The sequence below is a fragment of the Aotus nancymaae genome, unplaced genomic scaffold (genome assembly GCF_030222135.1).
Source record: "Aotus nancymaae isolate 86718 unplaced genomic scaffold, 86718_ANA_hifiasm-v0.15.2.pri h1tg000064l_1, whole genome shotgun sequence".
NCBI classification, from domain to species: domain Eukaryota; kingdom Metazoa; phylum Chordata; class Mammalia; order Primates; family Aotidae; genus Aotus; species Aotus nancymaae.
Window position 1 is genome coordinate 16120683 of NW_026988479.1, and position 143162 is coordinate 16263844.

The 143162-nt window shown below is 41.0% G+C and overlaps 16 protein-coding genes and 1 pseudogene across 16 annotated transcripts; all 17 read left to right on the forward strand.

Moving 5' to 3' along the window:
- Positions 1-623: 623 nt before the first annotated feature.
- PCDHB5 (protocadherin beta 5) lies at positions 624-5649 on the forward strand. Its single transcript, XM_012449931.2, has one exon. It carries the CDS (start codon positions 1879-1881, stop codon positions 4264-4266), a length of 2388 nt encoding a protein of 795 aa, XP_012305354.2. The 5' UTR covers positions 624-1878; the 3' UTR covers positions 4267-5649.
- A 10802-nt stretch (positions 5650-16451) lies between these two features.
- On the forward strand, positions 16452-20990 carry PCDHB6 (protocadherin beta 6). Its single transcript, XM_012466317.3, has one exon. It carries the CDS (start codon positions 16676-16678, stop codon positions 19058-19060), a length of 2385 nt encoding a protein of 794 aa, XP_012321740.3. The 5' UTR covers positions 16452-16675; the 3' UTR covers positions 19061-20990.
- An 82-nt stretch (positions 20991-21072) lies between these two features.
- On the forward strand, positions 21073-25271 carry LOC105715488 (protocadherin beta-17). The gene has a single exon (XM_021664947.2). It carries the CDS (start codon positions 22114-22116, stop codon positions 24502-24504), a length of 2391 nt encoding a protein of 796 aa, XP_021520622.2. The 5' UTR covers positions 21073-22113; the 3' UTR covers positions 24505-25271.
- A 5322-nt stretch (positions 25272-30593) lies between these two features.
- LOC135270638 (heterogeneous nuclear ribonucleoprotein A1-like) lies at positions 30594-31857 on the forward strand (annotated as a pseudogene).
- Positions 31858-36266: 4409 nt separating this feature from the next.
- LOC105715484 (protocadherin beta-7) lies at positions 36267-47788 on the forward strand. The gene has a single exon (XM_064366415.1). It carries the CDS (start codon positions 43469-43471, stop codon positions 45854-45856), a length of 2388 nt encoding a protein of 795 aa, XP_064222485.1. The 5' UTR covers positions 36267-43468; the 3' UTR covers positions 45857-47788.
- A 122-nt stretch (positions 47789-47910) lies between these two features.
- On the forward strand, positions 47911-51089 carry LOC135270639 (protocadherin beta-8). Its single transcript, XM_064366416.1, has one exon. It carries the CDS (start codon positions 48684-48686, stop codon positions 51045-51047), a length of 2364 nt encoding a protein of 787 aa, XP_064222486.1. The 5' UTR covers positions 47911-48683; the 3' UTR covers positions 51048-51089.
- Positions 51090-53319: 2230 nt separating this feature from the next.
- Positions 53320-55722, forward strand: LOC110567038 (protocadherin beta-16). The gene has a single exon (XM_064366414.1). The coding sequence runs from the start codon at positions 53320-53322 to the stop codon at positions 55720-55722; it is 2403 nt and encodes an 800-aa protein (XP_064222484.1).
- A 6876-nt stretch (positions 55723-62598) lies between these two features.
- LOC135270642 (protocadherin beta-16-like) lies at positions 62599-66097 on the forward strand. The gene is given in 1 exon segment (XM_064366419.1): positions 62599-66097. A coding segment is annotated over 1 exon segment (2331 nt). The 5' UTR covers positions 62599-62858; the 3' UTR covers positions 65190-66097.
- Positions 66098-66766: 669 nt separating this feature from the next.
- Positions 66767-70072, forward strand: PCDHB9 (protocadherin beta 9). Its single transcript, XM_064366418.1, has one exon. It carries the CDS (start codon positions 67679-67681, stop codon positions 70070-70072), a length of 2394 nt encoding a protein of 797 aa, XP_064222488.1. The 5' UTR covers positions 66767-67678.
- Positions 70073-71937: 1865 nt separating this feature from the next.
- Positions 71938-75027, forward strand: PCDHB10 (protocadherin beta 10). The gene has a single exon (XM_064366417.1). It carries the CDS (start codon positions 71940-71942, stop codon positions 74334-74336), a length of 2397 nt encoding a protein of 798 aa, XP_064222487.1. The 5' UTR covers positions 71938-71939; the 3' UTR covers positions 74337-75027.
- Positions 75028-78990: 3963 nt separating this feature from the next.
- On the forward strand, positions 78991-81536 carry PCDHB11 (protocadherin beta 11). The gene has a single exon (XM_064366247.1). The coding sequence runs from the start codon at positions 79143-79145 to the stop codon at positions 81534-81536; it is 2394 nt and encodes a 797-aa protein (XP_064222317.1). The 5' UTR covers positions 78991-79142.
- A 5854-nt stretch (positions 81537-87390) lies between these two features.
- On the forward strand, positions 87391-90147 carry LOC110567036 (protocadherin beta-12). The gene has a single exon (XM_064366421.1). It carries the CDS (start codon positions 87755-87757, stop codon positions 90140-90142), a length of 2388 nt encoding a protein of 795 aa, XP_064222491.1. The 5' UTR covers positions 87391-87754; the 3' UTR covers positions 90143-90147.
- A 2691-nt stretch (positions 90148-92838) lies between these two features.
- On the forward strand, positions 92839-95835 carry LOC105715478 (protocadherin beta-13). The gene is made up of 2 exons (XM_064366420.1): positions 92839-95302; positions 95400-95835. Exons 1-2 carry the CDS (start codon positions 92868-92870, stop codon positions 95551-95553), a joined length of 2589 nt encoding a protein of 862 aa, XP_064222490.1. The 5' UTR covers positions 92839-92867; the 3' UTR covers positions 95554-95835.
- A 4786-nt stretch (positions 95836-100621) lies between these two features.
- PCDHB14 (protocadherin beta 14) lies at positions 100622-104656 on the forward strand. The gene has a single exon (XM_021664945.2). The coding sequence runs from the start codon at positions 101868-101870 to the stop codon at positions 104262-104264; it is 2397 nt and encodes a 798-aa protein (XP_021520620.2). The 5' UTR covers positions 100622-101867; the 3' UTR covers positions 104265-104656.
- A 5777-nt stretch (positions 104657-110433) lies between these two features.
- LOC110567035 (protocadherin beta-18) lies at positions 110434-113934 on the forward strand. Its single transcript, XM_021664944.2, has one exon. It carries the CDS (start codon positions 110904-110906, stop codon positions 113271-113273), a length of 2370 nt encoding a protein of 789 aa, XP_021520619.2. The 5' UTR covers positions 110434-110903; the 3' UTR covers positions 113274-113934.
- A 1714-nt stretch (positions 113935-115648) lies between these two features.
- LOC105726824 (protocadherin beta-15-like) lies at positions 115649-119351 on the forward strand. The gene is given in 2 exon segments (XM_012466422.3): positions 115649-118999; positions 119002-119351. Coding segments are annotated over 2 exon segments (2376 nt in total). The 5' UTR covers positions 115649-116665; the 3' UTR covers positions 119044-119351.
- Positions 119352-119422: 71 nt separating this feature from the next.
- On the forward strand, positions 119423-134837 carry LOC105726901 (protocadherin beta-15). Its single transcript, XM_064366422.1, has one exon. The coding sequence runs from the start codon at positions 122270-122272 to the stop codon at positions 124625-124627; it is 2358 nt and encodes a 785-aa protein (XP_064222492.1). The 5' UTR covers positions 119423-122269; the 3' UTR covers positions 124628-134837.
- The last annotated feature ends 8325 nt before the right edge of the window (positions 134838-143162 follow it).

Sequence of the window (143162 nt, forward strand, 5' to 3'; positions counted from 1 at the left end):
TATGGTCACCTGATTTATAACAAAAATGACACTTGAAAAACAATGGAAAATGGATTGTCTTTTAAATAGATGGTACAAAGGTGTAAGGCATTTGGATACTTACATTTTAAAATGTTTGACTCCAATCTCATTCACTTGAAAACATTAATTTCAGGTTGATTATAGCTGTAAATATGAAAAGTGGAATAATTAATCTTTCAAAAATATATCATACAAAAATATTTTCATGACCTTGGAGTTTGTGAACATTTAAATAAAACACAAAAAAATGCTGAACATAAATGAAAATTATTGACAAATCTGACTGAAGTTAAGAAATGTTATTCATCAAAGATGCCATAATAGACTTGAAACATAAACATAGAGTCGGAAAAGACGTTTACATACATGTATCTGAAAAAGGACTTCCAGAACATATAAGAAACTTCTGCAGAACAAACAGGCAAATGCCTCCCCACCAGAAAAGTATGAAAGATTTGCATAAGCCCTTCACAAGAGTGTATCCTAATGGCCGATAAACATGAAAATGCTCAAATTGTTTAATCACCAGTGAAAATGCTAACTAAAATTACAATGTGATATCACCACACACTCACCAGAGAGGGTTAAAAATGGAAAAGATAGCATCAAATGTTGACAAGAATGTGGAGCAACTGGAACTCTCATACTTTGCTGGTATTAGTACAACTTCTTATGAAAATTTTCCCATTATCTGCTAAAGCAAAATATATGTGCACACCTTAATACATAGCAATCCAACTCCTTTGAATATATTCAACATAAACACATATATGTGGTCACCAAAAGACTAGTACAGGATGTTTACAGCAGTACCACCCAAAATAGCTTAAAACTGAAAAAAACCCAATGTTCACCAACTGGAGAATGGATAAATAAATCATAGTATATTCATACAACAGAATAATATAAAGCAATGAGAATGAAAAAATTAGAACAAGATGCCATAGATCAATCTGACAAACATAATATTGAGAAGAAGAAGCCAAACACATGAGAGTAACAATCTGTATACAGTAACTTTATACAATTCCATTTGTATAAAGTTAAAAAAAAAAAAGCAAAAAAAAATCTATGACAACAGAAGTCAGGACAATGCTTATCTTTTAGGGAGAGGGTGGTAACTAGACAGTAGCAGGTGGGAACTTGAGTTTGGGTAGTATTTTATTTTTAATCTATGTTCTGCTTATAGGAGTGTGCTCACTTTGTGAAAATTGATTGAGTTGTACACCTATGATTTGTACCATTTTCTCGGTGTTATTGGTGTTTACTTCAAAAGTAATTTTTCTTAAAACTTTAAATTTCTGTAGATATTCATAATCACTTACTGAATGTAATCAAATAAGAAACCCACCAAAAAAAGTATGTTTGTGTACTCAAAGGTACTTTTATGGAGAAGATTAATATATAACTTTAGTTTTTTTCTCCAAAGTAATCTCTCACTGAAAGTTAACTCCGCAACGTTTATTTAGAACTTTCAGTAACTAAGAACTGGAGATATCATCGAGAGAGCTTATATGACAGAAGAGTATGGATACACATCAGGGTTACAATTTAGGATGAAATGGCAAATACTGTATGCAATAGTAAATTAGGACGCCTGGTGGCGCTGCAGGCTAGGAGTGTGAATAGTGGGCTCTGCGGATAACCCAGGCGCCATTAAGCTGGGGAATCCAAACTGAATGCTTTCTAAAAGAAGGACGCATTTTAGGTAAGATCTAGTGGCTAGATCTTCAGAGTGGGCGTCGTTCTTGTGCAAGTCAGTCAAGAAAGATTGAATTCGCTGTTATTTAAGCAAATTATCTGGATGGATTATATACCGAGTTGAAGAAACTGCGCCTTCTGGACCGGGTCTGAACAATGGAGACTGCGCTAGCAAAAACGCCACAGAAAAGGCAAGTTATGTTTCTTGCTATACTGTTGCTTTTGTGGGAGGCTGGCTCTGAGGCAGTTAGGTATTCCATACCAGAAGAAACAGAAAGTGGCTATTCTGTGGGCAACCTGGCAAAAGACCTGGGTCTCGGGGTGGGGGAACTGGCCACTCGCGGCGCGCGAATCCATTACAAAGGAAACAAAGAGCTCTTGCAGCTTGATATAAAGACCGGCAATTTGCTTCTATATGAAAAACTAGACCGGGAGGTGTTGTGCGGGGCGACAGAACCTTGTATATTGCATTTCCAACTCTTACTAGAAAACCCAGTGCAGTTTTTTCAAGCTGATCTGCAGCTCGCAGATATAAATGACCATTCTCCAGAGTTCCCAGAGAGGGAAATGCTCCTAAAAATCTCAGAGGGCACCCAGCCTGGGACTGTGTTTCCTTTGAAAATAGCACAGGACTTCGACATAGGTAGCAACACTGTTCAGAACTACACAATCAGCCCCAATTCCCACTTTCATGTGGCTACTCATAATCGCGGAGACGGCAGAAAATACCCAGAGCTGGTGCTGGACAAAGCACTGGACCGGGAGGAGAGACCTGAGCTCAGCTTAACACTCACGGCACTCGATGGTGGGGCTCCGCCCAGGTCCGGGACCACCACAGTTCGCATTGTCGTCTTGGACAATAATGACAACGCCCCCGAATTTTTACAGTCACTCTATGAGGTACAGGTTCCTGAGAACAGCCCCCATAACTCCTTAATTGTTGCTGTCTCTGCCCGAGATTTAGACGCAGGAGCGTATGGGAGTGTAGCCTATGCTCTATTTCAAGGTGATGAAGTTACTCAATCATTTGTAGTAGACCAAATAACAGGAGAAATTCGCCTGAAAAGGGCATTGGATTTCGAGGCAACTCCATATTACAACGTGGAAATTGTAGCCACAGATGGTGGGGGCCTTTCGGGAAAATGCACTGTGGCTATAGAAGTGGTGGATGTGAATGACAACGCCCCCGAACTCACCCTGTCGACACTCTCCAGCCCTATCCCAGAAAACGCCCCGGAAACTGTAGTTGCTGTTTTCAGTGTTGCTGATCCAGACTCCGGGGACAACGGTAGGATGATTTGCTCCATCCAGAACGACCTCCCCTTTGTTTTGAAGCCCACATTCAAGAACTTTTACACCCTCGTGACACAGAGAAAACTGGACAGAGAGAGCCAAGCCGAGTACAACATCACCATCACCGTCACTGACTTGGGGACACCCAGGCTGAAAACCGAGTATAACATAACCGTGCCGGTCTCCGACGTCAACGACAACGCACCCGCCTTCACACAAACCTCCTACACCCTCTTCGTCCGCGAGAACAACAGCCCCGCCCTGCACATCGGCAGCGTCAGCGCCACAGACAGAGACTCAGGCACCAACGCCCAGGTCACCTACTCGCTGCTGCCGCCCCAGGACCCGCACCTGCCCCTCGCCTCCCTGGTCTCCATCAACGCGGACAACGGACACCTGTTCGCCCTCCGGTCGCTGGACTACGAGGCCCTGCAGGCGTTCGAGTTCCGCGTGGGCGTCACAGACCGCGGCTCCCCGGCGCTGAGCAGCGAGGCGCTGGTGCGCGTGCTGGTGCTGGACGCCAACGACAACTCGCCCTTCGTGCTGTACCCGCTGCACAACGGCTCCGCGCCCTGCACCGAGCTGGTGCCCCGGGCGGCCGAGCCGGGCTACCTGGTGACCAAGGTGGTGGCGGTGGACGGCGACTCGGGCCAGAACGCCTGGCTGTCGTTCCAGCTGCTCAAGGCCACGGAGCCCGGGCTGTTCGGCGTGTGGGCGCACAATGGCGAGGTGCGCACCGCCAGGCTGCTGAGCGAGCGCGACGCGGCCAAGCACAGGCTGGTGGTGCTGGTCAAGGACAATGGCGAGCCTCCGCGCTCGGCCACCGCCACGCTGCACGTGCTCCTGGTGGACGGCTTCTCCCAGCCCTACCTGCCGCTCCCGGAGGCGGCCCCGGCCCAGGCCCAGGCCGACTCGCTCACCGTCTACCTGGTGGTGGCGTTGGCCTCGGTGTCGTCGCTCTTCCTGTTCTCGGTGCTCCTGTTCGTGGCGGTGCGGCTGTGCAGGAGGAGCAGGGCGGCCTCGGTGGGTCGCTGCTCGGTGCCCGAGGGCCCGTTTCCAGGGCATCTGGTGGACGTGAGCGGCACCGGGACCCTGTCCCAGAGCTACCAGTACGAGGTGTGTCTGTCGGGAGGTTCTGGGACAAATGAGTTCAAGTTCCTGAAGCCGATTTTCCCCAACTTTTTGCCCCAGGGTGCTGGTGATGAAGTAGGGAAAACTGCAGCCTTCCGGAATAGCTTTGAATTCAACTAGCGATCTCATTATGACGCATTGTTTTGTGCCATTTATCCCAAACTTTTTCAGATCTAGAATTTGAAAGTGTCATGGACAAAAATTTCACCTTGAGATTTAGGTTTTATTTCCCCTTTTAATGGATTTGTCTGTTAAGCTTTATGTTGTCCAATTGTTGAAAATTAAATTTTATTTTCATTGCATTTATTTACAGAGACATTCCAAATTCATGCATGCTGTTAATTTTCCTGAGATTTGTTTTTCTCTTCTTGTTGGTTTTTGTTGTGATAAACAATCTTAATAAAATCAAATATTCATTTTATTTTCTATATATTCTGCCCATTCTATTTTATCACACTCTGAGTATTATATATTTGATGCTAAAATGCAAAACCTAAAAATGTTTCACATCATTGTCTGTATTTTAATTGTTTAAAACAAAGACAAATACATATGCTAACAAATCAAATACGTTAGAAAATATGCAAAATGCAACAATCTTCTATTTACTCTTTTTTTGCAGTCCCGATTTCTATTAGCAAACTTTTTGAAAACAGTTTAATTGAATTATTACTTACATGAAGGAAAGTGAACAAATACTTTATATTCAACTCAATATATATTCACAAGGTAACATATTTAGTACCAGCAGCTTGATGAGAAAATGGAACATCACTGGCACCCCAGGTGCCACAAAAATTACTCCTTACAATCACTACTGGCCCAAGTATAGCAAATATGCTGACTTCCAATACCATAGTTTAATCTTGCCTCTTCTGAATTTATATAAACAGAGTAATAGAGTATAAGCTACCTGTGTCTGGCATTTTTCACTTAGCATTATGTTTATGAAATTTAACTGTAATACAGCTTTTAAGTTTAGTCCTTTCATTCTCATTGCTGTATAATATTTCACTGTATGAATATACTATCCCTGCAATCCCAGCACTTCAGGAGGCAGAGGAGGGCAGATCACCTGGGGTCTGGAGTTCAAGACCAGACTGACCAACATGATAAAACCTGGTCTCTACTAAAAATACATAAATTAGCCTGGTGTGGTGGCACATGCCTGAAATTCCAGCTACTCAGGAGACTGAGGCAGAAGAGTCTCTTGAACCTGGGAAGCAGAGGTTGCTGTGAGCCGAGATCGAGGCATTGCAATCCAGCCTGGGCAACAAGAGCGAAACTCCATCTCAAAAAAAAAAAATTATCCTTTAGATCAGTATTTGGGATGGGAAACTATACTGCTGTGAACATTCTTTTACATGACTTTTGGCAACCTGCATGCAGTTTTGTTGGGTATATGCCTAGGAGTGAAATTGTTAACCATCTTGTAAGTACATGTTTACTTTTAGTAGACATTTCTCAATAGTCTTCCAGTGGTTGTACTAATTTACACTGCCATCCCCACTGTCTGGATGTACAAATTTTTCCACATTTCTGCCAACAAACTGGTCTGTTTTTTTATTTTATCCCATTGGCAAGCATTTTATACCTTTTTTAAAGCTCTTATTATATTTGTTTTTATTTTTTTACCATTAAGGAATATGTTTGTAACTGTTATGAGCTGAACTGTGTTCCCATACTCCCTTAAATTCATATGTTGAAACCCTAACTCCCACTACCTTCAGAATGTGACTGTTTTTAGAGATAGGTCTTTAAAAAGAGGTAATCATATCAGAACGGCTCACTAGGGTAGATCTTAATCCAATACAACTGCTGTACTTATCAGATGAGGAGATGAGAACATAGAGAAAGAGATGGCAGGCATGTGAACACACAGAGGGATGATTATGTGAAGATACTAGAAGAAGATAGCCATCTTCAAGCCAAAGAGAGAGGCCTCCTAGTGAAACTAACCCTGCCAACACATTGATCTTGGACTTCCAGTCTCTAGAACTGTAAGGAAAGAAATGTCTGGTTGTTTAAGCCACCCAGTCTGTGGTATTTGCTACAGCAGCTGAGCAAGCTAATATAGTAACTTTTTCATAAACTTTAGACAATTAATTTCCTATTGTGATTGCTGAGTAACTAGCACACCTAAAACAACTTTCATGTTTTGTTTTTCAGATATAGCCATATTACTATTTTTGGGTACTTCTCTGGTCAAACTGAAACCTCTTTATTGTTCCACTAATAAGTTTTATTTGATTTTTGTATGAAAAAAGAATAGCATTCTTATTCTTCCTTTTATATTTGTTTCTCTCTTACACTTTCCAACCTCTCAGTTGAACTTCTACTTTTACATTTTACATTTTTACTCCCATAGCTAAGAATTCCTTGTCTTGTCTATAGATACATTTTAGAACATGAAGATAATATTTAAAATTTACTTTTAATGACTATATAAATTACGAATGCCCTGAAGTCCCAAATCATCAAGAACACACTGTATCAGAACAAAGTTGGGTTTATTGATTTGTTGCAATGAAAGAGACTGCACACAATAGGAAACATGGGTCACTTTAGTAACAGGGTCTCACAAAGAAGCTATAGGATTTGGGCTTCTGTTAACTGTTTTTAACGGAGGTTCAAGAAGTACAGGTTAGCTCTGGATTGAACGCTTTCAGAAAATTGGGGTAATTCTATATTATTTTAATGAATTTCACTTAGGAAGTGGGAAGAACACTGAAATTAAATCTGTAACTGCTAAATAAGCAGCATTCACTCATACTAGCAAGGAAAGGGGGCTCTTTTGTCTTTTTCTTTTTTGGTTTTAGACATAGTTCTTGTTTTTGTTTCTCCTTAAGCATGAAGTCTTGGTCCATCAGGGTCACAAGGATCTCTTCTGGTCTTGGTTTTCTATGAAATGGTTATCATTCAATAGGAGAAGATCATGGCCAACATCTGAGTGTCAGAACAATTTCAGGTTATTGGGCTGATTCTCTTTCTCATTGTTCATTGCAGAGCCCTATTACTTACTGAAAACTTTAAGTAGTCTGGGATTACTTAGGGATCTAAGTAATCTAAGATTTGAGATTACTTCATTTCTACTGTTATTTTCTTAATGGTGTATCTCTAAGTTTAATCTGGTTATTTCCATCTGAGATTTGTGCTTGTCTGATACTGAATACTCTTAATAAACAAACTAAGAAAACTAACAAACAAAAAAGATATTGAATATTCTTAGTTGTTTCTCTGTTCCTTATATTTCTCTTTTATTTTACATTTTTAGTTTTTCTTCTATGTTCTAAGTCTCTCACTATATTTTTTGGTGATAGAGACTATCTTTCCTGCTCTTTGGATCCAATGTTGTACCAATGAGAACAGTATGTTACTAAATCAAGACCAAATAGATTCATTATTTTAGACTCTATTAGCTAGCTTTACCATATTTTCAAAATCTCAGTCAATAATTTGCCTTTCCTAACCTGAAGCCCTCTAGCTTTTTACTTCCATCTGGAATAAATGATCTCTAAGTCTGTACAAAACTATCAGCTTATCTTCATACCTCTCCTGGTTGAATACATTACTTAGCAGATCTCTTGTCTCCCTTTTGATTCCCTCTCTTTGCTGCAATATATCCTGAAGTGTCTTCCTAAAGGAGGGTTCACAAAAAAGACTTCTGGATCTGCCAGGCTGAAAATTTAAAATAATTAATACATTGATTATAGATTTATAATTTTGACAAAAAATTTTATGCCAGTGTGATTCTTGATCCTTTTTATACCCTCACCTCTCTCTCTTTTTCTCTCTCTCCCTTTCTCTCTTTCTCCTTCTCTCTCTCTCTCTCTCCCTCTATATTTCTGTGAAGAAAGGAATTTTCCGTGTCTCTTTCCCTCAGGATTTTCTCTTTTCTTTTTTAGATGCCTTGAATTTAATAATAGTATTATAATTTTTTCATTCATTTTGCTGAACACTAAATGTATTTATGTATTCTAACAATTTATACCTTTTTCTCTCTGGGATTACTTCATTTCTACTATTATTATTATTTTGAGACAGATCTTACTCTGTCAACCAGGCTGGAGTGCAGTGGTGCAATCTGCAATCTCAGCTCACTGTAACTTCTGCCTCCTGATTCTCCTGCCTCAGCCTCCTGAGTAGCTGGGACTATAGGTGCCTACCACCACACCCAGCTAGTTTTTCTTTTTGGATTTTTTTTTTTCCAGTAAAGTCAGGGTTTCACTATATTGGCTAGGCTGGTCTTGATCTCCTGGCCTCAAGTGATCCATGAGCATCAGCCTCCCAAAGTGCTGGGATTACAGGTGTGAGCCACTGTGCCCAGCCCACTTCTACTATTATTTTTTCTTTTCTTTTCTTTTTTTTTTGAGACGGAGTCTCACTCTGTCACCAGGCTGGAGTGCAGTGTTTTGATCTGGGCTCACTGCAACCTCTGCTTCCTGGGTTCAAGCGATTCTCCTGCCTCAGCCTCTCAAGTGGTTGAGACTACAGGCATGCGCCATAACACCTAGCTAATTTTTGTATTTGCAGTCGAGACGGGGTTTCACTATGTTGGCCAGAATAGTCTACTGTTATTTTCTTAATAGTTATATCCCTAAGTTTAATCTTGTTATTTTCTTCTGAAACCTGTGCTTGTCAGATATTGAATATTCTCAATTATATGTTTCTTATATTCTCTTTTATTTTACATCTTTAGCTTTCTTCTATGTTCTGAAGTCTCTCACTTTATTTTTTAGTATTTCTAATGAATTTTTAACACTAGTGGCATATTTAAATTTCTACGAACTTTCTTGTTACTAAACATTATGGATTATGTACTAGTGTTATTATTACTACATAATTATTACTACATTACTACATACTTGGCTATTTTCTAAATGTCTGATACATACCTCATTTAATCCTCAAAATAATGGAATAATTAGTGTCTATATTTTCAAGTTGAACAAACTAGAACATACAGAAGTAAAGCAACTTGCCCAAGGCCACTGTCCTAATCAGTTAAGGCTGCTGTAACAAATACTATAGATTGAGTGGCTTATAAACAACATAAAATTATTTCTTACAGTGTTAGAGACTGGAAGTATAAATTCAGGGTGCCAGCATGGTTGAGTTCTGGTGAGGGCCCTCTACCAGGTTTCAGAGAGCTGACTTCTCCTTATTTCCTCACGTGGAAGAAAAAAGGCAAGAGAACCTCTGGAATCACTTTCATAAATGCACTAATCTCATTCAGGGCCATTCCTTCATGACCTAATTACCACTCGAAGCCCTGTTTCCTACCATCACATTGGGAGTTAGGATTTCAACAGTCACCTAGCTAATAAGCAGTGGAAGTAGAATTTGAATCCAGTCAGGCTGACCCCAGAGACATTGCTTCATTTTTTATTAAAGAATTTTTTTTTTTTTTAGCAACAAGGTCTTGCTGTGTTACCCAAGCTGGTTTTGAACCTCTCAGCTCAGGTGATCCTCTTGCCTTGGCCTCTTGAGTAGCAGAAATATACTACCATGCCCAGCTCAGAATTTGCTGTTTGTTTTTTACTTTTTTCTATTTTAAAATCTATCAAAATTCAAAACAGTGTATACAGCATGTATGTACAAAGTGTATACAACATATATGTACAATTTAAAACAACAATAACATGGTAACTCGTATACCCATTACCCAGTTTAAGAATTAGAACGATGCCAAGACCTTGGAAGTCTGTGTGCCTCCCTGTTGAAAGACGTTATGTGTCTTTCAACCCTGTGTAAAACAATCAGTATTCTGAATTTTGTACTTGTTTGTTCTTATTTATAGTTGTAATTGATAAGCATGTATTCCTAAATGATATATCATTTAGTTTTATCTGCCTTTGCAGTTTATATAAATGAATTTATGTAGTATGGATCCTCTGTGAGCTTGTTCTTTTTAATCATTATGGTATTGAATTTATTTATATTAATTCAGTTCATTAATTTACACTGTTCTATAGTATTCCATTGTATAAATACATTTTTACCCTTAAATTCATTTTACTAATGATTGACTTTTTGGCTGTTCTAAGAGTTTTGTTACTATAAACAATGCTGTTATAAGCATTATTGGATATATTGCCTCATACACTTGGGCAAGAGTTCCTTTTCGGTACGGACACATCCTGGAAGGGACTATCTGGGTCATACCAAGAACCAGGAAAATATTAAATTGAATGAAAAAGACAACAAAGGGATGCTGACACCAAGATGACAGATGTCAGTATTATCTGACAAATATTTATAAACAGACCTCATCAAAATGCTTCAATGAGCAATTATGAACATATTTGAAACAAATGAAAAACAGAGTCTTGGCCAAAAAAAAAGAGAAAGATATAAAGAAGTGCTTATGGAAATTTTAGAAATTAAGGATATAATAATTGGGCCAGTTGCAGTGGTTCACATCTGTAATCCCGGTACTTTGAGAGACTGAGATGGGTGGATCACCTGAGGTCATGAATTTGAGACCAGCCTGGCCAACATGGTGAAACCCCATCTCTACCAAAACCATCAAAATTAACCAGATGTGGTGGGACATGCCTGTTATCTCAGCTACTTGGGAGGCTGAGGCAGGAGAATCACTTGAACCCGGGAGGCAGGGAGGTTGCAGTGAGCCAAGACTGACCCACTGCACTCTAGCCTGGGTGACAGAGCAAGACTGTCAAAAACAAACAAACAAACAAACAAAACAAAACCAAAAAAAAAAAAACACCCAGGTATAATAATCGAAATAAAAACACAAGATATGGGCTCCACAGCAGAATGGAGGGAACAAAAAAATCAATGAACCAGAAGATGGAACAATAGAAATTATCCTTCTGAAGAGGAAAGAGAAAATAGATCATAAAAAATGAACAGAAGCTCAAGAACCTGTGGGGCCATACCAAAAGATCTAACGTTTGTGTCATTGGAGTCCCAGAAGGAGATCAGAAAGAAGGTGCAGCTAAAAATGTATTCAAAGGGTTGGGCGAGGTGGCTCATGCCTGTAATCCCAGTACTTTGGGATGCCAAGATGGCAGACTATGAGGTCAGGAGTTCGAGAACAGCCTGACCAATATGGTGAAATCCTCATCTCTACTAAAAATACAAAAATTAGCCGGGAGTGCTTGTGTAAATTTGTATTTTTGTATTTTGGGAGGCTGAGGCAGGAGAATCGGTTGAAACTGGGAGGCAGAGGTTGCAGTGAACCAAGATCATGCCACTGAACTCCAGCCTGGGCAACAGAGCAAGACTTTGTCTCAAAAAAAAAAAATGTACTCAAAGAAATCATGGCTGGAAACAAAGAAAATTGGCAAAAGGCATAAACCAGAGATTCAAGAAGCCAAACAAATCCCAAACAGGATAAACCCAAAGGAATCCATACCAACAGAAATCATAGTCAAATTTCTGCAAACTAAAGACAAAATATCTTTAAAGTAATGAAGGAGAAATGACAGTTTACCTACAGGGTAATGACAATTTGAATCAGAGTAGATTCCTCTCAGAAACCATAAAGGTTAGAAGAAAGTTGCACAATATTTTTCAAGTGCTGAAAGAAAAGAACTGTCATCCCCAAATCCTATATCCAGTGAAACCAGCCCTCAGGAAAAGAATTTGTTGCCAGTATACCTACCTTAAAATAGTTGCTAATTCAAGTTCTCCAAACAGAAAGAAACAATTTAAAAAGTAATCTTGGAACATCAAGAAAGAAGAAAAAACAGAGGAAACAAAAATATGAGTAAATACAATAGACTTCTTCTTCTCTTGAGGTTCCTAAATTATGTTTGGTGGTTAAATCCAAAATTATAACACTTTCTAAATGTGGTCCTAAGTGTATGTACAGAAATTATTTAAAACGTATTATAAATGAAGGAGGGCAAAAGGACACAAAGAGAGGTGCATTTTCTACGCTTCAACTGAAACGGTAAAATGACATCTGTAAACTGGTAAGTTACGAATATATAGTATAATACCTAGAGTAACTACTAAAAAGCTGTAAAAAGTGATACACTAAAAAAATCCACTACAACTAAATCAAAACAGAATTCTAAAAAATGTTCCAATAACCCACAGGAAGTTAGAAAATGAAAACAAAGAAAAAAACAGGAAACAAAAAATGACAACGTTAATCTCTACTAATCAACAATTACATTAAATGTAAATGGTCTGAGCACATCAATTAAAACAAAAACATTGGGAGAATGGGTTAAAAGATCATAACCCAACTGTATGTCTCAAAGAAACTTAATTTCAAATATAATGATACAGGCAGATTGGAAGGAAAAGACAAAAATGTATACAATTATTAATGAAAAAAATAAAGCAGGAGATGGGTGCAGTGGCTCACGCCTGTAATCCCAGCAATTTGGGAGGCCAAGGTGGGTGGATCACCTAAGGTCAGGAGTTCAAGACCAGCCTGGCCAACATGGTAAAACCCTGTCTCTACTAAAAATTAGCTGGGTGTGGTGGCACACACCTGTAATGCCAGTTGCTCAGGAGGCTGAGGCAGGAGAATTGCTTGAACCTGGGAGGTGGGGGTTGCAGTGAGTTGAGACTGTGCCATTGCACTTCAGCCTGGGCAACAAGAGCAAAACTCTGTCTCAAAAATTAAATAAATAAATAAATAAATAAATAAATAAATAAAGCAGGAGTGCCATAATGTCATATAAAGTAGACATGAGAGCATAAGAAAATAATCAGAGACTGCAAGAGACATATCAGAGACAGAGTGGGATATTATATAGTGATAGAAGAAAACATTGCAATCCTAGATGTATATATACAAAACTGCAAAATGTATGAAGCAAAAACCGATAGAAAGAGAAATAGAGAAATCAACAATTACAGTTGGACATTTCAATGACCTTCAACAACTGATAGAATAACTAGACAGAAAATCAGCAGAGATACAGAAGAACTCAACAACATCATCTACCAACAGCATCTAATTAATATTTATAAAGCACTCCTATACCAGAATACACCAGAACACTCCAATATCAGAATACACCAGAATAAACAATACCAGAATAGACATTATTTTCAAATGCTCACAGAACATATATAACCACATCCTCAGCCATAAAACCAACCTCAATCAAATTAATAGTGAAATCATACAGAGTGGGTTCTCCAAGCACTAAATTAAACTTAAAATAAATAATGGAAAGATAAGAGGAAAACCTTCAAACACTTGGGGGATATGAAGAAACATATTTCTAAATAATCTTTTAATCAAAAAGAAGATCTCAAGGGAAATTTAAAAATACATTGACCTGAATTGAAAATGAAAATACAACACATCCAAATGTATGAGACATAGCTAACACAGTGCAGAGAGGAAAACTTTATAGTACTAAATGCATACATTAGAAAAGAGGAAAATTCTCAAATCCATCACCCACCAGTTTATCAATTTCAAGCTTCTACCTCAAGAATCTAGAAAAAGATGAGGATAATAAACCCAAAACATTCAGAAGGAAGGAAATAACGAAGATAGTAGAAGAAATCAAGAAAATTTAAACAAAAGTAATAAAGAAAGCAACAAAGAAACAAAGAACTAGTTATTTGGAAAACACCGAAAATAAAATAAAATAATGAACTTCTGGCAATACTGACAAAAAGTCTTGCCCAAACATTTCAGATTTCAAATGTGATTTAGTATGAAATCATTTATATTATCGACTTTCTGGCAGCATATCTCCTATTAACTGGGTTTCTTTAAGTGATTGCTTATATATCATCTCTATCTTTTCCCTGTATTATTGTGTTTTTCTTTCCATATAGATAAAGAAGAGCTTTAAAATAATCAGTTTGTCCTTGAAGGTCTTTATCTTTCTCTTTTGATAAAGCTAAATAATGTTTTAAAATTTTAATGGGATTAACTGAAACATAAAATGGAAATCAGCTATATCAGCTGTACAGGTTGCGTATCCCTAATCCAAAAATCCAAAAATAGGAAATGCTCCAAAACCCTAAACTTTTTGAGCCAATAAATAAATGAATAAAGCAGGAGTAGCCATAAGGTTATATAATGATGCCACAAGTGGAATATCCCACACATAAGTACACAATGCAAACTTTGTTTCATGCACAAAATTGTTCAAAAACATTACATAAAATTACCTTCAGGCTATTTGCATAAGATGTGTATGAAACCTAAATGAATTTCATGTTTAGACATGGGTCCCATTCCCAACATATCCCAGTATGCACATGCGAATGTTCTAAAATAAAAATCTGAAATCTGAAACACTTTTGGTCTCAAGCATTTCAGACCAGGGCTGCTGAACCTATAATTACAGGCTAACTACATAAAATTAAGTTTAACATAAGTTACAACACTTCATCAGTTAAAATGTTATTTCAGCTTACTGGTAACGATTAAGCTAATGAATCTATCCCTTCACGTTGGCATTCATGAGCATAAAGAATATGGGGTATGGTGCTTTTTCACATCGTCTACTTTTCCATCATGTGTCTAGATGAGACCAAGGTTTTGCTTCCCAGTTAATAAAACTGAGCTGTCAAAGTAGATTAAGATGATTCCCAGTGAATGATGAAAATGTTCTATATCTTGAAAAAAATGTGAATTACACACATGGATCCATTTGTTACAATGGTACAGTTAAGATTGGTACATTTCAATTTCTGTAAACATTGCCTTAAGGAAAGAACTATGCAAAAGTAATCATTGAGTGGGAAGCAGAGAATGGAGAGAAAGGTATAGACAGGACAAGAAGACAGAACGTGAAGCTGGTTATGTACAGAGGCTTAATCTGTTTACTTTGTATATGTTGGAATTTTTCCATAATAAAATTTTTAAGTTAATGATTCCTTATGAGAACATGTTTATGAATGCAAACTTAATTCAACTCTACTCTAGCAAATCAAATCAAAGCAAAGGAGGGCAAAGCAGAGACACATTCTCCTGAAACAATCTAATGTAATCCATTTTCTATAAAAAGGCAGTTTCTTGATACACCCAACTGATATTTTTGGGGGTACTTTGAGATGTTATCTTCTTTCTATAAACTATCAATGTTATCAAAGACATTTCAAGGATCTAAATGGAATTGGACAAATACTGTACTGTTGATAAACTTTCTTTGAAGAGAGTGGATAAAAAACTTTGCGGATGCTGTTAAGCTGGAATCAGAACTCAGAATGCTCACTCCAAAAAGGAAGCATTTAAGACTGAGTGGGAAATAATGGCCTTGTTTCAACAAAGAAACCACACCCATCCAAGATGTTTATGATTGTTGGTTTTACTTTATAAGTTCATTTTGTTATTCACATCCTCAAAGAACAGTGTGTTCTAACATCTATCAAGTGAACCTTGGCAGCTGGTCACACTGATAATCTTTTGTTTTTTTGGTTACATGGAGGTAATTTTGAATACAAGACTATCTCAGCTATTCAGAGTTTAGATTTTATTTAGCCTTACTTATTTTACCCAGAGTTTATGTGTTTGAAAATATCCTGATTTTTAATCTTCTATCACCTTGGCTCTTACCTGAAGTGAACTTTGCTTGAGCTCAACTGATTTCATCTCTCAATAAATACGAAATCAATCTGAAATGAATGGAATTGTTTGGCATATTTTGACTCTTCTATGAGCATTAATCTATTTCATACATTTCCAGTTTGTTTAGAGATACATTTTTTAACATATCTGAGCAGAAACTAGTGAGATGAGAATGGATATAGCCATAATATTCCTTCATTGAATTCCACAGCATTCACTCAAATGTAATTCACCTTTTTTACAGTACCTTAATTTGGCCTATATTTATAGGACATGCTGTTTTTTGTACTGTGAGAAGATGGTGAAGGTGATTCTTGAATGCTGATTTTCTGCATTGCATCGTGTTTGTACAACATGGTAATATATTTGGACCTTGATTAAATAATGTAAGAGAGGAATTTGATTTTTAAAAATTTAGAAAAAAATGCACAAACCTCTTAAAACAATGTCTAATTCTATCCATCCAAAAATAGAGTAGAATCCTAAAATGCTTATCAAATACTTGATTGCTTCTAGTCCCTCTTTTAAATAGTGTTTGGCTTAGATACATCTATCATATGTACTTCTTGGCTTAAAACAAAAACATACACAAAAAAAACCAACGCTCCCAAGCAATTATTTATGCACATGGTCCACAGACTCAGCTTGAGAAACACTGACTCAACTTAAAAGTCTTTGTAATGCTCAGATTTCGGAAATGCTATTGACCTGAAAACAACTCCTGAAATTGTTAGTTTGGACGCGTGGTGGCGGTACAGGCTAAGAGAGTGGATGAAAGCTCTGCAGATTCGGTGGACTCCGTTTCACCCAGAAGCCAAGTAAAAATACAGACCACATTTACCGCTAAAGCTGAAATAGACGTGTCCAGGAAGGCAGTCGTCGCCAGACAAGTTATAAGAGCGAATTTAAAAATTTCTAGCAAAGACATCTCCGAGAGTCGACTGTGGATGTGGTGATTGGGAGCTGAAAAGGATTTTTCTTCTGGAATCAGACATAACAACAGACATGAAGCAAACTAAAGCACATAACAAGAAAAGGCAAGTGGCGTTCTTCATTTTATTGGTGCTTTGGGGAGAGGTGGGTTCTGAATCGATTCAGTATTCCATATTGGAGGAGACAGAAAGTGGCACGTTTGTGGCCAACTTGACAAAGGACCTGGGACTGAGGGTGGGGGAGCTGGCTGCACGAGGCGCCCGGGTTGTTTTCAAAGGGAACAGACAATATTTGCAGCTGGATCCACAGACCCATGATTTACTGCTAAATGAAAAATTGGACCGGGAGGAGCTGTGTGGCCCCACTGAGCCGTGTGTGCTACCTTTCCAAGTGTTACTGGAAAACCCCTTGCAGTTTTTTAAGGCTTCCTTGCGAGTCAGAGATATAAATGACCACGCCCCGGAATTCTCTGCCGGAAAAATGCTCCTGAAAATATCAGAAATTACTACACCAGGAAAGATATTTCCTTTAAAAATGGCACATGATTTAGACACTGGCAGCAACGGCCTTCAGAGCTACACAATCAGCTCCAACCCTCACTTCCATGTTCTCACCCGGAATCGCAGCGAAGGCAGGAAGTTCCCGGAGCTGGTGCTGAACAAACCGCTGGACCGCGAGGAGGAGCCCCGACTCAGGCTAACGCTCACCGCGCTGGATGGCGGGTCTCCGCCCCGGTCAGGGACCGCTGAGATTCAGATCCAGGTTTTGGACATCAATGACAACGTCCCCGAGTTTGCTCAGGAGCTCTATGAGGCGCAAGTCCCTGAGAACAACCCCCTCGGCTCTCTGGTTATTACCGTCTCAGCCAGAGATTTAGATGCAGGATCGTTTGGGGAGGTATCTTATGCCCTGTTTCCAGACGATGACGTCAACCAACCCTTCGAAATAAATGCAATCACAGGAGAAATTCGTCTGAGAAAGGCTTTGGATTTTGAGGAAGTTCAGTCATATGAAGTGGATGTTGAGGCGACAGATGGCGGAGGCCTAACAGGAAAATGCTCTTTAGTCGTCAGGGTCCTGGACGTGAATGACAACGCCCCGGAATTGACCATGTCGTTCCTCATCAGCCCCATCCCAGAAAACTTGCCAGAGATCATAGTGGCAGTTTTCAGTGTTTCGGATGCAGACTCTGGACATAACCAACAGGTTATTTGTTCAATAGAAAACAATCTTCCCTTTCTACTAAGACCTTCTGTAGACAATTTCTACACCATAGTAACAGAAGGCGCGCTGGACAGAGAGACCAGAGCCGAGTACAACATCACCATCACCGTCACAGACTTGGGGACACCCAGGCTGAAAACCGAGCACAGCATAACCGTGCAGGTCTCCGACGTCAATGACAACGCCCCCGCCTTCACACAAACCTCCTACACCCTCTTCGTCCGCGAGAACAACAGCCCCGCCCTGCACATCGGCAGCGTCAGCGCCACAGACAGAGACTCAGGCACCAACGCCCAGGTCACCTACTCGCTGCTGCCGCCCCAGGACCCGCACCTGCCCCTCGCCTCCCTGGTCTCCATCAACGCGGACAACGGATACCTGTTCGCCCTCCGGTCGCTGGACTACGAGGCCCTGCAGGCGTTCGAGTTCCGCGTGGGCGCCACAGACCGCGGCTCCCCGAAGCTGAGCAGCGAGGCGCTGGTGCGCGTGCTGGTGCTGGACGCCAACGACAACTCGCCCTTCGTGCTGTACCCGCTGCACAACGGCTCCGCGCCCTGCACCGAGCTGGTGCCCCGGGCGGCCGAGCCGGGCTACCTGGTGACCAAGGTGGTGGCGGTGGACGGCGACTCGGGCCAGAACGCCTGGCTGTCGTTCCAGCTGCTCAAGGCCACGGAGCCCGGGCTGTTCGGCGTGTGGGCGCACAATGGCGAGGTGCGCACCGCCAGGCTGCTGAGCGAGCGCGACGCGGCCAAGCACAGGCTGGTGGTGCTGGTCAAGGACAATGGCGAGCCTCCGCGCTCGGCCACCGCCACGCTGCACGTGCTCCTGGTGGACGGCTTCTCCCAGCCCTACCTGCCGCTCCCGGAGGCGGCCCCGGCCCAGGCCCAGGCCGACTCGCTCACCGTCTACCTGGTGGTGGCGTTGGCCTCGGTGTCGTCGCTCTTCCTGTTCTCGGTGCTCCTGTTCGTGGCGGTGCGGCTGTGCAGGAGGAGCAGGGCGGCTTCGGTGGGTCGCTGCTCGGTGCCCGAGGGCCCGTTTCCAGGGCATCTGGTGGACGTGAGCGGCACCGGGACCCTGTCCCAGAGCTACCAGTACGAGGTGTGTCTGAGGGGAGGCACCGCGACAAGTGAGTTCAAGTTCCTGAGGCCGATTATCCCCAACTTCCCTCCTCAGGGCACTGAGAGAGAAATAGAAGAAACCCCCACCTTTCGGAATAGCTTCCCATTCAGTTAAGTGTGGGATTATTTTACGAAATTTTACTGTTTTAACTTAAAGTTACATGTTATTGATGGTCTGTTTCTTGCTTATTTTACCTCTATTCTTTAGGTTGAAATTTTTATTAAAGATAGTGGGTATCTTAGTATTTCCTGTTCATGCTTAGTAGTTTATTACTTCACTGGAGGGTATTTGACAAAATGAACAGAAAGTAAATTTTTATTTGCATAATTAAAAATTTTTGAAATTATCTATTCTTCCCCCCCACCCCCCGGCAAAGTGATGTATTCTAAATCCTTAAGTAAAATTGTATTTCTAGCTATTGGTAAGAGTTGTTTCACTATTGCTATGTAGGACTGTTTTTAAAATGTGAGCATTTCATATTATTTAATCTTCCAATGTCTCATTTTGTGGTAACTCCTACAGTGTGTAACACTAAAAATAAGAACTAATAATAGCTAAACCACTAAGGTAGCCATTCATACTTATGAGTATTTCAGTATCCCATGATGATCAATTCATATTTTCTGTGAATATAAACTTTACTGAAGGGTCAACAAGTCAGTTTGTGAGCCTCTTGTAAGAACCTAATGGTCTTTAAAAAAAAAAATCATGCCGATTATAAGTGCTTAATAAATATTTGTTGAATGTTACTAACATTCTAATATTGATTTTAAAAAACTATAGTATCTACAAATGGAGAAATGTTAATATCCTTTCTACAATAAAATATCCTTGCCAATGAGTGAAAGTATGAAACATCACTCCCTACTCAAATCACTCTTTTCTCCAAAACAGAAAACACTCCTCACTCTTTTATACCATTATAGAAAATAAAATACTTAACAGCACATTTTTTCTTCATCTTTGTCTAACAATTTGAAAATTTAAAAGCTTTGAAATTATATTTGCCAAACTTCTCCTCTCACTTTCTCAAGATATTTGATATCTGCCAAGATCTAAGTAGGGTATTAGCAGCAGGTTATTCGGTAACATCAGATTTTCCCTTATAGTGTTGTGTAGCATCATTTGCCTGTATTAACCATAATACCATTTACCTTCACAGTTTAGCCCATAGTCTTATTTGTGTCAGTTGTATTTGTGATACTGCATGTAAAAATCCCTCTTTCAACTTTCTATCAAAGGCAAGCAATGTATATTAAAATGGCAATTCAATGATTATTTTATTTTTATTCTTAATTGAAGTGGAACTGGGCTGACCTAAATTATATTTGACTGTGTTTTGTGTCCAGATAAGTGAACTCACTGTCATGGATGAATACCAACTTTATTGGCGGTGAGTGTGGAGAACATTTACTTTTTTGTGTTCTCAGATATATACCCTCTTCTCCTTAGAATAGCATTCTTCTTTGGTGAGACTTCTTTCTCCATTGTTCTCACTCCAGTCACTCGGCTTTAGTTGGAGCTGTAGTGTTTTCCAATATCCCCATCTCCTTAATCCTAGAGGATGTACTGGGGTGCTGTCCTGTCCAATGCAGACAAGTCAATACCCTTCCCCAGAAAGTGTATTTTTGACTTTGTCAACTTTGTTGTCTTATGACTGTCAAAAAGAAAAAAAAAAACATTGCCTAGATTCTGAGCTTATATTGATTTTTTTTTTTTTGAGATGGAGTCTTGCTCTGTCACCCAAGCTGAAGTGCAATGGCACGATCCTGACTCACTGCAACCTCCACCTCCAGGGTTCAAGTGACTCTTCTGCCTCAGCCTCTCAAGTAGCTGGGACTACAGGTGCATGCGCTGTGGTAGAGACGGGGTTTCACCGTATCGGCCAGGCTGGTCTTGAACTCCTGGCCTCAAGTGATCTGCCTGCCTCGGCCTCCCAAAGTGCTGGGATTATAGGTGTGAGCCACTGTACCTGGCCTATATTGATTTTTAATAAAACAAATTGCCATTTTCTCTAAACTCAAAACTTCACTGGGCACTGCACATAATGAATTTATGAAGGAAAAAAATCCCAAAGGGTGGCCAGGTATGGGAGTTCACACCTGTAATCCCAGCACTTTGGGAGGCCGAAGTGGGTGGATCACTTGAGGTCAGGAGTTCGAAACCAGCCTGGCCAATATGGTGAGCGTCGTATCTACTATAACTACAAAAATTAGCCAGGCATGGTGGCACGTGCCTGTAGTTTCAGCTTCTCATGAGGCGTGGTGGCATCAGCCTGTAGTCCTAGCTTCTCAGGGGGCTAGTCAGGAGAATGGCTTGAACCTGGGAGGTAGAGGTTGCAGTGTGCCAGGATTGTAGCCACTGCACTACAGCCTGAGTGACAGAGTGAGACCATATCTAAAAAAAAAAAAAAAAAAAAAAAAAAAAAAAAATCCCCAATGGTTATGTAGACCAGAGACTAACAAGAAATAATATTTTTATTTTCTTTCTGGAGTTACAGGCACATTACAATTTGAGAGTGGAACTAGATTTTGATGAAAGTTCATAATTTCTTCCAGTACAATAGAACAAATTAGTATTTTTGTTATAGATGTAAATTTTCCAAGAACAAGAATTTTTATGTTTCATTTACTGTATTATCTCAAGAAGCTACATGACTGTCCCTCCAGGTAAATACTTGTTAATAAATGAATTTGCCTGGAGCAGTTTTGTGTACTGAACTTGTACCTTTATAAGGAAGATGAATATAGATACAGACATTACTTTTGCTGTCACAACTATTGTTAGCTACCTGAACAAGATCTCATAATAGGTGGGGGGAAAGGGAGTATATAACAGGCTATGACCTAAAAGGCCTGCTGTATGTTTTAGCTATTACACTATTACAGTGTGCTTTGAAATGAAAATTACCTGAAGTTGTAAAGCAGAACGCTTGGTGGCGCTGCAGGCTAAGAGAGTGAAAAACGGCAGAATCAGTGTCTCCTGAAAAGCTGTGCGGGTTTTCTGGCAGCTCGAAAAGGAAACATTTTTTCACTACTGGGGATAGAAGGTTTCCGAGAGGCAGCCGTCCCATGTCGGTCAATGTTAAAAAGAACTAACTCAAGATATTTAAATCAAGATAGCTGAGTTGGCTGTAAAGCAATTATTTTGTGATTGGATCCTGAGAAATGATGGAGACGCGGCTCCCCAAAGCGCCAGAGAAAAGGCAAGTGACCGCCATTATTTTCTTATTACTACTGTGGGAGGCGGGCAGCGCTACCATTAAGTATTCGGTCCTAGAAGAGAGGGACAGCGGCTCTTTTGTGGCCAACCTAGCAAAAGATCTGGGGCTGGGTGTAGGGGAGCTGGTCACGAGGGGCGCCCGGATTCTTTCCAAAGGAAACAAACAGTATTTGCAGCTCGAATGGAAGAGTGGGAATTTGCTCCTAAAAGAAAAATTGGACAGGGAGGAATTGTGCGGTGACACAGATCCATGTATACTGCATTTCCAGGTGTTACTGAAAAATCCGGTGCAGTTTATTCAAGGTGAACTACAGCTCCAAGATGTAAATGACCATGCCCCAGAATTCTTGGAAAATGAAATCCTCCTGAAAATCTCTGAAGGCAGCCATCCAGGGACTTTATTTCCTTTGAAAATAGCTCAAGATTTGGACGTAGGTAGCAACACAGTTCAGAACTACACAATTAGCACCAACTCCCATTTCCACCTTTTCACTCGCAATCACAGCGACGGCAAGAAATACCCAGAGCTGGTGCTGGACCAAGCGCTGGACCGCGAGGAGCAGTCCCAGCTCAGGTTAACCCTCACAGCGCTGGATGGTGGGTCACCGCCCAGAACCGGGACTTGCCAGGTTCTCATAGTGATTGTAGATATCAATGACAACGCCCCTGAATTTGCTCAGCGGCTCTACGAGGTGCAGGTCCCAGAGAACGCCCCTATAGGTTCCCTTGTCGTTACTGTCTCTGCTACAGATTTAGATGCTGGGACCCACGGGGAGCTCTCCTACTCATTTTTCCAATACTCAAATCAAATCATTCAGGCTTTTGAAATAAATTCAATCACAGGAGAAATAAGATTAAAAAAGGTGTTGGATTTTGAGGAAATTCAATCTTACCATGTAGAAGTTGAGGCCTCAGACGGCGGGGGTCTTTCAGAAAAATGCACCGTAGCCATAGAAGTGATGGATATAAACGACAACGCTCCGGAACTGACCATGTCCTTACTCATCAGTGATATTCCAGAAAACTCCCCAGAAACTGTGGTCGCTGTTTTCGGAATTTCGGATCCGGACTCCGGGAACAATGGAAAAATAATGTGTTCCATCCAAGACAATCTCCCTTTCCTTCTAAAACCTACCGTAGAAAATTTCTACACCTTGTTAACAGAAGGAGCACTAGACAGAGAGCGCAGGGCCGACTACAACATCACCATCACTGTCACAGACTTGGGGACACCCAGGCTGAAAACCGAGCACAGCATAACCGTGCGGGTCTCCGACGTCAATGACAACGCCCCCGCCTTCACACAAACCTCCTACACCCTGTTCGTCCGCGAGAACAACAGCCCCGCCCTGCACATCGGCAGCGTCAGCGCCACAGACAGAGACTCAGGCACCAACGCCCAGGTCACCTACTCGCTGCTGCCGCCCCAGGACCCGCACCCGCCCCTCGCCTCCCTGGTCTCCATCAACGCGGACAACGGACACCTGTTCGCCCTCCGGTCGCTGGACTACGAGGCCCTGCAGGCGTTCGAGTTCCGCGTGGGCGCCACAGACCGCGGCTCCCCGAAGCTGAGCAGCGAGGCGCTGGTGCGCGTGCTGGTGCTGGACGCCAACGACAACTCGCCCTTCGTGCTGTACCCGCTGCACAACGGCTCCGCGCCCTGCACCGAGCTGGTGCCCCGGGCGGCCGAGCCGGGCTACCTGGTGACCAAGGTGGTGGCGGTGGACGGCGACTCGGGCCAGAACGCCTGGCTGTCGTTCCAGCTGCTCAAGGCCACGGAGCCCGGGCTGTTCGGCGTGTGGGCGCACAATGGCGAGGTGCGCACCGCCAGGCTGCTGAGCGAGCGCGACGCGGCCAAGCACAGGCTGGTGGTGCTGGTCAAGGACAATGGCGAGCCTCCGCGCTCGGCCACCGCCACGCTGCACGTGCTCCTGGTGGACGGCTTCTCCCAGCCCTACCTGCCGCTCCCGGAGGCGGCCCCGGCCCAGGCCCAGGCCGACTCGCTCACCGTCTACCTGGTGGTGGCGTTGGCCTCGGTGTCGTCGCTCTTCCTGTTCTCGGTGCTCCTGTTCGTGGCGGTGCGGCTGTGCAGGAGGAGCAGGGCGGCCTCGGTGGGTCGCTGCTCGGTGCCCGAGGGCCCCTTTCCAGGGCATCTGGTGGACGTGAGCGGCACCGGGACCCTGTCCCAGAATTATCAGTATGAAGTTTACGTGGCAGAAAGCTCTGAGAGCCAGTTCAAGTTTCTTAAGCCGATACTTCCCAACTTCCTGGGTGAAGGGACTGGTAGGGACAGCGAGACAAACTCCAACTCCAGGAATCATTTTGGGCTCACTTAGGAATCTAACAGACATCACGTCATGATAAATCATAGAATTCACTGAATGATCTATAAGTTCCCAATTCTCTCATTCACATAGAGCCACATATTCACACATTAGTAACGGCTGTCATATTTGTAGCTATTTCTATCTGCTGGACTATTTTCCATTCCCTCTAATTTTTCTTGTGGTTGTTGTCAGCTCTCTTAGTTATAGCATGTTCACACAATAACAGAGCAGAGAAATGGTGTTTCCTAGGGTGGTTGTTGTTTAGTCAGATTTTGGAACTCACAGGTGTTTTCTGGTTGCCAATATTTGAACTTGATCACTGATATGATTAAGAAAATGGTATTTGAAACTTTGATTGTCATCAGCATGACTCTAACTCTATTGTAAATGACAACTTTTAGTTTAGAAAATAATTTTCATTTATGCAAAAAGTTTAGCAATCTTGTAAATTGTTGCATTTCTATTATGTTGTTTCAAAAATACTACTCTTTCCTCAAATGAATCAATATTTTACCTAGATGATGTTTACTTTCTTGAATTTTTTCTTTCAAAATTGATATTTACAGACATCAGCTGTTATTCTAAAGGACTTAACTTCTGTTACATGAAAGAGTAATAGAAAAAAGGTTGGTTGACTTGTGATTACTTTTTTAAAAATAATAAATAGCTTTGGTATGTAAATAATGATTCTCCTTCTTTTAAAATAATAGATAGCGGTTGGGCGCAGTGGCTCACATCTGTAATCCTAGCACTTTAGGAGGCCGATGTGGGCAGATCATCTGAGGATGGGAGTTCAAGACCAGCCTGGCCAACATGGTGAAACCCCATCTGTACTAAAAATACAAAAATTAGCCAGGCATGGTGGCAAGTGCCTGTAATCCCAGGTACTTGGGAGGTTGAGGCAAGAGAATCGCTAGATGAAAATAATTTTATAAAACAGATCTATAATTGATAGCTTGTGATTAAGATGATCAGACTGAATATAATAAAACAAAGTGTGAGACTATAGAACTTGCTTTAGCTTTGATAAGTAGTCCCTATGAAGGTTAAAAAGCAATATTAGATGCATATTAAGACATTAGCATTACTTAACTGTCTGCTTAAAAATGAGCAAATAAACATTTTATACCCTTTCTCTTCTTTCTTAACCTTACTTATACTTTTTGTATTGTATATATATTACCTTATCAATATTTCTAACATTTACAATGTATTTTGAAAGAATACTTCCCATAACTGTTAAGGCATTTCATATGTTTTTTTAGACAGAGTTTTGCTCTTGTTGCCCAGGCTGCAGTACAGTGGCACGATTTTGGCTCACTGCAGCCTCCACCTCCCAAGTTCAAGCCATTCTCCTGCCTCAGCCTCCTAAGTACCTGGGATGGCAGGCATGTGCCACCACAACTGGCTAATTCTGTATTTTTAGTAGAGATGGGGTTTCACCATGTTGGTCAGGCTGGTCCTGAACTCCTGATCTCATGTGATCCACCTGCCTCAACCTCCCAAAGTGCTGGGATTACAGGCACGAGCCACCACACCTAGCTGGCATTTCATAGTTTTTAAATTTTAATTTAAAAGTCATATAATGCTACTTTTTAAAAATTTTTATTCAAGTCTGACTGCCCAGGGCAACCACTTTTGATGCTCTTATGTGTGTTTTTCCATATTTACTTCCCAATTTTAAAAATCACATATGTTTATAAAGTGCTTTTTCTCAAATTCCAGTTTTAGATATCCATTTATTAAGAGGTACACACACACAACTTGCACATTTCATCTACCTAGCAATATCAAAATTCTGTTTAGATAATGTTTATATAATTGTCACCATAAAAATGTTAGTTACACCTAAGCCTTACGAGTGAGGAAGCAGGCTGGGCATGGTGGCTCACACCTGTAATCTCAGCACTTTGGGAGGCCGAGGTGGGTGGATCACCTCAGGTCAGGAGTTTGAGACTAGCCTGGCCAACATGGTGAAACCCATCTCTATTAAAAATACAAAAATTAGCTGGGCATGTTGGTGAGTGCTTGTAATCCTAGCTACTCAGGAGGCTGAGGCACGAGAATTGTTTGAACCCCGGAGGAGGAGGTTGCAGTGAGCTGAGGCTGTGCCACTGCACTACAGCCTGGGCGACAGAGTGAGACTTTGTCTCGAAAAAAAAAAATTGAAAAGGAAAAGACTTTTTTTTTTCTTTTTACCTTTAAGGTCATAATTGCCTTCTTTTTCAACTTACTTTTCTATGTACATCTTTAAAAATTATGTAAAGTTGGGCCGGGTGCGGTGGCTCACGCCTATAATCCCAGCACTTTGGGAGGCCGAGGTGGGTGGATCACAAGGTCAAGAGATCGAGACCATCCTGGTCAACATGGTGAAACCCCGTCTCTACTAAAAATACAAAAAATTAGCGGGGCATGGTGGCGCGTGCCTATAATCCCAGCTACTCAGGAGGCTGAGGCAGGAGAATTGCCAGAACCCAGGAGGCGGAGGTTGCGGTGAGCCAAGATCGTGCCATTGCACTCCAGCCTGGGTAATAAGAATGAAACTCTGTCAAAAAAAAAAAAAAATTATGTAAAGTCTAAAGCTTCTAACTTAGGTTAAACTCATAAATCTATCGAGCCAAGATCGTGCCATTGCACTCAAGCCTGGGTAATGAGAACGAAACTCTGTCAAAAAAAAAAAAAAATTATGTAAAGTCTAAAGCTTCTAACTTAGGTTAAACTCATAAATCTATCGGTTCCATTCTTTTCTCCTGGAGCCATCCTGGAGCTATTCAGAGTCTTGCTCCATTCATTGTACATTGTTTGCTCTCTAAACCTACTGCACAGCTGACAGTTTGCTTTTCCCACTAACTTGGAAATTTATCTTCCTCTTCCATTTGATTTCCTCTTCTGGATTTTACATCTTCCTCTTGTTTGGTTTTCTCCCTTAAGTTTCAGAAGAATATTTGATAATAAATCTTTTGATTGCTTGAATATAAAAATTTCAGATGTCACAAACTCAGATGTCTATTTGAAGATTTCATTGGGTGTGGAATTATAGGTTAGGAATTATTTGCTGCCAGTATTTTGAAGGCATTCCTCTGTTGTCTTCTAATTACCAAAGTTGAGATGGTCATCAACAATCTGATTACCCATTCTTTTCTGAGAACCTTTGTTTTCCTTTTGGATTCTTGATTCTCAACCAATGACAATTTTGCCACCTTTGGTAAATGTCTGGCAATTGCCATACATTTGGCAAGTCTGGAAATACTTCTGGTGATCACAGCTGCCAATAGTGCTGAGGCTGAGAAACCTTGCTCTAGGTAAGTTAGGGTTCTTATATGTATCTCCAATCTTCTAGAATTTCATCGCTATGTCAGAGTGTAAGAATTTTGGTAATTTATTTCACGAGTTACTCAGTGAGACTTGCCAATCTTGAGACATGTTCTTCAGACTAGAACAGGGTTATTGAGGTTTTTTAATTAAAAAATTCTTTCCTCTACTACATGTTTTCTTTTTTTATTCTGCAACTCCTGTTAGTTGTATAGTGACCTAGTTTGATATTTAATTTTTCTTATCCTTGTTCTATCTTCTGTCTTTATTTTCCTGGATTCCAGTAAATTTCCTTTATGACTGAATTTTAAACTTTTGCTATGATAGTTTTACTTTTAAAAAGCTTTTTCTTAGTCTCTGCATATTTCTTTCTATAGTAGCCTTGCAGTTTTAAAATTGTTTGGTGAGATATAATTCACAAACCATAATATTCACCTTTTTAAAAATTGAGTTCAGTGGTATATTTAAAGGGCTATATAATTATTACCACTACCTAATTCCAGAACATTTTCACATTTTCATCATCCCAAAAAAGAAACCTGGTACCCATCTGCATTTACTCCCCATTCCCTCCTCTTTCCAGCCTCTGGAAACTACTAATCAACTTTATGTTTCTTTGGATTTGCCTGTTCTGGATATTTCATGTAAATTGAATCATACAATATGTAGCCTTTTCTGTCTGCCTTCTTTCACCACAATGTTTTCACGGTTCATTCATGTTATAGCATGCATCAGCACTTCACTCTTTTCTATGGCTGAATAATATCCCATTGCATGAATGTACCACATTTTGTTTGTTCATCACTTGGACATTTTGGTTTGTTCCCACTATTTGGCCATTATGACTAATACTGCTAGGAACATTCATGCATGAGTTTTTGCATGGACATGTTTTCAGTTCTCTTGGGTGTATACCTAGGATTGGAATTACTGGGTCATATACTGACTCCATGTAACTTTTTGAGGAATTGTCAAATGGTTTTCCAAAGTGACTATACCATTTTGCATTCCTCTCAACCATGTGTGAGGATTCCAATTTCTCTATATCCTCACCAACACTTTATTATTATTATTATAGCCAGCTTAGAAGGTGTGAAGTAGTATCCTATTGTGGTTTGAATTGCATTTCCCAAATGACTAATGATGTATTTCTTTTCATAGCTTACTGGTCATTTGAATATCTTCTTTAAAGAAATGTGTACTCAAATTTTTTGCCCATTATGTAATCTAATTTTTAAATATTTTAATTGTTGAATTTTTTTAGCTCTTTATATATTCTGGATACTAGACTCAGATACATGGTTTACAAATATTTTCTGCCATTCTGTGAATTGTCTTTTCACTTTATTGATAGTATCCTTTGAAGTAAAAAAGAGTTTTTAAAGTTTTGACGAAGCCCAATTATTATTATTATTATTATTTTGAGATGGAGTCTCACTCTGTCTCCCATGCTGGAGTACAGTGGTACAATCTTGGCTCACTGAAAATTCCACCTCCCGGGTTCAAGCGATTCTCCTGCTTCAGCCTCCCAAGTAGCTGGGATTACAGGCACTCGTCACCATACTCAATTACATTTTTTGTATTTATAGTAAAGATGGGGCTTCACCATGTTGGTCAGGCTGGTCTCAAACTCCTGAATCTCAGGTGATCTGCCAGTCTCGGCTGCCCAAAGTGCTCCAATTGCAGGTGTGAGCCACTGTGCCCAGCCTATTTTTTTTCTTTTTTAAAATCAGGCACTCAAAAGCCTATTAAACATTGTATGTTTGAGTGGGACTAGTTGAGTGGTAGACCTCACCTTAGGGTAATGAAACAGGAAACATTTTATTTGGAGACAAAATGTCAATATCTGTAAGTTTTCTCTCTTGGGCTCACATTGTTCTTCAGAGAGGAATTCAGTAAGGATGGGTGGGATTGAAGTTATTATAAACTTGACACCTAGTACTTTGTAAGCGCCTTGGTTTGAGAGAAAAATGTCTTAATTTGTTGTAGTTTTTTTTTAACCCTCTTCTCACTAAGATCTCAGTCCTGCCCTAAATTGTGCTGGTGTCCTTTAGTCCAGAGCCCTTTCTATTAAACCGCTATGGATATTACACCTCCCATTTTCTGCTATGATGAGAAAAGGGAAAGTGCCTTCCTTTACTGACTACAAAAGGAATTCTCAGATATATAAATATTCTTTACATAGATTTTCAGCCAATGTTGTTTTAGCCTCTCCCTAGATCCTCAATCTGGATTATTACTTTGGCTAGATTTGATTTTCCTTTTCATTTGAGAGAGAGAAGAAAAAAAGAAGGAAAGAAGGCAGGAAGGAAGGAAGAAGGAAAGAAGGAAGGAAGGCAGGAAGGAAGGAAGGAAATTCAGTTGCCAATTGTCTGTGTGCTTTGCATCTTCCAAAATTTTTGTGACTTGTCTCCTCTATGGTTTATTCTTCTTCCATTATTTTTTTCTTTGTAGCTTTGTTTATTTTAAACTCTTGCTCTCTATCATTTACATAAAGTTTCAGGAAAAAATTGAGAGAAACTAGTGTGCTCAAACTGGAGTAAAATGCAGTTCTTACTGTCAGTCATATTGTGCTAGTTCTCCTGTACCTGAATCATTTATGTTGTTTTATCTCTAGATTTGCTGAATTTCATCAGATATAGGTCTTTAGATAAGAATTCATAGGTACGGTATTTTTGAATTCTCACATGCTTAAGAAATACAGTTTAGCTGGGTATAAAATTTTTCTATTGACTTTCTTTTCCTCAAAGATTTGTTGACATTAAATATTACATTAGTTCGCCTTTCTGCCCGTGGACGCCGCCGAAGCAGCATCGTTAAAGTCTCTCTTCTCCCTGCGATCATGTCTAAGTCAGAGTCTCCTAAAGAGCCGGAACAGCTGAGGAAGCTCTTCATTGGAGGGTTGAGCTTTGAAACAACCGATGAGAGCCTGAGGAGCCATTTTGAGCAATGGGGAACGCTCACAGACTGTGTGGTAATGAGAGATCCAAACACCAAGTGATCCAGGGGCTTTGGGTTCGTCACGTATGCAACTGTGGAGGAGGTGGATGCAGCCATGAATGCAAGGCCACACAAAGTGGATGGAAGAGTTGTGGAACCAAAGAGAGCGGTCTCAAGAGAAGATTCTCAAAGACCAGGTGCCCACCTAACTGTGAAAAAAATATTCGTTGGTGGCATTAAAGAAGACACTGAAGAACATCACCTAAGAGATTATTTTGAACAGTATGGAAAAATTGAAGTGATTGAAATCATGACTGACAGAGGCAGTGGCAAGAAAAGGGGCTTTGCCTTTGTAACCTTTGACGACCATGACTCTGTGGATAAGATTGTCATTCAGAAATACCATACTGTGAATGGCCACAACTGTGAAGTTAGGAAAGCCCTGTCAAAGCAAGAGATGGCTAGTGCTTCATCCAGCCAAAGAGGTCGAAGTGGTTCTGGAAACTTTGGTGGTGGTCGTGGAGGTGGTTTCGGTGGGAACGACAACTTTGGTCGTGGAGGAAACTTCAGTGGTCGTGGTGGCTTTGGTGGCAGCCGTGGTGGTGGTGGATATGGTGGCAGTGGGGATGGCTATAATGGATTTGGTAATGATGGAGGCAATTTTGGAGGTGGTGGAAGCTACAATGATTTTGGCAGTTACAACAATCAGTCTTCAAATTTTGGACCCATGAAGGGAGGAAACTTTGGAGGCAGAAGCTCTGGCCCCTATGGTGGTGGCGGCCAATACTTTGCCAAACCACGAAACCAAAGTGGCTATGGCGGTTCCAGTAGCAGCAGTAGCTATGGCAGTGGCAGAAGATTTTAATTAGGAAACAAAGCTTAGCAGGAGAGGAGAGCCAGAGAAGTGACAGGGAAGCTACAGGTTACAACAGATTTGTGAACTCAGCCAAGCACAGTGGTGGCAGGGCCTAGCTGCTACAAAGAAGACATGATTTAGACAAATACTCATGTGTATGGGCAAAAAACTCGAGGACTGTATTTGTGACTAATTGTATAACAGGTTATTTTAGTTTCTGTTCTGTGGAAAGTGTAAAGCATTCCAACAAAGGGTTTTAATGTAGATTTTTTCTTTTTCTTTTTCTTTTTTTTTTTTTGCACCCATGCTGTTGATTGCTAAATGTAATAGTCTGATTGTGACGCTGAATAAATGTCTTTTTAAAAAAAAAAAAAAAAAAATATTACATTAGTTCTTCTGTCCTAGTTTCTACAGTCATCTATAAGTCACTTGACCTTTATTCTTAAGTAGTATCTTTTTCAGTAAGCATTCATCAGTACTAGTGCAAGGTTTTATCAATTCTTTCCTGTTTGCTGCATTGTTGTCTTTGTACTTAACCAACAGCTTGGCTATGTGTAAAATAATTGAACTATAATTTATTTCCCTCAGAATCTTGTAGACATTTCCATTCTGTTTTGGTATTAAATGTTGCTCAGGGGAATTCTGAAGCACGTTTGCTTCACCTGTAGGTAACTTGTTTTCAGATTATTATCTTGACTATGGTAATTATACATTACTTTTCCCTGGAACTCAGCAAGCCTTTTCAATCTGTTCATACATATATTTTCAAGTATATCATTTATATATGGTAAGTATATTTTGTTTTAAAATTGGCCTGATACTTCTAATATCTGAAGCTTGCACGGGCCTATGTCTGCCATATTTGGTTTCTGCTCCTTCCCATTCATGATGTCTTTGTTTTTTTGCAGGATGTACATGGTTGATTGCCCTTGAAAATTTATTTGTGGGGTATCTACAAGGCCTAGGTTGCGTATGTTACATCTTTCAAAATGAATTTTCATTTGTTTCAGCCAGGATATTGGAAACATTATCAATAGTGGACCATCACAATTAATTAAATGGCTTGAGGTTTCTTGCATCTCAACCTATGTATGTTCAAAATACAAATACACAAGAGGGCCACATGGAATGGTGTGCACCTGTAGTCCCAGCTACTCATGAGGCTGAGGTGGGAAGATAACTTCAGCTCAGGAGTTTGATACCAGCCTAGGCAGTATAGTAAGACCCCATCTCAATATACATACACACACACATAACAATCTGTAGTTACAGCTTCCCAGGCATGTTTTTTTTTCCTTTTGTTCTTCCCTGCTTAGCATCAGGGAGACTTCTATATAATTCCCTGGAGTTGGAGGCTGAGAGCAAGTTTAGATTTGCTGGTGTTTACACTGTAGTTACATTATGGTTGTATCCCTGAGGGTTCCCTCAATATGAAGAAAATCTTTCTATAATATGCTGCAACTGTGGTTATCTCTGAGCTTTGATTTATATTTCTTTAATCCCACAGAGCTTCAGATCAAAGCCTGAGTACAAATATTTTTAATGCCCTGAGAGTATAAGAAGTTTTGTTGGCCGGGCGCGGTGGCTCATGCCTGTAATCCCAGCACTTTGGGAGGCCGAGGCGGGTGGATCACGAGGTCAAGAAATCGAGACCATCCTGGTCAACATGGTGAAACCCCGTCTCTACTAAAAATACAAAAAAAATTAGCTGGGCACGGTGGCACATGCCTGTAATCCCAGCTACTCAGGAGGTTGAGGCAGGAGAATTGCCTGAACCCAGGAGGCGGAGGTTGCGGTGAGCCGAGATTGCGCCATTGCACTCCAGCCTGGGTAACAAGAGCGAAACTCCGTTTCAAAAAAAAAAAAAAAAAAGAAGTTTTGTTGTTCTGATACACTGTTTATCCCTTTCTTCCAGGCTTCCATCAAAAATTGGGCTTTTTCTGCCCAATTCTACAATATTTTTTGCTCTTCACTAGTTTTGAAGTTTTTTTTAAGTTTTATTCATTATATTTTGCTTTCCTTAAGAGGGTCATATGAATTATCAATACTATCATTTTCAGAAATGACAAGCTCTGTCTAATGTTTTTTCAACCTGAAGATTTAGTTTTTCCACCATTTCTGTTATATAATTATTAGGTTACTTTTCCTTTGAATCCATTGAATGCAATGTTTCATCCATTGAGTACTCTGCTCAGACAAATCAATAATTTCCCTTCTCTGCTAGACAATACTGTCTTCACAGAGAGGGCTCTTTATCTTAGGGGCTTAGAAAAATATATACAGCCATTCATTGCTTAATAGCAAGAATATATTCTGAAAGCTGTGTCATTAGGCGATTTCATTATTGTTCAAATATCATAGAGTGTACTTACACAAATCTAGATTATGTAGTCTACTACACACCTAGGATACTTTGTATAACCTATTGCTCCTAGGCTGCAAACCTGTACATCATCTTACTGTACTGACTACTGTAGACAATTATAACAAAATGGTGTTTGTGTATCTAAACATAGAACAGATAATGCATTGCACTATGACATTACTACAGCTATGGCATCACTAGGCAACAAAAATTTTTCAGCTCCATTACTATCTTACAGGACCACCATTGTATATGCCATCCATGGTTGACCAAAATGTCATTATGCCACACATGACTGTATTGAATAAATATAGGTGAATAAGCATTGAATAAAGTAACAAAGGAATTTCAGTCTGTTATTGTTTCTGGCTTAGTAAGCCTAAACACGATAACAAAATATTTTATTGCTTTATTTTTATAAAATGCCCATTTATTATTTACAGTATTTGCCACTTGCTTTGTTCACCTAACAATATATCATTTAAAATATGTGATCTAACTTCCATTTTTTAAAATGTATAATGTGATATTGAGCCCTTTCTTATTTGTTTACAAATAATACATTTTTAAAACTAATTTTGACTTATTGTGTTACACATTAGGGGAGGAAGAAAGATTTTTTTATTCATCTTCAGATCATGTTCTGCTTTTTAAAAAAGATATTCATCATATTTATCAAACACTTTTATCCTTTGTCTCTCAGGATTACATCTGAAATTTTTTATTTTCCTTTATTCTTAAACTAAATTGTGTTAGATCAAGGTACTAGTGCCTTAAAGACTTGATGATTTGGTGTTTTATACTTTTTTCCTGTATGAACTCTAATTAAGAGGCTCCTATTACTTATAATTTGAGTGAAGGAATAAAATTTTGGGTTTGGATGAATTATTCAGAGTTCAGGACAAAAACCAAAAACCACTCTGTGTGTCTCTAACCAAAACCTAAAAAGATATCAGCTGCAAGGATTTATATACTTATATAAAATCATTGGAAGAACTGGACAAGCAGAAGTAAGAGAGTCAGCACTGAACTGGTTTTGAAGGCATATGACCAGAGCTGCAGCACAGAAATTAGGAAGCTGATGCTACTACTACTACCAAAACTGTTGCTCCCACAGCACCCTCTCCCACCTCCAAGCTGATGGCTGCACACTGGCACAGAGAGTGTCTGAATCCCACAATGGTCTCCAGTTCCTTATGAAGCTGATGGCTAGACAGAGGAATGCTGACTTGGCTGCAAGCATTCATATCTTTTCCCTGACGTTGTTGGGGAACAGTGGAAGACAACATTTGGCTGTATTCTAAAGTTCACATGAAGGAATCTCATTGGTAAAACCTAATTTACATCCAGAATAATAATTCCAAGAAGTCTGGAAAGTGGAGTTTTAACCTTTCTAAACCCTGAATTCTTTATTAAGTTTATAAAATGAAATAGGAATGGATGGCATATGCCAATGGCACACTAGGGGAAACATTGTTTGTTTAAAAGGTCTTGTCCTAGCACCTGAATTACTTATCTATTGCTTCCTGGGCTTAGTTTTCAGTAGAACAAGAATTCTCTTGGCTACAAGCCACACCACCAATATGGAGAGAGACAGTCATATGTTCCTTTAATAACTGCTCTGATTTGGACAACTTTTTTGACCCTATCTGCTTCCAGTTGGCACCTGGGGCTATAGATCATGTCTAAGTGGGTATAATATAGATGGCTACTTTAACCCAAATATACATTCTCCCCTTATTTATTACTAATATACTTCTTATTTTTAGCTGCTTATGTAGGTATGTAGGCTATAGATTATATTCTTTAACCTCTCTTGAGGCCAGGTGTCATCTTGTAACTAAATTATAGACTGTGAGATAAAAGCACAAGTGCCATGGAATACCTTATGGAAGTAATCTTTTAAGAAATGAAAATACACAAAAAAATGAAATCACACCCTTTCCTTCCTCTTATTTGTTGGCATGAATGGAGATGTAATGACTGGATATCAGGAAGCTATATTGGATAATGAAGTAAAGGTCATGTCCCAAAGACAGCAAATCAATGATGGAATGATGGAATGAGATTGGGTCCCAGATACCATAGAGTGCATTTCAGCCACTAGCCTTATTTGATGTTTTGTTTAAGCCATTGTTATTATGGCTTTGTCTCTAACGTGAAGGTAAACTGATGAAGTGATATTTAAGGTAAGAGTAAAAGGGTAGAGAAAAACGTAAGATTTACATACTTACTTTAGAAATCACAGTTTGTTGAGAACAAAGGGACAAAGTAAATGACTCAAGAATCAAAAAAGAATTTTAAAAATAAGGAAAATGAATGAATTAAAAATATAAAAGCATAAATTAATTAAATAGAATAAAACTAGATAAGATTTGACCAATTAAACAAAAATTGATTTCTTTGAAAAAGCCAAGGATATTTTAGGTTCTACATATAATTGGTGTATTACATATGCACCTTTCATTTGGCTTCCTCTAAAAATGCACTAACAAAAAGTAAACATATTTTCAAAAACATAATGAGGATGAAGAGAATAATGTAGAAGACAACAGGGAAAACTCTTTTAAGTTGGAAAACAGATGAATGACTTAGTAGACCTCACAAATCAACTCCCAATCATGAAGTGGGAAGAGCTGAGAATCAATCCTGTTTAGACTATGAGACTAGAATCAATTCTGTTTAGATGATGGGACTTCTAGAGGCATCTGAAATGTCAACCCTAGATCCTCTGGAAATGATGGTAACATGCCCAGTAAGAAGGACTGTGTTAAAGCTTCCTGTAAAGCAGTCAAATCTCTAGCAGTCAGATCACATTTCCCCACTTCAGTCACTGAGTAACCTACCTACCCCCTTGACCCTAATGTAAGACTGGAGTTTTATTTTCTGATGAGTGCAAAAAGGAGGGTTATTATATGAGGGGTTCCACCAAGAAAATTGAGGACAAGGGTAATATGGGTAGCAAAAGTAAGTAACCAACTAAATATTGAATTCTGGTTGATTGTTCAAATGTTATGATAGTCATTAGAACCAATTACAAATATTTTGGTTCCCCTCTTCTTAGACATATGACAGAATTTCAATTCTATTTCTTTTTAAAATTATGTGTAGCCATGTAATTTCCTTCGGCTAATAAAATGTGAGAAGTGATATATATCCATCCTGGGCTGAAGTTTTTGGAGCCATGGTTAAACACATCTTTTCCCACTATAGTGATCATGAAAGTATATGTGAAGATGATCTCCACAAGTTTAGATCCTTGACTGACTGCTGTGAGGAAGGCCCCAGGCTGAACTATATAGGTTATATGAGAAAGAAATCAACTTCCATTGTGTTCAGCTGTTGAGATTTGGGGAAGTTATTTGATATTAAGCATAACATCCTATCCTGGTGCAAAACTGTACTCTTCTTCACCCACTTAATCCTTCACCTTTTTCAATCTATATCTTTTCCTTCTGGATAGGGGATTTTAAAGAGTGAGGTAATCTGGCCAGTCTAACTGGAAAGACCTAATCATACTGACACTGAGTTTTCCCCATTCATCAGTGCTCTCAGTTCACTTCAGAATGAAAAATCAAAGTGGACAAGCATACCCACCTACTCAGAGCCATCACTCAGTTCCGTAGTCTCCCAAACTAAATAAGAACATACACATGAAGAAAGTTTCTGAAAGAGAATACAGAAATTAAAACAAAGCAAAGAATAAAAAGGTAACTTGGAGAAAATGGAAAGTTTGCAGCAAGAGGAAAACTTGGGGGAAAAGCTATCATTAATATCATCAGATGAAAAAAGAAGTTATTACATTTAAAAAACACATCCAAAAAGAGAGCTCTTTAAAAAAAAAAACAAAAACAAAAACAGCTCTTAGAAAATACTAGCCTAATAAAGAAATTAAAATCTCAATATAAGGGCTTAAAGATAAGTTAAGAAAATGTTCTAGAAAATACTGCGAAAGTATTTTTAAATGGCAAGAAGGAGGGGAAAAAAAAGAAATTAGAGAACTGTACCAGAGGCCTAACATCTGAATTATAAGAATTCTAAAAAAGGAATGGGGGTTGGATTATTAATGAAATAATTTAAGGAGATTTCAGAAGGAAATTAGTTTCCTAGATGAAATATCTCATCAATTATACTTCACAATGGATGGAAAATAAGCCCAAGCCAAAACATATGATTGTTTAATTTTAAAATGCTTGGGACAATGACAAAACACTATAACAACAAAAAAATAAAATATAGGTCACATATAGAAGATAAGAAATAAGATAAGCTTCAGACTTCTCAGCAAACAGATTGGTTTAGAAAACTCATTGGCAAAACAAAATTTCTGAAGAAAAATTATTTTCAACCTAAAACTCTATACCTAGTGAAACTACTAATTACATTTGAAGGTAGAATAAAGATCCTTTAGTATGTTTACGATTATGAAAACATTGAACTCTTAAACACCCTTCCCTGAAAACTACTGGAAGATATCTATCAAAATGAGAACCTAATTCAAGAGCGGGAAAGATAGAAGAAGCAGAAATGAGAAGATCCAAAACAGGACAGAAGTGAAATGAATCTCTGGGTGATGCTGAAGGATGATCCCAGGATGACAACTGAGTCTCAGGCATAATGAACAACTAGTCCAGGAAGGAGCTGTTTGACTCAAGAGACAGGGATTTTGAAGGCTATCACTAGCAATCCTCCTAACATTGTAGCAGCTTTTCAATCATATAAACCTATTGGAGGATGTGATTTAGTAATGCCATAGAGCAAACTGAAAAAGGGCAAGATATAAAATCCCAGAAATAGGAGATCCAAGATGGCTGATCACTAGCAGCTCGGGACTGTAGCTCCCAGAGAAAGCGCACAGAACGAGAGGATGCCACAATTTCAGACGAATTTTTGTTACCCACAGACCGGAAGATTCCCAGCGGAGGAGCCCCATGGGTCGCCAGGGAGACTCTTGTGGCTGGCGTCGTGGTTTTGCCGGTGCCCCGGCACGGTGGTTCTTTGTGCAGAGTAAACGGGACTGGGTCCCCTTTTGATAGACGTTTGGAGCTCCAGGAAGGCAGAGTCACCCATTTACCTGATTGAAGAAGGGACTCAAGAGGGAAGCCAGACCGGAGATTCCTGGGCAGAAAAGCACCACGAATCTTAACGCCAGTGTTTTGGCTGGGCAGTGGGTTGCTCAGATTTTGGAGCTGAGAATCAACAAGTTGGAGGTCCACTCAGAGACCTAATTTGAAAGTAGGCAATCACAAAGATGACAGATGGATGAACTTACAATGATAGGAAGAAACCAGCGTAAAAAGGCTGAGAATACCCAAGATCAGAATGCCTCTCCTTCTACAGGTGATCACAGTTCCTCATCAACAAGAGAACAAGGTCTGATGGAGAACGAGTGTGTTCCATTAACAGATTTAGGCTTCAGAAAGTGGATAATAAGGAACTTTAGTGACCTAAAAGAACATGTTCTAGCCCAATGTAAAGCAACTAAGAACTTTGAAAAAAGGTTTGACGAAATGCTTATGAGAATTGACAACTTAGAGAGGAATATAAGTGAATTAATGGAACTGAAGAACACGATATGAGAACTTCGTGAAGTATGCACAGGTTTTAACGGTTGAATTGATCAAGCAGAAGAAAGGATATAGAGGTCGAAGACCAACTTAATGAAATGAAACAAGAAGACAAGATTAGAGAAGAAAGAGTAAAAAGGAATTAGCAAAGTCTCCAAGAAATATGGGACTATGTGAAAAGACCTAATTTACGATTGATAGGTATACCTGAATGTCATGAAGAGAATGAATCCAAGTTGGAAAATATTCTTCAGGATATTATTCAGGAAAACTTTCCTAATCTAGTAAGGCAGGACAATACTCAACTCCAGCTAATCCAGAGAACACCACAAAGATATTCTTCAGTAGAGCAACTCCAAGACACATAATTGCTAGATTCACTAGGGTTGAAATAAAGGAGAATATTCTAAGGGCAGCTAGAGAGAAAGGTCATGTTACGCATAAAGGGAAGCCTATCAGACTCACAGCAGACCTCTCACCAGAAACCCTACAAACTAGAGGAGAGTGGGGGTCAATATTCAATATCCTCAAAGAAAAGAATTTTCAACCCAGAATCTCATATCCCGCCAAACCAAGCTTCATAAGCGAAGGAAAAAGAAAATTTTTCACGAACAAGCAAGCACTCAGAGATTTCACCACCACCAGGCCTGCTTTACAAGAGCTTCTGAAAGAAGCACTACAAACAGAAAGGAACAACCAGTATCAGTCATCCCAAAAACTTACCAAAACGTAAAAAGTATCTCTATAATGAAGAATCTACATCAACGAATGGGCAAAATAGCCAGATAGCATTAAATGACAATATTGAACTCACAAATATTCATATTAATTCTAAATTTAAATGGATTAAATGCCCCAATCAAAGACACTGACAGGTAAATTGAATAAAAAGCCAAAACCCATCGGTACGCTGTATCCTGATCTATTTCACAAGCAACGACATAGAAAGACTCAAAACAAAGGGATGGAGGAAGATTCACCAATTAAATGGACAGCAAAAAAAAAAAAAAAAAACAAAAAAAACAGTAGTTGTAGCTTTCATCTCTCACAAAATAGACTTTAATAGTAACAAAGACTAAAAGAAACAAAGAAAGACATTACATATTACATAATGGTAAAAGGATCAATGCAACAACAGGAATTAATCATTATAAATATATATGCAACCCAATATAGGAGCACCCAGATACATAAGACAAGTTCTTAATGACTTATAAAGAGACCTGGACTCCCGCACAATAATAGCGGGAGATTTTGACACCACATTGTTAATATTCGGTGGATCAATGACATAGAAAATTAATAGGGACATCTATGATTTGAACTTAGACCTGGAATAAGAAAACTTAGTGAATATTTATAGAATTCTCCACCCCAGGTCCACAGAATATACATTTTTCTCAGTATCATATTACACCTATTTTGAAAGTGACTATATAATTGGAAGTAAATCACTCCTCAGCATTTGCATAGCATTTCACAGACTTACATGAAATATTGGTTGGCTGTTTATTTGTTATTTTCTTCCCTTATTCCTTCCTGTCTCCACTGTTAAGCACAATTATTGGCATAAAAGAGGTTTTTAATACCTATTTTTAGACTGCATTCTAGCCTGGGCAATAGAGCAAGACTCCTGTTCTCTCTCCCCCTTTTTCTTTCTCTTTCTTTCTTTCTCTCATAAAAAAAAAAAGAAATCAGAATGGGGATTTCTATTTAATAAACACTTTTAATAAAGAAAAAAAGAATAAAAATAAATAAATAAATAAAATCCCAGAAATAGCAAACACATCCAGAATAAAAGGCAAAGAATTCCAAGAATGACAGCAAAGAAAAAATCCAGAATGATAGCTGTGCAGTAGTCACAGAGAGCAACTACCCAGCTTAAAGGAAAATCGAAATCTCAGGAGGAATGAAAATGACTATAGGGAAAATTGTACTGAGAGGCAATTGTATCTGTGGGATGAATAAGTGATAGGGGTAAAAAATCAAGTAAATGAAAAGGCAAGGCAATTATTAACTTCAAGAAAAAAGTGAAAAAGAAAATATAATTAATATATGATAATGTTCCCAATATATTGTAAGTAAAAGAAAACTAAAATACCTAAAATGTAATCCAACATAATAGTCAATTGATAATTTCTAAAATTAATCAAAATACATCAGAAAACAGATTAGTGGCAGAAGAGATAACTAAAAGAGCTTTAAAATGACTACATTTTAGGAGAGGAACTAAGAAAAATGAGGAGGAAAAGGGTAGAAAAGTCTTGTATTTTATTATAAGCCTCCAAGTGCTATTTAACTTTGGAGCAAGGTCATATATTATTTAGAAACAATGCATTTTAAAATATCAGTAAAGTAGGGCTCTTGCAAGCCTTACCGAGAATAAAAAGGAGATAAAATGCTAAATATAACTAATAAGAATAGGGATACAATTAAAGGTAAATAGCACAATGAAAACAATGCCAAGCAATTTGCAAACTAGATAAAATGATTTTCAAAATAAAATGCGAGTTACTTAAAAGTACAAAACCTGAACAGATTGTACTTAAACCAGAGGTAAAATGTAAATGGTCATCACAGATCTACTACAGGTGAAGCCACCAAACCCAACCAGTTCAAAAGGCAAGTTGGAATTAAGCGTGTAGAAATATAATTATTAAAACTATTGTATAAAAATAGATAAAAAGCTCTTTAACACATTCTATGATGCCAGTATAATTGTTTAATATTAAAGCTGTAAAAGGCAAACACACACAAGGAAAACAACATGAACTAGAAAAATCCTAAAACCATGCTGACACATCAAATCTATCTGTGCACTAAAGCAATAATACATTATAGTTAAATGTCATTTATATCAATTACTCAATAATTTAGAAACTAAAGAATAAATGTATTATTTCAACAACTATCAAAATTACTTCAAAATATGAAAGAATAAAGAAAAAGAAAAGCTTCTTGATTCAAAAAAGGAGTATTCACCTCAAATTGAGATCAACCATCATAGTTGAAGATGAAATGCTAGAAGTACTTTCATAAATGCAAGATTGACATACTTGTTATTACTAATTTTAAGAGTATTCATTGGATATTGGAAATTCTAGTCACTGAAATTATAGATGAACAATAATTTCTATATAATACTTCAAGCAGGTGAAGGATGAAGGTTGGATTGGGGGAGACAGAAAGTGTTCCAAGAAATATCACAGGTAAAGAGTTGAGACCTGGAAAGTGGAAGAATTATTTAATTCACAAGAAATTGGAAAAGGTCAATTATTCTGCCATATTCACATCATTACTGTTAAAATACTTTACAAGTAAATAAAATGTCCTCAACGAATATTTGTTAACTTCAGGGAAGAGGCTTCATTTTCTCATTTTTTTTTTTTTTTACTATCCATTTTAAAATAGGAGATTTTCTTAGATTTCGGTGGGGAACCAGGGTTTAGTGCCCCTGGATTTAAGAAGACAACAGATTAATTTTTCTACGAATCCAGATTATCACAGGGGAAAACAACATCAGCTATTACTTACTAGCATTTCTGTGACCATTTGAGGATAACGATGGAATGAAACAGCAAAGATACCGGGGACAAGTCACTCTGGTTGCAGAATTCCTTCAATCCGCCATCTTTTTGTTCTAGTCTTGAGAACGGGAATAACATTCACAAAACGCAAGGTGGCGCTGCTGCCTAAAAAGAGAGAGAAATATCTTCGCAAAGAAAGGATGTTACAGATTTCAGAGTAAAGAGGAAATCTGACCAGAAAAGTATAGGAAAGGAAACCGTGGTAATAGGAATTGGGGGAAAGTGAGGATCCTTTTCCACAAACATTGCTGTTATTCAGCTCGTTTCAAAGGATTCGGCTGCTGCCATTTGTGAGAGCTGCAGGAGACTGAGTGGAAGTCATTTTGAAAGACTGATCCAAGGAAGAATGGAGGCCGGAGTGGAGCGTGCTGTGCAGAAAAGGCAAGTCCTATTTCTTTGTGTATTTCTGGGAATGTCTTTGGCTGGCGCCGAACCGCTTCGGTATTTTGTGGCGGAGGAAACCGAGAGAGGTGCCTTTCTTACCAACCTGGCAAAAGACCTAGGGTTAGGGGTAGGGGAACTGACAGCCCGGGGAACTAGAATTATTTCAGACCAGAACATGCAATTTTTACTGCTCAATTCGCTTACTGGTGATTTACTTCTAAATGAGAAATTGGACCGAGAGGAACTGTGTGGACCCAGAGAGCCCTGTGTGCTGCCTTTCCAGTTGTTATTGGAAAAGCCTTTTCAGATTTTCCGTGCTGAACTATGGGTCAAAGACATCAATGATCACTCTCCAGTATTTCTAGATAGAGAGATTTCCTTGAAAATATTAGAAAGCGCCATTCCAGGGGCAGCATTTCTCCTAGAAAGTGCACAGGATTCAGATGTTGGAACCAATAGCCTGAGTAACTACACCATCAGCCCCAATGCCTATTTCCATATTAAAGTCCGCGATAGTGGGGAGGGGAATATCTATCCCGAATTGGTGCTGAACCAAGTGCTGGATCGGGAAGACATTCCAGAACTCAGTTTAGCCCTCACGGCCTTGGATGGCGGCTCTCCGCCCAGATCCGGGACCGCCCTTGTGCGCATAATGGTTGTAGACATAAATGACAACGCCCCTGAATTTGTGCAGTCGCTCTACAAGGTGCAGGCGCCCGAAAATAGCCCGGTTGGTTCCATGGTTGTCTCGGTGTCCGCTAGAGATTTAGATACCGGAAGTAATGGGGAAATAGCCTATGAGTTTTTTTATGCCACTGAAAGAATCCTCAAAACGTTTCAACTCAATCCAACATCTGGCAGTCTTTATCTTAAGGCGGAATTGGACTATGAGGCAATTCAGACTTACACATTAACTATTCAGGCCAAAGACGGCGGCGGGCTTTCCGGAAAATGCACTGTGGTGGTTGAGGTAACAGATGTAAACGATAATCAACCCGAGCTGCTCCTGTCTTCACTTACTAGCCCAATTGCAGAAAACTCACCGGAGACAGTCGTGGCTGTTTTCAGAATTAGAGACAGAGATTCCGGGAACAATGGAAGAACGGTGTGCTACATCCAGGACGATCTACCTTTCATCCTGAAGCCATCTGTAGAGAGCTTTTATACTCTGGTAACAGAGAAACCTTTGGATCGAGAGCGGAACACTGACTACAATATCACCATCACCGTCACCGACCTGGGGACACCCAGGCTGAAAACCGAGTACAACGTAACCGTGCTCGTCTCCGACGTCAATGACAATGCCCCCGCCTTCACACAAACCTCCTACACCCTCTTCGTCCGCGAGAACAACAGCCCCGCCCTGCACATCGGCAGCGTCAGCGCCACAGACAGAGACTCAGGCACCAACGCCCAGGTCACCTACTCGCTGCTGCCGCCCCAGGACCCGCACCTGCCCCTCGCCTCCCTGGTCTCCATCAACGCGGACAACGGACACCTGTTCGCCCTCCGGTCGCTGGACTACGAGGCCCTGCAGGCGTTCGAGTTCCGCGTGGGCGTCACAGACCGCGGCTCCCCGGCGCTGAGCAGCGAGGCGCTGGTGCGCGTGCTGGTGCTGGACGCCAACGACAACTCGCCCTTCGTGCTGTACCCGCTGCACAACGGCTCCGCGCCCTGCACCGAGCTGGTGCCCCGGGCGGCCGAGCCGGGCTACCTGGTGACCAAGGTGGTGGCGGTGGACGGCGACTCGGGCCAGAACGCCTGGCTGTCGTTCCAGCTGCTCAAGGCCACGGAGCCCGGGCTGTTCGGCGTGTGGGCGCACAATGGCGAGGTGCGCACCGCCAGGCTGCTGAGCGAGCGCGACGCGGCCAAGCACAGGCTGGTGGTGCTGGTCAAGGACAATGGCGAGCCTCCGCGCTCGGCCACCGCCACGCTGCACGTGCTCCTGGTGGACGGCTTCTCCCAGCCCTACCTGCCGCTCCCGGAGGCGGCCCCGGCCCAGGCCCAGGCCGACTCGCTCACCGTCTACCTGGTGGTGGCGTTGGCCTCGGTGTCGTCGCTCTTCCTGTTCTCGGTGCTCCTGTTCGTGGCGGTGCGGCTGTGCAGGAGGAGCAGGGCGGCCTCGGTGGGTCGCTGCTCGGTGCCCGAGGGCCCCTTTCCAGGTCATCTGGTGGACGTGAGCGGCACCGGGACCCTGTCCCAGAGCTACCAGTACGAGGTGTGTCTGTCGGGAGGCTCTGGGACAAATGAGTTCAAATTCCTGAAACCAATTATCCCCAACTTCCTACCCCAGAACACAGGTAGGGAAGTCGAAGAAAATCCCCCATTTCAGAATAATTTGGGTTTCTGATAAAGAATGAAAACTTAAAATGTGTGTCTGTGAATACATTTCTAATTAGGAACTTATCTTGAGCTGCCTGTAGAAGAGTGTCTTTAGATCATTTCAAATATGTACTCTTGAAGTAAAGAAATAAATTTCTGTACATAGAAAAGAATCTGCATTCAGTACCAGGAACCCTTCTCAAAGCATGACATGTGTATGTGTAATGTTTTATGTCAAATAATTATGCTTAATATAGTTTATTAAATGGTAAGTCTTGTTTGAGATATTTTAAATTGCTTTCCATTGTTTTCTATTTCTACTGCAACTTTCACTTTCTGAGTTGATTAGAATACTGTATGAGTGTACCTACTGTAGTCTCAGAAGCATAGATTGTAAAGTATCTTTTTAAGCATTTTTAATAAATGCTTTTTGTGCATCATACACTATTTTAACACTTTTAATCTCAGAAGAAGTATATGAGGTGTCATATTTTAGGAATGACAAAATGGATGGTCTTAGAGATTCAGTAAGTTCGCTAAGATCCTAAAAAGTGACAAAACTGACCATCTGTCCTAGATCTGTCTGACTCTGGGTCAGTGACCCTGCTCCAATTTCATACTGTTTTGTCTCATTAGATATCACCTGGCAAGTTTCTGCCTAATTAAGGAGAGGAAGTCTTTTCATCATATTCATACTGCTGTTCAATCTTTTCTATATCTAGAAATAATAATGTACATATTTATCTATGGTTTTATTTTCTTATAAACCAATAATCCTGCTTTTCTGGGTCAGTTTTCAACTATTATTACTAATAATCTGATCTGTCCAAATCTTAAGTAAAAAACAAAATTGAAAGGGCAATTTGTGCCTTCTCCTTGTCTTCAGAACATAGGACTTTTGTTTCACAGAAAATGATTAATGGTCCTGAGTAGGAATATTACATAATTTTGATCGCATCATTAATTATTTTCTTCACATTGTAGTATTTTTCTACAGTCGCCCATACTTACCATTTGTAGTACATTTTCCTGATTTGAAAGTTTGTTTTTAAAAATTTTCTATTAATTATCATGTACTGCTGAATCAGGAATATTTAAGAAAAAATCGTTTTAAATGTATAATATCAAAGAGAAACATAGATGATCATTAAAATTTTTAGAAATGCTGAAGAGTTAAGGAGAAGTACTGTTTTTTATAAATATTTATAGCCTATTTTAGTTTTTAAAATATCTAGACAATTTTTGCATGGTTATTTTCTGAAAATGTTATAAACTAGTGCTTGCAACTCTAATAAAGGTAGTATTAGTTTATATCACTGGTTGGATAGAATCTAAGGGCAAAAAAAAAAAAAAAAAAAACCTCACACCAGTAAAATCTTAAATTGCTTTCATGGTCTCAGGGTAACATTATCCAATTTCTCCAACAAATAAATGGCATGAAAAATGGGAGGAGGTAAGTCTGCACTAGGAAAGATCTTAAGAGATCTACCAATCAAATGCAATGGGTGGATCTTGCCTGGATCTTGATTCAAACACTAGTGATAACTTTGAAACACTTGGAAGAGTTTGAATATAGATGGGTACTAAGTAATATTAACTTAATTTTTTAGGCATAATAATGGCATTATAGTTAAGGGCATTTTTAAAGTCACTTAAAGTCATTATGCATTTAAAGAAATGTATAGTGAAGTATTTGTGGGTGAAAATACGGTTTACCTGGAATGTGAAATGTTGGAGGGATAGAGTCAAGAATTATGGCAAAACGTTTATAATAGTTGAAGCTAGTACTGAGTACTTGGTTGTTCATTATACTCTTCTTTTATATGAAAAAATTCAGAATAAAAGGTTTTTTAAATTGATCCTGTTAGAAGTAGAGGTAACAAAAAAGGACATCCTTCCCCAGAAACAAAATCACCAGTTGTTACAGATTATGTCTCTATTTAGACAAACTCTTCAACCTTTCCTTGTCTGTTTACCTTCGTTATTTGACATAACTTCTCTATCTGACATAGTCATGCTTATGTAGTCTTCTACCATTTCAATTTTGAGGTGTTTTTCTAGTTATATTAATTGATTCATGTATAGTCAGCTACCTGGTGGTATCAAATTGCTGTATACCGGGTATATAGTTTATTTGTAAGGCTAATCTCTCTTTGTATCAGTTTCCTTATCTGTAAGGTGGAAAATTCACAACAGCCCTATGTAGTAGGTGCCATTATAATCCTCACTTTACAGATGAGGAAATTAAAGAATGATTAAATAATTTGTTCAAGGTTCACAGCTACTAAGTATTCTGTGGCTCATGGAAATAACAGTATAAATATCTAAATATTGCCTGTTATATTTAACTCCAATTATATTTGAAATTTTCTGCATGTAATTATTTTTGCCAAGCTAGACTGTTACCTAAATATTTCATTTTGCCCCAAACTCAGTTAGCATTGTTGAAAGATTAATGTAATTTCTCCTTCGGGCAGTTGTCTGCTTAATAACCTCCGGCGATATTAACGGTGGTGGTGTAACCTTACTTATTGGGTACACACAGGCAGAGTTGGGAATATTGCATCTATTATCGTCCCACTAAATGTAAGATCCTGTGAGGACGCGTGGTGGCGCTGCAGGATAAGAAGGTACAAACCAGAACCGCAGCTACTGCTCCATTAAACGGCAAAAAGCCTCAGAACCTGGAAGCCCACGGGAAGCTCGGATGCTAAGAGAGGAAGGTTGGGTCCTCTGGAAAGGACTACTCCCTGGAAAAATTCTGAGGCATCTGTGTGATAACCATAGCCTCAGCTACTGGTGACTTTACAGTCCCACGGAACCGTCCTCCCCGGAAGCTGAACAAAGCAAGAACAATGGAAACCGGCAGGAAGTTCATTTGCAGACAAAGGCAAGTCCTTTTTACCTTTCTCCTTCTGGGCTTATCTCTGGCGGGCGCGGCGGAACCTAGGCGCTATTCTGTGGTGGAGGAAACTGAGGGTAGCTCCTTTGTAACCAATTTAGCAAAGGACTTGGGCCTGGAGCAGAGGGAATTCTCCAGGCGGGGGGTTAGGGTTGTTTCTAGAGGGAACAAACTACATTTGCACCTCAACCAGGAGACCGGGGATTTGTTGCTAAATGAGAAACTGGACCGTGAGGATCTGTGCGGTCACACAGAGCCCTGTGTGCTACGTTTCCAGGTGTTGCTAGAGAGTCCCTTAGAGTTTTTTCAAGCTGAGCTACAAGTAACAGACATAAACGACCACTCTCCAGTATTTCTAGACAAAGAAATGCTGGTAAAAGTGTCAGAGAGCAGTCCTCCTGGGACTACGTTTCCTTTGAAGAATGCTGAGGACTTAGATGTAGGCCAAAATAATATTGAGAGCTACGTAATCAGCCCCAACTCCTATTTTCGGGTCCTCACCCGCAAACGCAGTGATGGTAGGAAATATCCAGAGCTGGTGTTGGACAAAGCGCTGGACCGAGAGGAGGAAGCTGAGCTCCGGTTAACACTTACAGCCCTGGATGGTGGCTCTCCACCCAGATCTGGCACTTCTCTGGTCTACGTTGAAGTTGTGGACTTCAACGATAATGCCCCTGAATTTGAGCAGCCTTTCTATAGGGTGCAGATCTCTGAGGACAGTCCAGCAGGCTTCCTGGTTGTCAAGGTCTCTGCCACGGATGTAGATACTGGAGTCAACGGAGAGATTTCCTATTCACTTTTCCAAGCTTCAGACGAGATTAGCAAAACTTTTAAGGTCGATTCCTTGACAGGAGAAATTCGACTAAAAAAAATACTTGATTTCGAAAAATTTCACTCCTATGAAATCAATATCGAGGCAAGAGATGCTGGAGGCTTTTCTGGAAAATGCACCGTTCTGATTCAAGTGATGGATGTGAACGATCACGCTCCAGAAGTTACCATGTCTGCATTTACCAGCCCAATACCTGAGAATGCGCCTGAAACTGTGGTTGCACTTTTCAGTGTCATAGATCTTGATTCAGAAGAAAATGGGAAAATAAGTTGCTCCATTCCGGAGGATCTACCCTTCCTCTTGAAATCTTCTGTGGGAAACTTTTACACCCTACTAACAGAGAGACCATTAGACAGAGAAAGCAGAGCCGAGTACAACATCACTATTACGGTCTCTGACTTAGGGACACCCAAACGAACAACACAGCTCAATATGACCGTGCTGGTCTCCGACATCAATGACAACGCCCCCGCCTTCACACAGACCTCTTACACCCTGTTTGTTCCTGAGAACAACAGCCCCGCCCTGCACATCGGCAGCGTCAGCGCCACAGACAGAGACTCAGGCACCAACGCCCAGGTCACCTACTCGCTGCTGCCGCCCCAGGACCCGCACCTGCCCCTCGCCTCCCTGGTCTCCATCAACGCGGACAATGGACACCTGTTCGCCCTCCGGTCGCTGGACTACGAGGCCCTGCAGGCGTTCGAGTTCCGCGTGGTCGCCACAGACCGCGGCTCCCCGGCGCTGAGCAGCGAGGCGCTGGTGCGCGTGCTGGTGCTGGACGCCAACGACAACTCGCCCTTCGTGCTGTACCCGCTGCACAACGGCTCCGCGCCCTGCACCGAGCTGGTGCCCCGGGCGGCCGAGCCGGGCTACCTGGTGACCAAGGTGGTGGCGGTGGACGGCGACTCGGGCCAGAACGCCTGGCTGTCGTTCCAGCTGCTCAAGGCCACGGAGCCCGGGCTGTTCGGCGTGTGGGCGCACAATGGCGAGGTGCGCACCGCCAGGCTGCTGAGCGAGCGCGACGCGGCCAAGCACAGGCTGGTGGTGCTGGTCAAGGACAATGGCGAGCCTCCGCGCTCGGCCACCGCCACGCTGCACGTGCTCCTGGTGGACGGCTTCTCCCAGCCCTACCTGCCGCTCCCGGAGGCGGCCCCGGCCCAGGCCCAGGCCGACTCGCTCACCGTCTACCTGGTGGTGGCGTTGGCCTCGGTGTCGTCGCTCTTCCTGTTCTCGGTGCTCCTGTTCGTGGCGGTGCGGCTGTGCAGGAGGAGCAGGGCGGCCTCGGTGGGTCGCTGCTCGGTGCCCGAGGGCCCCTTTCCAGGGCATCTGGTGGACGTGAGCGGCACCGGGACCCTGTCCCAGAGCTACCAGTACGAGGTGTGTCTGTCGGGAGGTTCCGGGACAAATGAGTTCAAGTTCCTGAAGCCAGTATTATGCAATATTCAGGGCCATTCTTTTGGGCTAGAAATGGAAGAAAACTAACTATAGGAATGACTTTTGTTTCAGCCTTCAGTTAAAGTAATTGTTTTTCATATTCTGTATTTTCATTTTTATAATCAATTCAAAGTAACGGTTTTCTGTCAACATAGTATATAATTTAAATTACACTAAATTTGCCCATAGTATTTTTCTTGTTTGCACTGTTTTTAAAATAGTATCTCATTTTGTCTTCATTAGTATATCCAGTGGACTCTAATCATAATTCTTTAACAGTGCAATTTTAATTAAAATGTATTTAGTAAAATGCACAGCTCTGAAGTGTAGAAATTAATCTGATCCTTTTAAGGCTTTATTTTTTTTTTTCTAATCTAGTTAAAATTTAGTTAAAAGTTGTGTACAGAGTGTTTTACATTTATTGTCTTTTAAATGTTTTCCCATATACTAAGCTAGTTAACATATTATCCCCTTTTTTACATATGAGAAAACTGAGGCTTAGGAAGGTAACTTGGCTGGGAGCAGTGGCTCACACCTGTAATCACGATATTTTGGGAGGCTGAGGCAACCTGATCTCTTGGAGTTCAGGAGTTTGAGACCAGCCTGGGCAACAGGGCAAAATCCCAACTCTAACAAAAATACAAAAAATAGCCAGGTGTGGTCCGTGAACATGTAATCCCAGCTACTCAGGAGTCTGTGGGGAGAGAATCTCTTGAGCCCAGGAGGCAGAAGCCAAAGTGAGCCAAGATTTCACCACTGCACTCCAGGCTGGGTGACTGAGTGAGACCTCATCCCCCCACAAAAAAATGGTTAAGCAACTTGCTAATAATTCTGAAGTAAAGAGGTAAAAATTTGAAATATAATCTAAGTCTAACCAGTATGCTGTATTGTCAGGCATTAACTGATAGCATTGTTTTTCTAACAAAGGAAGTGAAATTTATGTTATTCCTACTCTTCAGGAACTAAACTCTCATGTGGAAATATAAGTTTTAGTTTATAGTTTGTTTCTACACCAATGACCACACTACTCTACACGAATAAATCCAAAGTTCTTATGGAAGCTCTAAATATGCTGGGACAGATCCACAAATAGTTTTTAGTATAAGTGAATTAACCTGATTTATATTCCTGTACCTTCTCTACATGCCATATTTATTATTAAAGAAATGAGTCTAAATAGGAAATAGAGTTAACCTGTAGTTGCATTTCTTGAATTTCTTATTCTCTTTCTTCAGTCTTTTTCTGTTAACCTATTCACACACACACACACACACACACACGCACACACATATACCCACACACACATATATTAGAGGGATGAGAGAAGGGGAAGGGTGATAGTTAAAAGATACAGGGTTTCTCTTGAGATGAAAATATTCTAAAATTGTGACAGTGGATACACATCCATGAATATATTAAAACTCATTGAAATATATATTTTAAATGGGTGAATTGTATTGTGTCAATTATATCTTATTAAAACTGTTTTAAGAAAATAATAACAAAACAAAGATTATTCTCTTCATAATATTTTTAAAAAGTGGGGGGAATTCAAAAGTGTAGCAGACAGAACCTTGAGATTTGCCTATTTGGGAATGAATTTTCCAATAACTTTAAAGTTGTAAAAACACACAGTTCTCGGGCTTAGGTGTTATAAAGAAAAGGAAGTAATATACTCTTTAATAAAGCAATTGTTAAATATTATTCAGAACTACCACTGACTGCAACTTTTCAGTGTCTACTCATGGTGTCTATAATAGGTACCATAAAAAAGAGGTACTTGTGAAACGGTTCACATGTTACTTCAGAAACATTTTGCTGCTAAGTGTATATTCCATCTCTGCTTAAATGTTCTTTGAATTTTACTTAATCATTAATCTCAATAGCATTAAACAGTCAATAACACAAATGACAGTCTGTTTTGTACTCTTCCCCGTGCAACATCACAGAGCTTCATCTGTTTACACAAAACCCACATGAAAATAGGACTCAGTGTTTCATATTGCATAGCTTATTCAGTACATTTAGAAGAATTTTGCCTCCAAAATTAAAGCAGAAAATATGACTCACTGAGAACGCATGGTGGCGCTGCAGGCTAAGATGATGGAAAATACAATCGCCTACCCAGCTCCACGATCCAGCAAACGGTATCCCATAGACTGGAAGCAAAAGAATAGCTGAGCCAGAGCAAACGCGAGTGTGGAACCTCTTTAAGACACCATTCAGCTGCTTGGTTCTGACATTCTGGACTGCAAAACCGTGCTACTAGGATCCTGGGGATACATGAAGCTTCTGTGAACTAACTTTTCAAGAAAGAGCAATGGAGATTGGATGGATGCACAATCGGAGACAAAGGCAAGTCCTTGTTTTCTTTGTTTTGCTGAGCTTGTCTGGGGCGGGCGCCGAGTTGGGGCCCTATTCCATAGTGGAAGAAACCGAGAGAGGCTCTTTTGTGGCAAATCTAGGAAAAGACCTGGGGTTGGGGTTGGCAGAGATGTCCAGCCGCGGGGCCAGGATCATTTCCCAGGGGAACAAACAGCATTTGCAGCTCAAGGTTCAAACTGGGGATTTGCTCATAAATGAGAAGCTAGATCGAGAGGAGCTATGCGGTCCCACTGAGCCTTGCATACTACATTTCCAAGTGCTAATGGAAAAACCCTTAGAAATATTTCAGGCTGAACTGAGGGTGATAGATATAAATGACCATTCTCCCGTGTTCACTGAAAAGGAAATGATTCTAAAAATACCGGAAAACAGTCCTCTAGGAATTACGTTCCCCCTGAATTATGCTGTGGATTTAGACTTGGGAAGCAATAATGTTCACAACTATAAAATCAGCCCAAGCTCCCATTTCCGGGTTCTAACCCGTGAACTCAGAGATGGCAGGAAATATCCTGAGCTAGTGTTGGATAAAGAGCTGGATAGGGAGGAGGAGCCTCAACTAAGATTAACCCTGACAGCGCTGGATGGGGGCTCTCCACCGCGATCTGGAACCGCCCTGGTCCGCATTGAAGTGGTGGACAGCAACGATAACGCCCCTGAGTTTGAGGAGCCCATCTACAAAGTGCAGATTCCAGAGAACAGCCCCCTTGGCTCCCTGGTTACCACCGTCTCCGCCAGGGATTTAGACAGCGGAGCCAATGGGAAAATATCATACGCACTCTTTCAGCCTTCGGAGGATACTAGTAAGACTTTGGAGGTAAATCCTATAACGGGAGAAATTCGACTGAGAAAACAATTAGATTTTGAAACAACTGTGTCTTATGAAGTGGACATCAAGGCCACAGATGGGGGAGGTCTTTCAGGAAAGTGCACTCTTCTCCTGCAGGTGGTGGACGTGAATGACAATCCTCCACAAGTGACCATGTCTGCACTCACCAGCCCCATCCCAGAGAACTCGCCTGAGATTGTAGTTGCTGTTTTCAGCGTTTCAGATCCTGACTCCGGGAACAATGGGAAGACGATTTCCTCCATCCAGGAAGACCTTCCCTTTCTTCTAAAACCCTCAGTCAAGAACTTTTACACCTTGGTAACGGAGAGAGCACTGGACAGAGAAGCAAAAGCTGAATATAATATCAGCCTCACCGTCACCGATATGGGGACTCCAAGGCTGCAAACGGAGTACAACGTAACAGTGCAGATATCGGATGTCAACGACAACGCCCCCGCCTTCACCCAAACTTCCTACACCCTGTTTGTTCGCGAGAACAACAGCCCCGCCCTGCACATCGGCAGCGTCAGCGCCACAGACAGAGACTCAGGCACCAACGCCCAGGTCACCTACTCGCTGCTGCCGCCCCAGGACCCGCACCCGCCCCTCGCCTCCCTGGTCTCCATCAACGCGGACAACGGACACCTGTTCGCCCTCCGGTCGCTGGACTACGAGGCCCTGCAGGCGTTCGAGTTCCGCGTGGGCGCCACAGACCGCGGCTCCCCGGCGCTGAGCAGCGAGGCGCTGGTGCGCGTGCTGGTGCTGGACGCCAACGACAACTCGCCCTTCGTGCTGTACCCGCTGCACAACGGCTCCGCGCCCTGCACCGAGCTGGTGCCCCGGGCGGCCGAGCCGGGCTACCTGGTGACCAAGGTGGTGGCGGTGGACGGCGACTCGGGCCAGAACGCCTGGCTGTCGTTCCAGCTGCTCAAGGCCACGGAGCCCGGGCTGTTCGGCGTGTGGGCGCACAATGGCGAGGTGCGCACCGCCAGGCTGCTGAGCGAGCGCGACGCGGCCAAGCACAGGCTGGTGGTGCTGGTCAAGGACAATGGCGAGCCTCCGCGCTCGGCCACCGCCACGTTGCACGTGCTCCTGTTGGACGGCTTCTCCCAGCCCTACCTGCCGCTCCCGGAGGCGGCCCCGGCCCAGGCCCGGGCCGACTCGCTCACCGTCTACCTGGTGGTGGCGTTGGCCTCGGTGTCGTCGCTCTTCCTGTTCTCGGTGCTCCTGTTCGTGGCGGTGCGACTGTGCAGGAGGAGCAGGGCGGCCTCGGTGGGTCGCTGCTCGGTGCCCGAGGGCCCCTTTCCAGGGCATCTGGTGGACGTGAGCGGCACCGGGACCCTATCCCAGAGCTACCAGTATGAGGTGTGTCTGGCGGGAGCTTCTGGGACCAATGAGTTCAAGTTTCTGAAGCCAATATTACCCAATATTCAGGGCCCCTCCCCTGTGCCGGAAATGGAAGAAAACTCCAAATTTAGGAACGACTTTGGTTTCAGCATTCAACTAAAATAATTAGTTTCATTGCGTATATTTTAATGTTTATGATAAATTTAGAGTATGGTGTTTATGTGAACCTCGTGTAAATTCCAAATTATTATAATCTTCCAGTGGGACTTCTCAAGTTGTCGCTGTTTTAAATATGGTATCTCATCTTTTCTTCATCAGTATACCAATTTGAATAGTCCTAAAGTTTGCCAATCAAAACACTGATGAGTTCAATAGTTGTACAAATACTAGTTCTGGAATAGCTTGGGAGTATAGAAGCGGGAAAAACATGAGAAATTGGTTCTACATAATCGGTTGTAGTTCCTTGTCGATTTGTTTTTTAGTACTTTACAGGTAGTTCTGTATACCATTAAGTGTATACAGAGCAGTAACACACTAAGGTTGCAGTGAAGTGTAATTAGGAAGGAAAGAAAGCTGGTACAGCGAGAATGTCTGGCTCCTGCTTTATTACGCCCTGGTACTACTTGTCTTCTTTGATGCTGTTTTCTCTTAAAGTATTATGTAATTTTGCTTCCTTTCATTAATATATCAGTATTTGTTTTAATATAATTATTTTTAATTGCTTTATATATTTGTGTTGTTCAAATAGGAGGAAACCTTCACCATATTTATTTAATGGTAATGAAGTTAGCTTTTCCCCTTGGAGAAATACTGACCATCTGTGATGGAATTTGCAGTGGCCACTCATATCCATTTATCTTTTTTTTTTTTTTTTTTTTTTTTTTTGAGATGGAGTTTCACTCTTGTTACCCAGGCTGGAGTGCAATGGCGCGATCTTGGCTCACCGCAACCTCCGCCTCTTGGGTTCAGGCAATTCTCCTGCCTCAGCCTCCTGAGTAGCTGGGATTACAGGCATGCACCACCATGCCCAGCTAATTTTTTGTATTTTTAGTAGAGACGAGGTTTCGCCATGTTGACCAGGATGGTCTCGATCTCTTGACCTCGTGATCCACCCGCCTCGGCCTCCCAAAGTGCTGGGATTACAGGCATGAGCCACCGCGCCCGGCCCATATCCATTTATCTTTTCTTCTTTAATGATAGATCTCAGATTTCATTTAGGGCGTTAGTTTGCTTAGTGAAAACATTACATTTTCCCAGCCTTTTTGGCTTGGAAATTGAACATATGACTGGGTTCTAGTGGATGAGCTGTATGTACAAGTGCTATACTCACCTCCAAGAACACTGTTTAAAGGGAGATAATTCATCTAGGAAGAGGGCCCCCTTTTTCCTTCTCTAAGTGCTCCTTGTTGCCTGGAATCTGTATTTCATGACTAGTACCACAGCCTTTTTGAACCCTAATGATTGAAACATTAAGGATTAAGATAGTAAAAAATAAAGTTAAAAGATATAAGAGTCCCTGGTGATCATGGAGTCATCATGTCATCTCTATATTGCCTATGTCTCATTTTTTTAAACTTATGAACTATAATTTTAATTAAAATATTATATACACGTAAAACGCACAGATCTTAAATATGTAGTTTAATCCAATTTTTAAGCTTTTATTTGTTGATTTCTGATTTAGTCAAAACGTAGTTTACAGTGGTATACAGGGTGCTTTACATTTATTATCTTTTGAAGTTACTCCCAAACTCTAAAAGGTTCATATATTATCTCCTTTTTTAGATATGAAAACACTGAGGCTTAGAAAGGTTAAGTAACTTGCTCACAATTCTCAAGCAATTAAATGAAAAATCTGAAATATAATCTAAGTCTACCTAAACTTAATGCCCCAGTTTTTAACCAATATAGTGTATTGGCAGTAACTGGTAGCGTTGTTTTTCTAACTAAGAAAGTGAAATTTATCTATGATTTCTACTTCGATTCCATGAACTAAACTCCCATGTAAAAATGTAAATTTTAGTTTATAGTTTGTATTTGTCTCTACACCAATGACCACACTAATGTAGACCACTAAACCCAAAGCTCTTATAGAAGCACTGACCTAAGTAAGCTGGATCAGACACCACAGTGATAATCATTTTGAGTCAATCAGTCTAATTATATTCCCATACCTTGTCATCTTGTCAATATGTCACATTCATTGTTGCAGAAATGAGTCTGAATAGTCTGAAAGCCTCCATAGGGAATAGAGTTACTCTATGGTTGCATTGAATTGACTGTGCTCTTTCCTCATTCTTTTTTCCTAACCCAAATACATATTTGTGATGTATGTACATGTATACACACGTTTCTTTTGAAACATTTGAAAGTAGTTGCTATCCTAGTTTTAATTATAAATTAAAAACCTAATTTCTGAAAAATATAGACAATGTTGTGAAGGAATTCCTATCACTTAATAACTAAGAGATTTGGGAAATTTAGTAGAAAAAATCTGGTGGGCTCCGGTTGTTTTCTGTTAAAATTAAGCATATGTCTTTGACAACTCTTCCTAAAAATTATGCTGAAAATATATTTGTATGGGTCATAAATGACTTTATTCTGAAAAAAATGACTCATTGTAGTTGAATCAGACATTCTCCAGCATTGCTATGATAATTCTATTCTTATGGAAATTATAAATTTCTGTTGACTCAACTGCTGGGTGCATGAGAATCCATACTCGTGTTATGTACTTGTTTCCTATTGCTGCTATAAAAAATTGCCATAAACTTTATTGATTAAAACAGTAATAATGCATTGTCTAGCTGGGCGTGGTCACGGGCACCTGTAATCTCAGCTACTTGGGAGGCTGAGGCAGGAGAATTGCTTGAATCCGGGAGGCAGAGGCTGCAGTGAGCCAAGACCACTCCGTTGCACTCCAGCCTGGGTGACAGAGTGAGACTCCATCTCAAAAAAAAAAAATTAATTAATTAATTAAAAAGAAATAAACACAACATTACACATACAGAAATAGGTAAGAATGGAATTATACATTCAGCATAGGAATCCATAACAAATTGCAAATTTTTAAAAAGCTAATGAAGACTACAACACCACAAAATCCAGAAAAAGAATATGTTTTGTGCAATAACTGCCTGATACAGCTGTCACATACCTGTTTTCCACATTCATTGATCACATATTATCTGATTGCCTCTTCTTATGAATGATTTTATAACATTTTCTATAGAGAAAAGAGAAAGATAAGTCAGTCTTTCTTCTAGTATAGTTGATCAAAATGTTTTTTTGACAGCTGGGATGAATAAAACATGACTTCACACATGGACATCATTACTGTTTTGCGGTATTGCCATAGGTTTTTGGCAATACAGAATACTGAAAGTCTAATAAATTCTATTTTGTGTAATTCCCATGAAAAAAGGAAAAAACTGAAAACAAAAACAAAAAAATGCATTGTCTTACAATTCTGTAGATCAGAAGTCCAATATGGGTTTTATTAATGGAAAATCAAGGTATCGGCTGGGGTGCATACCATTCATGGCTCTAGAAAAGAATGCGTTTCTTTGTCTTCTCTCTTCTAGACACTGCCCACCTTACTTGGTTCATGGTCCCCTTTGTCCGTCATCAAAGCCAGCAACATTGCATCTTCTCTGACCCTTCTTCAATAGTCATAGCTCTTTCTGACCACAGCCAGGAAGTGTTCTGTCCCATTCAGATAATACAGGAGAATCTTCCCTTTGAAAAGTTATTTTTTCTTCTTGTTTTAGAGATGGGATCTCACTCTGTCACCCAGGCTGGAGTGCAGTGGTTCAATGAAAGCTCACTGCAGCCTCAACATGTTAATCACATCCGCAAAGTATCTTTTGCCATATAAGGTAACCTATTTGCAGATTTAGAGAATTAGGGGATAGACATCTTTGGTTGGCCATTATTCTGTCTACCACACACTGGCTGCTTGGAAGAAAATTATCCAGTCTAGCGGCAATACCTGTGGCCAAAGACACAGAAAGGTCTTCATACCAGCAGTTTGGGCCTCATTGATTAGATGATTTAACCGAAGGCAAGGAAATTAACAAACTTCTAGAAGTTATTAACCAAAAACACTAAATTGAGAAAGATATACTGAATCTTCACTGCAATTTAAACTATGAAAACAGAAAACCCAAGCAAAAGAATCCACATATAATAAGAGACTTTATCTCAAATATATAAAGAACTTTTTTTTTTTGAGACAGAGTCTCACTCCGTCACCAGGCGCCAGGCTGGAATGCAGTGGCATGACCTCAGCTCACTGCAACCGCCGACTCCCGGGTTCAAGCAATTCTCCTGCCTCAGCCTCCTAGTAGCTGGGACTACAGGCATGCACCACCACACCCAGCTAACTTTTTTGTATTTTTAGTAGAGATGAGTTTTCACCATGTTGGCCAGGATGGTCTCTATCTCTTGACCTCGTGATCTGCCGCCTCAGCCTCCCAAAGTGCTGGGATTACAGGTGTGAGCCACTGTGTCCAGTCCATAAAGAACTCTTATAATTACATTATAAAAAGATAAATAACCCAATTAAAATGGGCAAAAATCTAACAGGAGATTTCTTCTAGGTAGATATGCAAGTGGCCAATAGACACATGGAAAGATACTCAACATCGTTAGTCATATGGGAAATACAAATCAAAATTACAAGACACCACTTCACACCCATTAGAATGGCTATAATCAAAAAGTTAGATAACAAGTATTGGGAGAATACAGAAAAATTGGAATCCTAATACACCGTGGGTGGGAATATAAGGTGGTGTAGCCAGTTTGTAAAACAGTCTTGGTAGTTCCTCAAATAAACATAGGACTATCACATGATCCAGAAATTCCATTCTTAAGAAATGAAAACGCCGAGTGTGGTGGCTCACTCTTGTAATCCCAGCACTTTGGGAGGCTGAGGCTGGCAGATCACCTGAGGTCAGGAGTTCCAGAACAGCCTGACAAACATGGAGAAGCCCCATCGCTACTAAAAATACAACATTAGCCAGGCATGGTGGTGCATGCCTGTAATCCCAGCTACTCGGGAGGCTGTGGCAGGAGAATTGCTTGAACCTGGGAGGCGGAGGTTGTGGTGAGCCGAGATTGTGCCATTGCACTCCAGCCTGGGCAACAAAAGCAAGATTAGTCTCAAAAAAAAAAGAGAGAGAGAGAGAGAAAGGAAAGAAAGGAAGGAAGAAAAAGAAAGAAGGAAAGAAAGAAAGAAACAGAAAGAAAGAAAGAGAAAGAGAAAAGCAATGAAAACAAGGCTGGGGTGGTGGTAATCCCAGCACTTTGGGAGGTCGAGGTGAGCAGATCACCTGAGGTCAGGAGTTTGAGACCAACCTGGCCAACATGGCAAAACCCCGTCTCTACTAAAAGTACAAAAATACTAGGTGAGCATGGTGACAGGTACCTGTAATCCCAGCTACTTGGGAGGCTGAGGTACAAGAATCGCTTGAACCCCAGAGGTGGAGGTTGCAGTGAGCCAAGATCGTGCCACTACACTGCAGCCTTGGCGACAGAGTGAGAGACTCCATCTAAAGTAAAAGGAAAAAAAGAAAGAAATGAAAACACCACATAGACATTTGTACATGAATGTGAATGTCCATAGCAATGTTATTCATAATAGCCAAAAGGTGAAAACAACCCAAATGTCTATAAGCAGTTGAATTGATAATCAAAATGTGATATTCTATACAATGGAATATTATTTGGCCAAAAATAGAAATTAAATATTCATACATGCTACCACTTAGATGAACCTCAAAAGCATTAGGCTAAGAGAAAGAAGCCAGCCACAAAACTCAACATGTTATATTATTCCATAATATGGAAGTCCAGAATAGGAAACTCTATGGAGACAAGGAGTAGATTAATGGTTGCTTAGGCTCAGCACAGAGGGATGAGGGAATTATTGGGGGATAAGAAGTAATAGTTAAGGATACAGAGTTATTTCGAGGTGATTAAAATGTTCTAAATTGGGATGATGAATACACAACTCTGAATATATCATAAGCCATTAAACCATATATTTTATTTATTTATTTTTGAGATGGAGTCTCATTTTGACAACCAGGCTGGAGTACATTGGTGCACTCTCCGCTCACTACAACCTCCACCTCCCAGGTTCAAGCGATTCTCCTGCCTCAGCCTCCCAAGATGTTTTTTGTATTTTTAGTAGAGATGGGGCTTCATTATGTTGGCCAGGCTGGCCTCAAACTCCTGACTTCGTCATCCACTCACCTCAGCTCCCCAAAGTGATAGGATTACAGGCCTGAGTAACCACTCCTGGCCTGAATCATATATTTCAAATGGGTAGATTGCACTTTTTAAAATTTTCGTGGGTATATAGTAGGTTCATAATTTTTAAGGGTGGATTGTATTGTATGTTTTTAATTATATTTCAGTATATCTTCTTTTTAAGTAGAATAAAACAGAAATTATTCTTGTCATGATAAAAACCAATTCAAAAACTGTGGCAGGCCTGACCTTGAGATCTACCTGTCTGGGAAACGATTTTAAAATAATTTGAAAGTTGTGAAAACTCAGTTCTCAGACCTAGGTGATAATGAGGAATTAAACTGCTCTCTAGTAAAGCGTTAGTTAACCATCCTCTTTAGAACTACTACTGATTGCAGTGATGCAGTTTCTACCTAGTGTCTGTAACATGTAGAATGAAAAATATGTGTTTGTGAAATTGCTCCCATGTCACGTCAGAAACAGTTTGCTCATGATATTTTGGGCTAGATGATTCAAATAGGAAAGAAACATTTTGCTCCTAAGTGTATATTTCTCCTCAAATTAAATGTTCATTTCAATTAAAATAATTTTTTTAAATCACTAACAACAGCATTAAACAGTCAATAACATGTGACTGTTTGCTTCTTCTACTCCTCCCTTGCAACATCACAGAGGTCCATCTGTTCACATCAAAGTCACATGAAAATAGGACTCAGTGTTTCATATTGCATAGCTTACTCAGTATATTTAGAGGAATTTTGCCTCCAAAATTAAAGCAGAAAATATGAATCAGTGAGAACGCATGGTGGCGCTGCAGGCTAAGATGATGGAAAATACAATTGCCTACCCAGCTCCACGATCCAGCAGACGGTTTCCCAAAGCCTGGCAGCAAAAGAATAGCTGAGCCAGAGCAAACGCGAGTGTGAAACCTCTTTAAGACACCACTCTGCTGCTTGGTTCTGACATTCTGGACTGCAAAACCGTGCTACTAGGATCCTGGGGATACATGAAGCTTCTGTGAACCAACTTTTCAAGAAAGAGCAATGGAGATTGGATGGATGCACAATCGGAGACAAAGGCAAGTCCTTGTTTTCTTTGTTTTGCTGAGCTTGTCTGGGGCGGGCGCCGAGTTGGGGCCCTATTCCATAGTGGAAGAAACCGAGAGAGGCTCTTTTGTGGCAAATCTAGGAAAAGACCTGGGGTTGGGGTTGGCAGAGATGTCCAGCCGCGGGGCCAGGATCATTTCCCAGGGGAACAAACAGCATTTGCAGCTCAAGGTTCAAACTGGGGATTTGCTCATAAATGAGAAGCTAGATCGAGAGGAGCTATGCGGTCCCGCTGAGCCTTGCACACTACATTTCCAAGTGTTAATGGAAAAACCCTTAGAAATATTTCAGGCTGAACTGAGGGTGATAGATATAAATGACCATTCTCCCGTGTTCAGTGAAAAGGAAATGGTTCTAAAAATACCGGAAAACAGTCCTCTAGGAACTGAGTTCCCTCTGTATCATGCTGTGGACATGGACATAGGAAGCAATAATGTTCACAACTATAAAATCAGTCCAAGCTCCTATTTCCGGGTTCTAACCAGAGAACGCAATGACGGCAGGAAATATCCTGAGCTAGTGTTGGATAAAGAGCTGGATCGGGAGGAGGAGCCTCAACTAAGATTAACCCTGACAGCGCTGGATGGGGGTTCTCCGCTGCGATCTGGAACCACCCAGGTCCTCATTGAAGTGATGGACATCAATGATAACACCCCTGAGTTTGAGCAGCCCATCTACAAAGTGCAAATTCCAGAGAACAGCCCCCTTGGCTCCCTGGTTACCACCGTCTCCGCCAGGGATTTAGACAGCGGAGCCAATGGGAAAATATCATACGCACTCTTTCAGCCTTCGGAGGATATCAGTAAGACTTTGGAGGTTAATCCTATAACGGGAGAAATTCGACTGAGAAAACAATTAGATTTTGAAACAACTGTGTCTTATGAAGTGGACATCAAGGCCACAGATGGGGGAGGTCTTTCAGGAAAGTGCACTCTTCTCCTGCAGGTGGTGGACGTGAATGACAATCCTCCACAGGTGACCATGTCTGCACTCACCAGCCCCATCCCAGAGAACTCGCCTGAGATTGTAGTTGCTGTTTTCAGCGTTTCAGATCCTGACTCCGGGAACAATGGGAAGACGATTTCCTCCATCCAGGAAGACCTTCCCTTTCTTTTAAAACCCTCAGTCAAGAACTTTTACACCTTGGTAACGGAGAGAGCACTGGACAGAGAAGCAAAAGCTGAATATAATATCAGCCTCACCGTCACAGATATGGGGACTCCAAGGCTGCAAACGGAGTACAACGTAACAGTGCAGATATCGGATGTCAACGACAACGCCCCCGCCTTCACACAAACCTCCTACACCCTCTTCGTCCGCGAGAACAACAGCCCCGCCCTGCACATCGGCAGCGTCAGCGCCACAGACAGAGACTCAGGCACCAACGCCCAGGTCACCTACTCGCTGCTGCCGCCCCAGGACCCGCACCTGCCCCTCGCCTCCCTGGTCTCCATCAACGCGGACAACGGACACCTGTTCGCCCTCCGGTCGCTGGACTACGAGGCCCTGCAGGCGTTCGAGTTCCGCGTGGGCGTCACAGACCGCGGCTCCCCGGCGCTGAGCAGCGAGGCGCTGGTGCGCGTGCTGGTGCTGGACGCCAACGACAACTCGCCCTTCGTGCTGTACCCGCTGCACAACGGCTCCGCGCCCTGCACCGAGCTGGTGCCCCGGGCGGCCGAGCCGGGCTACCTGGTGACCAAGGTGGTGGCGGTGGACGGCGACTAGGGCCAGAACGCCTGGCTGTCGTTCCAGCTGCTCAAGGCCACGGAGCCCGGGCTGTTCGGCGTGTGGGCGCACAATGGCGAGGTGCGCACCGCCAGGCTGCTGAGCGAGCGCGACGCGGCCAAGCACAGGCTGGTGGTGCTGGTCAAGGACAATGGCGAGCCTCCGCGCTCGGCCACCGCCACGCTGCACGTGCTCCTGGTGGACGGCTTCTCCCAGCCCTACCTGCCGCTCCCGGAGGCGGCCCCGGCCCAGGCCCAGGCCGACTCGCTCACCGTCTACCTGGTGGTGGCGTTGGCCTCGGTGTCGTCGCTCTTCCTGTTCTCGGTGCTCCTGTTCGTGGCGGTGCGGCTGTGCAGTAGGAGCAGGGCGGCCTCGGTGGGTCGCTGCTCGGTGCCCGAGGGTCCCTTTCCAGGGCATCTGGTGGACGTGAGCGGCACCGGGACCCTGTCCCAGAGCTACCAGTACGAGGTGTGTCTGTCGGGGGATTCCGGGACCAATGAGTTCAAATTCCTGAAGCCAATTATCCCCAACTTCCCGTCTTAGGGAACTGGGAACTAAATAGGTCAAAATTCCACACTTCACAGTAGCTTTGGATTTATTTGTAGGAACCCATTCGTTGAATAATTAAACTTTTTATTATTGTCGTGTTGATTAAAATGTCCATGGTCACCACCACCCAGAAGGTGTTACTTTTCTCTGATTTTTAGTTCCAATTATATAGTGAAGTTCAGTTTCCCTATTCTTCATATTCAACCCAAAGAGGTGTTTTCATATAATCCCAATTAACAAAATAGACTTTATCTTCAAAGTTGATATTATTTAAAATTTTTGTCTTTATGTTTTCTTCACTTTCTATTCATTTTTTGCTCCATTATTCATGTTAGTTCTCAGTTTCCTAGAGCTTCAAGCATTAAAATAGTTTGCTGCATGTATCAGGTTTCCTATGTTACAGTTCTTTTTTCTATTTTCCTTTCAAAATTGGTATTCTTGTTGGTTTTTGAATCTCAATTTTGTAACATTTTCTTAATGTTTCTTTATTTGTTTTCTTTTTAGACAGGGTCTTACTCTGTCACCCAGCCTGGAGTGCATTGGCACAATCTTGGCTCACTGCTCCCTCTGCCTGTCAGGCTCAAGGGATCCTCCCACCTCAGCCCTTGAGTAGCTTGGACCACCACACCTGGCTAATCTTTTGTAGAGATGGAAATTTTTAGGTTGCCCAGGCTGGTCTTGAACTCCTGGGGTCAAGTCATCCTCCATCCTTGGCCTTCCAAAATTCTAGGATTACAGGCATAAGCCAATGTGGCCATTCAAAGGTACCTTCTTTAAAAAAGTTCTATTTTCCCTGTATTGATATCTCCCTAAATAAAATATAATATTTCTGTTGTAAGTGATATGAGAAATCTTCAACCAGGCTTATCTAAAAATAAAGAGAAGTTATTGTAAGACATTGAGTATGTGTAAATGTGTTTATGTTTGTAGCCAACGGCAAAGATATTATGTAAAAATATTTAATAATTTATTGTTTCTAATTCTGAATTTAAAAATCAGAGGTCCCTGTTATGTTTTTAATGGCCCATAACTCAGTCTCATTAAGTTGGAAAATATAGAACTCATCAAGGAGAGGTTTCTATGGTTTGGCTTTTATAGACATCACAGCTTATGTTGGCGGTATCCAGCCCTTTCTCTGTAAAACATCCCTATGTTTAATCTGTTTCTTGCTTGTTATGAGAAAAATTGAGCTTCTTTCTAGACATAAGGCCTTTGAATAAAATTCTATGTGAGTCAGATTTTATAATTTGTTCTCACTTTCAATAGTGTCAGGATAGGTGCTAGCTTGATCTGTGTTTTCCCTCCCCTTATTTGGTTCAGAGAAAGTAGGGCCTACTAGATTTCCATTAAAAGGGACCACCACCCCTGGTTCCCTTTGCAGCCAGCTCCCCCTCTGCTCGTCCCAGATCCTATGCCAGACTGACCACAAAGGATCCTCTCTCAGTTTCCTCCATCACGGAAATTAAGGTCTACTAGATTTCCATTAAAAGGGACCTTAAAATAGAGATCAGTCAGTCCCTTCTTTAACTCTGCAAGTTATTTTAAAGCTAATATAAGAAAAAAGAAACAAATTGTAAAGTATGAGTAAATTAAAGAAAACAACTTTCAAGTAGTAGAGATTGAAAGGCACTGAATATTGTTTCATATCCTACTCACTAGAGTTTATTTATGCATACCTTAATATGGCAAGCATTTAATGAGTGGCTGATTTGCCAACCAAAAATGAGTAAGGCATAGTTGTTCTCAAGTAGTTCACACATTGATGAAGGGACAACCGGCATGAAATGGGAAGCAATAATATTTATAGAGTAAACATAGTTGTATGCATAAGTTTTAGAGAAGCACAGTAGAGAGACAGCCTAAATGCTTGGTTCTGGACTACAGAGCGGTGATTCTGGTTAGGCAATCTAATGAGATTTTGAAGAAGTTTTTTGAAGAAAATGTGAAATAAGTTTTTTTGGTTAATTTTTGGTGTTCCTGTGCCCAATGATTCTGAGAAAATAAAATATATTATTTTGGTGGTTCCAGAAGGCACCCACAATTTTCCCTTTTTTTGCATAAGAGTTGTGTCAGAGGCAAAAGGCTTAGTACAGAGCCAAATCTAACACAGAAATGAACAGGGTTATTGCTAGAAACATTTTTTCAACTATTCAATTTGTACCTTTTCTCATGAAGCAATGAAGAATTTTTATGACTATAGACAAACACAAAAATTGGGCATAGCCGTTTGAGTGTGCGGAAGCCACAAGGTGGCGCTGCAGGCTAAAGAGATGGAGGAACAAAATCGACCAGAATGTTACGGAAGTCATCGACAAAAAGGAAAGATCGAGACAGACGGGCTGAGAAGAAAAGCTGTAGCAGTCACTGATTGGAAAAGGAAAAATTAAAAATCCTAGATCCCTGCTACACCTAAGTTTGGGTTTGTGATTGCCGTTTGTGCTGGGGCATTATCATTGCAACTGACATTAAGGAAAGCAGCTGCGATGGAGGCCAGAGGGTTCAGCTTCCCAAGACAAAGGCAAGTCCTGTTTCTTTTTGTTTTTTGGGGAGTGTCTTTGGCGGGTTCTGGGTTTGGACGTTATTCGGTGATGGAGGAAGCAGAGAGAGGATCCTTTGTGGTCAATCTGGCAAAGGATCTGGGACTAGCAGAGGGGGAGCTGGCTGCAAGGGGAACCAGGGTGGTTTCCGATGATAACAAACAATACCTGCTCCTGGATTCACAGACTGGGAATTTGCTCACAAATGAGAAACTGGACCGAGAGAAGCTGTGTGGCTCCACAGAGCCCTGTATACTGTATTTCCAAATTTTAATGGATGATCCCTTTCAGATTTACCGGGCTCAGCTGAGAGTTAGGGATATAAATGATCACTCACCAGTATTTCAGGAAAAAGAAACAGCCTTAAAAATATCAGAAAATACAGCTGAAGGGACAGCATTTCGACTAGAAAGAGCTCAGGATCCAGATGGAGGACTTAACAGTATCCAAAACTACACAATCAGTCCCAACTCTTTTTTCCATATTAAAATTAGTGGCAGTGATGAAGGCATGATATATCCGGAGCTAGTGTTGGACAAAGCACTGGATCGGGAGGAACAGGGAGAACTCAGCTTAACCCTCACAGCACTGGATGGTGGATCTCCACCCAGGTCTGGGACCTCTACTGTACACATCGTGGTCTTGGACATCAATGACAATGCCCCACAGTTTACACAGGCGCTGTATAAGACCCAGGCTCCAGAAAACAGCCCGGTAGGGTCCCTTATTGTTAAAGTGTCCGCAGGAGATGTAGACTTAGGAGTCAATGCAGAAGTATCCTATTCATTTTTTGATGCTTCTGAAGATATTCTGACAACCTTTCAAATCAATCCTCTTTCTGGGGAAATCTTTCTCAGAGAATTGCTTGATTATGAGCTAGTACATTCTTACGAAATAAATATACAGGCAATGGACAGTGGAGGCCTTTCTGCAAGATGTACAGTTTTGGTAGAGGTATTAGATACCAACGACAATCCTCCTGAACTGATTATATCATCACTTTCCAACTCTGTTGCTGAAAACTCTCCTGGGATGGTATTGGCTGTTTTTAAGATTAAAGACAGAGACTCTGGAGAAAATGGAAAGATGGTTTGCTATGTTCAAGATAATCTGCCTTTTTTTCTGAAACCGTCTGTTGACAATTTTTACATCCTAATGACTGAAGGCGCACTGGACAGAGAGAGCCAAGCCGAGTACAACATCACCATCACCGTCACAGACTTGGGGACACCCAGGCTGAAAAGTGAGCACAGCATAACCCTGCAGGTCTCTGACATCAACGACAACGCCCCCGCCTTCACACAAACCTCCTACACCCTCTTCGTCCGCGAGAACAACAGCCCCGCCCTGCACATCGGCAGCGTCAGCGCCACAGACAGAGACTCAGGCACCAACGCCCAGGTCACCTATTCACTGCTGCCGCCCCAGGACACACACCTGCCCCTCGCCTCCCTGGTCTCCATCAACGCGGACAACGGACACCTGTTCGCCCTCCGGTCGCTGGACTACGAGGCCCTGCAGGCGTTCGAGTTCCGCGTGGGCGTCACAGACCGCGGCTCCCCGGCGCTGAGCAGCGAGGCGCTGGTGCGCGTGCTGGTGCTGGACGCCAACGACAACTCGCCCTTCGTGCTGTACCCGCTGCACAACGGCTCCGCGCCCTGCACCGAGCTGGTGCCCCGGGCGGCCGAGCCGGGCTACCTGGTGACCAAGGTGGTGGCGGTGGACGGCGACTCGGGCCAGAACGCCTGGCTGTCGTTCCAGCTGCTCAAGGCCACGGAGCCCGGGCTGTTCGGCGTGTGGGCGCACAATGGCGAGGTGCGCACCGCCAGGCTGCTGAGCGAGCGCGACGCGGCCAAGCACAGGCTGGTGGTGCTGGTCAAGGACAATGGCGAGCCTCCGCGCTCGGCCACCGCCACGCTGCACGTGCTCCTGGTGGACGGCTTCTCCCAGCCCTACCTGCCGCTCCCGGAGGCGGCCCCGGCCCAGGCCCAGGCCGACTCGCTCACCGTCTACCTGGTGGTGGCGTTGGCCTCGGTGTCGTCGCTCTTCCTGTTCTCGGTGCTCCTGTTCGTGGCGGTGCGGCTGTGCAGGAGGAGCAGGGCGGCCTCGGTGGGTCGCTGCTCGATGCCCGAGGGCCCCTTTCCAGGGCATCTGGTGGACGTGAGCGGCACCGGGACCCTGTCCCAGAGCTACCAGTACGAAGTGTGTCTGATGAGAGATTCAGAGACCCGCGAGTTCAAGTTCTTGAAGCCAATTATCCCGCACCTCCAGCCCCAAAGCTGTGGGAAAGAAATAGAGGAAACTTCTACTCTCCAGAATAGCTTTGGATTTAATTATTGATAGGGACTCATTTAATAAAGACACTTACTTCTTTAATATATTCTTCTTGGATAACTACATTGTGTATGTCCACCACCAAAAAGATGCTTTTTTTGTTTGATTCATCTTCAGCTTTGCATATTATGCTTAACTTCACAAGTTAACTTTTTTAAATTTTGTATCCTGATGACACATTTCTTACTAGAATCCTGTGAGTGAAATAGAATTTTTTTTCAAAGGTGACATTATTATATGTTTTTTGCTAGTTGTAAATGTCTTTATTAACTTTTTATCCATTGTGTCTACATTGTTCATTAGTTCTCCTTTTCCTAGAACTTTTTGCTTCTTAAAATAATCTGCTGCATGTAACATGTGATTTTACTATTTGATATTTCTTCTATTTTGAAACTTGTATTCTTATTGGTTTGCCATCCTTAATGTTCATTACAACAATTTTCTTAAATTTTACCTTTTAAAAAAAAATTCTACTTTCCCAGCATTGATAGTTTCCTATTTGAAATATAATGTTTCTGTCATAAGTGATATGATAAACCTCTAATCAGCCCTAGAAAAAAAGCAGCTGTAAGGCATTGAGCATATGTAAATGGGCTTCCGTTTGGAAACTCCCCCCTCCATCAAAAACAGAAAGGAGTAAGTTTAGTCATTCTATAGGATCGTGTGAAAATATTTAATTTGCTCCTTTACATTCTGTATAAATAAATCAGAGGTTCCTAAGGTTCCTCTTAAATTTTTCATGGCCAACAGCCCAGTGCCATTCAGTTGGAAAAACAATAGCAATCACAAAGTAGAGGTTTATGTTGTGTGGCTTTTAAATTCAATAATTAGAAGAGTGTGTTGGTAGTGTCTAGCCTTTTCCTCCACAACATTCCTTGATTTAATCTGTTTGCCTTGCCTATGTTAGAAAAATAGAACTTCTTTCTATATATAAGGCCCTGGAATAAGGTTCTATGTAAAAAACACATTATAACTCTGTTCTTAATTTTAATAGTGTTCAGATAGGTGTTAGTGTGTTCTACTCTTTACCTCCCTTTATTTGGTGCAGAGAAATTAGATCCTGCTAAATTTTAGTTAAGAGGGGACCTTAAAATAAGGATCAATCTCTTCTTTAACCCTGTAAGTTACTTTAAACTTAAAACAGAAAAAACAAAGACAGGTGAAAGTAAGGAAACAAATTGCAAAGAGCAAGTGAAAGGACAAAATTTTTCAAATGGTAGGAATTGAAAGGAACTGAAAAATGTTTCATGTTCTACCCACCTGAGTTTATTTATGCATGTCCTAATGCAGCCAGTATTTACTGCATCTCTGATTTGTCACCCAGAGATGATTAGGTATCCTATCCTTAAGTAGCCCACATATTGAAGAAGAAACAGACTGGCATGAAATAAGAAGCAGTAGAATTTACAGGGCAATCATAGTGGTATACACAAGTTTTTATGAGAGCATAGAGGAGGGACAGTTTAAATACTTTTCCCAAAATGAATTGGAGAATCTCAACAATGTGACCATTTCTCTGTCTCAAAGTTAATTTTTACAAGACAAAGGAAAAGAAAAATGAAAAACTTAAATGAGGCTCTAAAGGAAAATTGTCTGAATACACACACACAAATGGGTACAACTATCGAAATCTGGTGGAGGCCACACGGTGGCGCTGCAGCCTAAAGAGACGATTTGGGGAATGAACTGAGGACACTGTGTAAGTCACAGACCGATGAACTTAAAATAGAAGCTGTAGCTGCCCAAGATTGGGAAAAGAAACGGTCAAAAAAGACCCCTGTGCTACACGGCGTAGGTGTACGGTTTCCTACTGCTGTTCTTTTATACTGGGAGCTGTGGTTGTAACCAACTAGGAAATACGTATTCAGAAGCTATGGGAGTCACAGAGTTGTGCTTTCCAAGACAAAGGCAAGTCCTGTTTCTTTTTGTTTTTTGGGGAGTGTCTTTGGCGGGTTCTGGGTTTGGACGTTATTCGGTGATGGAGGAAGCAGAGAGAGGATCCTTTGTGGTCAATCTGGCAAAGGATCTGGGACTAGCAGAGGGGGAGCTGGCTGCAAGGGGAACCAGGGTGGTTTCCGATGATAACAAACAATACCTGCTCCTGGATTCACAGACTGGGAATTTGCTCACAAATGAGAAACTGGACAGAGAGAAGCTGTGTGGCTCCACAGAGCCCTGTATACTGTATTTCCAAATTTTAATGGATGATCCCTTTCAGATTTACCGGGCTCAGCTGAGAGTTAGGGATATAAATGATCACTCACCAGTATTTCAGGAAAAAGAAACAGCCTTAAAAATATCAGAAAATACAGCTGAAGGGACAGCATTTCGACTAGAAAGAGCTCAGGATCCAGATGGAGGACTTAACAGTATCCAAAACTACACAATCAGTCCCAACTCTTTTTTCCATATTAAAATTAGTGGCAGTGATGAAGGCATGATATATGCGGAGCTAGTGTTGGACAAAGCACTGGATCGGGAGGAACAGGGAGAACTCAGCTTAACCCTCACAGCACTGGATGGTGGATCTCCACCCAGGTCTGGGACCTCTACTGTACACATCGTGGTCTTGGACGTCAATGACAATGCCCCACAGTTTACACAGGCGCTCTATGAGACCCAGGCTCCAGAAAACAGCCCAGTAGGGTCCCTTATTGTTAAGGTATCAGCAGAAGATGTAGACTCTGGGGTCAACGGAGAAGTAGCCTATTCGTTTTTTGATGCCTCAGAAAATATTCGAACAACCTTTCAAATCAATCCTTTTTCTGGAGAAATCGTTCTCAGAGAATTGCTTGATTATGAGTTAGTAAATTCTTACAACTTAAATATACAGGCAATAGACGGTGGCGGCCTTTCTGCAAGATGTAGGGTTTTGGTGGAAGTACTGGACATCAATGACAATCCCCCTGAACTCATCATGTCATCATTTTCCAACTATATTGCTGAGAACGCTCCTGAGACGGCACTTGCTGTTGTTAAGATTAAAGACAGAGACTCTGGAGAAAATGGAAAGATGGTTTGCTACATACAAGAGAATCTGCCATTCCTACTAAAACCTTCCGTGGAGAATTTTTACATCCTAATGACAGAAGGGCCGCTAGACAGAGAGAGTAGAGCCGAGTACAACATCACCATCACCGTCACAGACTTGGGGACACCAAGGCTGAAAACCGAGCACAGCATAACAGTGCAGGTCTCTGACGTCAATGACAACGCCCCCGCCTTCACACAAACCTCCTACACCCTCTTCGTCCGCGAGAACAACAGCCCCGCCCTGCACATCGGCAGCGTCAGCGCCACAGACAGAGACTCAGGCACCAACGCCCAGGTCACCTACTCGCTGCTGCCGCTCCAGGACCCGCACCCGCCCCTCGCCTCCCTGGTCGCCATCAACGCGGACAACGGACACCTGTTCGCCCTCCGGTCGCTGGACTACGAGGCCCTGCAGGCGTTCGAGTTCCGCGTGGGCGTCACAGACCGCGGCTCCCCGGCGCTGAGCAGCGAGGCGCTGGTGCGCGTGCTGGTGCTGGACGCCAACGACAACTCGCCCTTCGTGCTGTACCCGCTGCACAACGGCTCCGCGCCCTGCACCGAGCTGGTGCCCCGGGCGGCCGAGCCGGGCTACCTGGTGACCAAGGTGGTGGCGGTGGACGGCGACTCGGGCCAGAACGCCTGGCTGTCGTTCCAGCTGCTCAAGGCCACGGAGCCCGGGCTGTTCGGCGTGTGGGCGCACAATGGCGAGGTGCGCACCGCCAGGCTGCTGAGCGAGCGCGACGCGGCCAAGCACAGGCTGGTGGTGCTGGTCAAGGACAATGGCGAGCCTCCGCGCTCGGCCACCGCCACGCTGCACGTGCTCCTGGTGGACGGCTTCTCCCAGCCCTACCTGCCGCTCCCGGAGGCGGCCCCGGCCCAGGCCCAGGCCGACTCGCTCACCGTCTACCTGGTGGTGGCGTTGGCCTCGGTGTCGTCGCTCTTCCTGTTCTCGGTGCTCCTGTTCGTGGCGGTGCGGCTGTGCAGGAGGAGCAGGGCGGCCTCGGTGGGTCGCTGCTCGGTGCCCGAGGGCCCCTTTCCAGGGCATCTGGTGGACGTGAGCGGCACCGGGACCCTGTCCCAGAGCTACCAGTACGAGGTGTGTCTGTCGGGAGGTTCTGGGACCAGTGAGTTCAAGTTCTTGAAACCAATTATCCCGGATATTCAGGCACAGGGCCCCAGGAGGAAGGGTGAAGAAAATTCCACCTTCCGAAATAGCTTTGGATTTAATATTCAGTAAAGTCTATTTATAGTTTCATGTACTTTTGGTGTGCTATATAAACATATTGCCATTAGTTTACTTTTAAATCTCAAATTGAAGTTATTATGCAACTTCAAGCGTTACTTTAGAGTAGTATATCCCTGTGGTTTTACAATGTTTTATGATATTTTTCATTAATAACAGCTAGGTTTCATTTAATTAGTACTTGTTTCTAAATAATAGTGTTAAGATTTTAATTATTTCAAACTGCCTAAGCAATTAATTACTATTATATCTCATCATAAAAATCAGAGGTTTTGATTTATTTCAGATCTTGCACTGCATGACTCTAATCACTTCTGTCTGCACAGTGTACTTGCTCTATTTAAGAAGGCATATCTACATTTGCAAACTTATTCTATCATTCTATATACTCGTTTTTGAAAACCATGTCATTTATTTCTAAATCACAACGTTTAAAAAGAAATATTTCTCTGTTGCTATGCTTATGACACAATGAAACAAAGCATATTGTGAGCAATATTGAACATCAGTAATATCCATAGCTATACTTATTATTTTATCTTTTAAGCATGCTACTTTCACTTGGCCAATATTTTCTTATGTTATCTTTTCTGATGTATAAAAGAAACTATGCCTTATAATTGAAACAAAATTATAAACTACATGAAAATGAATACAAATAAAAACATTTTGAAATTTGTGTTGAGATTGTTGTAGATGTTCATTTTTTATGTTGCAAATTTAATTACCAAATTTTTAAAAATCAAGAGGACCTAAAGGTTAGAATAAAAAACAATAGTTTCATTCGTTTTCATATTACCATATATTAAAAATAAAAATATACTATATATATTACTAACATTGCATAGCTTTTTAATTAGCTCTTCCTCCAGTCCCTTGCCACAGTGTGGTTTCTTCTTGAATTTATCTCAATATTTATAAATCGTACATTTACGATGCCATATCTTGGTATTGTTTTGTACTTGAATCATTTCTTTGTATAATAGAAAAGCATTTAGCTTTCTTATTTCCAAACTAGCAAACATATACAAACATTGCAAATTATTTTTCTCCTATTCTCCCAATATAGATGTCACAGTTTCTTAGTTAAATTAGTAGTTAGTATCTATATTGCTAAGTGCTTCAGAATATGCCTTTGTGTACTGTACTATAATTACATTTCCTTTCTTCATTGTGAAGACATCTTTTTTGTTTGATTTGTTTTCATTTGCTGGATAGTTTGACTAGGTATAAAATTCTAAATTAAGACTAATTTTCCCTCGGATGTTGAAAGCTGAAGCTGTTTCTTTTACTATTGCATGTCAAGTTGCTCTTTAGAAGACTGACTCCATTTTGATGCCTACCTCTTTTTATGTGTCCTTCTCTCTTACCTCCTTCCCTGGAAGCATTGAAAAACTTTCTCCTGGTATTCTCAAAAGACCTTAATACAGGCATTTTATTTATGAGTCTGGTCATGCAGGCATACCCTGTTAACATATAGACTCTCACTGTAAGTTCTGAGAAATGTTTTAATGTTTTACTAATAACTTACCCATTGAGTTTTCTACATTCTCACTTTAACCAGAATCTCACTAAGTATTAGGCCTCCTGGGTTGACTTTCTGAGACTCTAAATTTTATTATTTTTCTTCTTTTTCATCTCTTGTTCTATTTTTTTTTTTGAGACGGAGTTTTGCTCATGTTTTGTTCTATTAATTAAGCAATTTATTTAATTACCCAATATTCAGATTTAAGTTTTTCTTTTTGGGTAAAAAATATTTATTTTTAAGAGCTCTTTGTTTTTTCATAATATCCTATTACAAATCTGCAAATGTAAATCTTCTCTCACCTATAATTAATCTATTTATTATTTAAAAACACATTATAGGCTGGGCGTGGTGGCTCATGCCTGTAATCCCAGCACTTTGGGAGGCCGAGATGGGCGGATCATGAGATCAAGAGATCGAGACCATCCTGACCAACATGGTGAAACCCCGTCTATACTAAAAATACAAAAAAATTAGCTGGGTGTGGTGGCACACGCCTGTAGTCTCAGCTACTCAGGAGGCTGAGGCAGGAGAATTGCTTGAACCCGGGAGGCAGAGGTTGCAGTGAGCTGAGGTCACACCACTGCACTCCAGCCTGGTGCCTGGTGACGGAGTGAGACTCTGTCTCAAAAAAAAAATGCATTATACAGTAACAGTTATTATTGTACCCATTTTAAAATTCCAAGTTAGTCACAGGGAAGTTAAGAATTCGCCTAAGGCTATGCAGCTAGTAAGGGGCACGTAAGCCTTAAGCTATTGTTTGTCTTCCAGATATAAATATGTACTTGATATGGTTATTGCTAACATTAACTGGGTAAATACATGAGGTACTAGAATAATAAACTTAAAATAAGTCAGTGTTAGCTCTTATTACATTTTATTTCTCTAGGGATATTAATCAGACATTTTTTAAGCCTTTCTTTTGTTTTCTGAATTATATCTATTCCCTCCTGTTGCTTCGTGTGTGTGGTGGTAGTATTAGTTTTGGTCTTTCTATTTCATGTTGTAGGCATTTTCTCAAATGTCTCATGATCTTTGGCTATCTTGTTATATATATGAATGATGACATAGAAAATGCTGACAGTCAACCCTTCATGAGTGCTGATGACAGGTCTTCACTCTAATGTAACCATGCTAGGATAGAGCTACTACCTTGGGAAACCCCCACATATCAGTACATGTAAGTATTTATCTGCACCTTTCATATTCCCCAGGATAGAATTCTACAATACAAAATGTTTTGGTGTTCAATAGAAAAGAGGTCAGACATATATCTTGTGTTCTACAATCTGAGAGTATCATGGGCTAGAAGTCTCACTATTCAGAATGCAATGTTTTGCCTAATCTCCTTATCTTTAGTTTCATAACTCATACTTTCACTCAGCTCTGCCTGGGATCTCCAAGACTGGAGATAGTACAATTTCTCCAGAATATAATCTAATTTCTCCTGAGTATAAGCTTTCCATTCTCTGGCTCTCAGTTATTTTCTTGTCTTTGTAGGATGGTGAAAAGCCCAGAGAATTCAACTATTCTATATACATACTTTTAACTAATAACTTCCTTTTAAAGTCCTTACCTAACTTCGGCCTTCTTATACACCTGGTTCATCCAAGTCTAGTATCTACTAGGATTATGTGGGGAAAACCCAGTAGTTTGTTTTTAGTATCTCCAAGGCAGGAAATTTATTTTAGACATTTCCCGGAACTGTTGTCAATTGCTCTTTCATCTGCTTTCTATCATCAGACAATTTGTGTATTCACTTATGTATTCTTAGCCTTTGTGAGTGCATACCTTTTTATAACTTTTCTGTCATTTTAGAGGGGCTTTAAGGACAAAGGATAATTGTATAGTCAATCCACATACTATTCAAGTTCTCCTCTTCTGAACTGATAATTTTTCAACCATGTATCTAGTTCACATTTTTATGAATGTAGTTCACATTTATCATTTTAAAAATGCAGACTTCTTAGATGTCCTCCATTCTTGAGAGTACTTTGAGATGTTTAATAATGAACATCACTGGTAGGTTCCAACTATCCTATTCCAACTTGTTCCAACTATCTACTTCATTATGTAGCAGCCATGCACTTTGGCTAGGACTGAAACCACCTCAGGTTTGAGGGGTAATCTCTGACTGGAATAAAACAAAGGGCTAAAGATGGAGTCTTTAGATTCTGGGACTATAATCTCTACCTTTAATCCTGTATGTACTGAGACACTGATTTCTTCATCAACAGGCTGAAGTGCTCTTAGTTGGTCTAATCAGAATGAGGGCTAAGATTTTCTTTATTATTGAGGAAGAAAATCTCTCTCATTCTCTCTTCATAAGCTGAAAAAGAAAGCAGATAGCCATAGTTGTTTCTGGAATAAATCTTGGGAAACTGAGGGAGGCCAGTCTTAGGAATAAACCTGCTTTAAATGAAACTAATATGCTTGTGCTTGTGTACTTAGTATTTTTTGAGAAGCTGGAACTAACTCAAGGATTCCCATAATATGTTCTACTCTCCATGTCTTACTTTACTTTCTAGCAGTTCACAATTCCTTGCTACCAAGGAAATCTATATGAATGCCTTCTAGTGCTATCATAACATCAAAGTATGTCCCATCTCATGGTTAATCCAGTTTCATATTCTCTGAAAGGGCTTCTAAAATGACCCAGGTATACTTCGCCTTTTCCTTACGACCTAAGGAAAGTCAAGTAGTAATGTAATTTTTTCAGCTTAATAATATTATTGTTGTTTCATGTTTCCAATCTTCTCACAGAGATTACAAACCACTGGGGCCAGGAATCACATCTTGTATTTCTGTATACACAATTAAGCGGGTTTGGTTGTGTGGAGAGTGGAGAAAGATAAATGCTTTAAGATGAATGCTAACAGCATCTCAAACTAAAGAGAATATGAAACAATTATTAGAGAAGGTGCAATATATTTGTAATCACTTGAACACAATGAATAAAACAATATTTGTTTCTGGAGGACATACAAGAGAATGGAATTTAGGTAGCTTTCACCAAACTGTGAAAATCTATGGAGACACTTGGTGGCGCTGCAGGATAATATCGTGAAAAAAAACTCTACTGGATGGCGTTGTGGACACTGACATCTAGTGCACACAGAAAATCAGAAGACAGAAAGAACAAGCCTTCAAGAGGGTGACATAAAAGTCATTCAACAGGGTTAAAATCCTTAGACGTCTGAGGATTTTGTGAACAGGTCAGAGACGCATTCTCCGAAACTGAAGCCATTCTGCAAGAAGCTTACAGGAGAGGAGCTATGGAGAAGGGAGGAGCATGCACTCCGCCGATAAGGCAAGTCCTGCTTCTCTTTGTTTTGCTGGGAATGTCTCAGGCAGTCTCTGAAACTGGGCGCTTTTCTGTGGCAGAGGAAATGCAGAGCGGGAGTTTTGTAGGCAATCTAGCAAAGGACCTGGGGCTGAAGGTGAGCGAACTGTCCTCACGCGGGGCTCAGGTGGTCTCTAAGGATAAGAAACAGCGTTTGCAGCTAGACACACACACTGGGGATTTGCTCTTAAGTGAAACGCTAGACCGGGAGGAGCTCTGCGGTTCCACCGAGCCTTGTGTGCTGTATTTCCAGGTGTTAATGAAAAACCCCACTCAGTTTTTACAAATTGAGCTCCAGGTCAGGGATATAAATGATCACTCTCCCATCTTCTTGGAAAAAGAAATGCTCCTAGAAATCCCAGAGAACAGTCCTGTTGGTGCTGTGTTCCTGCTTGAAAGTGCAAAGGATTTAGATGTAGGAATCAATGCTGTAAAGAGCTACACAATAAGCCCCAACTCTCATTTTCACATTAAAATGAGAGTCAATCCAGACAATAGAAAATACCCCGAGTTAGTCCTGGACAAGGCGCTGGATTATGAAGAGCAACCGGAGCTCAGTTTCATCCTCACTGCTCTGGATGGCGGGTCCCCTCCCAGGTCTGGAACTGCCTTGGTCAGGGTGGTGGTTGTGGACGTTAATGACAACTCCCCTGAGTTTGAACAGGCTTTTTATGAGGTGGAGATTCCAGAGAATAGCATCCTTGGCTCCCTGGTTGTGACCGTCTCAGCCTGGGATTTAGACTCTGGAACAAATGGTGAACTATCCTATACCTTTTCCCATGCCTCAGAAGATATTCACAAGACATTTGAAATTCATCAAAAGTCTGGAGAAATTACTTTAACAGCACCTTTGGATTTTGAATCAATTGAGTCATACTCAATGATCATTCAAGCCACAGATGGGGGAGGACTTTTTGGAAAATCTACAGTCAGAATTCAGGTGATGGATGTAAATGACAATGCTCCTGAAATCACTATGTCATCAATTACCAGTCCAATCCCAGAAAATACGCCGGAGACCGTGGTTATGGTTTTTAGTATCCAAGATATAGACTCTGGAGAAAACGGAAGAATTGTTTGTTCCATCCCGGAAGACTTTCCATTCGTGCTAAAATCTTCAGTTGAGAATTACTACACGTTGGAAACAGAAAGACCACTGGACAGAGAGAGCAGCGCCGAGTACAACATCGCCATCACCGCCACTGACTTGGGGACACCCAGGCTGAAAACACAGCTCAATATTACCGTTCTGGTCTCCGACGTCAACGACAACGCCCCCGCCTTCACACAAACCTCCTACACCCTCTTCGTCCGCGAGAACAACAGCCCCGCCCTGCACATCGGCAGCGTCAGCGCCACAGACAGAGACTCAGGCACCAACGCCCAGGTCACCTACTCGCTGCTGCCGCCCCAGGACCCGCACCTGCCCCTCGCCTCCCTGGTCTCCATCAACGCGGACAACGGACACCTGTTCGCCCTCCGGTCGCTGGACTACGAGGCCCTGCAGGCGTTCGAGTTCCGCGTGGGCGTCACAGACCGCGGCTCCCCGGCGCTGAGTAGCGAGGCGCTGGTGCGCGTGCTGGTGCTGGACGCCAACGACAACTCGCCCTTCGTGCTGTACCCGCTGCACAACGGCTCCGCGCCCTGCACCGAGCTGGTGCCCCGGGCGGCCGAGCCGGGCTACCTGGTGACCAAGGTGGTGGCGGTGGACGGCGACTCGGGCCAGAACGCCTGGCTGTCGTTCCAGCTGCTCAAGGCCACGGAGCCCGGGCTGTTCGGCGTGTGGGCGCACAATGGCGAGGTGCGCACCGCCAGGCTGCTGAGCGAGCGCGACGCGGCCAAGCACAGGCTGGTGGTGCTGGTCAAGGACAATGGCGAGCCTCCGCGCTCGGCCACCGCCACGCTGCACGTGCTCCTGGTGGACGGCTTCTCCCAGCCCTACCTGCCGCTCCCGGAGGCGGCCCCGGCCCAGGCCCAGGCCGACTCGCTCACCGTCTACCTGGTGGTGGCGTTGGCCTCGGTGTCGTCGCTCTTCCTGTTCTCGGTGCTCCTGTTCGTGGCGGTGCGGCTGTGCAGGAGGAGCAGGGCGGCCTCGGTGGGTCGCTGCTCGGTGCCCGAGGGCCCGTTTCCAGGGCATCTGGTGGACGTGAGCGGCACCGGGACCCTGTCCCAGAGCTACCGCTATGAGGTGTGTCTGGCAGGAGGTTCTGGGACCAGTGAGTTCAGGTTCCTAAAACCAGTTATCCCTAATATCCAGGCAAAGGGTCCTGGGAAGATGAGTGAAGAAAACCCCACCTTTCGAAATAGCTTTGAATTTAATTTTTAGTAAGAATGCTGTTTACATTTTCATGTACTTTTTTAGTTTTACATAACCATATTAATATTATTTAGTTTTAAACTAGTTACGTTGTTATGCAATACAATTAATTGTATTTTTAAGTTTGTAATTAATTAATTTTTTTTTTGAGACAGAGTTTTGCTTTGTCACCCAGACTGGTGTTCAGTGGCACGATCTTGGCTCACTGCAACCTCTGCCTCCTGGGCTCAAGCGATCAGCCCACCTCAGCCTCCCAAGTAGCTGGGACTACAGGCGTGTGCCACCATGCCTGGCTAATTTTTGTATTTTATGTAAAGCTCAAGCGATGCACCCCCCTCAGCCTCCCAAAGTGCTGGGATGAGGCGGGTGAGCTACCGCGCCAGGCCTAGTTTCAGTTTTCAAGTATTGCATATTATTGTGAATAACATTGTAAATACTTTTTGTATTAGTTAACAGATAGTATCCAATTAAAGAATAATTTTAAGGTTTTGATCCTTTTCAAGTGTACAATAATTTACTTATTATTTTATTATTTCTCATTCTAGAAACTGAGTTTTTATTTTTCTCCTATGATTTTTGATTTTTGTTGTTGTTGTTGTTGTTTTTGAGAGAATGTTTCGCTCTTGTTGCCCAGGCTGGAGTGCAATGTCGCAATCTCAGCTCACTGCAATCTCTGCCTCCTGGGTTCAAGTGATTTTCCTCCCTCAGCCTCCCAAGTAGCTGGGAATACAGGCGTGCCACCACATCCAGCTAATTTTGTATTTGTAGTAGAGATGGAGTTTCACTATGTTGGTCAGGCTGGTCTGTAACTCTTGACCTCAGTGATTCTCCTGCCTCAGCTTCTCAAAAGGCTGGGATTACAGGTGGGAGCCATCACACGGAGTCTCGCCTAGTATTTTTCACCACCTGCATCCTATGATCCTAACCACCTGTGTATTTTACTTCCTTCATGGAAGAAGTAGTATCTGCACTTCCAACCTTATTCTAACATTCTATTTATTAATTTAAAAAGCCCCATTGTTTAGTTCTAAATCATACATCATTTCATTATTAATGTGCTCATGGTAAATTAAATATTATTTTGTGATTAATATTAAATTTCATTAATACCTTTGTGCTTGTATTATTTTCTTAAGTACACTACACTTACTTGGCTAATATTTTTAATGCTTACATATACAGATCATGTCTTATAATACAAACAAAATGTAATAAACTGCATGAACATAAATAGAAATATTAGAACATTTTGAGAATTTGTGGGTAAGAATATTGGTGGACTGTTGGAAAAATATTCACTTTTCCTTTTATTTTGTAAATTTATTTCATTGTTTTCAAATGTAAAAATCAAGATGAACTAAAGGTTATAAAGAAAAACAAGGATGGGATCAGTGGCTTGGCTGGGTGGGGTAGCTCACACCTGTAATCCCAGCATTTTGAGAGGCTAAGGTGGGCGGATCATCTGAGGTCAGGAGTTCAAGACCAGCCTGGCCAACACAGTGAAACCCTGTCTCTACTAAAAAATACAAAATTAACTGGGCGTGGTGGTATGCCCCTGTAATCTCAGTTACTCTGGAGGCTGAGACAGGAGAATCACTTGAATCTGGGAGGCAGAGGTTGCAGTGAGCCAAGATCTTGCCATAGCACTCCAGTTTGGGTGACAGAGTGAGATTCCATCTCCTAAAAAGAAGAAAGAAAAACAATATTCTCTTTAATTTCCAGTCTGCTTCTGTTGAGTGGCTTACTCTAGAATTACCTCAATACTTCTAAATATATGTTTTTACTGTTATACCATGATATTCCATTTTATACTTTAATCATTTCTTGCTATGGAATTTTTAAAAAAGATTTTCTTTCCAACTAATATAAACTAATATAAACACTACACATTCCCTTTCCCTTTCTCCTATTCTCCCAATAGAATTGTCACAGTTTGGTGTATTGTTGTTGCTGTTTTGACAGAGTCTGACTCTGTCGCCCAGACTGAAGTACAGTGGCATGATCTTGGCTCACTGCAACCTCCACCTCCTGGATTCAAGTGATTCTCCTGCCTCAGCCTCCTGAGTAGCTGGGATTACAGGCGCCGACCACCACACCCCACTAATTTTTGTAGCTTTAGTAGAGATGGCCGGTCTTGAACTCTTGACCCCAGGTGACCCACCTGCTTCAGTCTCCCAAACTATTGAGATTACAGGCATGAGCGACCGTGCCCAGCCAAGCTTTTTTTTTTTTTTTTTAAGTTAAACTAATAGTGTCCATATTGTTAAGGTTTTTTCAAAATACACATTAGTGTAGTGTGATTACATTTCCTTTCTTGAAAAACATTTTTCCTAGAGCTGAATATTGTTGTTTTGTACTTACATAATTTTCCATTTACTGCTATTAGTTTCCTAACATTCTCTCATTTGAATCTCTTTCTTCTCAAAATATACAAATATATCAGTACCTATCAATTATGTTTATTTCTTGGTGATCTTTCACCCAAATCTCTGCTTCATTTACACTGGTTGTGCTACAGGCTGTCACCCTAGGACTTTTAAAAATACGTTCCTTGTTGGTCCTCTTTTACAAGATCCAATAGATTCTTCTTTCTTAGTTTACTCTCTTATTTTGTTGATGCACATCTCTCAATACCTCCATGAAAACTGATACACAGGAAGTAAAACTCTTTGAGAGCTTGCTGTGTTATTTTCTTTTTTCCCATTTGGCTGATAGTTTGAGCATAACACTCTAGGTGGAAAATAATTTCCCCTCAGATTTCAAAAGCACTGCTCCTTTACTGTTCAGAAGACTGATTCCATTCTGATTTCTATGTCTTTTTATGTGATCTCCCCCTTTTTTCTTTCTGGGAGCATTGAAAAAGATTCCCCTGGTCTTCTGAAAATACCTTAGTACTGGCTCTTTATTTATTAATCTAGTCATATGGCTATGCCCTGTTCATGTTTTTTTAAGACAGTGTCTCAATGTATCACCCAGGCTGGAGTGCAGTGGCTATTCACAGGCACAATCATAGCACCCCTGCAGCCCCTAACTCCCTCTGCCTCAGCTTTACAAGTAGCTGGAATTACAGTGTGCTAGACCCCTTGGCTAATGTTCAGACTATCAGATTTATTTCTGAGAAATTTTGGTTGGGCATGGTGACTCACACCTGCAATATCAGCACTTTGAGAGGCTGAGGCAGGAGGATTATTTGAAGCTATGAGTTTGAGACCACTCAGGGCAACATGGTGAGACCCTGTCTATACATGAAAACAATCAAAAAAATTTCTTAGTGTGTTTTACTTATAATTTCTCCCCTGGGTTTTCTGAATTCTCACTTCAACAAGAATCTCAGTTAAATATTAGACCTCCTAGGTTGACTCTATAAGACTCCAAGCCTTTTTTCATTTCTTATTTTATCTTTGCCTCTCATTCCATTTTTTGGACAATTTATTTAATCACTCAATCTTTCATATTTAAGTTTTTCTTTATGACTGACAAATATTTACTTTTAAGAGCTGTTTTTTGGTTCTCTGAAACTTTTTCAGAGAAAAACATTTGGTATCCTGTCAAGATTTATAAATGTAATATTTTCTCTCATTTATAATTAAGCTATTCTTTAAAAATGCATTATATAGTATTATTATAATATATCCACTTTAAAAGTGAAAGTGAGTCTAAGGGGAGTTAAGAACTTGTCCAAGATAATACAGCTAGTAAGGAGCACTTAAGTCCTAACCAATAGGAATACATACTTCATACAGTTACTATTTAGATTAAATGGATAAATGCATTATGAATCGCTTAGAACAATGAGTGGCATAGAGTAAATACTAAATAAGTATTAGCATTTATTAGATTTTCTTTCTCTGGGAATATTAATCCGACATTTTCAAAAGCTTTCTTCTGCTTTCTATATTATTGTTCCTTTTCTTCACGGTGGTAGTGATGGTGGTAGTTTTGGTCTATGTTATGTTATAGGTGTTTCCTCAAATGCCTTGGCTATCTTCTCATATTTTAGAAGGATGATATATCAAAATGCTGACAATCAACTCTGAGTGAACAGTACCTGCCGATGGCAGGGTTCATTCTAATATAACCATGCTAGGATACGGCTATTACCATAGGAGACCCCAAATATCAATTGTGTCTTTATTTGGGACTTTCATATTCTCCAGATTAGAATTCTATAATATCCACTATGTGGGGTGGGCTGGGGGCCAGGTATATATCTTGTGTTCTACAATCTAAGAGTATTGCATGGAAAGGGACTAGAAGTCTCACCATGCAAAATGCAAAGGTTTGCTTACTCTTCCTATTTTCAGTTTGACATCTCACATTTGTGCTCAGCTCTGCCTAGATCCCCAAGACTAGAGAAAGTCTATTAAATTTCTCCAGAGAATAAACCTTCTATTCTCTGACTGTGAGTTACATTTCTGTCTATGTAGGATGATGAGAAGAATAGAGAATTTAATTATCCTCTACAAATACTTACAACTAATAACTTTTTTCCATCCTTAACTGACTTCAGTCTTCTTATACATCTGGTTCCTCCAAATCTTGTACTTAAATAAGATTGTGTTTCTTGTGAGTATCTTCAATGCAGGAACTTTAGGGGCATTTTTTGGAACTGCTAACTTAATTGCTCTTCCACCTGCTTTCTGTCCTAGAAAAAATACGTGTGTTTGCTTACACATTCTTAATCTTTGTTAGTTCCTACAATTTTAATTATGTTTCTGACACTTTAGTGCATATTTTGAAAGAAGAGAGGTTAATTGTGTATAGTCAATCCATCTACTTTTCAACTTTTACCCTTTTGTACCAATTACTGTTTCAACCATGTATCCAGCTGAAGAATATTATTCAAATTTAACATTTTAAAATGCAGACTTGTTGGATCCTTCTTCCATCCATTCTTAGTGCACTTTAAGACCTTCTATAGTAAACATCACGGGTGAGACCTTAGCATCTATTCCAAACAATCTCCTTCATTATGAACCAACGATGTACTTTGGCTAGGACTGAAACCATCCCAACCTTAAGAGGTGGTCCCAGGCAGGATTAAAACAAAGTAAGGGCCAGAAATGGGCCTTTAGATTCTAGAACTAAAATCTCTACCTATAATTCCATACCTCTTGAAACAATTATTCCATCAGTGGCATGCACATGATCTTACTTGGCCTAATCAGAGTGAAAGTTAGGTTTTAGGTTTTTGTTCTATGTTTAGGGATAGACCCTGAATCTCTTTTCCTGAGCTAAAAGAGAAAACAGCCACAGTTGTGGCTACAATAAATTTTGGGAACCTGGGGGAAGCCAGCTTTAGGGGTAAGAGTCTGCTTTAAATGAAACTAACTTGTTCATGCTAGTGTATTTATGAACTTTTTTTATAAATTATGAAAAACTGGAAATAAATGATAGGTCTACATAATGTGTTCTACCCCAATATCTTACTTCATTTTCTACCAGTTCATAGTTCACTGCTATTAAGGGAATCTACATAAGTGCATTTTTATTCTGTCACAATGACCTAGATATGCCTTATCTCATGATTAATACAGTTTCATAACTTCAGAAAGGACTTCTGAGATGATCTTCCCTTTCCCTTTCCCTAACCACTTAAGGAAAGCCAAGTACTGATAAAATTTCATTCAGCTCAACAATCGGTTATACCCTGCTTGTTTCAGGCTTACAATCATCTCGGAAACACTACAAATTCCTGGGGGCCAGGAATCACATCTCGTATCTGTATTCACCACAATTGAGCATGTTTGGTTGTGAGGAGAGTGGGGAAAGACATTGAATAAATGCTTTAAAACAAATACAAACATCGTCACAAACTATAAAGAATATAAAATGATTATTATGGAAGATAGAATATATTTTTAATCACTTAAACAGAAGGATTTATTTAAACACAATATTTGCTTCTGGAAGATATTTATGTAAACAAAATTTAGGTAGTATTCATCGAACTGTGAAAATCTGTGGAGACGCATGGTGGCGCTGCAGGATAACACCAAGAGAAAAATTAACCCAGGATGACGTTGAAGACCCTGTTATCCAGTACAGGCAGAGAACTGGGGAGACAGAAAGAACAATCCTTTAAGGGACAACCTAGAAGCCATTCAACAGGGTTAAAATCCATAGGTTTCCGAGGATTTGGTGGACAGATGAGAGGCATATTTCCCGGAACTGCCAAGTGGCACTGAGGCAATTCTTCAAGATTTTGGGGTTGTGGAAAAGAAGCTATGGAAAACGGAGGAGCAGGCACACTGCAGATAAGGCAAGTCCTGCTTTTCTTTGTTTTGCTGGGAATGTCTCAGGCGGGCTCTGAACCTGGGCGCTTTTTGGTGATGGAGGAAATGCAGAGTGGAAGCTTTGTAGGAAATTTGGCAAAGGACCTGGGACTAGAGGTGAGTGAACTGTCTTCGCGTGGGGCTCGAGTGGTCTCTAATGATAACAAAGAGTGTTTGCAGCTAGACACACACAGTGGGGATTTGCTCTTAAGTGAAACGCTAGACCGGGAGGAGCTCTGCGGTTCCACCGAGCCTTGTGTGCTGTATTTCCAGGTGTTAATGAAAAACCCCACTCAGTTTTTACAAATTGAGCTCCAGGTCAGGGATATAAATGATCACTCTCCCATCTTCTTGGAAAAAGAAATGCTCCTAGAAATCCCAGAGAACAGTCCTGTTGGTGCTGTGTTCCTGCTTGAAAGTGCAAAGGATTTAGATGTAGGAATCAATGCTGTAAAGAGCTACACAATAAGCCCCAACTCTCATTTTCACATTAAAATGAGAGTCAATCCAGACAATAGAAAATACCCCGAGTTAGTCCTGGACAAGGCGCTGGATTATGAAGAGCAACCGGAGCTCAGTTTCATCCTCACTGCTCTGGATGGCGGGTCCCCTCCCAGGTCTGGAACTGCCTTGGTCAGGGTGGTGGTTGTGGACGTTAATGACAACTCCCCTGAGTTTGAACAGGCTTTTTATGAGGTGGAGATTCCAGAGAATAGCATCCTTGGCTCCCTGGTTGTGACCGTCTCAGCCTGGGATTTAGACTCTGGAACAAATGGTGAACTATCCTATACCTTTTCCCATGCCTCAGAAGATATTCACAAGACATTTGAAATTCATCAAAAGTCTGGAGAAATTACTTTAACAGCACCTTTGGATTTTGAATCAATTGAGTCATACTCAATGATCATTCAAGCCACAGATGGGGGAGGACTTTTTGGAAAATCTACAGTCAGAATTCAGGTGATGGATGTAAATGACAATGCTCCTGAAATCACTATGTCATCAATTACCAGTCCAATCCCAGAAAATACGCCGGAGACCGTGGTTATGGTTTTTAGTATACGAGACAGAGACTCTGGGGACAACGGAAAGATGGTGTGTTCTATCCCGGAAGACCTTCCATTCGTGCTAAAATCTTCCGTTAAGAATTACTACACGTTGGAAACAGAAAGAACGCTGGACAGAGAAAGCAGAGCCGAGTACAACATCACCATCACCGTCACTGACTTGGGGACCCCCAGGTTGAAAGCTGAGTACAATACAACCGTTCTGGTCTCCGACGTCAACGACAACGCCCCCGCCTTCACACAAACCTCCTACACCCTCTTCGTCCGCGAGAACAACAGCCCCGCCCTGCACATCGGCAGCGTCAGCGCCACAGACAGAGACTCAGGCACCAACGCCCAGGTCACCTACTCGCTGCTGCCGCCCCAGGACCCGCACCTGCCCCTCGCCTCCCTGGTCTCCATCAACGCGGACAACGGACACCTGTTCGCCCTCCGGTCGCTGGACTACGAGGCCCTGCAGGCGTTCGAGTTCCGCGTGGGCGTCACAGACCGCGGCTCCCCGGCGCTGAGTAGCGAGGCGCTGGTGCGCGTGCTGGTGCTGGACGCCAACGACAACTCGCCCTTCGTGCTGTACCCGCTGCACAACGGCTCCGCGCCCTGCACCGAGCTGGTGCCCCGGGCGGCCGAGCCGGGCTACCTGGTGACCAAGGTGGTGGCGGTGGACGGCGACTCGGGCCAGAACGCCTGGCTGTCGTTCCAGCTGCTCAAGGCCACGGAGCCCGGGCTGTTCGGCGTGTGGGCGCACAATGGCGAGGTGCGCACCGCCAGGCTGCTGAGCGAGCGCGACGCGGCCAAGCACAGGCTGGTGGTGCTGGTCAAGGACAATGGCGAGCCTCCGCGCTCGGCCACCGCCACGCTGCACGTGCTCCTGGTGGACGGCTTCTCCCAGCCCTACCTGCCGCTCCCGGAGGCGGCCCCGGCCCAGGCCCAGGCCGACTCGCTCACCGTCTACCTGGTGGTGGCGTTGGCCTCGGTGTCGTCGCTCTTCCTGTTCTCGGTGCTCCTGTTCGTGGCGGTGCGGCTGTGCAGGAGGAGCAGGGCGGCCTCGGTGGGTCGCTGCTCGGTGCCCGAGGGTCCCTTTCCAGGGCATCTGGTGGACGTGAGCGGCACCGGGACCCTGTCCCAGAGCTACCAGTACGAGGTGTGTCTGATGAGAGGTTCCGGGACAAATGAGTTTAAGTTTCTGAAACCAATTATTCCTAACCTCCTACCCCAGAACACAAGTGGAGAAGTCGAAGAAAATCTCCCATTTCAGAATAATTTGGGTTTCTGATAAAGGATGAAAAGTAAAACCCGTGTGTATGAATACATTTTTATTTAGGAACTTATTGTGACGTGCCTGTAAAGGAGTGCTTTTAGATCATTTCAAATATGTACTCTTCAAGTTATGAAATAAATTTCTTTGCATAGAAAAGTATCCAGATTTAGTACCAAGAACCCTACACAAAGCAGGAAATGTATATAGGTAACGTTTCACGTCTAACAGTTATGTTTAATGTAATGTCTATTAAATGGTAAGTCTTGAGACATTTTAAATTGCTTTCCATTGTTTTCAAAATTACTGTGACTCTCATTTTCTGAGTTGATTAGAATGCTGTTTGGGTATACCCACCCTAGTTTCAGAAGCGTAGATTGCAGTATAACTTAAATTTTTTTGAAACACTCATTTTATGAATTATATGCTATTTTAACACTTTTAATCTCAGAAGAAACATATGTGGCATGGTATTTTAGGAATAAATAAATAGATGGTCTTAGAGATTCAGTAAGTTCTCTAAGGTCCACTAACTAATAAGTGACAAAACTGAGCATCCGTCCTAGATCTGTCTGACTTTGGGTCAGTGACCTTGCTCTGATTCCATACTATTTTTTGTCATTAGATATCGTCTGGCAAAGAGAAGAAATGTTTTTACCATATTCATACTACTGTTCAATCCTATTTAGATATAATAATGTATGTATTTATCTATGGTTTTATTTTCTTATAAACCAATAATCCTGCTTTTATGAGAATCAAATTTTAGCTATTATTACTAATGCTCTGATCTCTCCAAATCTCAAGTAAGAAGCAAAATTGAAAGAGCAACTTGCACCGTCCCATTTTCTCCTGAACATATAACTTTCATTTAACAGAAAAGATTAGTGGTACTGAGTGGGAATAGTACATAATTTTGATTGTGTTACTAGTTAATTGTTTTCTTCACATTGTAGTATATTTCCAGAGTCACTCATACTTACATTTGTAATACATCTTCCTGATTTTAGAGTTTGTTTTTTTAGCAGTTTTCTATTAATTATACTGCACTGCTGAATCAGGAAAATTTAAGAAAAAGAATAGTTTTATATGTGTAATATACAACATAGATGATCATTAAATTTTTAGAAATTCTGAGGAGTTAAGGAGAAGCATTGTTTGTTATAAAACTTTGTAACTAACTTTTATTTTTTAAATAGGTAATTTTTGCATGGTTGTGTCCTGAATATATTATAAATCTGTGCTGGTAACTCTAATAAAGGTAGTATTACTGTATGTCACTGGTGGGACAAAATATAAGGGAAAACACTTCACAGCAGTAAAATCTTAAATTGCTTTCATGGTCTGAGGGTAAAATTATCCAATTTCTCCAACAAATAAATGGCATTAAAAATAGAAGGAGGGGGGTCTACACTAGGAACGATCTTAAGAGATCTACCAATCAAATACAATGTGTGGATCTTGTTTGGATTTTGATTCAAACAACACAATGACTTTGAAACACTTGGAAGAGTTTGAATATAGATGAGTATTAAATAATATTAACTTAATTTTTAGGTATGATAATGGCATTGTACTTAAGGGTATTTTTAGAGTCATTTAAAGTCATTATGCATTTAAAGAAATGTATAATTAAGTATTTCTGGGTGAAATTCAGTTCCTCTGGAATGTGAAAATGTTGGAGGCATAGAGTCAAGAATTGTGGCAAAACATTGATAATAGCTGAAGCTAGTTCTGAGTACTTGGAGGTTCATTACACTCCTCTCCTTTTATGAGATTTGAAAAATTTCACAGTAAAAGTTTTTTTAATTGATGCTGTTAGAAGTGGAGGTAACACAAAAGGACATCCTTCCCAGAAAAAAATTACCTCTGCTGTTACAGATTTTGTCTCTCTTTAGACGAACTCTCCAGCCTTTCCTTGTTCATTTCCCTTCATTATTTGACATAACTTCTCTACCTGAGATAGTCATGCTCCTGTATTCTTCTACCATTTGAATTTTGAGGTGTGTTTCTAGTTATATTAACTGACTTATACAGACACAGCTACTTGATAGCATCAAATTGCCACATATCGGGTATATAGTTTATTTTTAAGGTTAATCTCTCTTTGCATCAGTTTCCTCATCTGTGAGGTGGGGAATTCACAGCAGCCCTACCTGGTAGGTGCTATTATTGTTCTCACTTTACAGATGAAGAAACTAAAACAGAGCGATTAAATAATTTGTTCGAGGTTCACAGCTACTAATTATTCCTGTGGTTCCTGGAAATAAAAGTATAAAGATCTAAATGTTGCCTATGTTAACTCCAATTATATTTGAAAGTTTCTTCATATATTCTTTTTGCCAAGCTCTATACTGTTACCTAAATATTTCCTTTTTGCCCCAAACTCAGTTAGCATTGTTCAAAGACTAATGTAATTTCTCCTTCTGTCAGTTGTCTGCTCAATAACGTTCCGTGATATTAAAGGAGGTATTGTAATCTTACATAGCCCCTGGGTACATAAAGGCAGAGTTGAGAATATTACATCTATTATGATCCCACGAAGTGTAAGAGCCTGTGAGGACGCTTGGTGGCGCTGCAGGATAAGAAGGTACAAAGCAAACTGCAGCTGCAGCTCCATTAACCCGCAAAAAACAGCAGAACCTGGAAGCCTACGGGAAGCTTGGATGCTAACGAGAGGAGGTCTGGGTCCTCTGGAAAGGACTACTCACAGGAATATTTCTGAGGCATCTTTGAAAAAACCATGGCCTCAGATACTGGTGACTTTACAGTCCCACGGAACCGTCCTCCCCAGAAGCTGAACAAAGCAAGAACAATGGAAGCCGGCAGGAAGTTCATTTGCAGACAAAGGCAAGTCCTTTTTACCTTTCTCCTTTTGGGCTTATCTCTGGCGGGCGCGGCGGAACCTAGGCGCTATTCTGTGGTGGAGGAAACTGAGGGTAGCTCCTTTGTAACCAATTTAGCAAAGGACTTAGGCCTGGAGCAGAGGGAATTCTCCAGGCGGGGGGTTAGGGTTGTTTCTAGAGGGAACAAACTACATTTGCACCTCAACCAGGAGACCGGGGATTTGTGGCTAAATGAGAAACTGGACCGTGAGGATCTGTGCGGTCACACAGAGCCCTGTGTGCTACGTTTCCAGGTGTTGCTAGAGAGTCCCTTAGAGTTTTTTCAGGCTGAGCTACAAGTAACAGACATAAACGACCACTCTCCAGTATTTCTAGACAAAGAAATGCTGGTAAAAGTGTCAGAGAGCAGTCCTCCTGGGACTACGTTTCCTTTGAAGAATGCTGAGGACTTAGATGTAGGCCAAAATAATATTGAGAGCTATGTAATCAGCCCCAACTCCTATTTTCGGGTCCTCACCCGCAAACGCAGTGATGGTAGGAAATATCCAGAGCTGGTGTTGGACAAAGCGCTGGACCGAGAGGAGGAAGCTGAGCTCCGATTAACACTTACAGCCCTGGATGGTGGCTCTCCACCCAGATCTGGCACTGCTCAGGTCTACATCGAAGTCCTGGATGTCAACGACAATGCCCCTGAATTTGAGCAGCCTTTCTATAGGGTACAGATCTCTGAGGACAGTCCAGTAGGCTTCCTGGTTGTCAAGGTCTCTGCCACGGATGTAGACACAGGAGTCAACGGAGAGATTTCCTATTCACTTTTCCAAGCTTCCGACGAGATTGGCAAAACCTTTAAGATCAATCCCTTGACAGGAGAAATTGAACTTAAAAAACAACTTGATTTCGAAAAATTGCAGTCCTATGAAGTCAATGTTGAGGCAAGAGATGCTGGAACCTTTTCTGGAAAATGCACCGTTCTGATTCAAGTGATGGATGTGAACGATCACGCTCCAGAAGTTACTATGTCTGCATTTACCAGCCCAATACCTGAGAATGAGCCTGAAACTGTGGTTGCACTTTTCAGTGTCTCAGATCTTGATTCAGAAGAAAATGGGAAAATAAGTTGCTCCATTCCAGAGGATCTACCATTCCTCCTGAAATCCATGGGAAACTTTTACACCCTACTAACAGAGAGACCACTGGACAGAGAAAGCAGAGATGAATACAACATTACCATCACCGTCACTGACTTGGGGACCCCTAGGCTGAAAACACAGCTCAATATTACCGTGCTGGTCTCTGATGTCAATGACAACGCCCCTACCTTCACCCAAACCTCCTACACCCTGTTCGTCCGCGAGAACAACAGTCCCGCCCTGCACATCGGCAGCGTCAGCGCCACAGACAGAGACTCAGGCACCAACGCCCAGGTCACCTACTCGCTGCTGCCGCCCCAGGACCCGCACCTGCCCCTCGCCTCCCTGGTCTCCATCAACGCGGACAACGGACACCTGTTCGCCCTCCGGTCGCTGGACTACGAGGCCCTGCAGGCGTTCGAGTTCCGCGTGGGCGTCACAGACCGCGGCTCCCCGGCGCTGAGCAGCGAGGCGCTGGTGCGCGTGCTGGTGCTGGACGCCAACGACAACTCGCCCTTCGTGCTGTACCCGCTGCACAACGGCTCCGCGCCCTGCACCGAGCTGGTGCCCCGGGCGGCCGAGCCGGGCTACCTGGTGACCAAGGTGGTGGCGGTGGACGGCGACTCGGGCCAGAACGCCTGGCTGTCGTTCCAGCTGCTCAAGGCCACGGAGCCCGGGCTGTTCGGCGTGTGGGCGCACAATGGCGAGGTGCGCACCGCCAGGCTGCTGAGCGAGCGCGACGCGGCCAAGCACAGGCTGGTGGTGCTGGTCAAGGACAATGGCGAGCCTCCGCGCTCGGCCACCGCCACGCTGCACGTGCTCCTGGTGGACGGCTTCTCCCAGCCCTACCTGCCGCTCCCGGAGGCGGCCCCGGCCCAGGCCCAGGCCGACTCGCTCACCGTCTACCTGGTGGTGGCGTTGGCCTCGGTGTCGTCGCTCTTCCTGTTCTCGGTGCTCCTGTTCGTGGCGGTGCGGCTGTGCAGGAGGAGCAGGGCGGCCTCGGTGGGTCGCTGCTCGGTGCCCGAGGGCCCCTTTCCAGGGCATCTGGTGGATGTGAGTGGCACCGGGACCCTGTCCCAGAGCTACCGCTATGAGGTGTGTTTGTTGGGGGATTCCGGGACAAATGAGTTCAAATTTCTGAAGCCGATTATCCCCAACTTCTCTCCCCAGTGCCCTGGGAAGGAAATAGAGGGAAATTCTACCTTCCCCAATAGCTTTGGGTTCAATATTCAGTGACCATAATCGACTTTTATATTCCATAGGTATTTTATTTTGCGGCATTTCTATGCCAATGTTTATTTTCCCCAATTTGTGTGTATTTAAAATTGTACTGATTTACTTGCGATTTTTCTCCTTTTCTTTCTCCCTGTGCTTTAAAGTGAACATTTACTTTTATTCCTGGTTCTTAAAAGGTAGCAATTCACTCTTTAACCTAGATGGTCTTAATTTGTAATTAATTTGCCTCCCTAAAGAACAATACCAAGTCACATTTTTCCATGTTCCTCTCTTCAGTTGAACTTCACACAGAATTACGCTTACAGTAAAATAAAATAGACCAATTTAGAAGTCATTCAAATTTTCCAGCATTTCTTCATTTGATTTTTCTTATTTTTGCAGCTTTGAAATAATGATTGCTATTAAGATACATCATATGTGTTTTTTTAATACAGTACGTTTTTAGTTAACCTTAAATATGTTATTACTCTCAAAAGTAAACCAGAAAACCTATATCCTATGATACAACTCTAAGTGTTATCATTTGGTTTGAAAGGGTCAGAAGACCAGTTTCTTAGTGTCCTTTCCTCATTCATCCTGGAGAGGATTATGCAAGCACATTAAGATTGTGGCCATTCACAGAATCTGGGAGTATGAAGGTATAATTGTTTAATTAATGTCACAAGGCTCTAATGCAATCTAGTGGAGTGCAGATGCCTGTACAAAATAATAATTTGTATAGCACAAAGTGGACTTGTGTGTTAATGTATAAAAAATGTTTGCCCTTACTATCATAAAATTTAATGTATATACACCAGAAACTATTTTTCAAACTTTTTTTTACTACAACCAATATTAAGATAATATTTTACATATTTGGCAACACACAAGCATAATAGAAAGAAATGTTTGTCAACAACGCTTAGTCTTTTGTGACGTAATTTGAAATTACCTATATTATTTCATTCTATTCAGTTTTCAAATGTGGTCATGATCCACTAAATTTATTTCATGGTATACTAATGGATAGTAGCCCAAAGTTTGAAAACCACTTTTCTGGGGCATGTAAAAGTATACCAGTTGTTGAACACTGAGAGTATCAAAAAATAGTCCTTTAGGTTCTAATTAAAAAATTTTTTCAAACCACTGTAGAGGAGTAGCTTTGTCTCATATTAAACCACTCTTGCCTTTGAGGATCTGACATTACTATGTAAGAAAAAGACTTCATGGTAGGAGGAGGAGATTTTCCATGAACGTTATCAAGAAGTATAAAGTCTGTATGTTGTGGGAGAAAAGTGTAGGATAACAAAATGAGTAAGAGTATAAAGGCAAAGGAATTGTGTATGCGAGAGAGAGAGCAAGCATGGGAAAGAGGAAATTCGTGGGGATGAGTAAAATGACTACTTCCAATGCCACAAAATAGACTCAATTGCTTCTCTCTCTCTCTTTTTTTTTTTTTTATTTGAGACAGGGTCCTGCCCTGTCACCCAGGCTGGAGTGCAGTGGTGCAATCTCCACTCACTGCAACCTCTGCCTCCAGGGCTCAAGTGATCCTCCCACCTCAGCCTCACAAGTAGCCAGGATTACAGGCCCAGGCTACCACATCCACTAATTTTTGTATTTTTAGTGGAGACAGGGTTTCACCATATTGTCCAGACTGCTCTTGAACTCAAGCAATCCACCTGCCTCAGCCTCCCAAAGTGCTGTGACTACAGGTGTGGGTACCTGGCCTCAACTGCTTCTTGAAGATATTTTAAAACTTTATCCTAACATTGTAGAGGGACTGGGTATTAGTCAGTTGATAATACCAAGAAGTGTAATCTCTCTTTCTAGCATATCTAAGACAACCTAATGTTTCCACTTCTTACTAAGATTTCACTACCAGTTCTGTTGAATTATGTCAACTGAGTAATTATTCTTTTCTTCTTTCTTTGTTTGTTTATTTTTTAGAGACACAGTCTCACTCGGTCACCTAGGCTGGGGTGCAGTGGTGCAACTATGGCTCACTGCAGCCTAATTCTACTGGTGGAGGAGGAAAGAGTAGTTCAAATGCTCAAATAGAAAATCTAGCAGGTGCAACAGTGGAGAAAAGGGCCAAGTACTCGTCCTATTACTTCCAGTTTTTCTAGATATATGAGCAGCAGGACTCCTCTCTTTATAAAAAGAACTATGAGTTTCCTGGCTCTTATGAGGAGTGACCAGGAGCTCAAATACATATAACCAACCAATTCTCCTAGAATGTATTGCTAAAAACAAATTTTACTCTTATGCTTCAAAGACCTCATTTATAGTTATACTTAAAACAGTGCATAGGAATCAAGCTGTATCAGCCAATTTTACATGAAAGAACTATCGGTTATAAGTAACTTAGAACATAATTTTATATCCAGTGGGGGTTAAAGGACACAGAAAATAGAGACACAAGAGATGGCCCAGGCTTACAGAATGGATTCTGTCAAAAACCCTTACAACAAAAACCAAATAACAGACTTTTTTCATTAGACAAGAGTAAGGGGGAAAAAAAGGACATTTTATCTTACAAACACATTGTTCTCTTTATCTTTCTATTTCAAGTTCTGCCACCAGATACTTGGAAATAACTGAAATAAGTTATTTAATAAGTTATATTAAATAACTTGAAATAGAAAGATAAAGAACTTAATCAGTGAATCCACTGATTAATCTAACAACATGACCTCTCAGTCTCCAGGTCTTTACCTCTACCCCTGTTGTTCAGTCATTAATGTTCTGGCTAGATATTGTACTTTTTCCCCACCTAGAAACCATTCTATGATATAATAATTTCAAATATCTTCTTCTGAGAGCGTAATTGTCTGTACCTATAACCTTCTCATTCTGCTGTTCATATCACATCTTGTCTTTGAGCTTCTCAGGAGCTCCATTCCATGATGCTGCTACTACCTATCAAACCCTCCTGTTCTAATTTCCTTCCTATCCAGCTGATTTCCTGGTTTACCACTCCCAATCACTCTCACGCTCATATTCTAAATTCCCTTGTTCAATTTTCCTTCACTAAAACCACTCGATGAAACCCCAGCCCACATGAATATAGTCCTCCTCCTCTCTTACACCGGGGCTGTTGCACTCTGTAAGACCAAACTGACAAGATCAGCAATACCGCTGCCACTATAAATGTGTATATTCAACCTAATTGGGCTCTGAGACCAAGAACTCCTTTTGTATTTTTTCTAATGAGCTCTCTTTTCTATTCACCACAACATCTATTTCAAACCTACTTATCTTACTTTAAACTTCTTACCCTACCATTTACATGCCCCCTTTTAGCAGATGAACTTGCCTAATACCTTATTGAGAAAATAAACTCCATCAGCTAGAAATTCATTTTCCTGTCCCCTACTCCACAGCTTTAACAGCATCTGTATCTATACTTTTCAACTGCTGGGGTCTCTCCCACCAGTCTAAGTCCAATCCCTTCATACATTGCCTGGATCCCATCTTTAACACCCTTTCTAGGGGAATTGCATTATCTCTTCTGTATCTTAATTTTCTCCTTCCCTACTGAACATTACACATAGGCATTTTAAATATATTCAAGTTTCTCTAGTCTTAAAAAATAACCTCTGAGTCTGAATTCTTCTCCAGATACCAATGTATTTCTTATTCCTTAAACAGCCTGTTCATTCTTTACAAATTTCTTCAGAGCCTGGCTGCAGTGAGCCATGATTGCACCACTGCACACTGGCCTGGACAACAGACCGAGACCCTGCCTCAAAAAAAAAAAAATTGTTGAAAGGGCTATCTCATTTTTGCTTCCTCATTCCTCTCACTTGGCAGTGAAGTAAAATCTAATTTTCTTCATAACCATTCTATTGAAACTGCTATTGCAAAGGTTATCAAAGATTTCCGTGCAAGTTCAGTAAGATTATACTGTGGAAACAATGTGATGCAATGACACAGTGGCTTGTAAACATGTCTCTGTTTTTCACATGACAGTAGCAATGTAAAAATTATTAGGTATGTAGGGCAGCTTTGATCTTACAGTCCTTCTGAAACCAAATTTTCTTTCAAGTAATTGCTTCAAAATTCCCTATGGCAATACCATAATCTGCATGGGTATAGCTGGGTCACTGCCATACTTGGGTTCTAGCTCGCTTAGAAGAAAGAAGCATATCCAGATGATTTCTATTCCAGACGTGGAAGGGGCAGACAGAAATTCTGCTCACAATCCATCTGTAAGAACTTAATTGACTTGGCCACACCAAACTACAAGGGAGGCTGGGATGGGCAATCTATCTTCATGACCATGTACCTGGGTATAGTTCTATTCCTACAGAAGCAAGGGAAAACAGATTTTGTCAGATATGTATCTGAATCCTCCACAATGACCATCTTTTTAAGTCAGATAGATAATTGTCATACTTATTTTTCTTGACTTTTCTGAAGCATTTTCAGCTGTTGACCTTCCTTATCTTCTTAAAATGCTATTTGCTTTTGATTTCATGATTTTGAACTCTGAGCCGTCCTTATCTTTTCAAATATACTTCTTGCCCTGTCTCCTCTAACTGAAGATGTTTCTCATATTTCTGTGCCAAGCCTCTTCTATACTTATTTGACATACTTTTGCTTGGTTATCCTAGAGCTTTCATGGTTTCAATCACCACATATATACTGATGAATCCCAAAGTCCATATCTCCAGCCCAGATTTATTTCCTATGCTTCGGTTATATGCAGACACACACATACACACACACACACACACACACTCCACAAACACACATTCTACAGGCACTTATCTTAATATCAGCATGTTCAAAACTGAACACTTCATCTTTCCCACCTCAATCATGTTTTTTCAGCATTCCCTACCTTGTGAATGGCACTCCTAGCCATCCAGTTGCTCAGTCCAGAGGTGGGGTATCATCTCTGAGTCTTTCCCCTTTTCCTCCCCATGCAACCTGTCAAGCAACACTTTAAAATGTTTTATCTCCTAATACCTTTCTACTCATCCCTCCTCTCTTCATCCATACTGGCATTACCCTCAGCCAGACTATCATCATCTCTTATCAGATCTCCTTGATTCCCCAGTCATTCCCCCTGAAATTAATTCTCCATACTGTAGCCAAACTGATTTTTTTAATGCAGATGTGATCATGTTAATAAGATGTTAAAACCCTTCTTTGTTTTTGAATTACCTTTAGAACAAATGCAAGGATGTATGATATGACCTCTATAATGATTCATATTCTCACCCTGCTTTTTAACCCTAATTTCATTCTTAAGACTCTCCCGTTCCATGGATTTTAAAGTTCAAGGCATACTTCACTTCTCTGTGTTCCTCAAAATGTCCATCTAAATATTCCTCCTTCTCCTGGCTAGTTCCTTCAGATGGCAATGTATTGTTCATTACCTCAGGAAAGCTTTCACTGATGTCCCAAGTCTGACTTAGATCTTAATTATTTTATTTTTTGACAGACACTTAACCAGCACTTACAAGCCACTTTGTAAATATTAATTCATTAGATGCCTACGATAATAATCATAAGAAGCAAATACTATTATTACCCCATTTTACAGGTGAGGAAACAAATGTATCTGTAACTTGTCCAAGTTTATAGATAGTGAGTGACAGAAGTAGGATTCTAATATTGACAATTTGGTTCCAGATCCCATATTCCTAACCACTAAGATATGCAACCTCCTAGCTACAAAATGTCCCTTCTAGGTATTTCTATATTATTTTTATATATGCATACATTATGACATACTTCAGTTATTTGTCTGCCAAGTTTTCTAACTTGTGAGCTCCATAATAGCAAGAATTATCTCTAACTTATTTGAGCCATGTCTTTCTTTACATTTTTAGAATATAAAAGTGAAAAAAGTAATGACATTACTAATTACAATTGACTTAACAAGTATTTACAAGAGTGAAGGAGAGAATATATTTGTAATTACTCAAGAAATGACTTAAATACAAATTTATTTCTTCAGGCTATTTAACAGATCCTTTTGTGTCAAGCATTCAAAACAGTGATAATGCAGTGTATGGACCTTTTCTGGATTCAAATTAAAACAAACCAATAGCAAAGAAAATTTTGGAGAGAAGTGGGGAAAGCCAAATCAGTATAAGTTACATCGAGGAGTTATTGCTAAAGTTGTTGTGAACACTGTATTACAATTATTTTTTAAAAGGCCTTATCTATTAGAAATACTTAGTGAAATATTTAAAGGTAAAAAATACGATGTCTGGGATTCATTTTGAATACTCCGGATATATTTAGGAATTGCTTTTTCAAAGAGGAAAACGTTTTTAATGAAAAAAACCATAAAGACGCATGGTGGCGCTACAGGATAAGATGAGAACAGTACAAAGGCTGGCACAGTGACCTTCGCTATTCAGGAGAACAGAAAACATCCAACCCACTGAAAAGACAGTCATTAAAGGAGATTCACCTACAGGGCTGCTGGAGGATACACTCTCCAGGGGTTTCCTATTAAAAACCAGAGCTTCAGTTTCCAAAATTGGGGCTGAGCTTGAATTTTTTCACAAGAGTTTGCCTGAAAGAACCATGAAGATCAGAGGGGCACTCGCTCTGCAAAAAAGGCAAGTTCTGATATGCTTTGTTTTGCTGGGATTGTCTCGGGCAGGTACTGAATCTGCACACTATTCTGTTGCAGAAGAAACAGAAATTGGCTCTTTTGTGGCTAATCTGGCGAGGGACCTAGGGCTGGAGGTGGAGGAGCTGTCTTCACGGGAAGCCCGGGTAGTGTCTGATGATAATAAAAAGTATTTGCACCTTGATTTGCTGACTGGGGACTTGCTCCTAAATGAGAAACTAGACCGAGAAGAGCTGTGTGGCTCCACCGAGCCCTGTGTGCTACATTTTCAGGTGGTTTTGGAAAACCCTTTGCAGTTTTTTCAGGTTGAGCTGCATGTCAAAGACATAAATGATCACTCTCCTACATTCCTAGACAATGAAATACTTATTAAAATATCAGAAGGTACCACTATTGGAACTACATTCCTGTTGGAGAGTGCTCAAGATTTGGATGTCGGAAGCAACAGTCTCCAAAACTACACGATTAGCCCCAATTCTCACTTCTATATTAAAATTCCAGACAGTGGTGACAGAAAGATATACCCAGAGCTGGTCCTAGATAGAGCTTTAGATTATGAGGAGGAAGCTGAACACAGATTAACACTCACGGCACTGGATGGTGGATCCCCACCCAGGTCTGGGACAACTTTGGTTCTCATTAAAGTCTTGGACATCAATGATAATGCCCCTGAGTTTCCTCAGAGTCTCTATGAGGTGCAGGTCCCTGAAGATAGACCCCTTGGCTCCTGGATTGTTACCATCTCAGCTAAGGATTTGGATGCAGGAAACTATGGGAAAATATCTTACACATTTTTCCATGCATCAGAAGATATTCGTAAAACATTTGAAATCAATCCAATGTCTGGAGAAGTTAATTTGAGATCACCCCTGGATTTTGAAGCAATACAGTCCTACACTATAAATATTCAGGCAACAGATGGTGGGGGTCTTTCAGAAAAATGCACCCTTCTAGTTAAAGTTATGGATATAAACGACAACCCACCAGAAGTGACCATGTCGTCGATTACAAAAAGAATTCCAGAGAATGCCTCAGAGACCCTAGTAGCTCTTTTTAGTGTCCTAGACCAAGACTCTGAGGACAATGGGAGGATGATTTGCTCTATTCAAGACAATCTCCCTTTTATCCTGAAACCGACCTTCAAGAACTTTTTCACGATAGTTTCTGAAAAAGCACTGGACAGAGAGAGCCAAGCCGAGTACAACATCACCATCACCGTCACGGACTTGGGGACCCCTAGGCTGAAAACCGAGTACAACATAACCGTGCTGGTCTCCGACGTCAATGACAACGCCCCCGCCTTCACACAACCCTCCTACACCCTCTTCGTCCGCGAGAACAACAGCCCCGCCCTGCACATCGGCAGCGTCAGCGCCACAGACAGAGACTCAGGCACCAACGCCCAGGTCACCTACTCGCTGCTGCCGCCCCAGGACCCGCACCCGCCCCTCGCCTCCCTGGTCTCCATCAACGCGGACAACGGACACCTGTTCGCCCTCCGGTCGCTGGACTACGAGGCCCTGCAGGCGTTCGAGTTCCGCGTGGGCGTCACAGACCGCGGCTCCCCGGCGCTGAGCAGCGAGGCGCTGGTGCGCGTGCTGGTGCTGGACGCCAACGACAACTCGCCCTTCGTGCTGTACCCGCTGCACAACGGCTCCGCGCCCTGCACCGAGCTGGTGCCCCGGGCGGCCGAGCCGGGCTACCTGGTGACCAAGGTGGTGGCGGTGGACGGCGACTCGGGCCAGAACGCCTGGCTGTCGTTCCAGCTGCTCAAGGCCACGGAGCCCGGGCTGTTCGGCGTGTGGGCGCACAATGGCGAGGTGCGCACCGCCAGGCTGCTGAGCGAGCGCGACGCGGCCAAGCACAGGCTGGTGGTGCTGGTCAAGGACAATGGCGAGCCTCCGCGCTCGGCCACCGCCACGCTGCACGTGCTCCTGGTGGACGGCTTCTCCCAGCCCTACCTGCCGCTGCCGGAGGCGGCCCCGGCCCAGGCCCAGGCCGACTCGCTCACCGTCTACCTGGTGGTGGCGTTGGCCTCGGTGTCGTCGCTCTTCCTGTTCTCGGTGCTCCTGTTCGTGGCGGTGCGGCTGTGCAGGAGGAGCAGGGCGGCCTCGGTGGGTCGCTGCTCGGTGCCCGAGGGCCCCTTTCCAGGGCATCTGGTGGACGTGAGCGGCACCGGGACCCTGTCCCAGAGCTACCAGTACGAGGTGTGTCTGTCGGGAGGTTCGGGGACCAATGAGTTCAAATTTCTGAAGCCGATTATCCCCAGTTTTCAAGTTCATGACACTGGTAAGAATGTGGGGGAAATCGAGAACTATCGGAATAGCTTTGGATTTAACATTCAATAAAACTATTTATTTTATATTTCTAATTTTTAGTTATTCTTGGCAAGCTAATGGTACTTTTGCATAACCGTTTATGGATTCTAGGTTGTACCGTAGTTGCATGCATAGCGCTTGCTTTTCTCACAGTTGCTCTAAAAATCTTTATTAGTGGCTAATATGACATGGAAATGTAATCTGTGTTTTCTGGTTTTTTATTTATTTGGTCAAAATGTTATATTAATGGAGTTACTGCTATTTTAGCTCTGATAATGGTATTGTTGTTATGCAAGACAATATTCTCAATTATTTGGATATGCAAACTAAAGTATTAAGTGCTAATGTCATTACATATGTAATTTAAATCTAGACAACATCACAATATAAAGTAAAAATAAAAAGTGTTGCTGAATCTGGGTCGAAAATATAGTGCATTAATCACACTGTTCTCTCTGAAAATGTTCACCATAAAGGGTAAAAAAGATGCTATCCCTTCATTTTCAGTTCTGGAGAACCTTATTAGTTTTTCAAAATTTACTTTATGATGAAACTAAAGTGGTCACACTGGAAATTATTAACTTCTTAAGTATTTGTTTTCTGTAACTACTTTTGTTGATAATGCTGTTGTGGAGTAAGAGTTTTATAATGCTCTCGGCCTTGCTGTTGCTCTTTGGTTTTTTTAGTTTAATTTTATTTATTTATGTTTTTTGAGACAGGGTCTCATTCCATTGTCCTGGCTGGAATGCAGTGGCACCATCATGGCTCACTGCACCCTTGACTTCCTGGGTTCAGGTGATTCTCCCGCCTCAGCCTCCTGACTAGCTGGGACCACAGCACAGGCCACCAGCTAATTCTTTTTTTTTTTTTTTTTTTTTTTTTTTTTTTTGTACAGATAGAATCTTGCCATGCTTCCCAGTCTGGTCTGGAACGCGTTGGCTCAAGAGATCTTCCCACCTCGGCTAGCTTTTTGTTTTCGTTTTTTGAGAGACAAGGTCTCACTTTGTTGCCCAGGCTAGAGTGTAGTGGCAGGATCTTGGCTCACTGCAGCCTCGACATCCTGGGCTCAAGCCATCCTCCTGCCTCAGCCTACCAAGTAGCTCAGACTACAGGCACCCACCACCATGCCCAGCTAAACTTTTGTATATTTTATAGAGATGGAGTTTTGCCATGTAGCCCAGGCTAGTCTCAAACCCCTGAACTCAAGTGATCCACCTGCTTTGACTTCCCAAAGTGCTAGGATTACAGGCATCAGCCACTGCACCCTGCCTAGTTTTCTTAAAACACACTCTCTTTACTAGCTTTAATTTTGTATTGTTTATTGCTAAAACAGAAAATAGTTTAGGGTCTTATCCTGGGTAAAATAACTTTCCATCAGACGAGTACAAAACAAGAGCTTCATAAGAAATTGAAATGAAGATTTAAACTGTTAAAAAAAATGACTTAGGTTCACTTTCCCATTAATTATTGAGTAAAGATAAAACATCATTAATACTTTGTAGTCTCTCTTGGATGCCTACAAAGAAGGAATGGGTAGGCATTTATGGTTTATAGATGCCTCATCATGTTACAAATTATATCTCAGATCTAAAAGAAAGCTCAATAGAAGATTATAGATAAGACATTTTGATAACTAGGATGTAGTGTGGATATAATGGAATTTCACTTGCCATTGTGAAATAGGTGAAACAAATTCCAATTTCCTTAGAAATTTTTTCCTCTATTTCATGCAATTTTTACTGATTTTACTTTTCATTGTAACAAGTAATTGTTAGTTATGTGGATTTCTCAAAATTAAAGGATAGCACAGACAAACTAACAGATGACAGTGAGAAGCCACCTGCAGTATTTTAACTGACAAGATTAATATTTACATTACTCAAATAACTCTTGCAAATCAACAACACCAACAAAGCCAGGAGAGACAATAGAATTTTTTAAGACAAAGAAAAAGGAATTCGAGAAAAGGGAAAACAGAAAGTCTGAAAATAACTTGAAATGATGTTTAGTTGGTGAAACATACACTAAAATTAGTAAAGATGAGAGATTTGGGTAATATCAAGTGGAATAATAGGAAATCACATGTGCAGCCTATTTAGAGAGCTTCCTATAGTATTTAGTAAAATTTAATATATATATACACTCTATAATTCAGCAATTCTATTGTGGGATATAAGCCAAAAAACTGTTATAAAGCTTTACAAAATGATGTATATAAGAATATTCATCTTGGGAAAGTGAAGAATAAGACCCCACCTACATATCCATCCATAAAATAATTGATAAAATATGTAACATGTTAGTGAAGGATTACTATGCACTGATCAAAAGGAGTTAGCATGCAATCACATGGATAAATCTCAAATGTTTTAAAAGAAAAAAGAGATGGAGATTTATAGTACAGTGATATATATATGTCTATACACACATATAATACACAATATCTTATATTTATAGAAATATGCAAATATGTACATATTCTGAAGGAAGAGAAGAGAGAACATAGAAAAGAAGATATTTATGTATATATAGGGGAACAAGGGGTACGGAAAGAAGTGAGAGTGAATACCAATGCCAATGATAGTTGACTCTTCCAAGAGATTGTTTAAATTCATTATGTCATTATAGAATTGATTTAGTATTGATCATTTGAAGTTGTTTAAAAATACGTATTATTTCTATAGCCTCCCAGAAAGATCAGTTGCCCATACACTATGAAAGCTAAGAGTTTACTTGCAGTTTTGAGTTGTAACAATATCCCTGAGATAAAAATTATGTAGCCCAATGATTTCACTAAAAACAATTAGCCATTAAGACATTAACATATTGTCAGATGAGTTAATGTTAAAAGGAAACCCAGAGAGATAAGTAAGCCAGAAATCTACTTTTTCCTTGGTAATCCTGGAAAACTTGAACCTCTATTAATAAGCATGGATCCCTAAGAGCCAAACCCTTGGAGTGAAAGTAAACTGGAAGTGGATGAGCTCCTGTGGGGGAATTTCAGCCTTGAACTTGATTTTTAGCCTTAAATTTGATTTAAGGTGATCCTTGACAGGTAGTGCTCCCAGGAACTGATAGACTCAAATGCAGATCTTTTATGAAATGTGACTTCCTACAGTGATTGTGAATGTGACTTCTTATAGTTTTCAATGTTTGAATGTTTATTCACTCTAAGCCTCAAATCATTCATACAACTGATTTTTTATGTTCTTAACATAAACAAGGATAACTGCATACACAAGGGAGCATGACACTATGAGTGAGAGCCAGCAGAAAAAAAAGGAACATAAAAATAAACTTGCAAGCACTTCAAAGATTTTAACTATCGGACACAGTCTATAATGTGCTAGGCACTTTAACTGAAATAAAAGTTAAACTTGAAGATGTACAGGGAACAAAATACTATAAAATTTGACAGATTAGAAAATAAAAAAATAGAACTCCTAGAAATGAAAAAAAATCATAATCAAAATTTTAAACTGACTAAAAGATTTAATAGAAAATTAGATACAACTAAACAAAAAATTACAGAACAGAAAGATAGATTAGGATATAATTTATCCAATATGTAGGTTAGAAAGTTGGTAAGATGAAAAATACAGAAGAGAATATTAGAAACAGAGGACAGAGTAAAAACAGTTTGACTTATATTTAACCAGAACCCAAGGAGATGTGAGAAAAATTGTATCAGAAGCAATAAAGAAATAATAATTTGAATTCTTCAGAATTGATGAAAACATCAATAAGCAGATTTAAGAGACCTAAATAAACCTAACAGGATAAATTTTAAAAGATATCCATATTTAGAAACATTATATTGAAAGCTCAGAAAACCACAGAAAAAGAAAACTCTTTTTTTTCCCCAAAAGCCAAGGGAAAAGGACATTGAACTCTCAAACACATGACAGACTGACAGCTATGCTCCATGTTTCTCAACAGTAGCAATGGAAAATCATGGAAGTAATAAATCTTTAATGTGCTGAAGGAAGTTAGTAAATCTTTATACCTAAATGGTCTTTGCATTTAAGAGTCATCAAATGAGAGCATGAAATCAACTTGATATCAGTTTAATTTTAAATTATTCCAGATGACAGGAATGAAGTAGTGTAAAGACATTTTATCTCTTAAATGTAACTTATTATAGTTTTCCTCTTTGCCCATCCCTTGTGACATCTCTGGATCTAAGAGTTTGGGACCTCTCTCTGTTTCTAGCCTTGTTCATCTCTAATGACATTCACCTCTACTCTAGCCTAGTAACCTATGACCATGGCTACTCTCTGGAGATGGTAGTCTCTGAAAATTACATCACGTCTGAAATCACAAATACAAATATACTTCTTATAATCTGCAACTTATTATCTTTCATGAAGGGCTTTAATCACCATTTATGTCAGTAAATCCCAAATGTGACTGTAGCCCAAATGTCTTTCCTTAAATATATTTATGTAATAGAAGCTAATTTATATAACTATCTATATGGATGCTCAAACTCAACGATTTTAAGTTAAAATTGTTCCCTTCCTCAAAACAATATATCTTCTCCAGCTCCATATCTGTTCCTCTTTCTTCTGCTCTTCCTGTGTTTATCAGTTAATAGAACCAACACTCACTCAGTTCCCTAAGCCTGAAGACAAAGTACATTTACCTTCATTCCTTTCTATCCCACTCCCTCCGTTTATCACCCCATCCCCTATTGTTTTATTATTCTAATACAACCCCTTCACCGTATTTCTAGTTGAGGCCAGTATTTCCTCTTACTTGTATTATTGTAACCATTTGTAATCAATCTCTCACCTTTAATCTTATTCCTCTCGAATTTATTCTCAACTCTAAAACAGGATAATCTTTTTTAAAAGTAGAAACATAATCATGTTACTTTTCTGTTTTAATTATAATCCCTTTAATAACCCTGCTTTTTTTTTTTTTTTTTTTGAGACAGAGTCTTGCTGTGTCACCAGACTAGAGTGCAGAGGCACAATCTTGAGTCACTGAGACCTCTGCCTCCTGGGTTCAAGCAGATTCCCCTGCCTTAGCCTCCCGAGTAGCTGGGGCTACAGGCTCTCACCACCATGCCCAGCTAATTCTTTGTATTTTAGTAGAGACAGGGTTTCACCATATTGGCCAGGATGGTCTCAATCTCCTGACCTCATGATCTGCCTGCCTCAGCCTCCCAAAGTGCTGGAATTTCAAGTGTGGGCCACCGAACCCGGCCCGTAAGTCTGCATTTCTACTGGTGTAAAGTCCAAATGCTTTGGCATAGCTTACAAAATATTTGGTGATCTTTCCAATTTCAACTCTTACCATTTCTCTCCTCTTGCTCTGTGTCTTAGCCATATTGATCTTATTTTAGTTCCTCCAAATACTTCTTTATTTGGATCTGCACAATCATGTTTTTAGTTTGCCTGAACAATTTTACTCCATACCCAATTTTTGTTTAAAGTATTCCTACTAATTTTTAATGTATCTATTTAGAATATGCTTTCTCCAGAAAAGTTTGTCCTGTATTTCCAAATTCTGGTTAGATGACCATCATCTATGCCCTTGTAGTAGCATAAACTTTATTTATCATGACATTTATTGTGCTCTATTTAAAATATGTGGTCATTTTTCTGTCTCCCTCTTGCATGGCAGGAATTATGTCTGTCTGTTTACCATTCTATCCCTAACACTTATGACCATTCCTTGCACAAAGTATATTCTCAACAAATATCTGTTAAACCAGTTAATAAATACATAGATAAACATATTTAGAATTGTGCCTCTGGAAAGCCTGGGTCTGCAAATGATGAAATTCAGTTTCCCAACTAAACTGAGGTCCAATTTGTTCATATTTTTAAAATGTTAAACTGGACTTGCTTTTAGGTTAAAAACTAGAAATGTTTGACTTTACTCACTACTTTTGAGTTTTTATTTTCTACTCTTGCCAGGTAAGTCTTCTACTGAGTACCCCTAAATAAATGATACCAGTTAAGCAACTATTTATTTGCATATACCAGGTCATTTTCAAGTACACAAAGACATTCTTCTTTTCTAAGGGTAGTTGTTGAGAGAGCTAAGATCTCTAATTCCCATTTTCAATTTTCCTAAAAATCTCTTGCTTACTAAGCCAATTACACGTAAGAGTATTCTTCACTATCTTCAGTTGTTTAATATATTGTCTTCTCAGAGAGATCATAACTTGTTTGAGGCAGGGTCTACATCTTAAATATGCTTCTATCTATCATAGCTGTAGCAGATTGTGGCTGATGATGGAAAGGTAGGTAATAGCATCTCATATCACAAAAATGCAACTCGGAAAATAGGCATATAGGAGGAGAATATAATTTAAATTTATCAACAAGCACACAAGAAAAAGTAATATTTTGCATGAAACTTATTTGACTTTAAAACCTGAAAATCTGCAGAGTCGCATGGTGGCGCTGCAGGATAAGATGGTGAAATTTTTGTAACACGGCAGATACGCTGGTTTCCCTTACCCTTGGGAAAGCGCTGGAAAACCAGGAGAAAAGAGGCTTTCAAAAGGCAGAGCACCATCAACGCCTTCGCGACAGGATTACAAGTTTCTAGATTCCCAAAGGTCCAGGCTGATAGATGAGAGGAGCAACTTTCAGAGCTGCTAGTTGATTTAGTTGAAACGTTTTCGCCAGAAAGACGTTTACCTAAGGAGCCATGGAGCCTGCAAAGGCAAGAAGAGCTCAGCGGACAAGGCAAGTGCTGCTTTTCTTTGTTTTCCTGGGAGGGTCTTTGGTATGTTCTAAGACCTGGAGCTATTCCGTAGCAGAGGAAATGGAGGTCGGCACATTTATAGCCAACGTGGTGAAAGACATGGGTGTGGATGTGGAAGACCTGGCTGCACGGGGGGCCAGAGTCATCTTTGATGACTATAAACCTTATCTGAGGTTAGATCCACGGAATGGCGACTTGCTCTTAAATGAGCAGCTGGACCGGGAAGCACTTTGCGATCTCACAGAGCGATGTATATTGCATTTCCAGGTGTTATTTGAAAATCCCTTGCAGTTTTCTCGGGCTGAGCTTTTGGTCAAAGACATAAATGATCATACTCCCACGTTCCTAGACAGTCATATACTTCTAAAAATCTCTGAAGGTACTACTCTAGGAACCTTATTCCAAATAGATAGTGCACAGGACTTGGATGCGGGGAAGAATGGTGTTCAAAACTATACATTAAGCCCCAATCCCCATTTCCACCTTAAATTACGAGACAGTGATGAGGGCAGAAAATATCCAGAGTTGGTACTGGACCAATCCCTGGATCGAGAAAAGGAGGCTGAGTTTAGTTTAACGTTAACAGCCGTGGATGGTGGGTCTCCACCCAGGTCTGGGACTACACTGATTCACGTTGTGGTCCTGGACATCAATGATAATGCCCCCGAATTTGAGAAGCCAGTCTATGAGGTTCATGTACCTGAGAGCAGCCCTCTGGACTCCTTGATCATCAAGGTATCTGCTACAGATTTAGATGCAGGAATAAATGGAGAACTGTCTTATTCATTTTCCCACGTCTCCAGAGATGTACGGAAAACATTTGAAATCCATCCAATTTCTGGCGAAGTCTATTTGAAAGCACCTCTAGATTTCGAGATTATTCAATCTTATATCATAAACATTCAGGCCATTGATGGCGGGAGCCTTTTTGGAAAAGCAAGCATTTTAGTTCAGGTTGTAGATATGAATGACAACCCGCCAGAAATAGTCATGACGTCTCTTACTAGCCCCATACCGGAAAACTCTTCACCTGAGATGGTGGTCGCTGTTTTCAGCATACGAGACCAAGACGCGGGAGACAATGGGAGAATGGTTTGCTCAATTCAGGACAAAATCCCCTTTCTCTTGAAGCCTACCTTCAAGAATTTTTACGCTCTGGTAACAGAGCGCCCACTGGACAGAGAGATCAGAAATGAATATAACATCACCATCACCGTGACCGACTTGGGGACACCCAGTCTGAAAACCGAGTACAACATAACCGTGCGGGTCTCCGACGTCAACGACAACGCCCCCGCCTTCACACAAACCTCCTACACCCTGTTTGTTCCCGAGAACAACAGCCCCGCCCTGCACATCGGCAGCGTCAGCGCCACAGACAGAGACTCAGGCACCAACGCCCAGGTCACCTACTCGCTGCTGCCGCCCCAGGACCCGCACCCGCCCCTCGCCTCCCTGGTCTCCATCAACGCGGACAACGGACACCTGTTCGCCCTCCGGTCGCTGGACTACGAGGCCCTGCAGGCGTTCGAGTTCCGCGTGGGCGCCACAGACCGCGGCTCCCCGGCGCTGAGCAGCGAGGCGCTGGTGCGCGTGCTGGTGCTGGACGCCAACGACAACTCGCCCTTCGTGCTGTACCCGCTGCACAACGGCTCCGCGCCCTGCACCGAGCTGGTGCCCCGGGCGGCCGAGCCGGGCTACCTGGTGACCAAGGTGGTGGCGGTGGACGGCGACTCGGGCCAGAACGCCTGGCTGTCGTTCCAGCTGCTCAAGGCCACGGAGCCCGGGCTGTTCGGCGTGTGGGCGCACAATGGCGAGGTGCGCACCGCCAGGCTGCTGAGCGAGCGCGACGCGGCCAAGCACAGGCTGGTGGTGCTGGTCAAGGACAATGGCGAGCCTCCGCGCTCGGCCACCGCCACGCTGCACGTGCTCCTGGTGGACGGCTTCTCCCAGCCCTACCTGCCGCTCCCGGAGGCGGCCCCGGCCCAGGCCCAGGCCGACTCGCTCACCGTCTACCTGGTGGTGGCGTTGGCCTCGGTGTCGTCGCTCTTCCTGTTCTCGGTGCTCCTGTTCGTGGCGGTGCGGCTGTGCAGGAGGAGCAGGGCGGCCTCGGTGGGTCGCTGCTCGGTGCCCGAGGGCCCCTTTCCAGGGCATCTGGTGGACGTGAGCGGCACCGGGACCCTGTCCCAGAGCTACCAGTACGAGGTGTGTCTGACAGGAGGTTCCGGGACAAATGAGTTCAAGTTTCTGAAGCCAATAATTCCCAATCTGGTGCCCCGGGGAAGTGAAATGGAGACAGCCCCACCCTTCTGAATGGCATTGGAATTCAATTAGGGATCTGATTATGATGCAGAACTTTTAGAATGAGTGTATTTCTTTGAAATCTTATTCATTGTTAGGTAGTTTTTCATTTTGGGTAACTTCATTTTACTCAAGAGTTTTCAGTAAAGAATTTAAGTCTATTTTTTGTTTTTATTAACTGTGAAAAAATTGAGAGAGCTGGAATTTGCTTAGTCTTTGTTCCCAAATGCAACCTCAAATAATATATTCACATAATTCACATACACATTATTTTTCCTTCAAGTTTAATTGCACGTTGGGCTCATTCATATTTCTAGGTGTTCTGACTGTGGATCCTCTAACCAAAACAGTTTTTATATGATTGAGAATATTATTACAGACATGATATGAATCAAAACATAATTGCCTGTTACTGGTTAGGTTGGTTTTAAAAATGTTATCTAGTTTAAGTTTCTCTTTTTAAAAAATCTATAATCTTTACATTCTACTTTTCTGGCAAACATTGTGAAAATTTTTCCTGTACTTAGGGTTTTTTTCCCCCATATATATATACAGCTCATGTTCCTTTCTTGTCTGAGAACTTCTCTATACTACCCAAGATCACTAGTGTGATGCTTATTCCATTGTAGGCCTTCTTTTCTCACTCCCCCTTCTTCTTCTTCTTTTTTTTTGTTTGTTTGCTTGTTTTAAAGAGATGGAGTCTTGCCAAGTCACACGGGCTGGTCTTGGACTCCTGGGCTCCAGTGATCCTGCCACCTCAGCATCCCAAAGTGTTAGGATTATAGGCATGAGCCCTGATCATTTTTTATTGGTCCTGTGATAGATTCTTGATTTCAGCTAGAATAGCAACATTCTCCAAACCCCTAAATTTGTGATTGAGATATAATTCAACACTTTTTCCTCTTGAATAAGTGTTGAGCATAGGATGAGGTAGCCATGTTTATACTTGTGTAACTGGAAGCTGAGAATGGTTTCTAGATAGAAAAAGAAGGAGAGAAAATGGAAGGGAAGAGTAAAAGTGAAAGGAGGAGGTAGAAGCCTAGGAAACAGTAGAGACTAAGACAGCTACTTAGTTCTAGACCTGTCCACCTAAGTCCAGTTCCCCCTAAGTCCCCAGTGTCTAATTGCTCTTGGGTTCAGACTCCATTGCTAATAGCAAAATTCTTTTGTTTAACCTGTCTTGAAGGGGAATTCTTGAAATTAAAAGAGACATGAAAGGTATGTACAACCTTGAGTACTCAATTAGACTATATACCATGAAACCCTGGTCTTTTATTACATGCTTCTAATATTAACTTAATGAATGAAATACAGGATGTACGAGCTTAGAGATAACAAATCTATACTAGAGGCTTATGTAACAAAATTTAAATTTGTAAATAATTTATGAGGTCTTTCAACAGATAAATGCTACAAAGGACTTTATGAAATGTCTCATTAACTTAAGTTTCCCTCCATTATTTTATGTGTCCCAGGATTACTTTTTAAATAATACTTTTAGTTTGAAATTAATAATAACACTGAAATTGTTATGGGTTGGGTATCTGTACCTTTTCTCAGGATCCTCATACCCTCCTTAGCAGACTTTTTCTTTTAAAAATTATTTGCTGAGCTCAGTGTGAACAGAATTATTTTTGTCATGTAATAAAAAATCTTTTGGCTCCATAATTAGTCCCAATTTATAGAACATATGATTTGATTCATGATTTCAGTTATAGAAATAAATATTATTTGATTGATATACTCTAATGCTAGAAAGCCTAATGAAAAAAATTTAAGTTTCCGCCAAGCCTAGGAGCTAAGGTCTTAGAAAGAAGAAAATGTATGCAAGAGGTGAAAGATGGGAATGAAAAACTAACTTTGATCCATTAGGTTACTGACAGGTACAAGCTTCTATCCCATTAATATTCAAAACTGCATAGACATTCAGGACACATTTTCTTGGACATGCAAATTCATAATAATGAGTTTGGATCAATGACCAATATACTTCTGTAAGGAAAATTGTCCATCATCAGATTTTGACTGTGACTGGCACGTTCTCATATTTTGAAAGTTTAATCAAATTTGTTTGTATAGAAGGAAACATTTTAAAATAGAATGTTGATTTGAGTGATTTACACCTTAAGAGAATTAAACCAATATGAAACACATAATTCTTATTTGGTTCATCTTTAGTTTTCACAGTCAGTTAGGTAATTAGAATGCCAGAACACATAGTAATGTCTATTATTTAAACATTGTGAGTAAAACATTGTCTAAAGTTGGTGCAGTTGGGAAGACCCCAAGTTGTTTTCCTTTTCCTTAGAAGTAAGAGAATTTCAGTTCCATGCTAGCATTTCAGGATTCCAAGGAATCCACAAGAGATATGTGATTGCTTACTAAAAATGAGTTGAGATCTTCTCTAGTTGGGAATAAGCTTAACCAGCTATTTCAGATGAACTTATTTTCTTCTGCATTTTACTTTTTACTTTAACTTCAGCCATTATATCAGTGATATTGGCTGTCTCCCTCTTCAAAATCTCGGTGACTGACTCTCAGCTTCAACATGTGTGTATCTCGGTATTAACAATAGATGGTGATGCTCTTTATGAATTATTTTAGATAATGTAACAAGTCAACATAACAAGCTCACAGTTCTTAGACAATATTCACAAATAAGTTATCCACAACTCCTTAAGCTACCTATTGAGTTTGCATAATAAACTAGCTTTAGCTAGTACATCACTTAAGTTTATACTCCTGAAATGTGAGAATGAATCTCTTCATCTACTCTGCTAGCAGTGAGTTAAGAGTTTAATGAGATACATACTTTTTTTTAGGAATAGGCTGATAACTACACACCTTTTTCTGCTTAATTTCCCCAAAGCCTCCACTATACAACATAGTAGACATTATATCGTAAGCTCCATGAGGACATAGAAGGGATCTGTATTCTCAGTACTTAGTACAGTGACTGGCGCATAATCTGAAATCATAAGTGTGTGTTGAATAAACAAATTTAGTTAACTTTGCACTTGCATCATTTCCCATAGGATCAGGTACCACTTCCACATTCATAATCTCACAGGATAGTAGAAGGCAGAATTTTAATTTATAAGCCCCATATATATAATCCATTATTTTTGCACAGCTCTGAGGAAGTAGAATACGTTTTGTGGAATACTTAGCAAACTAGGTTTAAGTACAACACATGGTGGCGCTGTAAGCTAAGGCTGCGGGAAAACAGGCTTGCAGATGGTTAGGTCTCTGGTTACAATTCAGACAGTCACGTATAGATCTATCAAAGAGAAGAGACTTTCTTAACCGAAAATTGCCGTTGCGGCAAGGATTGATTCCCAGAGCCGATTGCCTACGGACACAACACAGGCATCCGGACCCTGAAGGCTGCTGGTGTTGGAGAAATGGAGGCTGAAAAGGAGCACTTTCCTAGACTAAGGCAAGTTCTGCTTCTCTTTGTTATGCTGTCTCAGACTTGCGCGGAGCGGAACGTTTATACTGTAGCAGAAGAAACAGAAAGCAGTTCTTTTGTGGCTAATCTAGCAAAGGACCTAGGGCTAGAAATAAGAGAAATATCCCGTCGGAGGGCTCGGGTTATTTTTAACAATAACAAAAAATATTTTCAGCTAAACCTTCAGACTGCAGACCTTCAAGTAAATGAGAAACTGGATAGGGACGAAATGTGTGGCACCACTGAGCCTTGTGTGCTGCAATTCCAGGTGTTACTGGAAGAACCTTTGGAGATATATAGGTTTAAACTTCTGGTCAGTGACATAAATGACAATTCCCCTGTGTTCCCAGAAGGAGAAATGATTTTGAAAATCATGGAAAACACTCCTCCAGGAACTGTGTTTCCTCTGATAAATGCACAAGATTTGGATGTGGGCATCAATAACATTCAAAACTACATCATCTACCCCAACTCCTATGTCCACGTTCTCACCCAAAATGGCAGTGAAGGCAGAAAATACCCAGAGCTGGTTCTGGACAAAGCCCTGGATCGGGAGGAGCAGGCTGAACTCAGGTTAACTCTCATGGCAGTAGATGGTGGGGCTCCTCCCAGAACTGGGACTGCTCTGGTCCTCGTTGAAATCTTGGATATCAATGACAATGCACCTGAGTTTGTGCAGCCACTCTATCAGGTGCAGATCTCAGAAAACAGCCCTCTGGAATCCCTTGTTGCCACTGTTTCTGCTAGAGATTTAGACATGGGAATTAATGGTGAAATATTCTACTCATTTTTTTATGGTGATGAAGAGGTTTCCAAGACATTTGCACTTAATGAACGAACGGGAGAAATTAAAATAATCAGAAAATTAGATTTTGAAAAAATTGTGGCATATGAGGTGGATATTAAAGCCTCCGATAGGGCAGGTCTTTCTGGAAAATGCACTGTCAAAATACAGGTGGTAGATATCAACGATAACGCCCCAGAACTGACCATGGCTTCATTTAGAAGCCCCATCCCCGAAAATTCTCCCGAGACCACGGTAGCTCTTTTCAGCATTCAAGACCGAGATTCTGGGGAAAATGGAAGAATACTTTGCTCAATTCAAAATGATGTTCCATTCATACTGAAACCTTCCGTTGAGAATTTCTACAGGTTGTTAACAGAAGGACCGCTGGACAGAGAGATTAGAGCCGAGTACAACATCACCATCACAGCCACGGACCTGGGGACTCCTAGGCTGAAAACCGAGCACAGCATAACCGTACGGATCTCCGACGTCAACGACAATGCCCCCGCCTTCACACAAACCTCCTACACCCTGTTCGTCCGCGAGAACAACAGCCCCGCCCTGCACATCGGCAGCGTCAGCGCCACAGACAGAGACTCAGGCACCAACGCACAGGTCACCTACTCGCTGCTGCCGCCCCAGGACACACACCTGCCCCTCGCCTCCCTGGTCTCCATCAACGCGGACAACGGACACCTGTTCGCCCTCCGGTCGCTGGACTACGAGGCCCTGCAGGCGTTCGAGTTCCGCGTGGGCGTCACAGACCGCGGCTCCCCGGCGCTGAGCAGCGAGGCGCTGGTGCGCGTGCTGGTGCTGGACGCCAACGACAACTCGCCCTTCGTGCTGTACCCGCTGCACAACGGCTCCGCGCCCTGCACCGAGCTGGTGCCCCGGGCGGCCGAGCCGGGCTACCTGGTGACCAAGGTGGTGGCGGTGGACGGCGACTCGGGCCAGAACGCCTGGCTGTCGTTCCAGCTGCTCAAGGCCACGGAGCCCGGGCTGTTCGGCGTGTGGGCGCACAATGGCGAGGTGCGCACCGCCAGGCTGCTGAGCGAGCGCGACGCGGCCAAGCACAGGCTGGTGGTGCTGGTCAAGGACAATGGCGAGCCTCCGCGCTCGGCCACCGCCACGCTGCACGTGCTCCTGGTGGACGGCTTTTCCCAGCCCTACCTGCCGCTCCCGGAGGCGGCCCCGGCCCAGGCCCAGGCCGACTCGCTCACCGTCTACCTGGTGGTGGCGTTGGCCTCGGTGTCGTCGCTCTTCCTGTTCTCGGTGCTCCTGTTCGTGGCGGTGCGGCTGTGCAGGAGGAGCAGGGCGGCCTCGGTGGGTCGCTGCTCGGTGCCCGAGGGCCCCTTTCCAGGGCATCTGGTGGACGTGAGCGGCACCGGGACGCTGTCCCAGAGCTATCAGTACGAGGTGTGTCTGTCGGGAGGTTCTGGGACAAATGAGTTCAAATTCCTGAAGTCTGTTGTCCCTGAGTATCTGAACACTGTGAATGACGGGAGGGAAAGTCCAACTTTGTAAATGGTTTTGGATTCAATTAGGAATCTGTAGATTTTTCAGAGCATTTAAGATAAAGCTTAGTTCTTTCTCAATCTATTAAGTCTCTGTTATGTCTTTTGGTCTACATAAATTTTCTAAGATTTTGCTGATTTCATTTTCCTAGCTAAGATTAGACATTTTCTTTCTTTGTTCATATTTAGTCTCCTTTTATCATGTGTATTTTGATGGATACAACTTTCAAGTTTATTCATTACTGAAAAGTCATATGTGTTCAATTTATCAACTTCTCAAAATCACAGGCTGTTGATTTGAAGACTCCAGTTCCGTTCTGTTTCACTGTTTTCCAGAAGCTTTTCCTAAACTTTTGATGCTTAGAGGACAAGCATGATAATATGGTGATTATTAGTCCATATTCTGTTTAATCTATCTTATGCTTACCTGTAAGCCTTCAAGTTTTAAATGGAGAAGTGTCTGTAAATATCGCATGGCTTTATTTCAAAATAGCATGAAGTGGGAAAGACTACATTTTCCCCAAACTTAAAGACTTTTCTGCTCCTTTTATTATCTTCATTATATAACATATTTGAGCACTATTATGATTGTTGTTGTTATATTTGAGATGGAGTTTTGCTATTGTCACCCAGGCTGGAGTGCAATGGCACAATCTTGGCTTACTGTAACCTCCGCCTGCCCTGTTCAAGTGATTCTCCTGCCTCAGCCTCCTGAGTAGCTGGGATTACGGGCACCTGCCATGAAGCTCACCTAGTTTTTGTATTTTTAGTAGAGATGGGATTTCACCACATTAGCCAGGCTGGTCTCACACTCCTGACTTCAGGTGATCCCCCCGCCTTGGTCTCCCAAAGTGTGGGATTGCTCTGCCATATGAGCATTATTTAATGATTACCAGATTATCTCAAGATTTTAAAATTATAGATCCCGCTTGTGGTGTGTATCTGGTCCACCTGATCTTTTTCTGGAAACTTCTCCCTGTCTTTAGCAGAAGTGTACTGTTGCAGCCACATTTATTTTATATGACCCACCTTGCTCTGTGATTTGAAACACTTAAATAAGATGATCCTAGCTGGGCTAATCTGATTCTCTCTGTTTAAAAAAAAAAAATGGCTTTAGAAACCAGATACCATATAGTCTCTTTGTTAGGAATGTAACCAGAATGACTAAACACCTCGAGAGAAATATAGAATGACAACTTATTGAGAGACAAGAAAAAAGGAGGTACCAAAAGAATGACCTTGTTGTAGATTTTCCAGTTTTAAATTTTCAAGACCCTCCCAAGTCTGCTTTTTCCCTTGGGTTTTTGGAGACAAATATGTGCTTTTTAATAAATTTCCCTCTAATTAAGACAGCTAAGTGAGGTTTTTGTTGTCAAAAGCATGTTTAGATATTCTTACATTTATTGGCAAGTTAGACCTTTCTTACTATTGTGTTTTTATTGTGGCTTTTCATATTAATATAATAATTTGGGATCAAGGGGTTTGTAAAATATAAGTTGTCTATAAGGGACATGCACTAGCTTTTGTTAGGATATATAATTTTGAGAAGAACTGAAGGATCTTTCCAATGGTACAGTCTTTGAAGTGTTTCATAGAAAGTCTTAGAAAATGTTACTATATAAGAGTTTTAAATACCATGTCATAATAACATTAGTGTAAAAAAAAACCTTGACAGTGAAAGATACGTGCCTAAAAGAGACATAATCCTTATCTTTAGGATCTTCATAATCTTGTTTTTATGTTCTTTCTTTTTATTATATAATACATTCCTTGCTTATGGTTAACTAGGTTATTTTGCTACTTAATTAAATGACATTTGAGGTCATTTTGAGTTATTTCAAATTACTATTTAAAGGGTATAGGAAACAGCTACTTTATGGACATGCTGTCTTTGTTTATCTATCTTATATATTGAACTTGGATCTCAGCGGAAGAAGGGACTTCTATAGTAGGAGGAGAATCTGTCAGAATTTTTAATTAATTGTGATTTATTACAGAATCCATTTAACAAATATTTATTGAGCACCTACTATGTGCCAGGGATTAGTTTAGATATTGGGGATGCAGCAATGAACAAAATAAAGTTCTAACACTTGGGGTTGAAACAGAAAGGAAACATTAAAATAAGTACCTCTATACTATGTCAGATGATAATAAATACAAGAGAGAAAAGGCAGGGCTGGGTACGGTGACTCATGCTGATAATCCCAGCACTTTGGGAGGCTGATGTGGGAGGATTGCTTGAGCTCAGAAATTTGAGACCAGCCTAGGCAACATAACAAGACCTCATCTTTACAAATAATTAAAACATTGGCCAGGCATAGTGGTGCACAACTGTGGTCCCAGCTACAGTTGCTGAGGTGGGAGGATCTCTTGAGCCTGGGCAGTCTAGGCTGCAATGAGCAGTGATTGTGCCACTGCTCTCCTGCCTGGGCAACAGTGCAAGACCCCATCTCAAAGCAAGAAAAAAAAGAAAGGAAAAGCAAAGTAAGAGATATAGGCAGTGCCCTCGTGTATTTTTCCAGTTTAAAATTTCATAAAATCATAACTCTCTGACTTTATGTAGAAAGGATATCACACTGGGATGAACTTGTAGCTTTTTCCTTGATGTAATTCAACCGATGGGAGCACAATTCTGGTACATAGGCTGTCTAGAATTTGAAAGAAATCAAAGAATCCGTTCTTTTTTTGCTGAGAAAATTTTAAGAAATTACGTGGCTATGTGTTATTATTTTTACAAGATAACTGATTACTATTATGTCTTCTTTTACTTCTTAGTTTCTCTCAGAGCACCTCACCCAGACTACAGGCTCTGGAGGGTGGGGACCATGTCTGGGTTGTTTACTGATGCATTTCAAAATTTGGCACATAGAGAGCAATAATACTTCTTTGAATGAAGAAATGAATAATTATAATTGTGTGACATGTGATTGCGTCATTTCCTCCCAATATCCAAACTTCTAATAGAATACAGATCAATTGTAGCAATTTGTTTCTAAGTAAAGACAACGCATGGTGGCGCTGCAGGCTAAGGCTTCAAAAAAAGGAAAAGAGAAAAAAGCCCAGGAAATACTACGAGCTACTTCAGACCTCTTTCAGCCTAAGAGCAGAGCACGGACCAGTGTCCCCGCAGAATACTGTTGCCCTAGGTGTCCGGAAGGTTATCAACGGACAGATCGATCACTGCCTCTGTCCCATCGCTCCCTGAAGTAGCTCTGACCCCTGTTCCTTGAAAGGGGCGTTTGCAGAAGTAAAGATGGAGCCTGCAGGGAAGCGCTTTCCTGAACAAAGGCAAGTCCTGATTCTCCTTCTTTTACTGGAATTGGCTCTGGCAGGCTGGGAACCCCGTCGCTATTCTGTGATGGAGGAAACAGAGAGAGGTACTTTTGTGGCCAACCTGGCCAGTGACCTAGGGCTGGGAGTCCGGGAGTTAGCAGCACGGGGAGCCCGGGTAGTTTCTGAGGATAACGAACAAGGCTTGCAGCTTGATCTGCAGACCGGGCAGTTGATATTAAATGAGAAGCTGGACCGGGAGGAGCTGTGTGGCCCCACCGAGCCCTGTATAATGCGTTTCCAAGTGTTACTGAAAAAGCCTTTGGAAGTGTTTCGAGCTGAACTACTAGTGAGAGACATAAACGATCATTCTCCTGAGTTTCCTGAAAGAGAAATGACCCTGAAAATCCCAGAAATTAGCTCCCCTGGGACTGTGTTTCCTCTGAAAAAAGCTTGGGACTTGGACGTGGGCAGCAGCGACGTTCAAAACTACAGTATTTCTCCCAACTCTCATTTCCATGTTTCCACTCGCATCCGAGGGGATGGCAGGAAATACCCAGAGCTGGTGCTGGACACAGAACTGGATCGCGAGGAGCAGGCCGAGCTCAGATTAACCCTCACAGCGCTGGACGGTGGCTCTCCACCACGATCTGGCACCGCCCAGATTCTCATCTTGGTCTTGGACGCCAATGACAATGCCCCGGTGTTTGCGCAGGCGCTCTACGAGGTGCAGGTCCCAGAGAACAGCCCCATAGGCTCCCTAGTTGTCAAGGTCTCTGCTAGGGATTTAGACACTGGGACAAACGGAGAGATATCATACTCCCTTTTTTACAGCTCTCAGGCGATAAGCAAACCTTTTGAGCTAAGCAGCATCTCAGGAGAAATTCGACTAATTAAAAAACTAGATTTTGAGACAACGTCCTCATATGACCTAGATATTGAGGCGTCTGATGGCGGGGGACTTTCTGGAAAATGCTCTGTCTCTGTCAAGGTGCTGGATGTTAACGATAACTCCCCAGAACTAAGTATTTCATCACTTACCAGCCCTATTCCCGAGAATTCTCCAGAGACAGAAGTGGCCCTCTTTAGGATTCGAGACCGAGACTCTGGGGAAAATGGAAAAATGACTTGCTCAATTCAGGATGATGTTCCTTTTGAGTTGAAACCTTCTGTTGAGAATTTCTACACACTGGTAACAGAAGGAGCGCTGGACAGAGAGACCAGAGCCGAGTACAACATCACCATCACCGTCACAGACTTGGGGACTCCAAGGCTGAAAACCGAGCACAGCATAACCGTGCGGGTCTCCGACGTCAACGACAACGCCCCTGCCTTCACACAAACCTCCTACACGCTCTTTGTCCGCGAGAACAACAGCCCCGCCCTGCACATCGGCAGCGTCAGCGCCACAGACAGAGACTCAGGCACCAACGCACAGGTCACCTACTCGCTGCTGCCGCCCCAGGACACAAACCTGCCCCTCGCCTCCCTGGTCGCCATCAACGCGGACAACGGACACCTGTTCGCCCTCCGGTCGCTGGACTACGAGGCCCTGCAGGCGTTCGAGTTCCGCGTGGGCGTCACAGACCGCGGCTCCCCAGCGCTGAGCAGCGAGGCGCTGGTGCGCGTGCTGGTGCTGGACGCCAACGACAACTCGCCCTTCGTGCTGTACCCGCTGCACAACGGCTCCGCGCCCTGCACCGAGCTGGTGCCCCGGGCGGCCGAGCCGGGCTACCTGGTGACCAAAGTGGTGGCGGTGGACGGCGACTCGGGCCAGAACGCCTGGCTGTCGTTCCAGCTGCTCAAGGCCACGGAGCCCGGGCTGTTCGGCGTGTGGGCGCACAATGGCGAGGTGCGCACCGCCAGGCTGCTGAGCGAGCGCGACGCGGCCAAGCACAGGCTGGTGGTGCTGGTCAAGGACAATGGCGAGCCTCCGCGCTCGGCCACCGCCACGCTGCACGTGCTCCTGGTGGACGGCTTCTCCCAGCCCTACCTGCCGCTCCCGGAGGCGGCCCCGGCCCAGGCCCAGGCCGACTCGCTCACCGTCTACCTGGTGGTGGCGTTGGCCTCGGTGTCGTCGCTCTTCCTGTTCTCGGTGCTCCTGTTCGTGGCGGTGCGGCTGTGCAGGAGGAGCAGGGCGGCCTCGGTGGGTCGCTGCTCGGTGCCCGAGGGCCCCTTTCCAGGGCATCTGGTGGACGTGAGCGGCACCGGGACCCTGTCCCAGAGCTACCAGTACGAGGTGTGTCTGTCGGGAGGCTCTGAGAGTAGTGAGTTCAAGTTCCTGAAGCCCATATTCCCCAATATTCTGAGCCAGGACTCTAGGAGGAAATCAGATTTCTAGAATAATGTAGTATCTGAAGCTTTAAAATTAATTTTGTCCTCACTTTTCAGTTTGTTTCTGTTAAACCTGTAGTAATCTTTAATTCCACTTTTTAAAAAAATTTATACTCTTGTCCTTAGTTATGTTGCTCATTTCGTCAGCCTGGTTGTTATATAATTAGTTTTCAAATGATTGTATTATTATAAATATTTCATATCAGGAAATTTCGTATTTCTGAATAAATTTATAGTATCTATTCCTGAAGGATAATACGAAAGTTAACCTGACCTAAACATAACTCTAATTTTGAATGTACCTTTCACACTATATGACACTACATAAGAATGTATGGTTTTTGAAGTCGTATTTCATTTTTAAAGTTTTGTTTGTTTGTTTGTTTGTTTTAGTTTTTCTTATTTACACAGCTCTGACTTTTTGATAAAAGTTTGGGGTGGAATCATTTCACATTTATCTACGTGTAGTTTTTCCAAGCTTCCTACTTGGAGTTTTGTTTTTTCACTAGGGAGAAATATAGATAATTTTAAACTACTCTTTTCAAGATCACACTTGTAAGCATTAGGCTTTCATTCTAAAACACATATGTCATCTCATAAAAATATGTCTGCAAAATGTATTCTTTCTCATGTAAATTAACATAGAAAAGACTAATGGGTTCTTCCTTATCTCCATCTAAAGTTATGATCCTATTAAGAGTGCTGGACAGGTTTTTTAATACCCAGATTTACTGTGTTTAAGGTGTTTCTATAAAGCCAATAGACACTAGGACCAAGTAATGCATCTCCTACAATTTCCTCTTGTCACAGCAGGAAAATCTTAACAGAGTTCCAAATTCTGGGCTTAAAGGAGCTTCTGATGGTACAGTATGCCAACATCTATTTGTCTTTGGATGGTGACATTGTTGTGATTGATAAGGAATTTGAAAGAAAATACATTGTAGAATTAATATTAGTTAACCAAACAAAATTTATTAAAAGATATATTGGTGAAGGAGTTGAATTATTTGAGGAAAAAACATCTGCTCTCTTGTTTGGACTCTTCTCTCTCCAGGAGTTTCTCAACTTTGCAGATACTCTAGAATGGTATTGCATGCAAAATAATGACCACCAAGATATTCACACCCTAATGTCTGAAACCTATGAATATGTTATACTGCAAAGAAATTAACGTTTAAATGGAATTAAGGTTGCCAATCAGCTAAACTTAAAATAGGGAGACTCTCCTAGATAATCTGAGTGGGTCTATTTCAATCAGTAGAAAGGCCAGAAAAGCAGAGTTAAGTCTTCCCTGAGATAAAAAAGAAATTTCGCTTTTGGACAGCAGCTTCAGCTTATGCCCCAGAATTCCATCCTGCCCTCCCAACTGCCTGCTGTACAGATTTTGAACTTGTCTAGCCACCATCCACAACTGAATATGTCATTTCCTTGCAATAAATTGATTACTATACATCTCCTGCTGCCTGTTTCTCTGGCTGACTCTGATAAAGACAGATTTTAATACCTGGAAGTGAGTTGCTACTGTAACAAACACCTAAAATGTGCAGGTAGCTTCTGAATTGGACAGAGTGGACAGAGGCTGGAAGAACTTTGACAGGCATGACAGAAAAGGCCTCGCTTGCTTTGGATAGACTGTTAGTAGAAATATGGTGTTAACAACTCTGCTACTGAGGACTCAGAAGGAAGTGAGGAGCATGGTAGAGAAATACGTTGCCTTAGAGAACACCTACATCACTTTAAATAGATTGTAGGTAGAAATGCGGATGTTGGCTGGGTACGGTGGCTCACACCTGTAATCCCAGCATTTTGGGAGTCTGAGGTGGGTGGATCATGAGGTCAGGAGATCGAGACCATCCTAGCCAACATGGTGAAACCTTGTCTCTACTAAAAACACAAAAATTAGCTGGGTATGATGGCACGTGGCTGTAATCCCAGCTGCTTGGGAGGCTGAGGCAGGAGAATTGCTTGAACCTAGGAGACGGAGGTTGCAGTGAGCTTAGATCATGCCACTGCACTCAACCTGGTGTCAGAGCTAGATTCCATCTCAGAAAGAAAGAAAGAAAAAGAAAGAAGGAAGGAAGGAAGGAAGGAGAAAAAAGAAAGAAAGAAAGAAAGAAAGAAAGAAAGAAAGAAAGAAAGAAAGAAAGAAAGGAAAGAAAGGGAAAGGAAAGAAAGAAGGGAGGGAGGGAAGGAAAGAAAGAAGGAAAGAAAAGAAAGAAAGAAAAAGAGAAAGAAAGGAAAGAAGAATGTTAAAGTCTCTGCTGGTGAGGGTGCAGAAATGAGGAAAATATTATCCGAAATGGAAGAAAAGGGAATCCTTTTATACGGTGAGAGAAAACTTAGCTGAGTTGTGTCCTGTAGTTATGTAGCAAGAACTTGTAAGCAATGAACTTGGAGATTTAGCTGAGGAGATTTTCAGGCAAAAGGTTGAATGTTCAGCCTTTTTCTTTCTTGCTGCTTATAGTAAAATGTGAGCAGGAAAAGAATGAGAGGAATTAGATGAGAGAAGATCTGTGAAGCAAAAAGGAACCAGGACCTGATGATTCAGACTGCAAAAGATGTTAAAATCAAGAGATTCACTGCAAAGGATGCATGTTCTGGAGAGAAAGCCACAGGCATACCAGGGCAACCTTTTACTACTGCCTTGAAAGAATCAGGGCAGTCAATCACACAGAAGACTCTTTGAAGAGACTAGACACATGTTTTTATGTGTGAAGCCAAAAACCCTCCTGTGATAAGTCCTAATTTGGGCTCTCAAACGACAGAGGATTAGTCCCAAACCTTGAAAGCAGGAGTTTCCCTGGATGTATTCCCACATTCCTTGGTGCAGGTGATTTTTATTTTTACTTTTACTTTTTTACACAGTTGTCAGACTAGGTTCCAAGTTGTCTACTTAAGATGTGTGAGACAGTTGTCAGAGAAGGAGTGAGGTAGGAGACCAGCATGACTTATTTCCCTGTCAGAACAGGATGAAATGAAGAAATTGGCAGGAACCAGCAGGTGATGCACAACTGAAGGGAAAAAACTCGCAGGAACTAGCAGGTGGTGCTGAAGGCAACCTCTAATTGCCCTCACTGCTCATTAGCATAAGAGACTCCCACCAGCCCCATGACAATTTACAAATGTCATAGCAAGCCAGAAGTTACTGCCTTTTTCCTTGGCAATGACCTAGAAGTTATTGCCCCTTTTTCTAGAAAGTTCTGAATAACCCCTCCTCAATTTGCATTAACTCACCCCTTAATTTGCATGTAAATGAAAGTTGGTGTAAGTGAGTGTAAATACGGTTGGCAACAACCCATAAGCTACTACTGCTAACTCTGGGTGAACTGCAAAAGGGTTAGCCCTGCTCAACAAGGAGCAGTCCCTTTCAATAAAAGATTGCTGTCTAACACCACCTGCTTGCCCTTGAATTCTTTTATGTATGAAGCCAAAAACCCTCCTGAAATAAGCCCTAATTTGGAGCCTCACCTGTCTTGCATCAGTTGTATTGCTTTCCCTGGGATACTATCAAGGGACAGTACTCTGAACTACTGCAATTAAAATTATAGCATCATTTAGTCATCTCACAATTGGCAAACATATGCAAATAACTGAATTTTCAAAGAAATATTCCTGGCTAATATCATCTCTCAAAGTTGAGTTTTGGAGAACAGAATGAAAAAGTGAACTGATAAATGTCAGGTATGCTTTTAAATCTGCATTAACGGTATCCTAAGCAAGATAACTAAGACGTTAATGCAGCAATCCAGAATACCCTGTCTCCATCACAGGCAGGAAAGTAGCAAGACTAAAAATTTTACTTGGTAAAATTGACTAAATATGGATTCTGAAAATCTTCATAAGCAGATCAGCAATCCATGTTTTTGTGGATTATGGCTATTGGAAGGGGAAGTACCAATTCTCCTCTATGTCACACATAACAATTTTGAACATGAGTGACAAGTCATTATTTCTTAGTGAATAAAAAAGTTAAGGACAGTGAAATAAGTTTTTTAGAAACTAGCAGAATAGAGACTCATCAACATAAACAGAGCCATTCATTTTACCTATTTTCTCCCTCAGACTTTAGAGACTTTCTTTGAGATTTCTATAAATCTCAACTTGCCTTTTATGATGTTAATCTAAGGCCATTGAACTTCTTGCTTTATTTCCCTTCCTTGCTTTTATTTTCTTCCTAAATGGCAATTGGAATATATAGGTAGTTGTGGTCAAATGACAGCATTTACAAGGTGGAAGGTACCTTATTCCAACAACTGGAAAGTGGAAAATAATTTGAATTTCTTCCCCAAATGAATTTAAATGAGGACGATAGTTTTCTGAGAAACCCATTAGCTATATTTTTGGTATTGTAAACATAAGCTTCAGTGTCCTCTAAACAACTACACCTGTAAAACCACTATTGAAAACAGCAACACGGAACTTCTATTTCTAGTTTGATTACTGTAAACATGGAAATTATGTATCATTTTAGATAATTTAGTTAATACAACTATTTAAATGTGTATAAAATTATCCCTTTTTGGCTGATGGCTGAATTTTTAGAAAAGATTTTCTTAAAAGTTGAAAGGTTGGCTGTGCTAGCAGAGGTCTCTCTGGATATTATGAGGTCATAATGAAGTGTTATGAGTTATCTTTGGGATAATCCTCTAAGGGTTTCCTAATCTTATACAAGATGTATTTTCTTCGCAAAAGAACAAAGGAGATATAAACATAATGAATTTTTTTGGTTAATCCAATGCCTATTCCTGTAAAAATGAATTTCTTTCCTGTAAAATCAATAGAATATAGGCACTAAATAGCAAACTTCTTTCATGTATATTTCCAATCTATTAAGGGAGAGGCTTGTCTTTTTTCCCAAACAAAGCCAAGTAACATTCAATGAGAGTTCACTTTGGTGATGTTTAATGAAAATCTAACTCAGAAGCCTCACTGGAATACTCCATGAACAGAAATGTAATCTGAGAAAAACCCTGCAGCCTCTATCCTGGGAAATGTAACAAAAAGTAATCAGAATATTGTCTCTAATGCTGGATTGGTAGCCTGGGAATCACTGCGGAAGTTTTACCTATGGGAGGCTATGGGAACCCTCTTGTGTCAGGTGATCTCAAAGGTGAATGAGCAGGTCAAGAACTAAGGATATTCAAAAGATTGAAAATGTCCAAATAGGCAATTCTGGAAATACCCCAATATTGTTTGGATATTACATTTGACATGACATAAAAAGGCATATGCAATACTTTGCCCATGTTATGTTCCAAGTTCTCTTTCTGACCAGAAATTTTTATCTGACAGTTGTTAAAAGTCTGATCCACGCCAGGGAAGTCAGACATTCCAAATTCTGGCAGACACAAAGAATGGAGGTTAAAGATGTTCCTGAGCATGTTCCTTCAAGGAACCTTGTGTCTCTCAACTAGCCTGTCCCTAAATGTTATGCCTCAAATTATCACTAGTGCCATCAACATTCAGAACCATGTTTAAAAAGCATATGGTCTTCTGCGTGTCTCTTATATTCTACATTGAAAATGACTGTTAGAAAATCATACTTCATGGTAACAGAAAATGTACTAACCAGAAAGATCTTTTGCCAACTTAATACCTCTGTTAGTCTAAATTCTTTTAATCAACAGAAACCCAATTCAAATTAGTTCTCAAGATAAAAAACAGAATTTATTGAGAAGCTATTGGCGTATATAATGTAATTTAAGGTACCATTGGAAATCAAAACTGATTGAAGCGTAAGGCAGTAACAATTACAAACAAAAACTTAAAAGACCATTTTTTCTATCCTGCTGGTTTCATTCCCTTTTACTGCAGACCAGCTTCATTCACATGGGGAAAAATGCACTTATATTTCAGGAGCCTAAAATTTATGTTAAAATTATTGTAAGTTGACTCATGCCTTTTCTGGTACCAAGTTTGGAAATACTGGTGGGCTTATATCAACTCCAAACTAGGGCTAGGAAGCAGGAGGTTTGTGTTTGTTGGTTTAACAACATAACTGCTCCCATTTGTTTCACATGAGTTCAGTGGGGTCAAGATATATGCACTCCCTGTAAGAGGGGAGGCAAATGCATATCTGCATGTGTCAGTATTCACCAACACCAATGATTTGAAATTAAGAGTATCTCATTTAATCTTTTTTCCATAATTCTTGTGTTTTATGTGTCTGCAAATATTAAAAAAAAAATTTACGCCACAATTAGGGTAACAGATGGTAGGTCAATTACTTTGAACATCCAGGCATTTTTCTGTGTAATGGTCATAGGTGACAATGGCAACTCAACATTGCTGCTGAATTTCTGTATAGTGCTAAGCTCACTAAAGAAAACTGATGGCCAGTGAGGACAAAGTAGACTATCTGGAATGGTGGCAGTTGAGGTGCTTCCTCTTAAAATGAAAACTAAAATCAGTGAGGCCTGTGACATCTATTTCTTCATCAAAATCTTCCATAGAACATTCATTTTAGCCAGCACAGTAGCCATTAGCATCTTTTTAAGTGGATGTTTTTCTTACACACCTAGATGCCCCCTTAATAGTATGTCATAGGAAGAGATGTAATGAAAAAATGACTTAAATACATGAATTTCTTGTTGAGCTTTGTATGTTTCTGACTGCAGTAATCATTATCTGACTGACTGGGGCTTTTGATAACTGTATTGCTTCTGGTTGTCAGCATAATCACAAACAAATGAAAAATTCTTGTGAATTCTAGGACTTTCAGAAGTGTGTACCATACCTGCAGCCCCCATTATGAATATTAATGGCCGGAGAACAGTAAATACCATCTCCTCTAGGGTATTACCATTAGGACCCAATCTTTAGTAGTCCCTGTCACTTGTGGCAATGATGGTCATTTTCAAGATAATATTAATTTGTATACCAAATGAGAGAAGAAAGGTCATCACTACTACTTTTAGATTTGGTCTTTCTCTTGCCTTTTCCAAGTAACATATTTGATTAATTCCTGACAACCTTCTCACATGTAGAAATGCATGATTTGAAGTAGGCCTAGAGATCCCAATGTGTACTACTCTCTTTGTATCTTATTTAATAAATGTTTTAATGGTAAAATCTAGAATTTAAAGGTATCTCTAAAGCATTAATACTTTTGTCTTTCTTAGACTGATCTGGAATACCTTGAGGAGAGCATTACTTCCCATTATCAGCATAGTCACCAAAATATCAACAAAAATCTATCATAATACATAAATGGTGATGCCTCAAACAATTTTAGAGCACTTCAGCTACAAATACACAAAACCCCAGAGTGGTTTGTATATTTGTGTGTGTGCATATTTGTGCCCGTATACGTGTGTGTCTCTGGTGGGTGGTTTTATTAGACAGTGGCAACAAAGTGCAGAGATAAATATCAGAGTAACCTTGCTTTTCCAAACCTTTTCCACATTAAGATATTTTTTCTTTAATCTATGAATGTATTTAATAAAGTTAGCATTGGCAACATATTATAGAAGAGATTATATTTTCAAATGAAAGGAAATTATCTCTTGTAAATTGAACAATCCCAACATTATTGGATTTAGAATTTCGTGACCTTTTTGGCCTTGAAGGAGCAGCTCAGGGTAAGAGCTGTGAGGTAGGTATGGTAACTTTTCCCCCAGTGTGATCAGGAAACAAAGTTGACAGTAGGATCTGACAGGATGAGGGTGAGGTTAATGTGGCAAATGTGTGCAAGAGCAAGGTGCTTCCTGTCTTTACTTAAAATTTCATATTTTGTTTCTCATGGGTGTTTACATTACATTTTAATTTTTAGAGTATTGCAACAAATAGTATTTATCTCCAAGTTTTTGGTTAATAACTTAAAATTTGCATCTGAGTTACTTGCTTCACCCTCGTCCCAGTTGTTTGTTGTTTCCCACTTACAAGTTCAAATGAACATCACTGTGGTAGCAATGATGGCCACAGCTGGAATTTGAGCAAAGAAATCTGAAGCAAGTCCTATTCTGAATATGGAGTAGCAGGACCAACGATGGAAGAATACAAAGACATCCAAGCAGATCTCATGAGCTGGAGTCCTGCAGACTGGGAATGGAGCAGTACCTGCATAATCATGATTGTCCAGGAAAATTGTTAGTATGTTTTTCCTCCAGGTAACATGCAGCAATGTGAAAAATATAAGCTACTAGGTAAATTCAGTGTGCTAATTTTGTTCAGAATTTGTGCATCTACATTCATGAGAGATGTTGATCTACATTTTTTTACTTGTAATGCCCTTGCCAGGATTTAGTTTCAGGGTTCTCCTGGCCTCATTAAATGACTTGGCAATTGTTTCCTCCCCTTCTTTTATGAAAGAGTTTATGTAAGACAGTTATTATTTCTACTTTATGTATTTGATAGAATTTATTGCAGAAGCCAACCATGAATGACATTTTCTTTATGAGAAGATTTTGAATTGCACACTCAATTTCTTAAATAAATATGCCGCAATTCTAATTTTCTGTTTCCTCTTCTGTCAGCTGGCAGCTTGTGTTTTTTAAGCAAATTTGCCTATTTTATCAAAATGTTGAAGTTATTGTCATGAAGCTATTGATAATATTTCTCACTCATCTGTCAATATATTTAGAATTTGTAGTGAGGCATCCCTTTCGCTATGGGTATTGGTAATTTATGTTTTTCCTCCTTTTGTCTTTATTGGTATTGCATCAGTATTTCAATTTTATTAATTTTTAAAACAAACCAAGCATTGGTTTTATTGCTTTTCCTATTATTTTCTGTTTTCTTCCTTTTTTCAGAGAAAAAAGGGCTGGAGTACAGTGATGCAATCATAGCTCACTGTGACATCAAACCCCTAGCCTTAAGAGATCCTCCTGAGGCCAGGCACGGTGGCTCACACCTGTAATCCTAGCACTTTGGGAGGCTGAGACAGGTGGATCACCCAAGGTCAGGAGTTCGAGATCAGTATGGCCAACATGGTGAAACCCTATCCCTACTGAAAACACAAAAATTAGCCAGGTGTGGTGTGGGCACCTGTAATCTCTGATACTCAGGAGGCTGAGGCAGGAGAATCACTTAAACCTGGGGAGCAAAGGTTGTAGTGAGCCGAGATGGCACCATTTCACTCTAGCCTGGGCAAAAGAGCAAAACTCTGTCTCAAAAAACAAAAAAACAAAAAAACAAAAAAAACTGCCTCAGCCTCCTGAATAGCTAGGACTATAGGTGCATGCCACCACATCCAGCTAATTTTTTAAATTTTTGTAGAGACAGTGTCTCACTATGTTGCTTAGGTTAGCCTCAAACTCCTGGGCTTAAGCAATCCTCCCAACCTTCAAAAATGCTGGGATTACAGGTGTAAACTACCTTTTCTAGACTACTTTTTGTTTCTTATTTTACTGATTTCTGTTCTTCTGTTTTTCTTTTATTCTACATACTTTGAGTTTAGTTTTCTTTTTCTAGCCTCTCTGAAAGCTTAGATCATTGATTCTAAGCCTTTCTTTTCTAACATACATTAAAATATATAAAAATATAAATTAAAGGTATACATTTCTTCCTATATATTACTTAAGTTGTATTTCATGAACTTGGGTATGTTGTTTTTATTGCCATTCATGTTGAACTATTCTTCTTTGATCCATTACTTGACTATAATTGAGTTGCTTAATTTCTAAATATCCAAAGATAATGTTTTTGATATCCAAAATAATTATCTTTTGGTCTGGGAGCATACTCTGTATAATTTCAACCCTTTGAGATTTGTGAAGTCATTAAAAATTATTCAGCATGTAAGTTACCTTAGTGAGTTCTCCCCTGTGTACTTGAAAGAAATGTATAATCTACAGTTGTTGGTTGAGTATTCTATAAATATTAAATCAAGTCACTTGATAATGTTTTTAGATCTTCTTTATTCTTAACATTCTTTCTACATGTTCTGCCAATTACTAGGAGAAAAGTGTTAAATTCTTCACCTGTGATTGTGAATTTTTTTATTTACTTTCAGTTCTATCATGTTTTTAACCTCATGTACTTTAAAGCTCTGTTATTACATGCACAATAAATAGCTTCTTGATGAATTGACATTCATTATTATAAAATGTCCCTTTTAGTCTCTAGTTACTCTGTCTGATATTAATATAGTCAGCCCAAATGTCTTATACTTAAGGTTTTCATGATATGTTTTTTCATCCTTTTATTTTCAACCTGTCCTTATATTTAAAAAGCATCTTTTTAAAACAACATAGCATTAAATCTTGCATTTTATCTGGTGTTAATATGTTTGCTTTTCAATTAGAGAGTTTATTTCTTTTATATGTAATGTAATTATATATAATATGATTGGCTCTATTGCAATTTTTATTCATACCCTCCATTTTCATTCCTTTGCTCCTCATTTACTCTTTTCTTTTGACTTGATTATATATTTTTCAAATTCCATTGTATATCCTTAGTTCAATTTTTAGCTACAACAGTTTCAGGGGTATGGCCTTTTCTTATCATGGTCTACCTTCAATTAGTATTATACAACTTAAGCTACCATATAAAAAACTTTCAATTATGTAATCCCCATTTTTTTGCCATGACATAGATGGATCAGCACAAGACACAGGACATATATTTGAGAATTCATATGATGAAGAACCTCTATGAATATAGTCAAATTTGAAAATCTCTCAAAAAGATCTTGATATCTACTCTGTAGAAAATACTTCAAATTGGAGACAAAGATAATGAGAGTAATAAACGTGAAAAGACCTCTGACAGATTTCAAATCTAAATGTGCACTAGAGAACTCATGCTGCAGGGAAATTACATTAATTCAGTGAATGCAAGAAAGTCTTCATGGATCTTTCACTTGTTAAAACACACATGGCATCATACACTGAACACATACCCTATCAAAGCAAGGAATATAGGGAACCCTTTATGTGTTCTTTGTATTTTAGGAATCATGAAAAATTTCACACTGGAGAATAATACTATGAATATACATGTAAGCCAGCCTTTGTTCATTCTTCATTTATTGGTGTACATGTAAGAACTCAGAGTGGGCTGGGCATGGTGCCTCATGCCTATAATCCCAGCACTTTGAGAGGCCAAGGTGTGTAGATCATCTGAGGTCAGGAGTTCAAGACTAGCCTGACCAATATGGTGAAACCCCATATCTAATAAAAATACAAAAATTAGCCAGTCATGGTTGTGTGCACCTGTAATCCCAGCTACTCGGGAGGCTGAGACAGGAGAACTGCTTGAACCCAGGAGGCAGAGGTTGCAGGGAGCCAAGATCATGTCACTGCACTCCAGCCTGGGTGACAGAGTGAGACTCCATCTCCAAAAAAAAGAACTCACAGTGGAGGAGATATAAAAAATGTGAAAACGCTTTCCATTTCTTTAATTTCTTAGAAAACATGTGAAAACCATCACTGAAGTGAAATCTTATTAACATAAAAATGTGGAAAAACTTTCTGTTGCCCCTAATCCTTTAGAGCATATGTGATAACTCATATTGTAATTTACCCTATGGATATAAAAGAATGTAGATAGCCTTTATTTCTTCCACATCTCTTACTGTACTTGTAAGAACTAACATTGGAGAGAGGATTTATGAATATAGAGAATGAAGAAAAGCCTTCATTTATTCCTCAAACTTCCTGTTCAAATGAGAATAAACCAAAAAAAGAGCCCTATACATATAAGAAAGATGGTCAAGCATACAGTTTGCCCTTCTCTTTTAATAGAAATGTGAGTACAAACCCTGAAAACAGCCTCTATGATTATAAACAATATGAAAAATCCTTCATTTATTTTTCATATTTTACCATACATGTGATAATACACATTAGAGAAACATTGTGTGATGGTTATTTTTATGAGTCAATTTGACTGGGTTAAGGATACCCAGGTAGCTGTGAAAGCATTATTTTTTTTTATCTGTCTATGAGGGTGGTCCAGAAGAGATTGACATTTGAATTAGTGGATTGAGTAAGGAAGATCTGCCCTCATCCAGTGTGGCTGCACACTGTCTAATCAGTTGAGAGCCTAGATACAATAAAAAAGTATAGGAAAGGTGAATTTTCTCTCCCTTCTCATCCTGATACACCTATGTTTTCTTGCCCTTAGCTATAAGAAGTCCAGATTCTCTGGTCTTTGTACTCTGGGACTTATACTGCTGGCCCTCCAGGTTCTTGGGCTTGCAGACTTGCACTCAACTATGCCACTAGCTTCCCTGGTTCTCCAGTTAGCAGATGACATATTATGGGACTTCTCAGCCTCCATAATCATGTGAGCTAATTCCCATAATAAATTCTCTTTATCTCTCTATCCATCTATCTATCTTCTAATGGTTCTGTTTCTCTGGAGACCCCTGACCAATAAACACATTGAGTGAATGAAGTGCAGAAATACCTTCAGCTATTCCTCATCCCTTACAAAACAGTGTGAGAACTCACACTGGAGAGAAATTCTATTAGCATAAGGAGTGTAGAAAAACCTTATCTTGGGTCTAGTTTTTTCAAATTGAGGTACAATTCACATTAAAAAGAAACCACATAAGTGCAAAAAATGTAGGAAAGTGTAATCCCTCACACTTTAGTACACATGTGAGAACACATACTGAAAATAAATAAATGTAAAGAATGTGAGAAAACTTTCAAGTCTTTTTCATGCCTTAGCAAGTGAGAACTCATACTGGGAGGTATGACTATAAGGAATGTGGAAAATCCTTTAGTTTTTTTTCTCATATTTTCAAAGACATCTGAAAATTCACATTGGAAAGAAACTCAGTGAAAGTAATTCATGTGGGAAGGTCTTCAGATACATCTTTTATTATACACAAAATTGACACCAGAAGACAAATCTTTAAAATCTTGTAAATATGAAAGTGCTTTATTAGTATCTCATCCTAGAAGTGGACCCCAGCTCATAATTTATAGTTTTTATTTTCTAATAAAAACCTTCATGATGACAACTATTGCTCCCAGAATCCTTTCAGTTATCTCATAGGACTTTTGATACATATTATTTTTATTATAGTTTACTTATATAAGTGTCTAATTTCCATTGTGAAGTCTCCTTGCACCTATGGCTGAAATAAAATAATTTAAAATTTATTTTATTATTGTTTCTAAGTAAACTTCACTATAGTTAATGCAAGTGGTCATTGTGCTATTGACTTTGGCACTTTGAGGGTTTCTTTTTTCTGACTTGCCATAACAGATCCTAGGATTTGCTTACCTGATAATCTACCCTGCCCTTCTTCCTTACTAAGAAAACTTAGAATTTTTCAACTTCACTTTTGAAAGAGGTATCTTCAGCAGATTTTTGCAGAGAGTGTACTCTACAACTAAATGTTTTGGTCAATATAGTTGGTAGGAATTTTGAAATGTGCAAAGTTATTGAAAAAGGAACTTTTCATCTGACCTCTGACCTGGTGATTTAATCTTCTGTATTTTGCTATTGCTTCAAGTTGAACACAACACTTCAAGTTGAAAAGAGGGACCTTGCAACCATGTGGATGAAAGTTAGGGGTAATGATGATTGTGCTGGACTGTTTTAAATGGCTTAGAAATACATTTTCCAGAATCCTTTTTGTTGTATGATTCATAGGTTAGAGCTGAACAAAAGAGGAAACTGAATGACATTTAGAATGAAGAAATAAAATAAAAGCCATAAATCTCGAAAGGATGTGGCAGTAGCAGACTGACAAACAGATCTATAAGTACTCATCAGTTCCAAACTTTAAGCATGCCTTCTTGACGACTGGTTGTGTTGAACAACACCAGCACTAAGCCAACCACCTAAGCACTTAACTTCAATTCCCTCAGAAGTGGTAGCTTCCAGGCTGGGCACAGTGGCTCACACCTGTACTCCCAGCACTTTGGGAGACCAAGGTGGGTGGATCACTTGAAGCCAGGAGTTTGAGACCAGCCTGGCCAACATGGTGAAACCCCTTCTCTACTAAAAATACAAAAATCAGATGGGTGTGGTGGCACATGTCTGCAATCCTAGCTACTCAGGAGGCTGAGGCAGGAGAATTGCTTGAATCTGGGAGGCAGAGGTTGCAGTGAGCTGAGATTGCACCATGGCACTCCATCCTGGATGACAGTGTGGGACCATGTCTCAAAAAAAAAAAAAAAAAAAAAGGAAAAAGAAGTGATAGCTTCCACAAACATCTCTATAAGCTCGTCATCCTTCATGATCTTGCTTTGGTGGCTAGACTGGCATAGCTGCCTGAATTTCCTTGCAAGCTTAAACCTTTTTATTCAAACCACTGTTATAGAATTTCATGATTAGAGGCTTTCTTTAATATTCTGACTCCATTTTCTCCACATTTATCAAAGTTCTAATTTTTATGGTGAGCATGCAGTTCCCATAATACTTCTCAAGACTCTGTTTCTCTAAGTCATACAATATTGCAGGAAAGATGAATAAATAAGTACCTTTATTCCCCATTGCATTGTTCAGTGCTACACCACGCTTTCCCTACCTATTTCTGGACTGTCTTAGGAGAAAAATCAGTACCTTGTTGATTTGTGAGCATATTTTGGGAGTTTTCTGTTATTCAAAACCCAAATAAAATCCCTAAATAATAACTGTAGTATGTGTTAAATTAAAACAATCAATGTAATTCATTGTATTAACAAAATAAAGGAGCAAATTTGAATTATCTCAATAGATACATAAAACGTCTTTTTAAAAAATTCTAAACGGGCCAGGCATAATGGCTCACACTTGTAATTCCAGCACTTTGAGAGGCCAAGGTGGGAGGATTTCTTGAGCCTGGGAGTTCAAGTCCAGCCTGGGCAACATGGCAAGACCCTGTCTCTACAAAACTAAAATTAAAAAATTAGCCAGGCATGGTAGTGTGTGCCTGTAGTCCCAGCCACTTGGGAGGCTGAGGTGGAAGGATTGCTTGAGCCTGGGCGATTAAGGCTGCAGTGAGTGCTGATTGCACCTCTGCATTCCAGCCTGAGTAACAAAGCAAGACTCTATCAAAAAGGAAAAGGAAGGAAGGAAGGGAGGAAGGAAGGAAGGAAAGAAGGAAGAAGGGAAGGAAGGAAAAGAAAAAAGAAAAGGAAAAAGAATAAAAACCAAAAAAATTAAAAATGTACTCTTGTGAAAACTTTCAACGTATCTAGATGAGAACATCCTTACGCTGATTTAAAAGATTTACAACTCACCATCATACTTAATGATAAAATGCTGAATGCTTTCCCTCTAAGACTGGAGTCAAGATCAGAATGTTCTCAATGCTTCTATTCATCATTATGAAAGATCTAGTCAATGCAAAAAGGCATGAAAATAAATATAAGGCAAAAAAAGAGATGCAAATAGAAAAATATTGTCTTTATTTACAGATGACACAATTGTGTATATTGAAAAAACCTACTGCAATTAATGAATAAATTCAAGTTTTCAGATATAAGTTTAATATATAAAAATTCACTCTATTTTTATATAATCACAACAAACATATGAATTATAAAAATAAAAAACAGTGTCATTTATAGTAGCATAAAATGTAAATAATTGGGAATAAGTTTAACTAAAAATATGCAAGCTTTTTACACTTAAAATTACACAACATTGCAAAGAGAAATTGAGAAGACTTAAATAAATGAAGAGATATACAATTATTGTGGATTGAAAAGCTCAATATTTTTAGGATATCCATTTTCACCCAAGTTGACCTATAGATTTAATGAAAGCCCAATCAAAATCCAAGCAGTCTATATTGTAGAAATTGGCAAGTGACAAGCAGCACATTATCTATCTATCAATCATCATACACACTAAATATATAAATTTGTAATACATATTATATGTCTGCATATACCAAGACAGTGTAACCAAGACAGTGAAGTGTTGGCATCAGGATGAACAAATAAACTAAAAATCATCTTTAGTATAATTCTAATTATTTGAAGGGAAAGTAAATAGTAAAACTTTTTTTTGTCTAGTATTATTTTATACTCATGGCATTTATGGACTTGTTTTAATTAAATATACACTTTTATCCATTTTTACTAATTAAACTATTATAATTAATCATTATGAGACCTCTTAAACTGGCTTCTGTAGCCTTTTAACTCAACTCTATTTTGAAACTGTCTTTGCTTTCTGGCAATAACAAGAGGTCACAAAATTGTTACATTTTGTTGCTAATCCAGACATGTATTTGACTATCCTTACAAAGAGGCCTAGTTTCTTTAATTAAATAAAGATACTAGAGAACAAAATCTTGGCACCAGATGGCATATAAGAGACTCGTTTTCATGGGCTAATAACTTTTGAAAAAAATTTAGGAAACAAATATAGTCCAGATACATTTTAAAGGTGCATATTTGTATCTTTTTACCTAGTTCTGATATATTTTATGTGCATACTTTATTTTAAAATACTTCTTTCAAATTATAACACAATTAGCTTTCTTATATAATTATCTGAACCACACAATTTTTTTCATTGAAAATCTTGATTAAAACTAACCCAATGATTTGATAAGTGTTTAAAATCTATTAAAATTAATTCCATGTCAAAGCTATTATAACACTAGTCATACATTTTCTGGATGAGTAGTAATGTTTAACATTACAATTATTTATTATGACACCTTCTGAGTATATCTTACAAATGATATAAAGTCAACTGTGCCTTTAATTATATGTAAGTTTTAAATTTTTACTGATTATAAAAAATTTTTGTCTGATATATACTTTAGTACAATCTTTAATTTTGTTTTGGAGGTAATAAAACTTCAGATTATTCACATTTAGATAATGTATATCTGCTATTAATTCTTAGTAGATATCAGTGTTTAGGTAATGGAAGGCACATGAAATCAGTTGTACCAGACAATATTATGAAATAAGAAGAAAACACAAGCAATTTGTTCTCTAAAGTCATGCACAGGAAATTCATGTATCCAGAACCTATCTCACCCATATTAACTTAAGAGTTATATGTACATTAATTCTTGCTAAGTAAACCCATTCAGTATCCCATTGCTTATAAAAACAGATAATCTAGGAAAAATTGCCAGTTGAATTCAAGGTTATAGTCCAAAAAGAATGAGCAAATGCATGTGTTCCTAAAGCACACAATTTAGTTGAATGCAATTTACTTTTACGCTAGATTTTGTGACAATAATAAACAATTTGAAAACTTCAGTGTCTTAATGAAACAGAAGTTTATTTCTTGCTCATACAAAAGTCTATTTCAGTCCAGACAACTCTTTAGGGAAACTGTCCTTCATGTGATAGACCAGCATTCCAGGCTACTTAGATCTTATGACATTTCATCATCAATACGTTCTTCCTCAAATTGCTGCAGCAGAAAAATGAGTTAGAGATTAAAATATCAGCAAACAAAAACTTTCTTCCTGAAATGACTCAACACTTCCATCAGCAAAATTAAGATACATGGAGGCCAGGCGTGGTGGCTCACGCCTGTAATCACCAGCACTGGGAGGTTGAGGCGGGTGGATCACCTGAGGTCAGGAGTTTGAGATCAGCCTGGTAAACATGGTGAAACCCTGTGTCTACTAAAAATACACCAAAAATTAGCTGAGTGTGATGACACATGCCTGTAATCCCAGCTACTTGGGAGGCTGAGGCAGGAGAATCGCTTGAAGCCAGGAGGCAGAGGTTGCAGTGAGCCAAGATGGTGCCATTGCATTCTAGCCTGGGTGACAGAGTGAGACTTCATCTCAAAAAAAAAAAAAAAAAAAAACATGGTTATGCCTCATTTGAAGGTGACAGAGAACTTCAAACCTCCTGCGTACCTAGAAGTAGAGAATTTGGTATTGGTAATATTATCAAGTAAAAAAAAACATAGTAATAATGCATGCCGCTCACATAAGAAGGAAGATATAGAAAAACATGATGTGAGGCAGGGCGCGGTGGCTCACGCCTATAATCCCAGCACTTTGGGAGGCCGAGGTGGGTGGATCACGAGGTCAAGAAATCGAGACCATCCTGGTCAACATGGTGAAACCTCGTTTCTACTAAAAATACAAAAAATTAGCTGGGCATGGTGGTGCGTGCCTGTAATCCCAGCTACTCAGAAGGCTGAGGCAGGAGAATTGCCTGAACCCAGGAGGCGGAGGTTGCGGTGAGCCGAGATCGCGCCATTGCACTCCAGCCTGGGTAACAAGAGCGAAACTCCGTCTCAAAAAAAAAAAAAAAAAGAAAGAAAAACATGATGTGAAAGTTTTGCTTAAAATTCCCTTTTGACTTTTAGAGCCAAATTACAGATCCAGTTCTGTAAATACAGATGTTTTACTATTTTTATTATTTATACGTTTTGAGGCAGTTTTGTGTTGAACCCCAAAATCGTCTTATTTTAAGTCTCTACAAACAAATACAGTTATTTGTTTATTTAGTGATAGTTTAGTCTTAACCCAAAATAAAAATTGTAAGAAAATATTAGAATAGACTAAGCATAATGGCTTGGAGCCGTAATCCAATACTTTTGGAAGCCAATGCAGATGGATCACTTGAAGCCAGGAGTTTGAGACCAGCCTGGCCAACATGACAAAAACCCATCTCTACTAAAAATACAAACATTAGCTGGGCATGGTGATGCATGCCTGT

Coding starts and splice junctions, on each gene's coding strand:
- LOC110567035 (XM_021664944.2), top strand. CDS start 110,904: ATGGAGCCTGCAAAGGCAAGAAGAGCTCAGCGGACAAGGCAAGTGCTG.
- PCDHB11 (XM_064366247.1), top strand. CDS start 79,143: ATGGAGAAGGGAGGAGCATGCACTCCGCCGATAAGGCAAGTCCTGCTT.
- LOC105715484 (XM_064366415.1), top strand. CDS start 43,469: ATGGAGGCCGGAGTGGAGCGTGCTGTGCAGAAAAGGCAAGTCCTATTT.
- LOC105715488 (XM_021664947.2), top strand. CDS start 22,114: ATGATGGAGACGCGGCTCCCCAAAGCGCCAGAGAAAAGGCAAGTGACC.
- PCDHB14 (XM_021664945.2), top strand. CDS start 101,868: ATGAAGATCAGAGGGGCACTCGCTCTGCAAAAAAGGCAAGTTCTGATA.
- PCDHB9 (XM_064366418.1), top strand. CDS start 67,679: ATGGAGGCCAGAGGGTTCAGCTTCCCAAGACAAAGGCAAGTCCTGTTT.
- LOC105726901 (XM_064366422.1), top strand. CDS start 122,270: ATGGAGCCTGCAGGGAAGCGCTTTCCTGAACAAAGGCAAGTCCTGATT.
- PCDHB10 (XM_064366417.1), top strand. CDS start 71,940: ATGGGAGTCACAGAGTTGTGCTTTCCAAGACAAAGGCAAGTCCTGTTT.
- LOC135270639 (XM_064366416.1), top strand. CDS start 48,684: ATGGAAACCGGCAGGAAGTTCATTTGCAGACAAAGGCAAGTCCTTTTT.
- LOC110567038 (XM_064366414.1), top strand. CDS start 53,320: ATGGAGATTGGATGGATGCACAATCGGAGACAAAGGCAAGTCCTTGTT.
- PCDHB5 (XM_012449931.2), top strand. CDS start 1,879: ATGGAGACTGCGCTAGCAAAAACGCCACAGAAAAGGCAAGTTATGTTT.
- LOC105715478 (XM_064366420.1), top strand. CDS start 92,868: ATGGCCTCAGATACTGGTGACTTTACAGTCCCACGGAACCGTCCTCCC. Junction 95,303..95,399: donor GAAATAGAGGGAAATTCTAC/CTTCCCCAATAG, acceptor GCCAATGTTTAT/TTTCCCCAATTTGTGTGTAT.
- LOC110567036 (XM_064366421.1), top strand. CDS start 87,755: ATGGAAAACGGAGGAGCAGGCACACTGCAGATAAGGCAAGTCCTGCTT.
- PCDHB6 (XM_012466317.3), top strand. CDS start 16,676: ATGAAGCAAACTAAAGCACATAACAAGAAAAGGCAAGTGGCGTTCTTC.